General features: G+C 42.0%; 1 protein-coding gene across 1 annotated transcript; it reads right to left on the bottom strand.

Annotated features, from left to right (window-relative positions):
- Positions 1-29,560: 29,560 nt before the first annotated feature.
- Positions 29,561-95,279, bottom strand: EPB41L3 (erythrocyte membrane protein band 4.1 like 3; the record flags this gene model as incomplete). Its single annotated transcript, XM_080610567.1, has 25 exons — positions 29,561-29,671; positions 29,936-30,016; positions 31,083-31,181; positions 31,620-31,751; positions 32,798-33,193; positions 33,689-33,811; positions 34,336-35,064; positions 35,793-35,894; positions 36,307-36,381; positions 40,535-40,726; positions 41,210-41,275; positions 41,444-41,479; positions 43,851-43,904; positions 48,134-48,700; positions 52,267-52,487; positions 54,567-54,742; positions 56,263-56,360; positions 58,286-58,438; positions 61,981-62,068; positions 62,242-62,460; positions 64,194-64,269; positions 67,391-67,433; positions 69,923-70,027; positions 89,373-89,570; positions 95,091-95,279. The coding sequence occupies 25 exons, from the start codon at positions 95,277-95,279 to the stop codon at positions 29,561-29,563; spliced, it is 4,329 nt and encodes a 1,442-aa protein (XP_080466693.1).
- Positions 95,280-144,179: the final 48,900 nt, after the last annotated feature.

Raw genomic sequence — 144,179 nt, 5'->3', positions numbered from 1 at the left:
GGAACGGCGCTGGGAGGGGCGGGGCCGCGCGCCGGGCGGGCAGGAGGCGGCGCTCGCTCGCTCGCTCGCTCGCTCGCGGTGGCGGTGTGGAGCGCTCGGAGCTCGCGCCCGCAGCGCCACCGCCGCGGCTCTGAGAGGACCGTTGGGGGCCCGCAGGGCGGGGCGGGAGGGGGGGTTAAAATGCAGTTGGCGGCGGCCCCGGCTCGGTGCGAGAGCTGCGCTGGGGTACAGGTTTGTGGTCAGGTGGCCAGATCTAAGGGAAGAGCAGCTGCGTTTCCTTCGCCATGTGCCCCTGGGGCAACGTGTGGTGGTCCAGCCTGTACTCCAGGGATCTGGGGCAGTGAAGCTACCGCTTCATCCTCATGTATTGCCAGGGAGACAACGGCTGTGCTGGACAGTCCCTGGGGCTGTGGAGCACTCAGGAGACTACGAGCGCTCAACTACTGCAGGCATCCTTTCTGCCATCAACGCATCTAAACTCTGGGTCATGGCCTGCTATTCTGCAGGTTGCTGGCTAATTCCCTGCACCATAGCCACAGACTATCCCAGCTGCACAACTGTGTCGGTTGCTGTGAGGTGCTGCGGGGCAGGTGCTGAGCCCTGTGTATGTGCTGCTCTGTGTGTGAGCCTGCTCACCAAAGCCAGTAGAAGCTGGTGCCTTTGACTTCATCTTGGCCACATCCTTGAACCGAAACTTCACAATGTGCCTGGATATAACCTGCAGATCTGTGCCATTTTCTGTGGGGCTGTGCAGCTGTGCCCTGCTTGCCAAAGCCAGGGGAACCTCTGGTGCCTTTGTCTTCTCCTCCACCACGTCCCTGAACTGGAATTTTTTATGATGCACCTGGATGTGATCTGCAGAATAGTGTCATTTTCTGTGGGACTCTACAGGGCAGGTGCCTGGCTTTGTGCATGTGCTGATGCAGCGAGGTCGAGTTGGTTCCTGTGCCATAGGAGCAAGTGGTATATGGTGCTCCTCTTGTTCAGGAGCTTCAGCCATGCAGCTCTTTTCCACATCTCTCAAGGCTTCATCTTATTGGAGTGGATGGCTAGACACTGTGCAAATGCCTTCTGGTGCAGGCCCAGTGACTTGCTGTTGAGGCAGCCCTTGATGGGAGCTCTGCCCGAGTTCCTCCTCTGGAAGCACCAGTGCCCCCATGAGCGTGAGGATCAGGTGCGGGCTGACTGGTGGGAGTCTTCCTGCCGTCGGCTGCCCAGACCTTGTCTGTTCTTGTTCTCACCACCAGAGTCCAGCAACGTGCCCAGTCCTGCCGTGCTGCTGGCTGCTTGCAGAGTCCCTGGCTTCTTGTACAGTCCTTGCTCAGGACCCTGCTCACACTGCATGTGCCCTTCACCACTGCGGCTTAGCCAGTGGGCTGTGTGGGGCAGGCCTACTGCTCTATAGCCGCGCAGCGCTGGTGCCTTTGGTGCGGATGTGGCACAGCTGAGCAGCAGCTGGGACAAGCTGTTGGTCGCTGCTGCCTGTGCTGCTGATGGTTGTTTCACTGGTGCTGGCACAAAGTGCAGGGGGTGTTGGTGTCACAGGCAGCAGCTTGTAGCACCTGCTGGTAGCTCTCACTGCCCGAGCTGCAGGTGCCAGCCAAGGTGCCGCCGCAGGAAATGGTGGCAGATGGACTGTCTCCTGGTGTGACACCACTATGCGGGGCAGTGCCATACGGTGCCCAGGCTGCCCATCTGAGGACCAGTCAGTACCTGCAAGGTTGGCCCTCGCACCAAGACAGGTCTGTGCAGCCACGTCTCACCAGCAGCCTCTCCGTCCTGCCCCAGACCACATCTGGTGCCTCCTCTGCAGTCTCATCCAGACACCAGCAGGCTTAGAGCTGGCATTCACTCTGAATGTGTACTGTATGGTTCAAATTGTATCAGTAGTAGCTCCCACAGAGATACTAAGAGGAAGTATATGTTCCATATCCAGACTAGACAACTATGAATTGTGGAGAATGAAAAAGAAAGCGTTTTTACTGTCTGTGCGTGATGGCTTAATTCTGGCCAGGTGCCCACCAAAGCTGCTCTGTCACTCCCTTCCTGAACTGGACAGGGGAGAGAAAATACAAAGAAAGGCTCACAGGTCGAGATAAGGACAGGGAGAGATCACTCAGCAATTATCATCATGGGCAAAACAGACTTGACTTGGGAAAATTAGTTTAATTTATTGCAAATCAAACCAGAGAAGGATAAGGAGAAATAAACCCAAATCTTAAAATATCTTCTCCCCACCTCTCCCTTCTTCCTGGGCTCAGGAATACTCCTGAATTCTCTTCTTCCTTCCATCCAGCAGCACAGAGGGGTGGAGAATGGGGGTTATGGTCAGTTCATGATACATCTCTGCTGCTCCTTCCTCCTCAGGGGGATGACACCTCACACTGTCCCGTTGCTCCAGTGTGGGGTTTCTACCACATCACAGTCCTCCAGGAATTTCTCCAATGTGAGGCCTTCACATGGGCTGCAGTTCTTCATGAACTGCTCCAGCATGGGTGTCCCAAGGGGTCATAAGTCCTGCACCAAACCTGCTCCAGTGTAGGCTCTTCTCTCCATGGGGCCTGCAAGCTTGGCTCCAGAACTGAGGTAGTTCTGTGTATCCCTGTCCTACCACTGGCCTCTCCCTCTTGATGCATCCCTCACCTGGTGCCTCCTCTGCAGGCTCAGCCATGCCTCTGAGGGCTGGGAGATGGTGTGCGCTTCCTTATCCATGGGCATCTGCACATCTACGGCCATCTTGGGCGTCCTCAGATGCACACTTGACTTGGGCTCCTAGGGCAGGTGCTTCCTGGAGGCAGGCGGAGGAGGCATGGGATGGAGGTGGCTGCCCTGGCACAACAGCCCTGACAGTGCCTGCAAGCTTGGCCCTGGCACTGAGACAGCTCCATGCAGCCCTATCCCACCACTGGCCTCTCCCTCCAGCCTGGCCCTCACCTGGCACCAGCTCTGCAGGCTCACCCAGCCCTCCACATGCTGGGAACAGGCATTTGGTTCCTTATCCATGGGCATCTTGGATGTCACTGGACATAGACCTCCACTGGACAGAGACAGCAGAGTGCAACCCTGTCCCACCACTGACCTCTCCCTCTTACCATGGCCCTCAGCTGGTGCCTCCTTTGCAGGCTTGGCCATACCTCTGAAGGCTGGGAGTGGATGTTTGCTTCCTTATCCATGGGCATCTTTGGCATCAATGGGCATCTTGAGCATCCTCAGACACACACATCACTTGGGCTCCAAGGGAGATGCTGCCTGCAGGTAGAAGGAAGAGGAGGCATGGAATAGAGGTGGCTGCCCTGACGCAGTGGCTCCGACACTGCCTGCAAGCTTGGCCCTGGCACTGAGGCAGCTCTGTACAGCCCCATCCCATCACCGGTCTCTCCCTCCTGCCTAACCCTCACCTGGTGCCTCCTCTGCAGGCTCAGCCTGCTCTAGTGCAGAACCACACTCACACTGAGGCTTAGTCAGTGGGGCTGTGTGGGGCAGGCCTACTACTGTATAGCCGCGCAGCGCTGGTGCCTTTGGTGCGGATGTGGCACAGCTGAGCAGCAGCTGGGACAAGCTGTTGGTCGCTGCTGCCTGTGCTGCTGATGGCTGTTTTGCTGGTGCTGGCACAAAGTGCAGGGGGTGTTGGTGTCACAGGCAGCAGCTTGTAGCACCTGCTGGTAGCTCTCACTGCCCGAGCTGCAGGTGCCGGCCAAGGTGCCGCCGCAGGAAATGGTGGCAGATGGACTGTCTCCTGGTGTGACACCACTATGCGGGGCAGTGCCATACGGTGCCCAGGCTGCCCATCTGCAGGAGCAACTGAAGAGTGAAACACTTTTCCTGACAGAGCACTGGAACAGGTTGCCCAGGGGGGTTGTGGAGTCTCCTACATTGGAGATATTCAAGGCCCGGCTGGACAAGTTCCTGTGTGATGTACTCTAGGTTACCCTGCTCTTGCAGGGGGGTTGGACTAAATAATCTTTTGAGGTCCCTTCCAACCCTTGGGATTCTGTGGTTCTGTAACGCAGGTTAACATTCAGGCTTTGATGTAATTTTGCTGTTTTCCTATCTGATGCACCAGACTGGAGATACCATTGAACTGTTGAACCTACAGGCTGCTTCCAGACTGTTTGAATTGCAGGGATATCTGTGGGGAAAAGCGCCCTTTGTAGAATATGCTTGGCTTGTTAGAAAGTTGTGTAACTGGAGGGAAAAATTGTAAGTGCTACTTTCTGCAGGCACTTGTGAAGCACTGGAGGTGGCATGCAGGAAAGGCTGAAGGTTTGTGTCTGATGTGTTCTAAGTGGTGACTGTTTTAAAATGTATTTGAAGTGTTAGTGGGTTCTTGTGTGTGTGTGATGGTTAGATTAAAAAAGTCTGTTTGAGTTTCAAGTGACAATACAAGCATCGCAGTATTATGGCCAGTTTTCATGTATTCAGATTGTATCTTGGTCTTGCAGGAAAGGTGACCATACAAGGACGTAGATTATTTGTGTTCACTTTTCCTGGATCAGATTTCTCTTCAGGCTGAGTGAAAGTGAAGATACAAAATGTCCAGTATTTGTGAAAGGGAATCACAGAGCCTGTTAGCGTATTCCCAAGATTCCATCAGTAAGGACGGTCCATGTAAGCCTCCAGAGAGTGAAGTGACTGTGCTAGGACAGAAGAGGACAGTCAGGAAGCAGATGCTTCTTGCAGTGTGTGTTTCCCTTAGCAACCTGGCAAATTTGCATGCAAGTTAGTCATGTTTTCACATCATTTACCCACTTCTGTATTTTCAAGATAAAAGAGATGGAATAGTAGAGACAAATGAGGAAGAGCAGAGGGTAAATGATGGAGGTTGGCAGCACAATCCCTGGCAAAGCTGTATGAATAGAGATGGTGAGAAGCCATCTCACCATCTGTATAAGTGGTTGAAGAATACTCATAGTTTGCACCTGTGCCAGCAGGGACACAAGTCCCCTCTAGAGACCCTGATCTCTCAGATCTTATTTAATAGTATTGAATTCTAAGCAGAAGAGCATTTTAATGATATACTTTTCTTACCAATTTATTCTAGTACATCTTGTGACATGTTTATCTACCTACAGTCATGTATAGTAATGCATGATAATTGACGTTTGTCAACAGTTGCGGTAGGTAAGAGATGCGGATATGTGAACGCAGCAGTTTGTGCATGCACAAGGCCCTCCATATTCTTTCTGTTTCTAAAAGCAAAATAGTCTGGTTTAGCTGTAACTTGCATAACTACACATACCTTTTTACTCTCCCTCTTGGATGGTCTCTGTCTCTGTTCTCATTGCCTTCTTTGGGGGTATATTTCTTCATGTTCTGGGGTTTGCACTCCCTGTCTTTGCTAATTTTTTCGATTTCTTCTCCCACCACTCTCCCATTTTAATTTCCTTTCTTCCTTTTCATTGTCAATTACCTGACTCTAGACCCACTTGTTGACTTTGTCTCACATCCTTAATTGATTGGAACCATATGGACAGTGAGTGAAGAAGGTTGGATGCCAATTTCCAGTGCCAAGTACCAGAGGAATATGAAATTTCACTTTCTCTTCCTTTCCTGCAGCATTCTCTCTGTGTTTCCTTATGTTATCTTCCTGCCTTATTCAGTCGCGATCCTGTACTCTGGTGCTGAAGCTGAGAAGTGCTGCTAGAGAGCAGCAATATCTACTATCTGTCATCCAAAGCATCCTCTTTCGAAAAGAGGACACTAAGCAGGTGCAAGATGTCCCAGAGCAGAAAGAAAGAGTGGTACATATATTTGGATCCTTCATCCTAGGTGAAGTTGTTATCCAATGAGCAAGAGCCTAAAGTTACACATTCCATTTTAACCTGAATATTTCTCAACTTTTAAGTATGTAAAATATAAGCAGAATAAAAAACATTTTGGTGAATTAGTTAATATTCACTAGGCAAGAATTCCTGTTTGTGTTGCAGACCTAATGTTATGAACACAATCCAAAGAAATGACTGATTCACAAGAGTATAATAGCTTCTTCATGCCTGATCTATCAAAAAAGAACATATTTCTCATTCACAGGTCAGGTATATCTTTTGCTTTACAGAGCACATGTGCCATCTGGTTCTAGAAGACTAAGCCAGTGGTTTCAGTTTCAGCCATATTTCATGTGCAAGGCAGAGTCTTTCAGTATGCAGTTAATAGAAGAGACTACCACTCTGTGAATTATTTACGTGATGTCCAGCTTGTGTAAGTAGGACAGACAAATTTTTTTGGATGAATGATGTGCTGGTGTGAGAATGGGCAGAGCGAAACAAACTCTCTCTGAGGTGGAGTTGTGGTTACCAAATTATCATGTATATCGTCATGGCTATGCGAAAGTAATCTTTATTCAAATGTGAATTTTTGGCCATAGCATTTTCTGCATTTTCTTCAAGAAGCGAGGCTTGCCAAATGTGAACAAATACTACTTACTGTGATGTATTTAGTTTGTCAAAACCCTAAGCCTTTATCTGATGTTTGAGTACTGGAAACCGTTCTTCATAATTATGGGTAGGCTATAATTGAAAAATCGGACATCTCACAGCTACAGCTCTCGATCCCCCTCCAGCCTCATTCTTTGTCAACCTCATGTTTTGTTATTCCTGAAAGGTAGATGTTTATGGTTGCAGCAAGAACAACTCATTAAATTCACCACTGCTACTTTTGTTATTTAATGCTCTATAAATAAACTAAAACCAGTATCTAATTTGATAGTTTCACACAAGTCAGCTACACAGGGTACAACAACAGAAGGAAACGGAACCTTGTCCACCGTATACAAAATGCTTGAAATTCTGTACCTGAGACTGAATGACCAGAATCTCTGCATTCATAAACTTCTCATGCAATGCCATCAGTAGGGAGGAATCAGGTCCCTCCCAAGTAGACTGTTTGCCTGCTTGTAGATGATACAGCTGCTTTCTTCACTAATTGGTTGCAGGCGCTTGTTTGCAGACATTTTTCTAAGCAGTTTGAGCCTATTTTGGCATTCATATCCTTAAAGAGAGATGGAGAACATCATACAACTAACAGGTTGTACAGTATGACATTTTATTTAAAGGTAATTGAGTTTCTTCACATTTGCTAACAATCATACAATTTCAGTTTTGAAAAAGTGCAAATTTTAGAATGGTCAGCACTTTCCCTGACTATTCTTGTTTGTACATTTCAAGCCTTCATTAGCACTTTCCCCCTACAAGATCAGAAAGGTTCTAGCCCATTAGTACCTGCATTTTGATCTCACTATTGTATCTGAATATTTGTAGAAAGCAGGGAAACAATTTCATGATTGTCATGGTTTAAGCCCAGGCCATAAATTATAACCACACAGTCTACTTCTCCCCCCCCCAACCTTTCTTTCTCCCGCTCCTAGAGGGACGGGGAGGAGAATCGAAAGAATGCAACTCCCACGGGTTGAGATAAGAACAGTCCAGTAACTAAGGTATAACACAAACCACTACTGCTGCCACCAATAATAATAATGATAAGAGAAATAACAAGGGAAGAGAATACAACACCTCACCACCCGCTGACCGATAACTCCCCCACCCAGCAGTGATCCAGCCCTTCCGGAAACCTCCCAGTTACATCCCCCGACATGACGTGCTATGGTATGGAATACCTCTTTGGCTAGTTTGGGTCAGGTGTCCTGTCCCTGCTTCCTCCCGGCCTCTCCTCCTCCCTGGCAGAGCATGAGACTCACAAAGTCCTTGGTCAGGGTAAACATTCTGACCAGCAACTGAAAACATTGGCTTTATCAGTAATTATTCCCAGGCCAAAAGTCAAAACCACAGCGCTGCACCAGCTACTAAGAAGGAGAAAAACTGACAGCTGATGCTGAACTCAGGACATGACTGATTGATTACAGCAGAATTCAGAACTGGTCTCATCTAATTCGGAAGTCATTAAAGATCACTGGAAAACACATCACCAGCAAAAAACTCCATAACCACAGAAAAAAAACATTTCAACTGAGCTGGATTCAGGCCAGAGGCAAAAAAAAGCTTAGTGCTCTGTCAGAAGTGTTAAATATCGTTGATTGTAACCTGTTCAAGAGTAAGAAAGATTTAGATAATGGGAGGAGTGTTTGATTTCTTTTCAGGGAATAAATGGGCCTAGAAAGCTAAAAGTTATCCTGATGCCATATAACACGAAGGAGTTAAGATTCTTCTTTTCAGCTTTCTCAGTCCCATGGAGAAACATGCAACCTTCATTATCAGTCATTGAAAGTGCAGAAAAACGAGTGACTTCAGTATCAACTTCTCTTCCCTGAACTGACAGTCTCTTTGTTTGTAGTAAATGTATCATGAACTGTCCTGAAGAAAGAATTGATTCCAATGGTCTGTAATGTCAGTTATTCAAACTAGCTTCCTTCTTATTACTTTCTAATCCAAAGTTGGACTGGCACAGGTCTGGTAAAGGCATCAGCACCTCCTGGGTCCTATTATGCTGGTCTGAGCATCCTTGGATCAAGCCCCAGCATTTCCACAGTCAATCCTGGCCTTGGAGCAGTCGCAGGTCCCAAGGTAAACCATTCCCTTTACTATATGCTTACACTTCTTCTATGGGTAGCAGCAGGCCTTGTTGGATGAAATTAGTTTTCTATATTAATGTTTTGCAAAAGTGGATGCAATAGATATAATGCAAAATGAATCTCAACAGTGTAATAAGTCTGTACCTTTCCCCAAAAAAGCTGCATAATTTTTGCCCAAGAGCCCAACAATATACATAAGCTGAGACAGGGAGGTGGTGTGCATGGGTTTGGTTGGTGGACTGGTGATGGATATCAGCCTTTCATTTGCTGTTGAAATACAGCAAACACTTCTGGTTTCCATATTCTGAGGAAAAAAAAAAAGAAAAGCAGCAAAGAGCTTCAAAATTATTTGGAGGACACCAGGAAGTGTTTTACAGTGGGAGAATTTCAAAGCACAAGCTATTTAGCTTCCTCAACAAGAATGCATTAGGATGGTTTGATTATAGCAACTAAGACATTTAATGGGGAGGAAATACAGAGTGAATAAAGGGATATTTAGTCCAAAGGCAAAAGACCTGAATTACCCATAGCTGGAAGCTGAGACAATTCAGATAGGCAATGAAGCATATGTTTTTTTAAGCAGAGGGAGTGCTTAACTGTTGGAACAAGCCAACAAGAAAACTAATGGATTCTCCATCTCTTGAAATCCTCAAGTGAAAAAATTAATGCCTTTGAAAGTTATGCTTAGTCACACACTACTTAACTGGCTCAAAGTAAAAGCAGCGAGTGACACTGTGTCCTGTTTTATATAGGAGGTCAAACTAGATTGTTATAATAGTTCTCTAGTTTGCCAGTCTATGAAACACTGCAACTACCAAAGACCTACATTAAGAGAAAAATAATGCTTTGAATTTAAGCACTCCAAGGATAAGGAAAGCAGAATTGAGGTTACTTCAGTAATCTTAACTGTGATCCTCTGTGCCATTGCATTATAATACACTCTTAACTGCTCAGTCACTCAGATTTTCCTCTCAACATGGACCATTACCAAAGTTACATTCCTAAATTTTTAGAAATCAGATTCTTCTATTGCTTGATCTAAAGAAATGGTTCCTAACTCTTTTCTTTTATGTGAGTCAACCCTTCTTGAGAATGCAATGAACAAATAACTGTATAAAGGAGTGGCAGAATGAAAGGCACTTTGTATCAAAGTCAAGTTAATGAAAATATGGTAACTCAGGATCTTTAGGAAGACAGCATACTGCATTAAACTTGATCTGCCTATACTAAAAGGCAGCAGAGGTATGGAGATTCTGTCATATTAAGAACCAGTATTCTGTTCATGACAGGACACTGGTCATAACCCGGTTGCAGAATACAACGTATTTTTGCAGAAAGGATTTTCTTTCTTATATTTATGTGTGCTACTTGAGATGCAGACAAATATGAGAATACCATATGCCTGTTAGGAAAAGGAATAAGACTGAGAAAATTTGCTGCCCAGTAATTTGCTTGGACCCCTTTTTCTTCATTCAGTGGAAATATTGCCACTCATAATGGAAGTACATGTGAACCCATAATTTATAATCCAGTGTATAGATATGCCTGGCATATCAACTAACATGAAATTTTGAACACATCGCTTGATATTTAGCAAAGAAAAATCAAATTTTGATTGAGAAAAATAGAACTATTCAATTATCTTTTAAACCCATTATGAAGATATCTTTTTCCACAGCTCTGTACATAACAGTATTTAGAAAATAAATTTACTAATTTAAAGTAAAATAATAGTGTAAGAACATTTTTAGGGGAGAGGGGAAAAAGGGTTTTAAGTTTACAAAATTGCTTGCCTTTGTCTCTTAGCAGTCCTCAACATTACATTAAAAAGTTGTATGTTAGAGTATGAAAGAAAAACCTAAACCTACATTTTGTTTATTTGTAGTTTGCCACTCTTTTTTAGGTCCTTCCCAAATGTCATAGTGTTCAGAGATCTCACCCAACATCCATTAAAGTACCAAGGATGGCTCCCATTGATTTCCATGGAGACAGTGTCAAGCTATGTGAAGAATAGGATTGAGCATATTTTAGCTCTCTTCAGATGTAATGGAGTTTTATTCTGATAAATCCAAAGCTACTACTGCAAATTATCAGTCTCATTTCTTATAAGATGAAAAAACCCTACCTCTCCAGTTAGTTTGATGAGAGTTTGGAAAAATAAAAGTCCTTTATTAGAATCAATATAGGTATTATTACTGCCTTTGTCTGCTTTCTCAGGACTGGATTTTGCACAACCTGTATTTAATTAAGTGATTATTTCTATTAAATGTATTGAAGTCACTTACATCCTTCTGTGTTCTTCAGTATGAACAAAGTTTGTGGAATAATATGACTATCACAACGACTGTGCTGAATCCTGTTAGATTTACTGTTTAAAACTGAAGCAATCCCCTGTGACCTAGTCTGGATCACCTCCAGTGTTCATTATTAGTATATTCTTCATCTCTGCATCATATGGCCAAAAGAAACAATGCATTAATTGCTTAGTGGTTTTGGCTCCATTTAAAGTTTACAGTCTTAAAGTTTAAATCTTAAAGTTTACAATCCCTAAGAATTTCCAAATACCTTTATTTTTAAATTACTACCATGTCAGAATTTTGGAGCTTTCTTTTAGTAGTGTAGGATCACAGAGTTAATGCAAGTCTATATTTCTGTGCTTTTTTAAACAGAAAAAAATAGTAAGACCATTAGCTTCTTGCGTGAAATTAAAGTAGTAATTAATAGGCATTAAAAAGTACCACAAAAGGAAAAGTATTTGCTTTGTTGATGGATTGAGAACTTGACTGGGAATGAGAAAGCTGCATTCTGTACTCAATTCTCCTCTAAAAGGTCATGACCTCAGTCACTTCACCTCTGTTTCCTTCTTTTTCTTCCCTTAAACTGTGCTCATTTTGATGTTTAGGTGATAAAGGTTACCAGAAGAGTCATTGGCTCCAACTACACTCCCTTCCAGATTAAAAAAAGTAAAATAAAAATTCCTGTGATCATTTTTGGACCTCATTGTGATATTTCAGTATGAAAGGAGACTAACTGTTGGTTATGGGATTTGGTGGGTACAGAGAAGCCCTTATTGACACATAGGTACATCTTCTGTAGATAAGAATGATTTTTATCATCTCAGAAACATCCAAAAATGCTTTACATAAGATCAGAATTTGGTGTCATATTAAGTGAAAACTGCAGGTAGGATATCTAAGACAAAATAGTTGGCAATCACTTACTTTGTGTATACCAGCCATTTCCTCTATAACCACTTCAAATAATCCCCGGAATACATCCAAAGTAATAGTTCTGACACATATTCGGAAGGAAAACAGCTGCCTGATAGGGATAACAGATTTGAATCACCATCAATACTTCTTTAGTTGTGCGATCTTCAACAGATTGCTTTGCCACAGCTTTCTAAATCATTAAGGGATCCAAAGATAAGTAGATAAAAGTGATGATGTGCACAAAATACTAACTTAAGATAACACAATTTAAGCAGCTGTCCCCTTTCACTTGTTTATGAGCAAATAATATATAGTGGTCAACAAAATACTTTCCTGTACTGTGAATGTGGACCATAGTGTCAGGTATGACAGGCGGCCACAAGTGATTTCAAGTGATCACAACATTTGATAGTTTAAATTCTCCTCACTTTGTAAAGACCTATTCATTTTGCCTTTATACGGAAAGGAATTAACAGAGTAGAATATCCCTAGCAAAGTGACTAGGGTTTGGGGTTTTTTGTTGTTGTTTTTTTGGTGTTGTGTTTGTTTTTTAACTTGGTTCTTACTGGAACTAGATCCAGAGCATACACCACTAATTTTGGTGGGTTTGGGTTTTTTTTCCAACTAGTTTCCTATGAAGTGCAATTCCAAAAAAACCCTAGTACAACAGCTTTCTGAAGCTTAGGCCTGGCTGTGTTTTGCTGTTGACTTTAAACACAGTGGTCTTTACTAGTTTCAGGGCACCCTAGCAGCTGTAGTTGGCTTTGCCACCATTGGAGAAGCTTGAAAATATCCCAGTACTGTAGCTGACAATGTTTAACCTATTGCAAATAATCTGACTTTAACCTCTGAGAGAATTGTTTAGATGTATAAGAGTTCCCAGGGATAATGTATGTCCTTATGTGTACTGGTAAACATAGTTACCAAAATGAGAACTCTAACAACTACGGAATAAAAAAGGTGTAGTGCAACACATATGGCAAACAGTTCAATTTATAGTTGGTCTTCTGCAGCAAGAAGTTATACCACTGCTGAATGCTTCTTGCTAAGGCAGGAAACCTATGATTTTTCCAAATCTGAAGAGCTTGCATACAAGGGGAAGACTGGAAAAGATCCATGGGATATAGCTGCTGCATGCTGGAATGATAATTGCCTGTGGTATGCTACTTCTCCTTCTGTGATGATGTACAGTCGGACTTGGTCTGAGAACAGCCTTGGTTATTAGCCACAGGATTGTCAAAATTTCTGCCAAAACAGACTGTTCTTAACAGCTTGTTTGACTGAAGTTCTTTTTGCTGCTTGTGTCCCCAGAATATGTGTGTTTTTCAAACTGATACACAAAGTTGAATGCATGTGGGCTTTACAGTCACAATCAGGTTGTATGCTTCAGCCCTGTGCAAGTTGCATGAAATACAAGCAACATAATTTGCAATACTTTATTGGCTTGTGTGATTTATCAGTTCCATGGAAATAAGCAGAAGTTACATCTGCTTGGTTTGAATAGTTTAGGTTTTATAACCACAGTCTATTATAGTCTTTTCCACAGGACACATACAAATATTTCCAGCAGCTGTGACTGCCACCAGACTACTTGGAGCAAGTGAACATTGCTTAGTCTCTGTAAGTACAAAGAAATCAATAACAATCATGCCTTATGTTCATCACAAACATTATTCATTCTGCTTTATCTAATGGATACTTTGAACTTAAATGCCCACTGACATCTCAGCCAAAGCTGGTATAACTACAGTGATACAGTGTTAGTGATATAACTACAACCTGTGATGGTAATGTAAATAAGCTTGATATGTGCTATGATTTCAAAATAACTTGGGGTTACATTAATAACTTATAGGATATCTGCAGAAGAATTTGCAAACTTACAGTCTAATTATTTCACGCATTGGCAACTAAACCAATCTGCATTTACTGTTGGATCCCAATTTATTACTCACAGAATTCAAGGTGGATGAATAAGCGTTGTTCTTTGCTTTTCCAGCTTCTGCAGTTTTCTTTCCTGTTTTATTTTGACATGAATGGAGAGAGATGGTCTCAGAAATGTGGAAGGAGAAACACATGCTAAAAAAGAACCTGTTTTCAGAAAAGCCTAGAGGAGCTTCACGGCTAAGTCACTAATCATCCAAATGTGATGCTGAAGAAGATACAGCAGGTTCTCAAAGGCCTTGCGTAAATAACATGATATACATATAGTATCAGCATAATAGCTCTGGCTATTACAGAAAGTAATGCTTCCAGTCTGGATCATCCTTCGGTGTGTCTCATGCAGCTGAAGTCAATGGAAAATCTATATAGTGGTTTAAGAGAGGTTCTGTCTCTTGATAGGCTTTTCCATCTTAATTGTCATCTCTCCCTAAATCAAATGCAAGTAGTCATTGCTGATGTTCATACCCATTAGGTAGAGATACGTGCAAATAAAGCAGGTGTGTGGTACACTGCTATTGCATATTGGCTAGCATTCTCTGAGCTTACCATAGTCAAAACAGAATTTTCCACATGCTGTCCAGCGCTGGCCACAATGGTAGCAGTCACTGAAATAATTATCAGGGTTATTTATGCAGTTATTTAGTTAGAGATTGTCCTGGGTTCAGCAGTAGCAGTCAGTTTTTCTCCTTCTTAGTAGCTGTTGCAGCACTGTGTTTTTGACTTTCAGCCTGGGAACAAAGCTGATAACACCGATGTTTAGACTGACCAAGGACTTTGTGAGTCTCATGCTGTGCCAGGGAGGAGGGGAAGCCGGGAGGAAGCAGGGACAGGGCACCTGACCCAAACTAGCCAAAGAGGTATTCCATACCATAGCACGTCATGCCCAGGATGTAGAATGGAGAGTGCCCGGAAGGGCTGGATCACTGCTGGGTGGGGGCGAGGTACCGGTCGGTGAGCGGTTGTATTCTCTTCCTTGTTATTTCCTTATCATTATTATTATTGGTGGTAGCAGTAGTGATTTGTGTTATACCTTAGTTATTAAACTGTTCTTATCTCAACCCGTGGGAGTTGCATTCTTTTGATTCTCCTCCCCGTCCCTCCAGGAGCGGAGGGAAGAAAGGTGGGGGGGGAAGTGGACTTCATGGTTCTGATTTACAGCCTGGGCTTAAACCACGACAGAGATATTTTCCAACTGCAGCAATTTCCAGATTTGCTCTCATATTAATAAGGTATATGGTTAGTAACAGAAGTAAACCACATTTCTTTATGTCAGCCTTTTGTGTGTGCAACTACATGCTTTCATACCTGACAAAATGACAAGCAAGATTCCATATACATTTGTCATGATTTAACTCCAGCTGGCAACTGAGTACCACACAAAATCAAGGTGCTGTAATTCTTGCTTCAGATACTTCCATATGAGAGAGTGTGTTTGCTGTTTCTATTAGACCATCCTGTTAATTTTTCCCATCAGTGCCTATGGGACTAATCCTACCACACACTGGAAGCAGCGTAGGCCATGTGTTTGGTGCCTTAAAAGTACAATCTCTGATTTCAGAGAAGTCTTTCAAACAGACTGAAACTTGGCAGATGCAAGAATGAAACAGCAGCAGCTGTAACATCACCTCTTACATTGATACAGGTTCTGCAGATGTTATTCATCTCAGTAAAGGAAGTAAATTTGTTAGCTTAAGAACATACGGATTGCAAGTTCATGCCGCTTTTTACTTCTTTTCTTTTCTTTTTTTTTTTTTTTTAAATTTGATCAGCGACTTTATGCTTGCAATATTTAAATATCTCATGCACCACACCAATCAGGAACATCTGTTAGATCTTTGGATTGGTATGCTGCCTATTAGCCTGCTACACTGAATGTTAACATTATAGGTGTTTGTGTGTTTTGCTGTAATACTTACAAGATTGACAGGGTTATGTACAATCAACACAGAGGCTAAATATATCATAACAGCCTTAGTCATGGCAGGCTGCTTTGATTCAGCAATGTTCACTTGCAGTCCTCTAACATGCCATTGAAACTTTCTACTTGCTTGTTTTGCAGGAGCAACTTAACCAGGAAACGAGCTCAGCCAATTACTTGGTTTTTCCTGAAATGTACTGTACGCTGCTCACAGGCAATAACTCAAGTAAGGCTCGGGTCCCATTTCACTCTCAGAAGATCATTACTGCAGAAGGACAAGAGTGAGGATGTGACAGCTTTCCATTCTTCTCGTGTTCAAATACTCTTGCCCGCTCTGGCTTCCAGAGCACTCGATCTCACCTCTCATCACGTTATCTCCTGGGTACCTGGACTAGGCACCTGCTCCCCCGGGTCCCCCCGCCCGCCCGTTTCGCGGGGCGCGGCGCGGGCTCGGCCGAGACGCGGGGAGCGAGCTGGGAGGGAACGGCGCTGGGAGGGGCGGGGCCGCGCGCCGGGCGGGCAGGAGGCGGCGCTCGCTCGCTCGCTCGCGGTGGCGGTGTGGAGCGCTCGGAGCTCGCGCCCGCAGCGCCACCGCCGCGGCTCTGAGAGGACCGTTGGGGGCCCGCGGGGCGGGGCGGGAGGGGGGGGTTAAAATGCAGTTGGCGGCGGCCCCGGCTCGGTGCGAGAGCTGCGCTGGGGTACAGGTTTGTGGTCAGGTGGCCAGATCTAAGGGAAGAGCAGCTGCGTTTCCTTCGCCATGTGCCCCTGGGGCAACGTGTGGTGGTCCAGCCTGTACTCCAGGGATCTGGGGCAGTGAAGCTACCGCTTCATCTTGAGCACCCACAGCATGTTAGGCGTCCTCGTATGCAGACCGTCTGTGGGCTCCCTAAGGAGATGCTGCCTGCAGGCAGGAGAAGGAGTCATGGGGTGGAGGCGGCTGCCCTGGCACAGCAGCCTTGATAATGCCTGCAAGCTTGGCCCCAACACTGAGGCAGCTCCGTGCAGCCCCATCCCACCAGTAGCCTCTCCCTCCTGCCTGACCCTTCACCTGGGTCGCCTCTCCAGGCTCAGCCTGCCCTTGTGCAGGATGGATTGGAGAAACAATTTTACGATTGATTGATTACAGCAGAATTCAGAACTGGTCTCATCTAACTTGGAAGTCATTAAAGTTCAGTGGAAAACTCATTATTGGCAATAAACTCCATAACCAAACATTTCAACTGAGCTGGATTCAGGCCAGAGGCAAAAAACTTGAAGTGTGAGAAGCGCTAAACATCATTGATTGTAACCTGTTCAAGAGTAAGAAAGATTTAGATAATGGGAGGAGTATTTGATTTCCTTTCAGGGGATAAATGGGCCTAGAAAGCTGAAAGAGTGTCCTGGGTTCAGAAGCAGCAGTCACTTTTTCTCCTTCTTAGTAGCTGGTGCAGTGCTGTGGGTTTGACTTTTGGCCTGGGACAGTACTGATAAAACTGATGTTTTCAGTTGCTAGTCAGAATGTTTACCCTGACCAAGGACTTTGTGAGTCTCATGCTCTGCCAGGGAGGAGGGGAAGCCGGGAGGAAGCAGGGACAGGACACCTGACCCAAACTAGCCAAAGAGGTATTCCATACCACAGCACGTCATGCCCAGGATGTAACTGGGAGGTACCCGGAAGGGCACTCTCTGCTTGGTCGGGCTGGGTATCGACAGGTGGTATCGTATTCTCTTCCCTTGTTATTTCCTTTATCATTATTATTACTGGTGGTAGCAGTAGTGATTTGTGTTATACCTTAGTTACTGGACTGTTCTTATCTCAACCCATGGGAGTTACATTCTTTCGATTCTCCTCGCCATTCCTCCAGGAGCCGGGGGTGTGGTGGGGGGAGAAAGGGGGTGGAGTGAGCGAGAGGGCTGCGTGGGTTACTGACTCCACTTAAACCATGACAAAGAGTTACACTGATGCCATTCTACATGAAGGAGTTAAGATTCTTCTTTTCAACTTTCTCAGTCCCATGGACAAACATGCAACCTTCATTACCAATCTTGTAACTGTGTTATAATTCTAGTGATTTCCTTTGGGTTACTTCCAGGTGCTGTGTGGAAAAAATCCCTTTTAAAGGAATATTAGTCCTCTGACGTAAAATTCTGAGGTAAGATCTTACTTCAAAGAAATCCTATGCAGTTTCATGAGGCATTTGGAAACCTCTGATTTTAAAGGGCACAAAGACTTTAAAAGACATAATTGTAGTTCCTGCTAACAGTGGAATATGTACATTCCATATAAAGTGTGCCAAATGCCAAAAAGATTGTAACTAGAAATGGGAGTACCTTGCAGAATTCTGTTTGCTGCCCAAAAAAACCTTGCCACAGCAGAATTCCTTTCTTCTTTTCTCATTCTGCTTCAAGTCAGGATCCAGCTGTTCTTCATTAATAACATATTGTTGTGGTTTAAGCCCAGACGGCAACCCAGAACCATGCAGCCGCTCGCTCCCTCCCCTGCTTCCTCCTACCGCTTCTGGAGGGTTGGGGAGAAGAATCAAAAGGATGTAGCTCCCACGGGTTGAGATAAGAACAGTCCAATAACTAAGGCGCAACACAAACCACTACTGCTACCACCAATAATAATAATGATAAGGGAAATAACAAGGGAAGAGAATACAACCGCTCACCACCCGCCTACCGATACCCAGCCTGACTCGAGCAGTGATCTAACCCTTCTGGGTAACTCCCTCAGTTTATATAGTGGGCATGACGTGCTGTGGTATGGAATACCTCTTTGGCTAGTTTGGATCAGATGTCCTGTCTCTGCTTCCTCCCGGCTTCCCCTCCTCCCTGGCAGAGCATGAGACTCAGAAAGTCCTTGGTCGTAGTAAACCTTACTGAGCAGCAACTGAAAACATCGGTGTTATCAGCACTGTTCCCAGGCTGAAAGTCAAAACCACAGCACTGCACCAGCTACTAAGAAGGAGAAAAATGACTGCTACTGCTGAACCCAGGACACACATATAACATCTCTTGCAGTTTCTGTTCACAAGTTTGGTCCTTAAAGTGCAAGCACACAGTAAAACTTCAGTTGGAAATGACTTTTCCTGCTTTCAGTGCAATCTGGTGTATCTGCTACATATCTGCTGTATGCTATAGCCTTCTTTGAGGATTATATCCTTCAGACCTCTTTGGGCTAGTTTGAATCCCAGACCCCAGAGCCTACAGTCTTTCTTTTACAAAGTAAGTAACTTAGATATTTCTGTTTATCTGTGTGATATAGGCAGATGCTATATATTTTTTTTTTAGATCTGTCATAACTTTTTCCCTGTCTGGTACTGTCCTGGCAATCCCAAGCACAAATACAGGCTGGGTGGAAAACTGACTGGGAGCAGCCCTGAGGAGAAAGACTTGGGCGTATTGGTTGATGAGAAGCTCAACATGACCTGCAATATGCACTTGCAGCCCAGAAAGCCAGCTATGTGCTGGGCTGCATCAAAAGAAGTGTGACCAGCAGGACAAGGGAGGTGATTCTCCCCTTCTACTCCACTCTCATGAGACCCCACCTGGAGTGCTACATTCGGCTCTGGAGCTCCAACATGAAAAGGACGTGGACCTGCTCGAGCAAGTCTAGAGAAGGGCCACAAAGAGAAACAGCGGGCTGGAGCATTTCTCCTATGGAGACAGGCTGAGAGCTGGGCTTGTTCAGTCTGGAGAAGAGAAGAATCAGGGTGAGACCTTGTAACAGTCTTCTAGTGCCTAAAGGGGGCCTACAAGAAATCTGGAGAGGGACTTTTTAAAAGGGCATGTAGTGATAGGACAAGGGGTAATGGCTTTAAACAGAAAGAGGGTAGATTTAGGTTATATAAGAAGAAGAAGTTCTTTACTGTGAGGGTGGTGAGGCACTGGAACAGGTTGCCCAGAGAAGTTGTTCTGTGCCTGGAAGTGTTCCAGGCCAGCTTGAACAGGGCTTTGAGCAACCTGACCTAGTGGAAGGTGTCCCTCCTCATGACAGGGGGTTGGGACAAGATGATCTTTAAGATCCTTTCCAACTCAAACCATTATATGATTCTGTTTGAAGGTCTGCCTCCCAGCTCCCAATGCCATGCCTAATTTATTTGTACTTGCAGTGGAACAAAGACACAAAAAATAATATCAATTCAAAATGACAAGTCTTCCACCCAGCTGATATGTCTTTGTCACAGGATATATCTGGCTGCCTATGGTGAGATTATGGAGAATATATTGTATGGCCTGTAGGGGAAATAAATCCACACTCTAATCTCCTATATTTATCCTCGCCAGTCACAGATAACTTTCTCTGGCTGAAGCAGGGATTTTTAGAGCTGTGCCCTCAGACTTTATCCCTTCTGTTACAGAGATCTATCCCAGCAGCTGAACTCACCAAGCTTGTTCGGGACATTGACACTGTTGTGATTCAAAATGCATATTTAATCACCTAAGTTCTTGTACTGTTTTGCGTGCATATCAGATGAAAATGGTAATTAATCAAGAAAACAACCATCTAACCTTCACTGCTGAGCTTCCAGAAGTCACCTTTATATGGATATCAGACTTGGCTGAGACTGAGACCCAGTAGGTGGCTATTTATAAAGTGCAGAACCTAGCCCTGCTTGCTGTCATGGCAGGCTCTAAACAGGCCATAGGTATCAGCTGACAAGTAAGTTGGCATGACACCTTGCATGCATATGGATGTTTGTGAAAATTTCTGTCATCGAGGTAGTAGGGATATTGTATTTGCAGGTTGAATCCAAAGACTAGTAAGGTCAGATATTCAGGTCTTGTGATTTGTGTCATTGTTTTCTTTATCAGGAAAATGGCAGAAAAGCTCAGCATGAAGTGCCGTGGCTCCATCCCAGAGAAGAAAGGTAGAGATGAAGCTGAAAGCTTTGCTGCAAGAAAGATGATATTGGGTGGTGAACACCAAAGGGCCCGTAATGCATACAATGAGAAACACTGAAAAATAGCTGGGAGGGGAGGGAGGGAATGTAGAAAGCAGAAGCAGAACAAGAGAGGCAGGCTTCTCCCCAGTGCAGTTCTAATTATTCAAAGTGTAACTGAGCAGAAAAGGCTGGTGAGGAAACTTCTGCAAACCAGACAGAAAAGACACCAGCAGATCCAATGCTCTCAAATACCACTTCTTCTGAGGACAAAGGCTTGCCCTGTCTGAAACAATGTCTCCATAGGCTTATGACTTCTTTCCATTGGTATGTTCCCAAGAGAATTGAGAAATCCAGCTGTCTTTGTCTAATCTTTCCTCCCCTAGGGGAAAATAGATACAAAGGATGAGGCATCCATATTAGAAAGTCATAGACATAACTGTTGTCTCAAAAGATCATTATTTCTCTCTCTAGCAACAAGACACTGCCTAATACAGGAACGATTTGGGTATGTGTATGTGTTAATTGTTGTGTGTATGTGTTAATTGTTGGTGCCAACACAGTGCACATCAGTTTTGACAAAGAATGTTTGCTTTACTGATTGATATATGACAAATCTACTTGCCAGAGTAGCTGAACACACAGAGATCTTCTTTAGCCAAGCAAAGATTTTAAGATGGACATCATTAGTCAAAGATGTACAGCTGGAATCAGATCACTTTGGAGTCTCAGCAATAGATGTTTTTGCTTGTAGATTCAGAGATATTACTAGCTTAGCATAGGAATACTTTGGTCTTGCTCACACATATTTGTAGTTTCATGCCTGTTTATGTAGGGGCAAATGCAAATGATCATACTATTGCATCATTAATCTAGACACTACTTGACATTTGTGCTCATGACTGAGTAATTAGCAGCAGTTTCACTAAGATAGCAAAGGGAGCTGTGCAGCACTGGATTTGGACAGTCTTTCCCCTAGTATTTCCCTGGTATGTGTTAAAAATACCACGAAATAACACATGTACATAAGCCAGGAGAAAAGTTGGAAAGGAGAGAAGATGCAGAAGAAAGGAGCTGGATAGATCAAACACAAACAGGTTAAGCTGGAGAATACGAAAGCAAGCAGGAAGGGACAAAGAAAATTTAAAATGACTGTGAAGTGGTGGGATAAGACTAATACAGGCTTTCTCCTCAGAGTTTGTAGAAGCTTCCTTGTCACAGGACCACCTCATGCAGATATTCAAGACAGGCCGTTATTTCTGTGATGGCAGGCAACATGTTGCAGTTTTTTTCATGTTACTTACTCACTTTTATAGATCAATATGTCAAAAAGTATTTCTACTGACATATTGCATCTGATTGCAGGAAAAGAATAATCTTCTGACACGTCAGTCACCAGATGGCATTTTGAATGGAAAAACAAAACAAATCCATTATTTAATGCATATTTAAGGTTAATTTCATAGTCTTGGAACAAATAATTTTCTGTGGAAAGATATGTGTGTGTGTGTGTGTGTCTGTCCAGTAGCTTGGGATTTAGGAGCTCTAAGGATAAGTGGTGAAACTGTCAAAACTTCTGTGACTATATAAAAAAGATTCACATTTGTCTAAGTTGGTTATGAGTTAGAGATTGGACTAAAGGAATATAAATGTCTTTAGAAGCCTTCAAATGCTAAATCCATCAACTGAGTTTGGCCAGAAAACTGATCTGTCCAAGGAATAACCTCGCAAATACACAGAAGAAAGATAACTGTGCTAGTATCCTCTTGATTTAAGGAAAGAATGAGCATCATATTAGCTAGACTCTTCCTACTGGAAGAGGCTTTGAAGGTGTCATAATTATTTGCTTTTGTACTTCCAGATATATTGCTTTTTTTTTTTCTTTTTTCTTTGCTGTATTGTATGATGCCTCCTTCCCTGAACCCTTTAATGTGCTTTGTCTAACCTGCTGTATTTTACTCAATAGTTACGTGGGATTATTCACTGAAGAACATATGCCCAGTACTTGACAGGAACATGTGTGCTCTAAGGCAGGATTTGGTGTGGAAACATGCTGCTCTGGGTTGTAATTCAGGCAGCTCCAGAGCTCTACATGTTCTGGGATCTGTGTTTTGAAGTCCAGATTAGTTGCCGATGACACCAAGCTGTGTGGTTTGCTTGATACGCCGGAGGGAAGGGATGCCATCCAGAGGGACCTCGACACACTTGTGAGGTGGGCTGATGCCAACCTCATGAAGTTTAACCATGACAAGTGCAAGGTCCTACACCTGAGTTGGAGCAATCCCAGGCACAGCTACAGGTTGGGCAGAGAAGAGATTCAGAGCAGCTCTGCAGAGAAGGACTTGGGGGTGTTGGTTGATGAAAAAATGAACATGAGCCGGCTTCAGTGTGCACTTGCAGCCCAGAAAGGCAACTGTATCCTGGGCTGTATCAAGAGGAGCGTGACCAGCAGGTCGAAGGAGGTGATCCTGCCCCTCTGCTCTGCTCCTGTGAGACCTCACTTGGAGTATTGTGTGCAGTTCTGGTGTCCTCAGCATAAAAAGGACATGGAACTGTTGGAACAAGTCCAGAGGAGGGCCACGAGGATGATCAGGGGACTGGAGCACCTCCCGTATGAAGACAGGCTGAGAAAGTTGGGGCTGTTCAGCCTGGAGAAGAGAAGGCTGCGTGGAGACCTCATAGCAGCCTTCCAGTATCTGAAGGGGGCCTACAAGGATGCTGGGGATGGACTCTTCATCAGGGACTGTAGTGACAGGACAAGGGGTAACGGGTTCAAACTTAAACAGGGGAAGTTTAGATTGGATACAAGGAAGAAATTCTTTCCTGTGAGGGTGGTGAGGCACTGGAATGGGTTGCCCAGGGAGGTTGTGAACGCTCCATCCTTGGCGGTGTTCAAGGCCCGGCTGGATAGAGCCTTGGGTGGCATGGTTTAGTGTGAGGTGTTCCTGCCCATGGCAGGGGGGTTGGAACTAGATGATCTTAAGGTCCTTTCCAACCCTAACTATTCTATGATTCTATAAAATCATTGCCTGAGCTTTGGGTGTGCACAGACGAGTCCTGGTACACCTCTACACAGAAACAGACAGCAAAGATACTTCTAGAAAATGAAATTCCTAATAAACTCTGGAAAAAAAGAAACAAGAATAAAAGGTTCGTATTAAAGTTTTGCACTGGTGAAAACAGAGCTGGTAGAACGTACAGATAAAAGTCTAATGTGTTTAAAAATGAAAATAATTTCTAGTGTCAGTAATCTTTTTTTCTTTTTCCTCTATGTCACTGTAGTCATTCTCAAAGACAGACCACTAATCCTGCTTACAGTGAGTGATGATCATTGCAGCTGCAAGAGTGAGGTCATTGATTTATGGAGGTTATAGCTCCATTTGGGAACATGAGATGAAGGAAGAGGGTTGACTGAGATAGCTGCATAATTTCTGTCTACTGGTTTCCTTTAAGCAAGGATTTTTTAAATTCTGCTCCTACCAGTCTTTACAGCAGCCATTAGTTCTAGCTGAGAAGCAGGAGTGATGTTGAATGGGAGACAGATAAAGGGTGGAGAATGAATCAAATGGCATAAAAAAAATTTACAGGATGAACAAGGGCTAACGGGCTAACTACCTCCAAGATAATAGACTACGGCTTCAATAAATGAATACAGGAATTTGTGAAAAACATTCTTATCTAAGACCTATTAGTAATATGCCTCATTGTTTATTTAAACCTAAATCCCTATTTGAGACAGAACTAAAAGATGCATCATTAGTAACAGTCTTTTTAAGCATATGACCATGTTTTTATTAGGAAGGCTGGTACTTTGTGGTGCTCTGAGAGAACCCAAAGCACGCATGGACAACCTCTTTGCTGATGTGGCATAACGCTAACAAAAGACAACATCATTTGCAGTGTAAGACTGATAAAGCCTTTGAAATCTATAGATTTAAGAAAAGTGCTACATTTCCCCTGTACAATGGAGTAAAATTTCTCCTCCATTAGTCCACCCACAGTACCTCAAAACACCTTTATACCTTGGGATGTATGGGGAGGACTTCAGGAGGTCCAGTTCAGCTCCTGTTATAGAAAGCATTTCTTTTGTGTTCATCTAACCTCAGATCCTGTTTGAAAGGACTTTGATCTTACTCCACTTGATGGAGTTTGGTGTCATTTCATCAGAACATAACCATAGAAAACATCAACACTGAAAGCCTGTAATTAGAGATTGTGGATTTCAGGAGCAAAATAAATTGCAAGGGCATCTCAGGAGATCAGATCACTGGAGTCAGCTGAAGTACGTTCAGTACCAACAGAAAACACTTGAAACCAAGGATCTAACCCTTCATGTACTGGAGAGTAAAGAAGAGAATGTAGAAATTGTTTTTTAATCTCTCGTTAGCCAAGTGTTACTCTTATTTACTTCAGGAGACAGTGGATCTAAGACTTGGGATGGGGAAATAGCCCAATTAAGGATTTTCCTCGAAGTTAACAGTATAGAAGAGCTGAAATTAATTTTCAAAATAGTGAACGTGTGGAACATACGTACCTTGAAAAACACTTTTCCTCTTAACGCTTTGTAATAGCTAAAGTCAAAAGAAAATGGGTTTTCCTTTGGTATTTGAACTCTGTTCATTTGAGACAGCTTTTTGTGTAGGGTCTCTGAATGTACGGGAACTAACAATATAAATACGATGCCAGACAGTTTGATCAAACATGGTTGACTAGACAGGATTTTATCTGGGCAATACAGCTCACAGTATATAGTATGTGCTGCTGGTGTGTTCAACATAAAACAACCAGTCAATGTATCTCAGCATTGCCTCAGGCCTGCCCCAAACGTTTAATAGACCAAGCTACAAAAAATAATTAAAAATTAAGGTTTGATTCCTACCACTGCAGAACCTGGACCATTATTGCTCCTGTATAAAACATGGGAACACATTTCTTTACCTCACCCTTATTACTTGTAAAGAGGGAAGATATAAAGGTGAAGCTTGTAAATGGGCCTAGTGATCTTAACTAACAGACTATTTTGATGGCCACAACCAATATGATTGCTTGCTGTGCCCATCCTTGCTTAGTGTGTAAGACCCTGCCAATCATCCTGGTCACCTACTTCAATGATGCAGAGCAGCCAGTTCTCATGGGGCTGAAGCTGTGACTCCATCTGTAACAAGTGAGGCTGTACTGGTGTCTGTGTTCGTAATGATGTTTTCAAGTAACAGAATATCTGTTTTACATCAAGAAGCCAGACAGAGATCAACAATAAATGAGAAGAGACGGAGACAAAAGATGGTTGGTAGAAACAGGCAGGTGCTTTTTATTTCATGTGGCACAGCATTAGGCAGACAACCCAAGAAACAGTTTCTAACAAAAACCAAAACTATTGCTTATAGGCACCATCCCCCGAGCTAGGTCTACTGCCAACAGTGGCACTGAGATGTCCTTGCCTGTCCGCTCTCATCTCCTCACAGTTTGCGTATGCTCAGGCTGTATCTTAGCTGTGAGCACCCTTTCCAAGGAGGCGAACTTTTAAAGATACAATATCTTTAGACAGCATACATACTGTGCAGTATCACCAAAATACAATCTCCTCAAGCCATGCTAAAATATAACGCTAACTCTGGAGAGAAGGCTGTGCCTCACGTCTCTCTGAGGTAATACAATGCTGTTTCTTAGGCGACGACATGAGGGGCACCTGAGGGAAGATCAATATGGCTTCAGAGTCTATCTTTAAACTCCTGATGCAGTAGTGAGAACCTGGCATGCCGTCTGTGGAGACACGGGGTGATTACCTCCTCCAGCCCTGGCTGCCACCAGGCACTGGTGACACCAGAGACCTAAGCCTACCATCACCACGAGGGCCGAGAACGGAGATGATCTTGGACTAGGAGGAGAGGTCAGTCAAAGATCACAACAGACTGTAATCTTTGTGCTGGGCATTAGGCAAGAGGTAAGCAATGATGGCGGTAAGGGGAAGTTATATAGCACTCTGGATTAAAGGCATGAAGAATGGCTGGTGGAAGGAAGATGTTTTAGAGGCTAAGGGCAAAGTTTTAAAAGCCTTGGGATGTTACTTTTAATTATTATCTATAGGTTATTCTCTTTACATATACTTTTTTTTTTTTTTGTAAATTAAGAAAATATTTATTAACAAGTCACTGAGTCAAATCCTGCTCTCCACTAAAGCCAACTCCATTGACTTCAGTGTAAGGGAGCCCTGTGTAAACAATGAAGGGCAAATTTGGCCCTTTATGTCCTGAAAAGTCTGCTTGTACCCATTTCGTTCAATTCTCCAAGGAAACAGAGTGAATTGTTTACTATGATTTTCTCTTGAGCTACCAGGGGAGTGTCAACGAGATGTGGCAAAGGAGCAAGAAAAAAGAACAGATAAGTACCGCTTTAAAGACAATTTTATCCATGTTGCGGAACAAAACTACAAAAAGAGTGGGTCTGGACCAAGTGCTACTGGCCTTTACTTTCTAAGCAACCACAATATCCTTCATTTAGCTTTGGTGAAACAGTACATAACCAGAGAAAACGGAAGGAACCAAATACTCCTTTTCCTTTGCAAACATCATATGCCCAGAGGTGAACAGTGTCATCCCTTTGGATGCTCTGCTACCTCGAACTGTCTGCACAGTGCAGTGTCAGCTGCTGAAGACAAAACATATCTACTGTGCAAATAAGCAAAACCTGTGGTGTCTTACAAATATAACTTAATGTTTTGAATATTAAAAAACACTAGGTGCTTTTAGACACAGAACAATACGATTTTGAATGCATTTACCACTTTTATTTCACTATGCAGAAACATACATTCACCATGTGTTGTGATGTAGCTGACAGTGTAATGGATGCTGTCCCTTCAGTGGGTATTATAGCTGGACACTAACGAGTTTTCAGTGAACGTTCTGTACAGGTTAAGGCTTGACTCTGAACTAGACAGTAAATGTTGACCAGATTCTCAAACAGATTTTTTTCTTGTTTTCTTCTGAGAACAAAAGGGAAATCAATAGAAAACCATCACGGTTATTTCAGATTAATAATTTTCTAATGCTGCAAACTAAGTAAAATACAGATCTTTTTTTTTTTCTCCAAAATAACTACATATAATTTACAAGGTTAGGATCTGTGAAGGGTGACTGGAAGCTGACTCTGAACAATGCTGACAAAAATCGTTAAAGTTAATACACTAAAATCATTACTACCTTATAAGGTATTCAGTCAGGTATACAAAGCACACTTTGTAAGCATTTAAATATTTTGATAAGAGTAAAGATTTGTCATCGTTTATCGGGCAGTTATAAAACCAGATGAAACAAATGTAAGATTCAAGTTGTTTACTGAATAAACTGTGTTATTGGCACATCTAATGTGTGGTAAAACATTATACACAGTACCTATACAGCTTCTAGCATTTTGGGGGTAATCTTCATTTACAATATCTGTAAACAAAAGGCTTGCCACCTAACAAATTTTAATTTGTTTAGACTTTCGTAAACTGTGGAAGGCTAGAACTGTTTATGTGTTACATGAGATCACTGTTTATATTGTTTATGAACGTGCAGGTATAGCTGAAAACTTAGGCATTTTAAGAAAATTAAAAATGCTGCTTTTCTGTAATTTTATTGTTGCTTCATGCAATATTGTTTAACTGCTGCTGATTCAGATTGCTTTCTATGGGAAGGTATCTCTGCCAGTTTCTTTATTAATGGTCAAGATCAATTCTTCTGTACTGAAATTTTCCATAGACAGATACAAGTCAGTCAGGTTGGAACTGAGACTCCGTACAGGCTCTCGTATTCCTACTGGTGTGTATGTCTGGATTCATATGCAATCCAGGTTATTCCTGCGGGAAAGAGAATCAAGTTAATTATTTGAAGTAACTACACTCTTGCAAAAGAGATTCTGTCAATTTGTGCGTGTAACAAAAGCTGTCTGAAAACGGCATCATCCCAGTATAAGCAACTTGGCCCACTGATGGTCCACTGATGCCAATGAAAAGAATTAGTGACATCAATAGACTTTTAAGCAAGCCACACTGTGTTGTCTCTGGACAATTAACAGAACACTACAAGAACCACAGCTACTCACTCCTCAGTGACTGGTTCCATATTCCAAATAAATAACAGGTACTGAAATTCAGTTTTCTTTAGGGTCTGTATATCCAAAAACAGGAGAGCAAAACAGCTTCAAAAGGTGCTGTGCATTATACTCTGTTACTTAGACCAAGTGCTAGGGAATATATATTGTTTTAAGAACAAAATGCTGCTATTGACTTAAACAAATCAGACAAGCAGCTATTTTTTCCCATTATGCATACAGCATTCAAAGCAATTTGTGCAATGGTGTTGGCATTAACGGCCTTTGCATAGCAGGTTAGTATGCATGACATGTTTTTGCACACAGAATAAATATAGTAATATAAAGACATCTGTTTAGCCAGCCACAACTAGAAGCATGCCTTTACCCCAAAAAAAGCTTTGCACAAAAAAAGCTGCATTATCATCTCATCCTGATAAACAATGCTGCTTTAAAACACAAAATGTTCTTTAAAATACAAGAAAGCCAAGACATTCAAATACTGACACACTAATTCGCTGGGTTTAAAGAAAAAATCAAAAGCACATTGGGTCACACCTTTGCAAGTCAGGAATTAAAACTTTCATTTGCAACATATCTGCATGGGACATTTAAAAAGCAGCTGTACGTTTTTCCCTTGGCATTTTTAAACAAAATGCGTACCTTTAAGAACAAAATAGATTTGTTCTTAAATGACATAGAAGCAGACAACAGTTTTTTCTGACTTCAGAATTAGAAAATTAGACTATATCAAAGCATGGACAATGAGGACTTTCTAGAGAGCCAACAAAAGCAAATGAGTATTTTCTCTTTCTCCAGCTGGCATCACTGAATGAAGAAAGGTATTTAGAGCTGAATGTGGTTTACATTTAAATACCAGAACTGATAACAAGCACAAATGCAACTTGCAAATGCCAGTGAAAGAAAGCAAGGAGTTAGAGGTGAACTATGGTAGGAAAACAACATTTGCAACATGCCAGCCCAGTAAATGCCTAGGAAAATCATCTAGTCCTCTTACCTGTGGTCAATCCTCCCCATCTTCTGGTGTGATTTCTGTCTCTTTATGTACCACTACTTTGGTCACTGACATGTCAGGGTGCTGCTCTTTGGCTTCTTTAATTGCCTGAGCCAGCGCCTATCCCAAGGAAACCACAGAAGGGCAAAAACAAAAAGGAGGTGGAACATGCATGATCAGTAGCAAGGTGGAGAGATTCATGAGATATTACACAATTTACCAATGAGGAAAATGATTAAAATATGGAATATACCATCACTGATTTAACTACTAATCCAGTTTAACTTAAGGCATGCCAGTATGAATAGTATCTTTTAAAGCAATGTTTAGAAATATTCTCTTTGGCAGTTTTCAGGACGGCCTTTAGCAGTTTATAGACCTTACCTGATCATGATCAATATCTGCATCTCCTGTGATGACTATTCGTTTTTCAATTCTTGTCTCTGAGATGCCACCTTTCACAGTCTAGATGGGAGGGATAAATGCATGTCAGTAACTTAAAGAGGGCTGCTACTCACCCAGAGAATGCTCAGTGCAGGAACCTAGAAGTGACTGGACTGAACTGTCATACACTACGCACAAAGGGAATGACCCTGAACTGCAACCAGAGCAGCTCTGAAGTTAGCCTGCTCTGGATGGACTGTATGACCTCCAGAGGTCCTTCCAAGATAGATAATTTTGATTGTAGTCAATCTGCACATGTGTCAGAAGAGATGTTTGTATGCCAAAAATAGCAGTTATTTATGGTAAATTCATCCCATGAAAAAAGAATGGACATACAGACAGCTCGTATTAAGACCTAGTTAAGTCTGACTGCAGGCTTCAGAAGGACATACAGGGCAGTATGACCTCTGTATAGCTCACCTACTGAAGGGTGAATTTCACTATAGAAAGATGAAATCCTGTCCTCGGTGAACATTGGTAAGAGAGCTGTCACAGCACTAAGAGGGCTTCTCCTTAGGGAAGAACTATTATTTAGATCCTATCTTGGAACTTGGAAGACCCAACATCGTTTGTCTGTGCAGCCATAAGCTTTTGGCTTGGTTGTTGGCAAATTCCTTAGCAACGTGACTGGTGGTGTCTGAGGTGACTTCATGTCCTGTTATGACTACGTGACACATATTTACTATGTGCTTTCAAGACTGTTCAGAGATAATAGCTCAAGACTCAGAGTTATAGTCATGTCAACAGAGCCTCATTCTCAGGCAAATTATTCCTTCCAATATGATGCCAGCGTGGCTACACTGCTTCCAGTTCCAGACAGTATTTGCAGTTATGTCTTTGCACAGCAATGTTTTGTGCTTGCATAGACATACCCAAGGGGTTTATGATTTTCAGAACTCTTGTCAAGCCCCTGGATGATGCATTAGTGAAGCCAGTATAGTCAAAGACAGCTGAATGAAGACAAATATTCAAAACAGGATTTTGTCCAGACAGCATAAGTGTGTGTCCATGCCTTAAAAGAAATAACAGAACTGAAATTAACATATACCCTTGTGGAAAAAAAGCTCCCTGTTTTCTAAGGACTCACTTTGGTGATATGTGTAGTGGTTGTAGTGCTGGTGGTTTCAGACGTGATAGTCTGTGCACTCATCAATACACCCGGTTCTGAGTCAGCACTGCAATCCACCTAGGGAACCAAAAGAGAAAACTAGTCATCAAAACCAAGATCCTGAGCACAGGGAGGCAAGAACTGGACTGGCTGAAGTTCCCTATTTCTACAGTTCTTCATAAAATGAGTATTCAATGCTAGGGATGTAACTGCTGTTAGGGTGATTGTGTGCCAGTATTTCTCTCTGCATCTGGAGACTCTGCTTCTGGAAGGACAGATGAGAAGCTGGGGCCTTGAAATCTGTAGCTTCATCAATGTTCTCTAAAGGCCCAACACAAGGACATGAGAGTCATCCTTAGGTAACCTATTCTTATGTACATCCTCCCCATACTAATATTTAATATTTGAACAATTTAGAATAGTTTACTTTAAAGCACACACTTAAAAGTGGGTGAAGAAACGTGGGTTCCTTAAATGCATGTTAAATTGGACTCTGGCTTTTGCAGAATTTCTTACCTGAGAAGACTCATACGTAATGGTTTTTGTTTCTGTATGGACTACTGGCACTTCCTTTGTTGAAATTTCAAGGTTTTCCCCACCAGCAGGAACACTACTGAAACTGATAGTCTCAGTCTTCACAACTGGTGACTGCATGAACAAAAAAACAAGGAATTGGAACATTTGGCAAAGCTTATGGATTTCTCAGAATGTTGTTTGCTTTTTTTTTTCCCTTTGGAAACGGAGGGGGAACAACTGAAAAATGGTCTGCGCTTAAAAAAAATAAAAAAAAAAAAGAGAGAAGATCCTCTGTTACAGTGGTACATACAGGCATATACTGCTGGCCACATTTAGCACTATCCTGGATTTCATGAAAACAAACTTCAGAAAAGGTCTAAGCACTAGAAGAGGCAATGCACACAACCTGAAAGACAGGAGGCTCCCTCTGACCATGAGGAAACACCTTTTCACTGTAAGGTTGACCCAGCAGTGGCACAGGTTTCTCAGGGCACTTGTAGAGACTCCGTCTGTGGAGATATTTAAATGCTGTCTGGACACAGTCCTCGGCAACTGGCTCTGGTTGACCCTGCTTGAGCAGGGGAATTGGAGCAGATGACCTCCAGAGGTCTCTTCTAACCTCAACTGTTCTGAGATTCTGTGATTCTGTATTTTCTTGAAATGACAAGAGAACTAATCCTACCCAGGCTTAGTCTTCAATCCAGCTCTCAGATAAAAGAGCAAGAACAATTTGGGTTTTTTTAACCCTTCTGCAAAACAGGTCTTGAAATTCTGCTCAGATAAGGAACCTGGGTTGTTTAAGCCATAGTGCACTAATTTACAGCTGTGCCAAGCATGGAAAAACATGTTTTCTGTCTTTGAGGACACATAAAACTTTGTCAATCTTGATGGGCTTCACAAAGAGAATGCCAGCTGAAAATGCCACCAAATTAGGTATCTCTCTGTAGCATGAAAAGTGCTTTTGGGTAAAACATGCATGGCATTTTCCCAGGGATGGAAACCAGCAACAAGTCTTGCAGGTGCCACACAAGGAGGAAATAAGAGGAGAAACTGCCTGCTGTAAAGATGCAATCATACAAGCTCAGTACGCTTTACTTTCCATGACAGAAATTATCTTAGTCCACTATTTCCCACGTTCACAATTCAGCACAGACATGACCAATTTAGTTACAAGTTACCTCAAAATGAGGTTTTCTTTCCAAAGACTCTGAAATGTGGACTGTTGTACTGTGCTCCTCCGCTTGCTCACATGAAGCAGCAGCAGCAGCGACTCCTTCCTGTTTGGCTAGGGCTTTGCCAGCCTCCTCCCTTTTTTCCTCCTTTGCCCCCTCAGTCCCAGCAGAGCCTTCCTTCTCTTTCACGCCAGCAGCCACCACTGATGCTGCCTGAGCCTGGGCATCCAGCACAAGTCCAGCCGCTTTAGCAGGATCCCTGCTTGCACACACATCCATCCCACGCCTTTCCTCGATAACCACAGTCTCCTGTACAACCTTCTTCACGATATCCTGATGTGGCTGAACTGACTGCTTCATTTCACTGGAAGTTATCTCCTGAGATGTTGTCGTGTCTATTCTCTGCAAGGAAGGAAAGAAAAACCCCTCAGTGTCTGAACCAGACTACGCTACTTGCAATAGCTCCTCAGGTTAATGTACTGTGAACACAAATACAAAAATGGGTATTACATTTTGCCAGTTTATTTCTCTCACATTGCATGGGTTTTCATTCTCGAGATGTTATCAGAATAGTAGAAATAAAAAAACAAGCAAAAATCTCATTTTTTAATTGTCACAATGTTTCTCTTGTTGGCATTTTTATGTGAGATATATAAAGGCAAAATACAGCACCCTGCAAAATGAACAAAATAAAATGAAATGAGATAAAACAGTGGTGGTTTTTTTTTTTCCCTTTTCCATGAAGTTTCTATTGTGGTCTGTTGCAACAAAAGAAAAGGCACAGAACACATGCATTAGTTATGTAGTTTCCAATTTATGCATAAAACCAGAAAACAAAACAAAAGCAAAAATAATTGGTGTGTGGTTATAAGTTGATGGGGGGAATCAAACGGCCACCTGAGCCCAGCTATGTGAAGTAGAAGTAACCCCTCCTATGAACTCAGTTGGTTTTCTCGCAGACTCTATTAAACTGAAGATATCTGAACCATCCAAGGTTTTTTCACTGGTGGACTGTTTAGTCTAAATAGACAAAGAAATGTAGAGTCATACACAGAAATAAGGCAGACCCACATGCACAGACATGTTAATAGCTAAAACCAGAGGCAGAGACAGAGGAAAGGGAGAGAAGGCTGCAGGAGCACAGAGAGGTTGGAAACAGGAACAAAATGGGAAAATAAATCAGAGCATATTCATAATGGCTGTAGTAAGCAGTTGTTACAAAGCATAGTTGTTAGCGTTGGCGTTTTGCTGGTTCAAGCAAACCTTTTTTTTTTTTCCTTCTATTAACAAGCCACAGCAGCAATACTACATTTCAGTAACATGGATTTAAATAAACCAGAAAGGTAGAAAGCCTTATATAATGTCTGCTTCAAACCGTGGACAGATTCAAAGTATGAGAGGAAAAAAAATAAGCTGGGTTGTCTGCTGTCAACGTAAAGCCAGGCAACAAGAGAACCAAAAGGTAGGGTGGTGTGAGGGGATCGCCTAAAAGAAGTCATGCTTTAAACTTTAAACCATGGCGTGAAGTCAAAGCCACTTGTTACCACTACTTTGGACGCAGACGACTCAGTAACATAGTGAGCAGTAGCAATGGTAAATGGCTGTTCTCTGGAATATCTCCACTCAGACAGGCTCTTATCTCTCCGGGCAAATGCCCCTGCTTTTACAGCTTCATTGCCAAGTTGTTTTTCTGCTTTGCCATGCTGCAAGCTTCCCAGTGTACCATGTAACTGCAAATCCTGGTCCATCTTGAGTGTCTTTTTCAAACTCTCCTCTTCAGGACTTTGTAATTGTAATTCTGCTTCCTTTATAGGTGTCAAAGAGTCAGACATCTTTCTTTTTGTGCTCTGCACGTCGGATCCCCACCTGGCTTTCTCATCAGTGACAGGCTTGAGGATTTCATACTCTGACACTACTGGAGTGATTTTCACAGATTCTTGCACTTCCCTTTCCATTTTTTGCAAAGCTTCTACTGAAGGCTGTATTGCTTTCTCACCCTCTTTAGGTTTACTTGTCATGGTTACAATTTTCCCAGATACAGTATCATAGGACTTTCCTAGGGTGAGCATTTTCTGCTTATTCTCCTCTTTGGACTGTATTTCACTTTCCAAGTCCTCAAAGCTCTGCATTAGAATGGTACTGGATTTTAACATCTCAGGTGGAAGGGTAGTTTTACTGCTCACAGTCACTACTTTGTATGCCAGACTTTTTTTCGATTCACCATCAACTATCTCAGAGGGTACTTTGTCTATAATAACCCAATCCTCAGTGCCCTATATTTGAGATATAAAACCTAAATTAGAATACCTGAAGGTTTATCTATACATCAGGAGCACTAAAGCATAAAGACTTTTAAGAAATCAATGCCACCTCTTCTGAAAGCATGTAGTAACTTTTACGGTTGTACCTCTTAGAGCAGTTATCAAGCAAATAAACAGAATCAACTTAGGCAAAGTATGATTTCTTTGCATATTCCTTCCTATTAGAGGCCCATATAACATGGACACAAAAAAATTACTTTTACCAAGGCAGAATAGCATTTTAGTGCATTATTTAAAATGATGATGGCTGGAATCATCCTGAGGTTAAAAATCATATATCGCAATGATTTGTAATGCTACAGTCAAAAACAAATTACAAAAATAAGGCTAGTAAGCCCATTCAACCGTTCCTCAGCTGTCACAAACACACTGTTAGGAGGTTGTAGAACAGCATACATTTGTACGTAGCCATAGTCTGCACTGAATTTCCTTGTTTTCATTAGAATAACATCAACCCTCTTTTGAATTGTTTAAATTGAGCAGTACAACACAGTAAACACAGTACTATTGAATATTCTGAAGGGAACTTAATGCAGTATCTTTTTTCTTCCTTAAGCAAATATGCTATGGTATTCGCTTTGACTATGCAATTGGCATCCAGTTATTTGACGTTAAGATCATAATCTCTGTATTTAACTAAGCAAATAGGGTAATCTAAAATCAAATGAATTAAAAATAACCTCTAGGTATGATGGGATACTTTTCTGGATAATGATTTGATGAGAAGTAACCAAAGTGCCAGCAGATTCTCCTTCCTGCAGCTTCTTCTCTAGCACACTTGGCTAATAGGAAAACCAATAAGAACACAAAGTTCACCATCACTCAGCGTAATCTGAATTCACTTGACAGTATAAAGGAAATTCATTCTAATGACAGAAGTGCCCAATTCACCATAACGTTCTCAGTGATGCTTATGCTGGAAACGCATGCACAACTGCAAACAACATCCACAAACAGCATCGTGCAAGTAGACTTCTAACTAGCAGAGAAATCAGTCTCTATTAGGAAACCATAAGCTCTGGAGAGAACTCATTCCTCAGAATTTGGCCTCCATATTACATCTCTCTGGAACTTATGAAATAATAATAGTAAAAAAAAAAAGGGGATGAGGGGCTTGGAAAAGAAAAAAATATAATAAAATAATAAATCATTGCCAGCCTGACTGCATTTCAAGAAAGTATTATTTCGTTTTACCTGCAATTCAAGGAATGTAGTACCTCCCTTCTGCAAAAATATGAGTTTTTCTGATTTTTCATTTTCTTCTTTGGTCTAATGTCAGGGGAATAAACTGTTTTAGTAAATGGAGGGTATAAAGTCCACTATACAATAGCTCATCATATTTCTCTACAAATCTCATCATATTTCTCTACTCTACAAGTTATTAATTGCATGGGAATTTAGGAAAAAGAATTAAACAGATGATTTTACAGAGCTTTCCAATAAGTGAAATCAGTGTCTCTGCAGTGAATGCAAAGCAGACACAAGTATACCATTTGTGCAACACAAAAACTACTAAACTGAGTAACACCTGAGTGTGGATGCACTGTGTTCATTTCATCTTTCATTATTCATATAACTGTGTCTGGTGCCAACTTACATGGCTTCCATAAGTAACCTAGAACAGGCCCTTCCACCTTCACCCTGGACTTAGCTCTCTCCTGAGTTTGCAGCCTTCTCTGCTGAAGCAGGCAGAAGGCGTGCCCTGAAGAGATTTCAGCTCTCCCCTTCTTTCTCCTTATAGGTGTAAAAGGTCCCAGTCTTTTTCCTATGCAGAAAGCTAATCATGGCTCTATTATCTCTATAGTGTCACACCAAAATCCTCCTCACTTTTATCCTATCATTCCTTACCAATGCTGTGAGGATAGTATCTCTGCAACTCAACCAACTGGGAAAGTTTTCTGTGCTGGCAAGGCTCAATTTCCTAAGCCTTTTGAGCCCAGCTTCTAGGCTGTCCACCTTTTTCTTAGGCCAGAGCAAGTAAGACCCTGCAGAGGAAAGCAGGTTTTTTGCCAAACTCTTTCATGATAAAGCATACTCTTTGAAGTATGTATACTCCATGTACTCAGGAAGAAAGGTAGACATTTAAAGAAGGATACAAAACTAGAAACTAGAAAAAGGGAGAAAAGGCTCGTCTCGTTGACTGTAGTGAGATGCATAACTTGTTTAATTCTAAAGTGCTGGTTTAATCCAATTGAGGTCAGACTAAACACTGCCAAGGAGTTTGTTAGTATGATTTTCATGTTCTGCAGCTATCTGGCTGCAATTACAGCAGATATTTGAAACTTTACTTTTCATAACTTAAGAAAACCAAAGTATTTCCCCCATTATTGTAAGAAACTAACTGCTGATGAGGCAGGATTAAAGTCAAACTGACCAAATGCACACAAGTGCCAAATGCTCAAAACACACATTTTGAAATAACATGTTTTTCCTTCTGTTCTTGTCTTCTTATAGTAAAGAGCTACAGGTAACAGCATTGAATAATTTTTTAAGTGGATATGCTAAGTTAAACATGTAACTTCTTTGACTAGAAGAAGCTACTACATAATGTAGATCTATGTGCCCTCTATTCTGACTACCGCTGCATTTCTCAGTAGACACCAAGGTGCTGATTTTGCCCTATGCATAGCCTCAGTATTTTCCTGAAAAATACCTATCTCAGCATGACTTGTGAACTGATACCATCCTGCTTAGCACTACCAAACAGGATGGCAAGATGTTATCTATTGCAGGGGTCTCTTAGTCCCATAAGTCACCTTGGAGTTAGGCTCTGATAGCTCAAATCCACTCAGTTTTCCACAGAAACAAGTTCATTTGGATGAGAATCTGTGGAGCAGCTGTAGCTTACTTAAATGCATATAAGATATAGTTACTGGACACTGCTTTTGAGCAAGTCTTTTTCTTCCAGTATGAGAAGAGATATATCAGATAAGGATAACTCTTGCCCTTTTCCTTTCCAAGTGGTTCAGTTGATACACTGGAGGGAAGGAATGCCATCCAGAGGGACCTTGACACGCCTGTGAGGTGGGCTGATGCCAATCTCATGAAGGTTAACCATGACAAGTGCAAAGTCCTACACCTGGGTCGGAGCAATCCCAGGCACAGCTACAGGTTGGGCAGAGAAGAGATTCAGAGCAGATCTGTGGAGAAGGACTTGGGGGTGTTGGTCGATGAGAAAATGAACATGAGCCGGCAGTGTGGGCTCGCATCCCAGAAAGCCAACTGTATCCTGGGCTGCATCAAAAGGAGCGTGACCAGCAGGTCGAAGGAGGTGATCCTGCCCCTCTACTCTGCTCTCGTGAGACCTCACTTGGAGTATTGTGTGTAGTTCTGGTGTCCTCAACATAAAAAGGACATGGAACTGTTGGAACAAGTCCAGAGGAGGGCCACGAGGATGATCAGGGGACTGGAGCTCCTCCCGTATGAAGACAGGCTGAGAAAGTTGGGGCTGTTCAGCCTGGAGAAGAGAAGGCTGCGTGGAGACCTCATAGCAGCCTTCCAGTATCTGAAGGGGGCCTACAAGGATGCTGGGGATGGACTCTTCATCAGGGACTGTAGTGACAGGACAAGGGGTAACGGGTTCAAACTTAAACAGGGGAAGTTTAGATTGGATATAAGGAAGAAATTCTTCACTGAGAGGGTGGTGAGGCACTGGAATGGGTTGCCCAGGGAGGTTGTGAATGCTCCATCCCTGGCGGTGTTCAAGGTCCGGCTGGATAGAGCCCTGGGTGGCATGGTTTAGTGTGAGGTGTCCCTGCCCATGGCAGGGGGGTTGGAACTAGATGATCTTAAGGTCCTTTCCAACCCTAACTATTCTATGATTCTGTAAGTGGGTAATGCTTTGCTACTACTGCCTGTGCGTTTTAAAGATAAATTGCTATTGAATTTTTAAAGTAATAAAGACATGAAATGAATTGGTGGGGGGCAGGTATAAGTTTGTTTCACCTGCACTCCTCTGAAGCTCTGCTAGCCAGCTGCTCCTTTTTCAACAGTTCCTTACATCCTAATATGTTAAATTAATCTTGTGTCCATTATACTTCCAACTGTACTTTTAAGAAAGAAAACCTGTATTGTCAACTGCAACCAAATGAAAATGGTCATAAGACCTATTGAGATTTCTGACCAAGACAGTAGGAGCAACATTAAGACTCTTCAGCACTCTCCAAAAGGTAAGCTTTGGGCACCACATCTGCTTTTTAGGTATTTTAATCCAACGTGATGGCCACTGTAACACATCTGATGCTTGTATCACCCACTGTTTAGATGAGTATAATGTGGGAGAACAGGAGCTGGGGCCTTTTTCTTGGCAGCATCCCTTTCCCTAAGAGGAGAAGCTGCCACATGCTATCTGCGTGTCTCCAGGGATTCCTTTCTTCAGAGAGTTGTGGGTCTGCAACGCCAACCTTTAATTTGAGGTGGGAAAGAAGAAAGCTCTTTTGAATTCTACTTTCCAGCCAGTTTTTGCCGAGTTCCTTACAGCATCACATCAGTGCTTCGGGAACAAAAGCAAACTTTATGACCATCTCCTGGTCTGTAATGCTAAAAACAAGTGGTAGCCATAAAGATGATTCCTGTGAGACAGAAACCAGATATCCATCCACAGTAGAATAAAAAAAATTAATGCTAATGCAGACCGCACGTGCATGTTTCTTTTTGCTCCATTGGATTTAAACCAAGACTCTGCTTTTTGTTGAAGATGTATGTATTTTATGGCAACATGAATGTTACATTGTCACCTCTACATCTCATTATCTACTCACAAACTAAATTAAAGGCAGCTTTTTAATTGGCAAGTTTCTTGCAAACACTGCAACACTCCACAGTGGGCAAGACTTTTTCACACATGCACACTCCATGAAAATGCATACGCTTAGCAATCTGCATTGGGTCTTCAACGAAACAGTATTCAGCAGACTGCAGCAACTATCAGTTCCCTTATGGAACTCTCCAGGCAGGTCTAATTATCATCATTATTTCTTCTCTGCCTTCTAAGACTGAGAGAATTCTGCCCTTTGCTCTGTATTTTCTTGTCACACTTGGTACCATAACCCCATCCGTCCCGCTACACCGCTGCTCCCAACCAGTCACCATTATTTAAATCTTCTCTCCATCACCTTCATGGTTTCTTTCATGCATGGCCAGGCTTCCTCAAGCTCATCGAACCTGTAACAAAGCCTGCACTTCTCACCCTCAGAGAGACCCAATTCTGCCACGCAGCTTACAGTGAATTTCATGATCTAAATATATATATAAAAGGTATCTGCTCTTTCTTGCGTCTTTGTTACTAGAACCTGAGTCCTGAGAAAAGGGAGCACCTGCAAGTGGGGAATGGCCTCTACCTACAGCCTTTAACCTACAGAGAGCTATTGTAAGTAAAAATAAATAGACAAATACATAATGGAGCCTTTCATCTCACGCTGACCTCTTCAGGCACTAGTGGTTCAATCATAGGAGCTTCCTCCTGCCTTGCTGCAAGCCGAACGGGAGATGTGGAAAGCCTCTTCTCCCACTCATTAGTTACAGCCGTTTCTGTGGAGGTTTCCAAGAAGGTACGTTTCAGCTCGCTTATATTGGTCTGATGTTTCATCAGATCTTCCTGGGTTTTGTCTAGGTCCTGGACAGTTTTAAAAGAATAGAGCAGTTTGTAATACATCCTAAGCCAGCCAAATTTTTGAGCCAAAACACACAGCTTGGTTAGTAAAGAGGGAAGTAACATCTCAGGGAGCCAGGGAGCACAGCACTAACACAACACTCTGTGAAAATGTGGCATTTTGAAAGATAACAGCATAGCATATCTTGTACAAGTGAGCATAAATATACTTTTAAAAAGCTTGTCTGTATGGCTATAATTTACACCTGATAAAGAGGCTTCAAACAAACATACATATGCGCGTGGATGCACACATAGATACGCGCACACATATATCTATATTTATAGTACAAGTTAGAAGAGTCATCGTACTCTGAGAAAAAAAAAATCTATTTAATTTATTAGCAGGTGGGAATACACAGTTCATGCATCATAGTGCAGATTCACAGTTTACCACTAAAACTAACACACATGTACGTACATGCACTGGTATATACCAATACCAACCTCTAACATAAGATTACTATGTTTGACATACACATTTTCACCCTGTATTCGCTTAATCAGACTATTCTGAAAGAAGTGAAAAAGAAAGGGAAAGGTAAGGGACACAGTATTGAAAGGATACAAAATGCTGTTTTCTACACATTTCTTCACAGAGAACCCACAATAACATGCTGAGAGAGGTGAACACCTCCAACATTGGTACTTGAGTAACATCTAGACCTTTCATTTCTGTACCTGTGCCTTTAGATCTCCGTCCTCCTCTTGATCCGACTGCCAGCATGAGAAAGATTGGAAAACAACACCTTACCCACTTGTAAGACTGAAGGCTTTAGGAAAGTTAGTGAGAGGAACACACTAGGTTAAATTCACATCTTCTCTATGTTAAGGGCTTAAGGAGAAGTATACGACACACTGCCTGACTTTGCACAGTTCCCCTAACTCAGAGCAAGTCTCCTCTTTTCAAATTTGTTATTTGTGAACAACGGACTCTTAAAACATTTTCCTTTTATAAATCTTGGCGCATTCCACATTCATAGATCTCTCTGTTGAGAAGAGCAGTTTGACATTATCACCAAGATTATATCTGGTTTAGGATTGAATGGCAACAGCAAATTCTTTGGAAGTCCAAAATACCAGAGTTTAAATATGTGGCATTTCCTGGGCCACAGGCAAAGCCTGGCATAAACTCACCACAGGTAAACCACCCACAATGCTTTTTACGCAACGAAGACCATTTTATTTGCTTAAAATGCTATTTCTCTAACCTCAGTCCCTTTCTGTATTTATGTAATTTTGTTTCATATTTAGCCTGTATATATTCTTTCAGGACCTATCTGCAATGGTGGTCTTCTGGAATGACACAACACATTACATTTACTCCAGCTCACATTGTCAAAGGCAACACAATAAGCCCCAGTCCTGAGGGATGAATTTTCAGATGGCAAATATACTGCATGTTTTAAAAAACAGGTATCCATAAGGAAAAATGAGGTTTACAGAGTCTTCTCCCCTGAAATAAAGACAGCAGCTAGGGAGACTGTCACACATTTTTTAGGAATAAACTGAACATTTTAAACGTCATGTTTTTAGGATTATGTTTTACTTTCTACAGGGCTCAAGGCCTGAACTTACAGAGTGCAAGAGGCACTTGAAAGCATTTTGTAATCCTGACTTGTCCCAACAGACTTTGTGAGACCCCACCTGGAGCACTGTGTTCAGCTCCAGGGCCCCCAGCACAAGAAGGATATGGACCTGCTGGAGTCCAGAGGAGGGCCATGAAGATGGTCAGAGGGCTGGAGCACCTCTCCTGTGGACAGGCCGAGAGAGTTGGGGCTCTTCAGCTGCAGAAGTGAAGGTTCTGGGGAGACCTTAGAGCAGCTTCGAGTGCCTAAAGGGGTGCTAAAAGAAATCTGGACAGGGACTTTTTACAAGGGCCTGTAGTGATGGGACAAGGGGGAATGGCTTTAAACTGACAGAGGGGAGATTTAGATTAGGTATTAGAAAGAAGTTCTTTACTGTGAGGGTGCTGAGGCACTGGCACAGGTTGCCCAGAAAAGCTGTGGCTGCCCCATCCCTGGCAGTGTTCAAGTCCAGGTTGGATGGGGCTTTGAGCAACCTGGTCTATTGGAAGGTGGCCCTGCCCATGGCAGCAGGGGTTGGAACTGGATGAGCTTTCCAATCCAAAGGATTCTATGATTCTTTGTTGTTGCTCCACTTGGATTATTTTAATGCTCATGCTGCTATTTTATTGCTAATTTTTCATATAGTCCTAATTAGTCAAATGACCCATGGGAAAATCTGTTGATTACTTTATAACTCAGTTCAAATCTATTCTATTTACAGCCGAGGCCGAATTGTCCTGATGTGTCATACAGAGAATCTTTCCTTGATAATTTTAACAGTCTGAAATATTAATGAGATCCTACTGAAAAGTTACAGCAGTGTTTGTGGTATTACTGTGTCTTCTACCAGATGTCAGACCCAATTCTGCTCATGTTTGCAGCTGCAGGCATATTAATTATGAAAGCATTATAGGCACTTCAGTGGAGTCCCATAGGCTTGAATTTGCCTGCACAATCTTTATACCATGTTGTGAATATGACGCTTCTCAGTGCTAAGAAAATGAAATTTTTTTTATGTTTCTCCTCTGAATACAATCCCTGGACTCCTGGTGGCAGTATATGAATATGACGTGACGTTACAGTCAAGGAAAGCCTTAGATATTTATAATGTGGAAATACCTTTATGTAGAGAACTTGTAAATGGTTTTGACTGTCTTTTCTCCCCTCTCCCTCACACACAAGGTGAAGATTAAATGAGCAAACAAGCAAATATTAAAACCCAGGGCACAACCTGGACAGGAAGACCATGCAGGTGGGCTGTGTTGGTGTGGGTGACTGCCACTGCCCTGCTATCTGTGGCCTTGCAGTTTCCAAATCAAATGCAGAGATAAGAGGGACCTGTAGGGAGCACTGAAAACTCTAAACTCTCACGCTTGCTCACACGCACATGCACACACGCACAGAGAAAGATCCCAAACTGCCATAGGAAACATGCAGTTTAGCCCTCATGCCCAGGGTTGGGAAGAGATGAGGCAGAACACTCTCCCCTGCCATAACTGGGTGCCAGCGACTGTACAAACCTCGGTGGCAGTGGTCTCACCATCAGCTGCAGTATCCGTCTGCTCACTGTCAGTCTATTTGGTTAGACAAGTAACCGGGTTCCAAGAGGAAAGCAGGAATAAAGAATAAACCCAGCTCATCAGTACACGCGGCTCATATGGGAAACTGTTAAATTCAACATCCCTGTGAACTGCATTAGCATTGCTTTTCAAACCACGCACAAGTCAAAGAAGCAAAATAAAAATGCTATATTAGTAAACAGAACAGACTCAGAGGAAGACTCCAGGCGTACTGTACACACTATACGGCTTTACTGGAACAAATTTATAAGCCAAATAAAACATTACTGGAAAAGTGTTATTTGAATAGCATTTTTTTTTTCTTAAGAAAGCCAGGTGGCTTAAAAAAAATGGGGACAAAAAAGCTAATATTCTCTAAACAAACTTTTCCTCCCATAATGATTTCTTTAAATTACTCATCAAACTTTTGTTCTAGCCAATACAGATCAATTTGGTGGCTGACTTTTTATCCGGAAGGGAAAAAGATCATTAAAATAAAAAAAAAAAGGCTACTTTAACAGTCACCTGACTTTCAGCCCCTCATTTGTACAGAAGTTGTTCTTGTCTCCACATTTATACACAATGAGGCTGTCTGCATTACCAAGGAGTTCAAGTAACTGTACCCCCAGCACATCTACTGTCTGTCTGTGGAGTAATGGTAAGGCTCAGATCCCATTCGGTTCCAATAAAGAGCAGCTGATAGTTAGCAATAGTAAAAAGAAAGAAAACTGCCATTAAAAGAATAAAAGAAAATACTTCTCATTCCAATTAAGAATATGGATGAAAGCAGGAGAAAAAGAAAAGTAATTCCCCCCCCCTTAAAAAAAACCCAAATCAAACCCAAACACTTACTAGGTAAGAATGAGAAAAATGAAACAAAGCACAGCATTGCACAGACTGATCTATCCCTGCTTTGCTCAACATCATGAAGAAAGTTTAGTGGAGAATGCAAATGTCAAGATTTAATAAATAGAGAGTAGAAGACAGGTTACTACAGGCTGAGAAGAGAGTTCAAATGACTATTTTTGATGTTATGCAAGCTTATGGAAAACTAGTAAGTAATCAAAGTGCTCTAGTTTCCCAGATTGGCACATCCCAGTTGTTTCAACATAAGTGAAAGCTCTGCTTTTGATTAGTGATTTTCTGTGGTCCTTAGATAATGTAAAGTAACGCAGGCAGGTAATGTAAAACTAAGACAATACATCTCATCCTCAAATCACACCGGTATGAAACGAGAGAAAAGCAATCTTACTGGCACAGATGGAGTATGAGTCTTAACTTTGAATCTCCTATCTTCCATTATTTTCCAACAACTCAAATATTTCATAAAACTGCTTTTTTGATATTTTTGCATTGCTTTGTTTTTTATCATTCATTCCTTTAAATATCTTGTACTGCTTATATGCCAGGCAGAAGAACATGCAGGCATTTTGTACTATCTGGTTAAGTGCATGAATGCAAGTTACATGCAATATTCCAAGCAATAACCACTCACTAGACAGATCAGTTTTATTTTTAAATGAAACTGTAATGCCAAAATAGTCTACCCAGATGGTCAAATTGTTTTCACTAAAGTGCTAGAAAATTGTTTCTTTATTAGTGAATGATCTCACATCTTTACAACAGAAGGTGTCCCTGCTCATGGTAGAGAGCGTGGACTAGATGACCTCTGAAGGTCCCTTCCAACCTGAACTGTTCTGTGATTCTATGATTATAAGCACTTGTAAAGGTATGGCAATATAAAGAAAAAAAACCTATGTATTGTCACTCCTATTTACAAAAAAAAAAAAAAAAAAAAAAAAAAAAAAAAGAAAAAATAAAATAAAAGAAAAGAAAAGAGGAATTAATGAATGCAGGCATTTAAAAGGAATTAAAAAGATTTGTGTCAAGGCACTGTAACATGAGTCTGGCACACAGGGTTCATTAAGAACTTGAAATTGGGAACATTACAGAAAAGTCAATAAAAATATCAGCTACTAAGGTACAAACACAAAAGCTAATGAAATCTAAGGTTTGAGATTCTGTCTCTGACTGCACGGACTGCCTCCAGATGCACTGCTCAAGGGAGAACAGAGCTCAACATGGTATAAGATTGGTTCAGGATACTGCCTGTAGCCTTCTACATCACTGTGAGCAATCTTTTGTGAACTAGAAGGAAAAAAACAGTTTCTATTTATTTACTATGACAGCAATGAAATCCTAAATAAGGCACAAAATTTGCTTTATTGCAACATACATGTTTGCTAATAAGCCAATCAACAGCCATGGAGTTGAAGTCAGCATTACTGAGTTACTTCAAATAAATATCTGGGCTTATTGCAGAGCAGGGAATGGTGAATTGAGGCTGAGCAAGGCAGGTCTCCTCTGGAGTGGAGAGTAAGAAAGGTTGGGTTCAACTCTGATACGGGCTGTAGTGCAGCTGCTGGTGGCGCTTGTGGGCAGGCAAGTGATTGAGCAGGAAGGGGAAGCAGCTATCTCTGGGGATGCTGCGGCTGCACCTCCTCTAAATTGCGATCATAATTGCTGTGATTTGTTTTGCCAATGTAATGCAGACATGCCCGAGTTTAAAACATATTCATTTTCATGCAGTATTTTGAACAAGAAATACCCCCTGGATTAGGCACAAGTCTGTGTTGTCTGCCAGGAAGCACTGCCAGAATAATCACCCTCATGAAAGAGTGACACTTAAAAGCCTATTTAATATATTTTTATGCTCAATACTTCCTAACTTTACTAATGAAAAGAAGTGCTCATTTCTGAAAGAGGAACAGACCAATGCATTACATAAACAGTGCCTTGTTATTGCCTTTGGAGCTGGCACTGTATTAATGCTGTTATTGCTATTAGATTAATCCAAGTGCAGAGCTAACCCAAATTGAGACCTAAATGCTGGCTCAGAGTGAGGACACAAAATGAGACAGCAACATTTTGGATGCCTTTTATCAGAAAATGCACATTATTATTTAGTTGTTAGGCATCAAAGAGCCAAAAGCATCTAAAAGCAATGTTTTTACAGGATAAATTGATATGACTTCTGGTTTTCTATAAAAAGGAAATGAAATCCGGCACCAAGTTGTACAAAACCAACAGCAGCGGATTACACAAATGTTTAGATGCACAAGCGGGTTTACTGAAGACAACTACAGTAACAGCATTGAAAAGTGGCCAAGATGACTTTACCAATGGCCAACTGGTCTGTGATTGTTTGATCCGTTTTTGTTTTTGTGGTTTTTTACATGGAGCAAAACTGTATTTTTGAATTCGAAGATGAAGGGTAAAAAGGAAAAAGGAGGAAAACCTGATCTCATTATTTTATTCTGTTAACAAAGAATAACAGCACCAGTGAAAACTGAGATGCCAGATACTTTGTTACCTAAACAAGCAGATTCCTTTTCTTCTTCCAGGTATATTATCACATCCACAGTTCCCAGAACCACTGTGGAGTCCTACTGCAGTTGGTTTTTCTGCCTGTGATGATCCCGGTGGCTGGAGGCATTGGTTTCGAGAGTGCTAACTGAACATTGCAAATGGCAAGCTCCCCCACAGCTGCTGAGCAGCTGTCCCAATCTGACCTCTCACTGATATACAGGATTTAAGCATAGGAAAACAATTTAACTGCAGCAGAGATGGGATCAAGGCTGAAAATCCAGATCCAGGTTTCACTGGACCAGAAAGCCTTTTCTGGGCTCAGGCTACAGCTGACAGCCTCTTGAAAAGAGCTCAGTCCCCCTGAACATGCTAAAGTTGGTGAGAGTGCCTGTTATTACTATTGGGTAGCTAGTTACACAAATATAATACATATACACTTGTATATGTAATTATGCAGGAAATTGTACTTAGTACCCTCTATTTAGATAACTATTCTAACCCTAGTATAAACTGATAGGGGAAAAAAAAGGTCCGAGTGGGTTGACATAAAATACATCAGAGCTTATCAGTGGCAATTTGTTTAGTGCAAGTCACTTTGCATCAGCTGACACAGTTTAAACCAAGCCACTTCCACACAGTGTTGTGCCTAACCCTGGGCCCGAAGCTGTGCTCCCAACACAACAAAAATAAGTAAGAAAAGGAGGAAAAAAACTAAGCCCCAAACATAAAAAATAAACCAAACCCTCCCCTTCTAACATATCAGCACAGACAGAAATGAGGCTCTGAAAGTAGGACCACTATTGCAGCAATCTAACACTGGTTAGGACCGAAGCACTGAACACGAAAAAGAGTGTGTTCGATGCCGAGGTACACACCTCTTCCTCTGAACTGTCACTCAGGTCATTGGCAAGTGAGGCACTCAAGGAGGCCGCCTTGGGCTCCAGGTAGCAGAGGCACATAGCCAGAGGAAAGGAGAGAGTGAGGGCGTATGGCACTGAGAAAGAGGCAGAGAGCAGAAAGAAAAAAATGAAGAGGAAGCAAGGCACCAGGGAGGGGGAGCGGATGGGGAGGTAGTGCTGCACGCTGGCAGGCAGGAGGTTGGTTTCAGAGAGGTTAGGGAGCGACAGGTAGCCATCGTCATCCAGGAGGGAAGGAAATGACTCTGGAAGTTGCAAGGAGAAGGAGAACAGCGTTCCGCCTTTGCTGGCTTTTTGGTTATAGCCAAAAGCCACGTCTTGCTCGGCGGAGCACACTCGCCCCTTTCTGTCAGAGTCTGGCTCCAACTCGCCGTGCTTTGGGGCACTCTCTTTGGGCGCCTCACAACCTAAGGACTTTGTTCGAGTGCTCTCCTTGCATCTCCTGCGAAGCTTTGCCGAAGATACATGGGGGCCAGGCTGCGAGGATGGCGAGGGGTGGTGGGAGTCAGTGCCAAGCAAAGATGGCTGGTGACAGAGAAAGAGCAGCAAACAAGGCGCAAAAGCAAAAGGACAAAAAGAAAACTGTAATTAGTTAATTTTCCTTTGTGATGATAAATATTATAATATATATATATATAAAATTATAAACAGTATTTCAACACCACAGCTTTCTACTGAGTTAAATTGGTGCTTGTTCCCATGCTGCACACCACAGGTATTACTGAATCAGGATTACAGTTTACAAAAGGCAACTTCTTGTTTCAGCATTTGTCTAGTCATCTGCAGTATGGGATTTACATATAAACCTTCATGGCCATATGTGGAGTTTCAGGTGCTGCCAATTTCCACTTACTGCAAGACTGACTTCAGATTGTAAGGAGCTTTCAAACACAAAGCACATGGAGAGCAACAAAGAAATGAGAGAATGTACTTCTAATACCAATACTGCTTGTGACAGTGCTCCAGCAGTCAGGAGGAGACCAAGTGGGGGCGAGATGCTTCCTATCTATGCCTTGGGCAGACTAAGAAGCAATAATTTAAACCACCAAGGATTTTAAAACTGTATGTGCCCAAATTCCCCTATTACAGAATTAAAGAAAAAATCTAGGTCCCAAACCCAACCAAAACACATTCTCGTTTGGGGGAACATAAATCCATATATGAGCTGTTACCATGGCAAAACCAGGACCAGCTTGATGCCTACCCCAGCAGCCAGCTCCTCAGCATGGCTCCCACCACCACGGAGGCTGGTCTTTGCTAGGCATTCCCACAGCCCTGCCCTCCCCTCTGCCCCTTTCCAGCCATGTGCCCTGCTTTCCCTCTGAGCTGCTTCCAAAGCACATTAAAAGAAAGGAGCTGACCAGAGGGAGGTCCCCCCCCCACACAGCCACATCTCTTCACAGTTAAAAGATGATGCAGAAGACCGATCAATAGCAAAGAAGTAAAAATGTACCCAATGCTTTTGCTATAAATTTTAGCACACTGCAAAGAATACTGGCTACCAGCAAGCAGGATTTGCTTTGATATGCTGCTTGTAGGGGATCCCACCAGTCTTTAAGGGCATTCAAGGACAAAAAAATTGGTAGGAAGAGGGAAGCAATTCAGCAGGAGGGGTGACTGCACCTAACACACTCCCTGTGGGCAGCCATGACTGCTCTTTAGCAGGACAACAACCACCACTGCCACCAAAATACCCCAGTACAACAGACCTGCCACAATGCTGGGGGATCAGAGACCTTCTGGACAAAGATAACTAGCTGCATTTAGCTGAAGTGACACACTGGCTCCATGACCAAAACCTAAGCACCTGAGCTGCTCCATCCACCACACATCTCCCCAAAGAGCTATAAAAGGCATTTCAACCTCACTGCCACTCCCAGCTCCCAAAAGCAAAATGACTTCAAAGCCAAAACAGCATTTGCCATTTCAAAGCCAACAAGCAGGATCCAAGTCTTAGACACAGGATGCATCAGCCCTAGCTACTAAGCCGAATCTTTAGCAGGTATATCAATTGGTAAGAATGGGATTTAAGCCAAATATTTACATGGAAGAGCTCCTTCCCTTTTCCTTAATGTTTCACTTCTCTCTTTTCTAACCAGAACAGCTAAAAATTCAATCTATCAGTTCAGGCAATCTATATTCCTGAATTAAGCAATGAGAACCAACCCCAAATTCAAACCACTTGCAAATGTCTTCTTCACAGGCTTAAATACAGTAACCTCAAGTCAAAATTTAATGCTGACGGACTCACAGGAGTTGATACGAGCTAAATACACAGAACTTCTCTTTATATTGTAAAGGCAAAAAAGCCAAAGTAAATTTATTCTTTGCTAATACAGACTATTCACTTACTGACATCTTTGCAGTGTTAATATTTAGAATAACTTCTGCTACTAAAATACACATGGATAAAACAAAGAAAAAATGTCTTAGTGGAAAAGCTGAAAACCTGCCTATAAAATTTATATACCCTTAAATGGGAATTGATTTTTAACTTGTCCTGTTTCTTGAGACCCTATTCTCTTTATGATGAATGACAAAGCTGTTAGCAGGTCCAGCGCAAACAGGACTGAGATCTCTATAGACTTACCAAACCTAAACTCTATTAACAGATGTCTTAAACAGAACCCACCTCTTAAGTTGGGGGTAAAAATCATCAATTTGTACATGTTTAAGTACCATCAAAATACTGTCCTAAAAATATCTTTGACTGTTTCTAGCCACATATAAAGAAGAGATGATCTTCTGAATGCAGCTGATCACTTACCTAAATTAATAACCACTTGGAAGACAATTAGTTTCTATTGGGTATTTCCTGCATATTTGATTTTCATAAATACTTCTCCATGCAGAAACTAATGGAGTTTCAAGAAGACCCCAGTTTGATTTTACAGAGGTTGGGTTTTTTTGATTAATGCTACAGTTACAGACCATACTTTAAATAGAAAGTATTTTCTCATGTTTGTTTCTGGTTTTTGGTATCTTAATTGCAACCCATTTTGAGGAATGGATCCTTCTGCTGTTTAGCTCATTCTGGCCTTAAACAATAAGGTTAGAAATGCAGGTTCTAACACTTGCATGCATGACAGTTTTGTGGGTGTAAAGGCCTACATCAAGGTTTTTTCTTATAAATGAAGAGAGTAAATCTGACTTGTTTAGCAAGTGCATTCCATAGTACACCTTTCGTGTGATATGCTGGATTCAGTATTTTGTATTCTGTTTTCTTCTCCACAATATATAAGAAACAGAGGACATTTTATGCCTGATCTTTTCTGATTCTACCTTATTTCTCTTCACTGTCAATCTCTGAAATACAGTATCTCCTCTGTCCCCCTGCTCGATTTACTCCATCTTAATAACTCAGTAGGTATAATGCACAGCCATATCTGTACGTGTACGAGGTGGGTGTGGGATTGGAGATGGTGAAGGATGAACAGCTTTAACATCTGAGCAGAGAATCATCGACAAAACCAGTTTTCTTCAGTGCAAAACTTCAAAAGAGGGAAGTAAATGCTTTTGTAAGCCAGAAAAAAAAAAAAAAAAAGCTTATAATAGTATATTAATACCCAGAAGTTAATAGAGAAAAATGCTCATTGAAATACATGCAAGGAAATAGAGTGTTTTGAGAAGTAAATAAGAAAAATACAACAGTTTAAAGCGCAGAGCTACATACAAGAACACAGAACTATTTTGTTGCCTTGTCAAAAAGAAAAACCATGATGCCCATACTGAAGTTAAAATACGACTGAAGACCAAAGGAGCAAAATGTGCACTGCCAAGCTACTTTCAGCCATTTCCTAAAGAGCTCTTGAATGCTGTGTAAAAACACTACGCTGAGTGTTAAACAAATTTAAAACAAAAAAGTCCAAGACAGGAACCAACTTTTACAACATCATATGAAATGCAGAAGGAGTATAAAAATATTGATTCAAGACATGTATATACATGTACCTACACAGAATATACAACTGTGTGTGTTCTAGTTTCCTCTCACAGAATGAGGTACCCCTTCCCTCCCTCCCTGACAATTCTGTGTTTCTCCAAGTGCTCTCTAGGCAGGTCAGTTTAATACAAAACCCTCAAAACTCTACCTTGGTGTCATGGCGTATTGCTGAGACTGGGGTGACTTCCTCTGCTCTTTTCTTTTTGCTCTCTTCATCATCTTTCTCTTCTTCTGCCTTTTTCTCTGGGGTCACAGTGGTTATCAAGTTGGTCTGAGAGATGCCCTTTGTTGTGGTGTACTGGCCAGTACCAACCTCTGCAGCAGACACAGAATCCTTCATGTACATTTCATGGTTTTCATTCACTGATGCTAAAAGCAAATATTTAAAGAGGGAAAGTCTGAAATAGCTTTTGCTGAGAAGCTGCATAAAATTAAAAAGCTGGGTTAGTAAAACATTTAAGATATTGCTGAAAACACAACTATGTCATGTTTCAGGAAATCAGAAGCATGTGCATACATTTAAATAAATTGTTTACTTGAAATAAAGCTTGTAGCTTTTATATGCATAAACATATTAGGGATGTGTATACACACATTAGTGTAGCTAATGTGTGCATTACACGGTTGTTAAATGTTAGCAAGCCATTAAAAGTGCTGCTGTGGTAAAGCATCAGAAAAAAAAATCAATGTGTTGCACAGTTATCAGGCAGAAAACATAAGGAGAACCAGCTATGACATCAGCCATGGGGGTGGAAGAGGGTTTTTTTGTATCTGTCAGAATATACCAATGCAGATCAAATGCATGATAAGTAATGCACTGCATTAAAGAATATTATAGTATTGATGTAATGCAGGCATAATATCTGAGAATCAAGAAATGGGATCTTTGCACTGAGTATTGAAGCCTGGTAGTTAAGTGAGCTCATTATCCTAAAAAATTCTGGGAAGCGATGACATTCAGTTCAGCAGACCAAACCAGAATATTTGAGGATGCAAATGTGCAATAATTTAGCAAACTTAAATATATATAAGTGATTTTGAAATAAATAGTAAATTTACAGATAGAATGTAATCAAACCATTATTATACACACAGACCCCGCTCTTGACTATTATGTAACTGATTTCTAAGTCAATAGGACTATTCAAATTTATAGTTACTTGCATCTGTAACAGACGACAGGGCCAGGATGACAGTGTAATCATGATTCAGAATGTTACAGCCATGTTTGCACTATAGTAATGTTAGTGAAGTAATCATAAGCATTGATTAAAAAACCTCTTTTCCCCGTCCGCACTTATGCAAATTAACAGCATAAAAACCTCGCAGAGTCTAACAAATGCTGAGGAAAAGCATTTAGGATATTTTCTCTCTTGGGAATGAGCTTAGGAGGCAGGAGAAAGCAAAGGGAGGGAGACATTTTGTTTAAGATGCTGCAAACAAAATAACGCAGAAGGATAATTTCTGCTTTGAGACACATGCACAGCGATCAGGTCACCAGTTGCTTGGCAACGAGCAAGAAGCACATCAGAATTAGAAGATTCCAAAATAATTAATGACAAGCAGCACCTCTGGGGGGGGAAAAAAAGGCTTGTCACTAGTATTCATAAACCAAAGCTTCTCCCCCTCCCCACAATCAACTATACTCATTGCAATTCATTTGTGATGTTATGCAGAAAAATTCACCTTTATTTTTTATTTTTTTTTAAATTCTGAAGTCTCAGTCTTTTTTTCTACAAAAATAAACTGCAGCCTCTTTTTACTCAACAGCCAACAGCAGTAACAGCTGAAGAAGTAGCTGAGACTCTGAATCACAACTAGAGGATCAGCAGAACCATGACCTCCATCAACCATGGAGAAAGAGAGGAGGAGGAAGGATGTCCTATTAACCTGTGTATGTTACTCCCCATCTCACATCCTCAAACGAAATGCATGGAAAAAGCCTGTTAGTGCTCACTCAAACTGGACATGAGAGAATGGGAAGCAAGTGTCAAGGGAAATATTTAATTTATGAATTGGAACATAAACAAAAAACCTACACAGGAACAAAAGCCAAATTAAACCAAACCCCAAACAGTTACTCCTGCAAACCCTGAAAAAGTGTTGAAGCTTGACTTGCTCAGGCAGGCAGGTCCAGGCTGGCAAGTCCAGGTGCCTCATCCTTCCACAAAGCAGGGAAGTGCTTTGCAGGTGTGAGGCCAAGGACAGAGGCTCCACAAAGAGTGGGCTGTCAATGGCCTCCTTCAGGCAAACACTGTAAGGACTGCAGCAGTACATTGAGCACTATTTCTCTGTGTCCTCTCCTACCCCTACAGTGAATGTGGAGGTACTCACAACCTCCACTCAGCCAAAGCCCAAGGAGATGAGATAACAAGAGGCTTACATCAAACCTACAGCAGTGACCACCACAATGATATCTTTTGACAATGTCAATTGAGATGGCCTTACCCCCATCTAAGCTTCGAGACATAGTATAACGTTTACTAGAAGAGCGCTCAAAGTAGGGTGCAGGACGGTCTATGAGGGCACTGGCTCTTCTCGTCTGGGCCTGTGTCCGGCCACTGTAGCGAAACTTGGAGCCCAATGTAAGGAACTTCTTTGGAGGTGCTTCTGGCAGCAGGAGCCTAAAACACACCAAGCAGTGCACCCATTACTCCGCCTCCTCGAAAAATCAGTCCACTATTTCTGCAGAGGAGAGAAGACAACTGTTGGGTATCACTCTCCATCGTAACTTGTGCCTCACAGGTCTGCATCTAAAAGGGAATCAAAGGATGCTCCTCACGCAGCATGACAAAACTGCTTAGCTAATGCATTTGAAGAGCTGAGTTCTTCCTTAACAGGCAAGAACCACCCAGTCCCTTCCTGCTTGAAAATCAGATTTATTATTTTCTAATCACCAAAACTAAAAATAAGTTATTCCTTGTATTAGGGACCCTGATCTGGGCTGAATCATAGAATGGTTTGTGTTGGAAGGGACCTTGAAGATAATCTTGTTCCAACCCCACTGCCACCGTCAGGGATGCCTCACCCTAGAGCATGTCACCCAAGGCTCTGTCCAACCTGGCCTTGAACACTGCCAGAGATGGAGCGTTTACCACTTTTTTGGGTAACCTGTTCCAGTGCTTCACACTCCAGATTTGAAATGGTGCTGCTATACTGAAGACAGGGCCAGAGCAAATGTCCAGTGTACGCCAGGCAGTATTCACTCCCAGGGGAGGCAGACATTTTTCAGGTTAGAGCCTTCTCATCTTCTCTATTTTGGCTATGTGAATTTGCCATTCCATTTGCCAATGGAAAAAAAGCCATTCTCGTGCTATGAAGTTTATGTTTTAGACACTGTTTTTCCATTAAAAATCAGAAAACACCCCAAAAATGCACACTCAATTTCTTTTTAGATCTTTTGCTGCTAAGACTGCATTTCATATGAACATACAGACAGGCTGAACCAATAGTTTTAAGAAAAAAGAGAAATCTTTCTGTCTTCCCAAACATCTTTAGAGAGGTTCCTAAGCACTGGAAGCCCTTTCACATCACTGAAAATCTCACCCTTTTGAGCTTCCATTGTTAAGTATCTCTTTACTGGCTATCTTAGCATAAACAAATTACAGCATTTATTCCACTATCCCAAACTTTTCTCAGGTCCTCTTAGATGTCAAAAACACAGCTGCACAATTCCTCAGTAATACAAAAATGACAGCTATGGATTGGATATTCTGGGTGACTGCAAATACACCACTGAACACTGTCTGTATTTTCATTTGAAATTAAATATATATATTTCTTTTAGACTCTTACCCACATCCCCCAGTAACTTTCCATGTAAGGTGTTCTCCCTATACAAGCATATGTGTGGAAGTGCAGCAGATTCCTTCGTCTCTTTAATTATAGCAGCTGATAATATCATGACACAGATAAAGCAAAACAATTAATTGGGACCATATGGTGATTTTAAACAGTATCTATCAAAACAGTATGAATAATTTGGGTGAAACATTTAAAATTTTGCAATAACCTTCCCTTGTCTGCTCAGAGATGCTTCATGATCAATAAGACAGTTTGATTTGAAGGGGTTTGCCACTGCTGACAGAACTGGTCTTTTCTGTTGCATTCTGTATCACACCTTTAGGAAAAGAAATCCACATACCTGAAAAATGTATGGTGCTCAACGCACACTTTCCATAAGCGCTTTGCAGCACGATGATTTGGCAACTTAAACCCAATAGTGCTTTCAAACTGCTCAAACTAGGCAGGAAAAAAAGAGAAATTTTAGAGAAAGAAAAAAAAAAAAAGGAAAACAATACATGCTGTGCATTTATTTTTAGACAGTGTACACAGGATCATCTTCATTTCCTCCATCTATATCACCTTACTGCAAGGGTGTATATAACCACATATATACACATCCTATAGACTACCATGTCTCGGAAGGAAGCTGTGAGTAATAATCAATGAGAATGTTTTTTTGGGGAAAACCCAGATAACGAGCAAGAGGCTTTTGATGGTGACAGTGATGTTTTATGCCCTACAGTAACAAAGATGACTTGGGAGACTTCTGAGAAAAACATCATGTAAGTGGTTTAGCCCTGTTGTTTTAACTTTACCAGTAAACAGTGGGAAACCTGCTAATAGTCTGGAGGGTGGCAACAGTCCCCAGGGACTGATGTGCTCTCATGCAGCCTTAGATTAAGGAGATTTACAGTGAAAGAACTACAGTTAGTAAATCACAGTGTTTTTAGCTAATTTATCTCCTGGAGAGGATAAGGAAAAGACAGGTAATTGAGAAGAGTCGGCTGGGGATACTAAGAGACCTTTGTAGGTTGTGCTACAGATTTATATATTCCAGAAGCAAAAGCTGTGCCAATTACAACTACTGTAGCAAGCTGATGGCTACATGCAGATAGATGAGTAGGTGAAATAGTGTTGCTGCAATTGGGGAAAGAAAGGCAGAAGAGCACTTGTAGGGAAGCCTGGATCCCCTATGTGGAGTTGACAGAAAGAAACAAGGCAGGAAACAGCAAAACAATAAACAAGAAACAAGTGACACATGGGATCATGAATCAAATTATCATCAAATGTGATTTGGGTAGAGACTGCACTGATTATTTTGTATAATGAAGTATGACCTGGTGACAGGTTGCCACATACCAAGACCAGCAGAGCTCAACAGGCTTCAGCAGAGGAGAGCTTGAGTGCAGGCACTGGGAACAACACTGGCTGTGTGCTTTGGTTTTAAAACCAAACTCAAGACCCGGAAGTTTTCAGTCCCTGGGACAGGCAGGGGGCCCCAGGAGATTTTCCAGGTCACTTATGAAGCCAGTTCTAGGGACACTGGCTCAGATCCCAACTGCCATACTGTACTAAGGAAGAAATGCCAGTCCTCATCCAGGCCATTTGTCTCCTGCTATACAGCTCCACCCTCTAAAATGGATATGGGTTTCCCACCTATCGCACACCGGTTATTGTACCAGCACTTAAAATGGAGATGTTCCTTTGCCTGTGGTGATCCTGAACTCCTCCTGGGATTTTTCCTAAGATTTATGATTTTATCTATGGGTTAACACACGCTCAATCCATGAGGTAGGTGTTTGCTGTGCATCGGGCTGAGCCACGAGAGGGCACTCACTGTACAAGATTTCAATACCCTTCTCCAGAGCCAGGCCAGGAGCTCCAGTGGGGCTGGGGAGGGCTCGTGTGGAGCTACCAGAACTGCTCAGCGACAGATGCCTGGCTGCTTTTTAATCAGTCACTGGATTTCTGTTCCAACTCCAAATGTACCGGTCTGATACGCTCATAAAATCTGGTATGACCTGTCTACATCTCCTAGTGGGCAAGATGAAAGGATGTTAATTTAACATACAGTGTGAAGGTGGATAACAAGCACCCTGTAAATAAACAATGTATTACTTAAATTCCTGAAGTATTCATAATATGGATGAGCTTTTCATATGCAGATGGCCATACTTTATGTTAGTTCACGGATGTAAACATAAAAACACCAAAGAAGGTTTTACCTGTATTTTAAATAAAGTATTTACCTAATCTTTCCAAAGAAAATCAGCACAAAACATGTAAACGGAGAGGAATATTAAGGGCTTGTAAGACATGACAAATCAGCAAACAGAACATGGGCTTTTTGAAAAGGTTGATTCACTAAAGAGTGTCCTTACCTCCCCCGGTCGGATTTTGATGTAGAAGTTGTTCCTTTTGTAGGAGATTTTCAGAACCTTTGGCCATGCAAATCTATTTATTCTGAGTCTATCTCGATATATTAAAAGACCACTTGCACAAACTCCTAACATGATTTCCACTCCTTCAGAATCCTGGAAAAGCAAGTAATGCACTTTGCTAAATACTTCTTTCCTTACATCTTACAGTACTACAGATTCTTACATACTGTGTTTCTATCTGAGCTATGTCTTTTTAATGCATCAGCTGTAGTGACCTGATTTCTGAGAGCTACCCTACTCACTGACTGCATTCATGCAAGTAATAGTAAGGTCGGGCAGGAAGCGTTGTGAATGTTTCCTTATATTTTACAAAGACTCTAAAAGGAGGGGAAAAATTTTAGATGCTATTAAAAGAATGATATTAACTATATAGCAACATTTTATTAGCATAACAAAAAAGTGTTATTAGCATAAATACCAGATTGAAAGTAAGTGGGACGGCATGCAAATTTACTTCTCCTGGCATCATTCACCTCTATGACTAAGCCTTGTGAATCCATAGATAGATTTTTCTCCCATAGTTTGCTGGTCTTGGCTTTCATTTGTTTGTTAGTTTCTCTAATGCTGTTGTGCCTATGCTTAGTACTTTCACTTTGAAATGTGCAGAAAGTTAGGCATTTAGATCAGAAAGATTCTTTCAAAAGTGTGTGACCATGCCCGTGCTATAACCCACGTTTTGACAGAGAAGCTGTAGGTCAGACACATTAGCACTACAAAAGATTTGGCCACAACCTTGTCAGAATATACTCATAAATATGTATTTTTTAAGTAAAAAGTACACATTTCTCTTTCCTTTAGAAGATTTCAACAGTCTAAACTCAGTCTTCACTGTTTGTTATCATCGCTAGCCTGTATAATTCTGTGGGGTTTTTTATTTAGCTGAGTGCTAATACTGCTGGAGAAAAAAAGGATCTACCACCTTAGAGCACAGTTCTTCAGCAATTATTTTAAAATAACTTAAAGTTATAAAAGCCCAACAACAGAAGCTATGAAGATGTCACCCTATTATAATCGTGAAATGAATTTGTCGTTTTCCTTTGGTTTTCCTGGCAAGCCATCTTTTAGGCACACAGGGAAAATCTGGTTACATTTTAAGATGAACACAAAGGCACGCATGGCCAGTCATGATGAGAAGGCATATATAGCACAGATCGAAATGCAAAAAAATACATACCCCATGTATGTTTTAAAATCGGAGACACAACACAGAATTAGTGCCTCAAAGTCACTCCCGTGTTAGACAACAAACTAAGAGAGGATGCATGTTCCAATAATCATAGAATCACCCCTTAAAAGTAGATTTTTTCTAAATAAATCTCTCATGTGGCATCACTGTCAGATAGTACATATAAAAGACAAAGCTAATTTTTTTTCAGTGGTCTTTAGTTTCAGTTTTCTAAGCAAAACATAACGTCTAAATACAGTAAACACATTCTGAAAAAGGAAGTCTCATTGCCAGCAATCCCACTGTATGGCCAATGCCTGAAATGCACGTGTGCTCACATGCAGCACACAGATGCAGGTGCTAGGGGCTCCTTTCGATACACTTTCTCAACAGTTTGTTGAGCAATGCCTTCTTCCTTTATCCCCACCTTTGCAGTAGATGTAACTCCATTCAAGGCTTCTGCTACTTGTCAGTGTCAAAGATTGCTTTTCAACGTGAATACTTACCACTGATGTAAAATGAAACCTGAATAAAAGAATTTGGCTTTTTTCAGGAGTGATGTGGTTGCACGGAAAACTGTTAGTCCTAATGTCGGAAGCACCAAGATGCTGAGCTGCACATCCCCACAGCTCTGCATACAAATGGGGGTTTATCAGAGTGGTGACAGCCCAGAGAGCAAATCTGTCTATTTAAACACATTTTTTATCATAGCATAGTGATGGGTAATTGAAAAGTAGTTTTAACAGCAGCTGGTGAGTCCAGCATCTGTTGAATACCTAAGATATTGGCACAGCCTTAATGAATTGACATTTATATAGAGACATCTGCCACAGCATGATTTTCAAAAAGGCATCCACAGAGATATTTGCCCCACAGCCTGATATTATCAGATCTCACAGTCAGACCCAATTAAAACTAAACATTACTTCTCACGCAGTCTACTTTTGCCACCTTCAGATCAGTTTCCAAGATTACCATTGCATTTCTTAACCCACAGACAGACCCAATTTGGTTGCCACTTAGAATCATAGAATTGCTAGTTTCTTCAGCTTTTGTGATTCAGAACATCACTTTAGAGAGAGATTGGCTTGTCTACCCACTTCTCTTTTCATAAGACAAAAATAAGACTGGATACTAATATTTTCTAGGAAAAAAAATAAAACTCAGGATATCCTTTCTTAAATTCCAGAGCCTTTCTCCAATAACCTGAAAAAAAATCCCTAGGCCTTAATGCTATGCTACGTTAAATTATCAGTAACAAAGTCTGCAATGTATTTAGAACAGGAACTCACTTTGCTGCTGTTCTGAAGATTTCTTTGTGTTAGAAAAAGAATGCTGAAAAAAAAGCTACTGAGCGACATTCACCAGTCCGTTTCTATCTCTGCTCCAAATGTGCCTCAAGATTTTGCGCCTATCTGCAAGACAGAGGGAAGGCAGTGGCATGCCTCCTGGCAGAGTGCTGCCTGTTGAACCATGCCCAGATTTTTCATTTTCAGTGAAGGCAATTAACAGAACACAAAAGATTGCCTTGGATTCTGTAACACACATGCACGGCTCCTATGAAATGCCCCAGGGACACCGTTGCAAACCTTTTCAAGATCCAAGCTGCAAATTTATCTTGGTTCTTGAAAGGATCTGCTGCAGCACAAAACCAGGCTCACAATAATTTGACCTTTACAGAAAATGCAGCACTTTCCACAGCTCAGGATTCTTTGTTCAGCACTCATTTGTTAAGGATGCTAACCTTGAAGATGTTAAAATCCATTAGCTTTTCTCTGAAGAGTGAAGAAAAATAATCATTTATTTTGAAAAAAAAAAACCCACAAAGAAAGGAAAACCAGACAACCAACACTATTCTGGTAGGTGGCTCTCCCAAGCCACAGTAAGAATGACAATGTTTTATTCATAACTTAACCTGCCAATGATCAGAGAAACTACTTTATCATGGGAGAATGCTTCCAGTGGAATTACTGCCCTTCCAGTCAAGTGCCAGACCACACTTCAAAAGACAGAGAAGCAACTGTGTCCCCATTATGATCAATCTGATTAGGTTCCCAGCACAGCTAAATAATTGCCTGAAAGTCCTCTGCAGTGTTAGAAATGATCTAGTTAAGATACCATCGTTGGCTATTAAATTAGAAAATCAAATGACAATTGGTCACTCTCTGCACAGCTTCTGAAATCCTTCCTCATTACTCTGTTCACTCAGAATTCTCCCAAAGGATCTGCTTGTTTAATCAACATGAAAGGTTCATGTGCAACGTCCTCCAATCTATAGGCTAAGTTATGTTTCAGTTACAAGATATATTTATGCTTATCCCATGAGTCACCTTTCTTTGTGTTGACACATGATTTATCCCACAAAATGCCTGTCTAAAAACAAGAAGAAAGAATAAATCATGGAGTCCATGCAGACTCAAGTGCTATGCCACAGGATAAAGATGACTGGTGGAAGAATTGGAGTACATACCTTTGCATGATGGAGATCTACTCCATACATTGACAGTTTTTTGGCATTCTCCAGGAAATGCATCTCAGCCTCTGCAGGTGTCATTCCCCTGAGGAAAAGGAACCAATGTAGCATCATTATCAAGGAAACAGAATCCAAAATAAAATCCAGCAGCTGGAAAACATTTTCAGCCTTACAGAAGCAGCACATCCATTAGGTAGCAAGGGTACCCTACCAGAGCCAAAGCTCTGGTGCAGACCCACACTGACACCTTCTGCTTACCTGTGGCTCTTGTGCAGCTCGATCACTTTATCCTCCAGCTCCTTAGTATGATTCGGAGCAAAGCGAAATTCGCTGATGTAGTCGCTGCCGTACTCATCGGGGTCATAGTCGCCAAGCTCTGACTGCACGGTGTAGGAGCCCAGCAGAGCCAGTGTGACGAATGAGCAGGGCAGCCGACCTGACACAATGTCATCTCTCAGCTGCAAGCAGAGGTAGTACCTGCAAGGAGCACAAGGACAGCTCAGAAAGTGCTCTTTCACCAGTGCCCCCAGAGGAGCATCACCCAAGCACCGGCAAGGGGCCTCAGTTGCTCTACTAATCTGCAGAAAACTCCCAAGCCCAGAGTTCTTCAGGTGTTAACAAGGATAATAATGATTTTTTTTGGAAAAAAACCCAAAACAACAACCCAAAACCCAAACCAAACCTTGCCTATCTTATGGGTAGCAATGCCTAATTTTTCTTTATAAAGAAGTATGGAGATCATAGAATCATAAAATGGTTTGGGTTGGAAGGGACCTTAAAGACCAGCTAGTTTCAAGACCTTCCACTAGACGAGGTTGCTCAAAGCCTCATCCAACCTGGCCTTGAACACTTCCAGGGATGAGCAACCACAACTTCTCTTGGCAACCTGTTCCAGTGTCTCACCACCCTCACAGTAAAGAATTTCTTCTTAATATCTGTATCTACCCTCTGTCAGTTTAAAGTCATTTCCCCTTGTCCCGTTACTACATGCCCTTGTAAAAAGTCCCTCTCCAGCATTCTTGTAGGCCCCCTTTGTGTATTGTTTGGTGACATAGATGGAGAATAACTTTTTAACCATCCCATGTTTCTATTATACATCACTAAGATATATAGCTATCTCATGATACTTTTAAGGAGAAAAAATAATTAAAGCCCCTAAACACTGTTAACTGAACAGGTGCTGAACTCCAAGCATACAAAAAATATTAAGTTGTCTCTTTAGCAAACTGTTGAGCTTTTTCAAAAATACATTTAAAGAGTAAATGCTGTTAAAAACACACTGATAAGCAGTGCAAGGGATCACCAAATAGAAGAAAACTGGAAAAAGGGAAGAGCATTGGCTTGGTGGTGAAGACACAAGAGTTCCCAAGGGAGATTTGAGGGTGACATGAGGGAAAAAACAATCCTTTCTTTCGGAAGACCTCTGTTGAAGTGTGAATTCTTGGCACACTGACTTTCTGTGCAGTGCCTAGCACAGGGAACCTCTGATCTAAGCCAAAGGCTTCATGCTACCTTAAAAGCAACAAGCAGTCCACAAAGCAATGAAGGTTAAAAATATCCACAGGCTGCAAAATGTTATAAAAGGCTACGGAACAGTTTCCTGGTGGCACAGAACCCGCCACAGCTCAGAAGTTTTCCTACGATATACCAAGGAGGAAACCAGGTGAGTTTTTGTTCTTTTTCTTTCCTGTGGTTGCAATCTGAACACAAAACCGGAGAACAGAGGGGCAGACTGCAGAGCTAAGTGTCTTGGATAGAAAGGAGGAGCCATTCATTACCACCATGCTCCTAATACCGTGCACATCAATTGCTTACCTTGTCAAATGACATACAAAATTCACATGCACGCTTATCCTCATCCTACTTCTTTCCTTTCACAGTTATGACTGTACTTACTTACAATAACAACTTACTACCACTGGCAAAAATGGCCATCAGGCAACTTTGTGAAAATTAAACTCAACACTCAGGAATATGTATTTTGGAAAAGCTGGGGTTTTATGTTAAATTACACGTAAGTCTTAGCTCAGAGGACAGACCCTATTCACAGTGTCTTTTCTGCCAAAGCACTACATATTTTCCATAGGCTCGTAAGAGAAAGGAAGCCAACGGGAATACAAAACTTTCCTCTTCTTAGATAATTAGAGTTTAAGCACTACTACAAACAACTTTTAAGCCCCTTCTAGAAAGGTATTTAATGTTTTAAACACCTGGTAATATCTTCAGATAGCTGGGCAGGGTCTGGAGGGTAGAATTTCACATTAAAAGCAAACTGCCAAGCACCACCTGGAAAAGAACACAGATTGACTGAAAGAACACTGTAAGTGCAAACAGAGATGCTCCTGCTGTTCTATTACCAGCAAACTTTAAAATACCCCAGCCAAGCAGTTCATCAGAACAGGATATAGTATCTTTTGCCCATATATGACTCTGAAGATACTACTTTTCCGTCTCCCAATTACAGTATTAGATCATATTTTACAGCTCTTTTCTTATTTAGTAAGATTTCCACTGAAGCGAGGTTCCTAAGGGAGCAGGAATTTATTTCTAGCACTAAAAAAATCCTCAATCTGAAAACAATGTTATATTGGATTTAACCACCTGAAAACACAGCCTATACAAGCTTTAAAAACTAGCCACCCAAAACACAGAGGTGCTGGAAATACTGCAGGCCAGAGTACAAATGGGGTCTGCGGTGGGGCGATAAGCCAAGGTCTGGCTTCCCAAAGCAGCTCACAACATCCTCAGAGTGCTGCCTCAGCACATAGCTCCCTGTCTCCAGCAGACATAAATTACTGTGCAGACAAAACTGCAAGGACAAACACAGAGAGCATGACTGAAAACCAGTACGTAATGCTAAGGAATTCTTATTTGGTTATTTCAGTAAGTTTAGGTGACCCATGGGATGGATACTGGTTTGTGCCACCACAGGGTGTGAAATTTTTCATGGAGCTGTAGTTCTAAATGTTGTAAAGAAAGAACAGCAAGATTAAAAGAAAACTGAAAGAGTTAAACACAGTATGTAAATATAAAAGCTATTCTGAAAAAGTGTCAGGTTATACTGGCCCACGTCTCAAATGCAAATAGAAAGCAGTAACAAAAGTCCAAACCACAGTGTTCTTACAAGCAAGGCAGTGCCTTTTCAGTACAAGGCCTGTGTGGTATATACCTCTTACAGGTACTTCTACCACATAAATTACAGCAGTGAAGAAATATGCAGTGAAGAAACCAAAGCCAAAGTAATGACACTTCTTTTTCCTGGAACACATTGATGTCAAAGTACAGATCTAACTAGAAATAAATAGATATCTCTTGATATCTATTAGGCTCTCTAATGAGGAAGCACTCATGAATGCTGTGAAAATCAGGAATCTTTCTTATAAATCTGACAGGGTAGAGGTTTCCCATGATTCTCAATTCAGTGGCTCCGTGTGCCTAGGTACCCCCTGAAGAGGTTTGAAAGTGTATCTGCTGTACTCCCACTGGGAACTGAGGTGGGAGTGGAGCCATGGCCCAAAAATCTATTCCTCTAGCTTACACAAAGTAAATCTAACCTGTGATATAGCCTGTCCCAAAGCACGGGTGGTTAAGACACCAGAGCAAGAGGTCTTGACCCCCTCCACTTATACAGGTTTAAATAAAACCTAACGCTGTTTTATACAGTGTTACACTTGCTGTGTGTTATAACTCAGTCTCCTTTCTCAAATATTGGGATGAAATCCCTGTGGCCTGCAGTGGAATAATGGATATCTGAGTGTTGTACAACTCAACCAGCATTTAGCAGGATCATATATTTGTCTTTTGGAAAGTGTCATGGGTAATCGCCCTACTTTTCTACCATCATCCTGTTCCAAACTCCTGGGGTGAACTGTACAGAGCAAGCAAATTATTGCTGTCATCTTCTGCAAATGCATCTGTCCCCTCTGTCAAGTCCAGGACAAGACTCTTCTGCCCTCGTTACTCTCTTGCTGTCACAATCTTTCATTGTCCATCTCATGGCTAAGGCAGATATTAAATGCATTTTAAATCAGTGGTGTGGAGCTGAGCTGCTTTATTTGCATTGACCATCAGCATAACCTGACTCATCAAGGTCTACATCACCTCGCTCTCCATCTTCTCACGAGATTAAAAGGTGGCAGATTTTCATTACTTTTTATTGCAAATCACTTACCTTTAATGAAAATAATACTGATGGAAAGGCCTACAGTAAGTGGGGAAGTTTTCCAGCCAGTGTAAATTAACCCTTTGAATCTTGGGAGAGGGAAGTGATTCATTTGCTGGGCCTCACCCACCACTCACGTAAATTACCAGATGTATCTGCTTGTGAAAGTACAAGTACTAGAAGAAACCATTTACAAAATGTGAAAAGAACTGCTGGGGCTTTCCTGCTCAAAGAAATCAGACACACAACTTCTCATCAATTTTAGGAAGTGAGGGACAGGAAAAAAGGCAGGTCGAATTTTGAGCCTGCAGTCTCGACAAGGTTCTCCTTCGAGAGGTTTTTGAATTTCTAATGTAGCAGAGGGCTAAATATAACAACTGATCTTTTTAAAATATTCATGTGAAGCAGAAAATTGCCTGGTTCTCTGTCAGTTGAACGGTCATTTTAGGAGCAGAGTTCAAGCTTTTGACACACAGGAAGGAAAGATATTTTAGATAGAGTGCTATCTTTGCATCAGTGGAGTATTTCAGTATGAGGCATGAACAGTGTTTCTGGATATGATATAAACATCAGTAATGCAAAGAAATAATTTACATACATGGTCTAGTCCCTAAGGTTACATTGCTTAATGTCAAACTTCAGTTTTTTACATCTCTGAAAATGTCAAGCTGTTTTCAGCAGTGCAAGTTCATGTGTTACGAGTCTCTATAACTGCTTGCACTCACCATGGGGTAAAATACCTAACAGATGCAGGTAATTCCTTTGCCAGAGACTTGGGAGAGGATGCAAAAGAAGACAGTGAAATCGGCTTTGCGTTCCCAGGGGGAGCAAGCCCTCCTGGGAAAAGGCATTGAGAAGGCAGCCATGGACACATCCCATCTCTCCCCTCACCTTATGGGTGAGGGACGGGGAAGAGTTGGCTGCCAAGGCCCTGGGGGACCCCATGAGATGGGCCCTTCAACCCAAGAGCAGTAAGTTATCCTGGCCATTTGGGAACAAGCCTCAGGGATCAGAGGGGCTGTCCAGCAATGGGCACCTGGTGCTCACGATGCCCTTCTAGCATGCCAAGGAGCCCCTCTTTATCTTGTATCCCCACTCAGTGCCACAGGGGTCTGATGTCTTCACAAACACTGACGGCATTTTAGAGGAAGAGATTTTTTTTGTATAGATTTTGGGGTTCCAGATACATCAGAATAGAAGCTTTCCAGACCCCTTGAAATAAACACACAATGATAACAAACTTACTTCGTATCTGTTTCTTGATTTCCTTGGCAGGATCCAACCAATTCTGCAAAGAAAATAGTTCCTTTTTTTTTTCAATTTGAATTAGAAAACACAATAAACATTATTTTTACAACAGTGGTATGAGGCAAAGCTAGAACATGCAAAGGTCGGCCACCCCTTTCTCCTTGGAGCAGCAGTAGGCAGGAGTAACATTAACTTTCAAGATGTGGCCCTGGGTAAAAGCAGAACTTTCATTAACCTTCCCAGACACTGAATCACAGAATCACAGAACGGGCAGGGTTGGACAGGGCCTTAAAATCATCTAGTTCCAATCCCTCTGCCATGGGCAGAGACATCTCACATGACCATGTCACATAAGTCTCTGTCCAACCTGGCTTTGATCACTGCCAGGGATGGAGCATTCACCACTTTTTTGGGCGACCTGTTCCAGTGCCTCACCACCCTCACAGTAAGGAGCTTCTTCCTTATATCTAACCTGAACTTCCCTGTTTAAGTTTAAACCCATTAGTCTTTGTCCTATGGCTACAGTCCCTGATGAAGCCCTCTGAGGGTCTAGATGGCTTGATGTAAGAAATAATGAAATATAAATTAATAAAACAAATCCACAGAAATATGTTCCAGAGTATGTTCTGTGAAAATTAAATTCCTACAAGCTTGTTAAAAAGGTTTTCTCCCTGGGGACAGAGGAGTGTGTGGGGAAAGCAGAGGCAGAATCACAGCACCAGGGCTGCCCTTATCCATGCTGCGCAGAGCCTGGTGACTACCCAAGACAAAACTCCTGACAAGGAGGTGGGGAATTAGCACAGCGATGTGTTACTACTCCATGAATGTCAAGGAGCAGATGAAATTCCTCTGGAGGAGGCGCGCAGCAGCTTGGGGTCTCTTATTGCCACCTCTGCCTTGTCCTTTAACAGAATCAATTTAATACTTAGAATGCGTCACACAGCCATGAACATAAAGTTTGCTTCCCCTAGGAAAGCTCCACTTTCTCCAAAGAAAGATAAACGAACATATCAGAGAAAAAAATACTGAAGAAATATCAAACAAGCAGAACACAACAATCCCCCCCCCCCAACAAAAAAAAACAACCAGTTTGCAGCTGTCCAAACCCAATCTGTGGTGCAAAACATGACCCTCATATAGCTCCAGCTAATTGCTGAGCACGAAAGCACAGTATGCACCAAGAAATATGCATCAGGATTTCTATTTTCAAAGATGATGAGATGTGGGCCCATGTATTGTGTGGCTAGAAGTTATCTGGCAGAGGATGGAGGTAAAATGCTAAGTACTTTGACATTAAAAATATGCATGTTATTGATCTGTAAATGCGGTGGCAGGCAGTTATTCTTTTAGCAGTTTAGCTCCAAAAAGCTAAAATCTGTACACCTATAAATGTTTAGTGCTTCTAAAATACCTGTTAAAAATGAATACGTTCTTCTCTTTCCAGTACAGGAAAGCACACTTATCTGGAAATGCACTTAAACATCTGCCTCATTTTTACCACAACTCAAAACTAAGCATATGCTAAAGTGTTATCTTGCACCAGCATGTACCAAGTGACTGTTTAAGTGATTTTCTGAAATCAAACAAAATCCTCAGAAGTCTGTAAAGAAAGGGAAACAAAGACAAAAAGACTGATTTCTTTTTTATCCTATCACTGAAACAAAGGGAAGTCTAGAAAATACGGGTGTTATTCTCACAAGCAAACAGCTGAAGTAGTAATAGCTCCAGATCCACCAGGGAAAACCTTTGAGGCCATGCAAAGCTCAAAATATCTTCACCTAGTGATCTCTGCTGGGCTACTGCATATGTTATAGGAAGTTTAGTTACTGTTTTCTTTCAAAATATTTATCTTAAAGTGCCAAAATCACACACCATATTTTAAATTATCCTTTGATACTCTCTCTTTCATCATAATGTGTCTAAAATTTTATATATATATATACATATATCTCAAATCAGCTGCCCATTAGATCATCTTGGACAGTGTTAATAGCTTATTTAATATTAAAGTTGAGATGCAGAGAAGCAGAATATGATTCACTATTGCTGCCAACTGCTTCTGAAGACTAATGTCTTTAGCCAAATCAACAACGCTTGACTTGACAAAGTCAAGACTTAAAGCCTTACTTTATCTGAGCAGTTAGCAGGAGCAGTCAATCAACTCCTGCCTATCTGTATCCCAACCACAGTATTGTTAAGCCATACTATAGTATTATATGTTTAGCAGTGTATCTATGAATGTAAACCTGACTTTCATCTATGGCAGTAATGAAACAAATCACACTAGAAAGAGAAGCACCTATATGATTAACTTCTTTCATGTCATAAATAGCCAGCACAGAGGGAAGCCAGGGAAACACAGGGGATGCTCTTGACAAGTAGTTACAAAAAACAGTAGCTTAAGATATGTCTATGGAACTTGGCAAAGAAAACAAAACCCACTTCTGGACTATTTGCAACTGTTTGGGGGGAGTCTTGGGGAACTCTGATGCCCATATGCCAAATGCTGGCTGCAGTTTGGTGGGTTACCTTTTGGTTTTCTGTGTCTCTGTATGTTAGCCCAAAGTAGTCTTTTTCCAAAAGGTTGAGATGCTCGCACACTTTGTCAAAAAGCACTTGACCTCTGGAACGTTTCTGTGGAAAATGAACAGGTGAAAAAAAAAAAAAGAAAAAAATCACATTTGCAAAATAAAGTAATACTAAGCATTAAAATAACATATTTTCTGTTCAGTCTTCAAATCAGTAACCTCAAATGATTTAATTAAACTCACACACCTTTTAAACCTATTGACTTGGAGCTTCATAAGAATCTGCTGAATGGGTAAACCTGCTTTTCACAGAAGTTCAGGTCTTCTTGAGGAGTTAAAAATAAGTCAATACATGTCATGTTTCAAGTTTCAGTGAAAAGATCTCTTCTGTATTTAAGAAATTGCAATTTCAAATGCATGCAGAGGTCATATCTCAGCCAACCAGGGTATTCTTCGTGTGCAACAACAAACAGTGGTACAAAGTATTCCTGGACATTGACTATCAGAGCTGCGACTGGGGCAAATCCACTGGAGGAAAATCAAATGTGAAAGTATTTCTTGCTTTGGGTAACTATGTGGACTGATTACAGGATTCTTTTTTCTCTAATATATGAGGAGACATGGTACCACCATCTACTGAAACCACTGAAAGAGTCTAGTATCTCACTGGGAGAACAGCTGGGTAAGAAAGCAGCTTTCCAGTGTCCCACTAATCTTCTTTACTGCTAACATGTTAGATGAGAAGATCTCTCACTGTTAACAGCCAGAGCCCTTAGCAGAAGCTTCACAGTATCTCTCGTACTGGCTGGTAAAAATTCAAGTCATCCTAGCTCTCAGTGTCACATGCAATACTGAGAGAAGATCTCCAAGAAAACCAAACACAGACAGAAATGTCCTCTTTATAAGCTATATCTGCCAACTTTAATATACATTAATTATGATAAACAATTCAAAATTATTTGGGCTATTGTTTCATCACTGCCTGCTTCCCTAAATGCAGCTGAGTCGAAGGGAAAAAAAAATCTCTTCATTTCAAACACAGACATTTGTAAACATTTTAGCTGCTGTCAATGCTGTATTTTCTTTAACTGTAGCATCCACATGACTTGAAGCAGACTGGAAACGCACTACTTTCCTCAAACACAATGCAGGAGGCCAACACAGAAGAGGAGAGAAAGCTGCCTCTGAATTTACGTGCGTCTGCTGACAGAGCTGCGCCCAGACCACACTGCCAGCCCAGCAGCCTTGGCCGGGGGGGGGTGGATATTTCACAATCCAAGCTGACACAGCTATGCCAACAAACCCACAGAGCCCAACGCTGGCCTCAAGCTATTTTAGAAGCAGTAAGCAAGCCAAGAGGAAAGGAAAAAAAAATGGAATTGAAGGTTGCTGCCTAACACCCTGTGAAAACATTACGAGAGATGATGGCGGGAGTTGTGCAGTGTCACCTAATTTATGTTATATTCAGTATTTCTACTGGGGTTCTGACGGTCTATCAGAAAGAAAGCAGTGAAATAACCCCTAGATTTTTGTCAATGAGGAAACTGAAGAGGGTGGCTGACGTGTCTAACAAGTGTTCTCCAGCTGACAAAAAAACAGGACCAGAAGTGCATTACAAGCATATTGCTGCAACTTCATTTTCTGTGTCCTCCAGCATCGTTTAGGCAAACAGCTCTAGGGCCTTGTTCTGCTTGTCTCAACCTTTCCACCTTGTAGTAGGAAGCATAAATATACCCCAGCCCTGTTATAACGTCAAGCAGAGGTTTAGTGAATTCTTCACACCCAAAACTTGGAAGTAGATAATTAAAGGTTGGTAGTTTTATAGTTGATGCTCCATGAAGAGTATCAGGTGGATAAAAAACCCTCACTACTGGTGTGAAGAGAGGAGCCAACTCAGAGCCTTAAAGCCAAAACAGTCTCATTTCTGCTATAAGCAAGTGATGCTGTGTTTTACCAGTGTCTGTCTTTTCTGCTTGATAACAAACCAAATGATTATACTGAATGGAGAGAAATAAGCAGGTTAGCTCTAGAAGATACCTGCTTTGAGAAACACTATGTCTGCACCACTGCATCATTCACATGTGCTTGAATTGTAACAATCCAGTGTCATCTTAAGAGTCACATAAGGCCAACACAGGAGCTCTTTTACGTGGCTGATCCATGCAGCTACACAGATGTCACGTTTGAGAAATAGTAGCTAGCAGCTGCAAGATAAAGTGTTTTAATAGGGAAGCGCAGGAAACAGTTGTGTGAGGCTGTGCTGTAACAAAACCCATCTAACACAAAACCTCCCAGTGCTCAGGATTTCTTTTTGGCTACACATTGCAGTCAAGTGAGAATAAGTATGGCAAGCCTGGAACAATTTGCATGTATCATTTTTTGTCTAGGACAAAATGTATCCTCCTCCTCCTGTACAAAGATGCCCAAGTCACTTCCCACAAAATTCCTGTTGTGTCAGGATATCAGAAATCCCTGCCGGTGTTTGAGAGGGTGTCAGGAACATCATATAAAACTAACAGCCCTTCCCAGTCAGGGTCCTCTCTTCACCAGACACCAGGTGTGAACTGGTGATGGTTGAGGAGAAGCCTTACCAGGAGCACTGTCCTTCTCACTGACCACAGAAATGCCCATCAGCGTTCAGACAGATGAGCCTCACGCTGCAGCCTTGCCACTGCCCCTAAGCATCTCTTCCCAGGTCAGAGCTGACCTATGGGATCACCTGGGGAGTGGCGGCTGCCTGGCAATGGATCCAGCCCTGCTGTCCTCCTAATGCAAAGATCAAAAGAAATCCCTGTGCACATGCAAATATGCATCACTGCTGCTTCATACCCATGTGGTGTGAGCACACACTCTTTCTAAAACTTTGTTTCACAGAAACACAGTGAGAGTAAGCTACTGCATAAATCCATGGGACATTTAGAGGTTTAAATAAAAATATATAATTAAAGCAACTGAACAGACCTCCTGTGCTCTTGCTAATTGCTTTAATTTTACTGTGTGCCTAAATAAGTATGCCAGACAAGGCACGACTATCATTGCTTTGGCAGGGAGAGAATGGGAAGAAGAGGAGATAAAGGTCACTTTACAAATTCATACAGCTCTTCAACACACCTTAACCCTTTGCTTCGCACCTTTTTGGGGTGACATGCCTAAGGCAATGAAAGACTGACAGCCTACTGGTTACTGCGGATCACAAGTCAATGCCAAAATTGCCAACCAATTCTCAGCTGTCTAAAAATTGTGGATAAAAACTGAAAAAATATCAGACTTAATGCTATAACACACTGGCCCTGTAAATTAGGATTTTTTCAGAAAGGTGAATATGTCAAGAGTCTCCTCCAGAAATATTCTTTGCTATTTTTCAGCCATGAATGGGATGAAATGAAATGCGCAAATGTGGAGAAAACAAACACTTCACTTAAGCTTTGGGAAATCAAGGCAACAGAAAGAATGAAAGACATAGACTGAACTGTGTAAATGAGTACAGAAGCCTGGGAGCAAAAACTTTACACTTTTCACAGTCTCCTCCCTGCAGCTCTATAAAGGCCAGGGCTCTCAGCTGAAGCTGGAATGGGAATAAACAGCCTTCTGGTCAAGCTCCCAGTGAAAGGAGCCAGCAGCAGAGAACTTGGCAAGCCTGCACCCACCAGCAACTCCCACATGCAAGGCAGAGGAGAAGCTGCCTCTCTCCTCACCAGCTTCTCCTCAGTTGTGGAACTCAGGGAGGCCAAAGGCCACAAAAGACTCTTGTGTCCCCTACTTGTCTCAGCTTCTCCAGAAACAGTTCACACTCAAACCTCTCCACATCAGCTTCCTCAGCCCATCTCCCTCCATCATACCCCCATCCTTACAAGATTAAGAGTCCAAGATAACACGCTGTACATCACTGAGAGTGAGAAGTTCAAAAATCAAGTACTTCCATCTTAGGTCTGCCTGGATAACATTATTACAAATCCAGTCACTCTCACTGGTGGACATTTAGGTAAATGTCTGGTATTGCTTAATGCAGAAAAATAATGACAAAGTTTTCTTTTGAGTAAGCCCATAAACTGTCATGTACTCATGATAAATAAACATTATTAAAGTGAAAAAATGCAAGCCTTTGTTACAGATACATTATCAGTTCAGCCACAAAATATGTATTGCACTTCAATATAACAGAATCACAGATTGCCTGAGACTGGCAGGGTCACCTACAGCAGGCTGCCCAAGGCCATGTCCAGATGGCTTTTACATATCTCCAAGGAAAGAGATACAACAACCTCTCTGGGCAACCTGTGTCGGTGTCTGAGTGCCACCACTGTAAAAAGTGGGTTTTTTTCTGTTTTTTAGATGGAATTTCTTGTGTTTTATTTTGTGCCCATTGCCTCTTGTCCCAGTAAATGAGTACTACTGAGTGCAGTTTGTCTGTTGTCTTTACTTCTCCCATCAGATATTGATAAGACGTTGATAAGATCCACCTCAGACATTTCCAGGCTGAACAGTCTCACCTCTCAGCCTTTCCTCATCTCATCTTTCAGGAGGTATGCTTCAGGCCATTCATCATCTTCCTGGCTCTTGTTGGACTATCTCCTGTGTGTACATGTCTCCCTTGTACTGGGGAGGCCAGAACTGGATTCAGCATTACGTGACTAAGTAGTCGGGAAGGATCACCTCCCTTGACCTGCTGGCAACACTGCCCAGGATGGCACCGGCCTTCTGTGCTGCCACAGCACATTGTTGACTTTTGTTCACTATGTCGTCCATCAGGACCCTCAGGTAATAATAAACCTTTATTGCAGCAATTACGCTACCAAAACCATATGCTACTGTGTTGTGATAAGCAACAAGGAAAATTACATGGCAAACGAGCAACCAGCAACTTAACACAAAGATGTGACACCAACTTCCTTGTCATGCAGGTGCTAATAAGACCCCAGGAACCCTCTGCTATTTAATGAAATATAGCAAAGAGGTCGGGAAGATTTCAAGTGTTATGTGCTGGATGGTGCTTCCCAGACTGGAAGCTAGCTGTACGAGAGGGAAGTTTATCAGGATCCAGAACTGCCACCTCCAAGAGACAAATTTTGCTTCTGTGCAAGAGTGTAGGCTTGGCTGCCCCATGCTGGGAGGTTCCATCTCTTGGAAACATCTCCTTCAAGCTGCTGTGGCTCCCAGTTTGGCAATCCTGCCCTGCCCCTGAAACATGACCACTTGTAATCTTCCTGAAAGGTATTTTAACACCCACCTTGGTGATACAGCCTGAGCCTCTCCCCTGATGCACCCTTACCCTGAACAACACACCTTCATTTGCTGGATAACCTCCAACCTACAGGACCAGCTGTCTCTCCCAGCTTTACTCCAGCAGAAAAACACCTGTGCTGAGGACCTGTCACCACTTGGGCTTCTTCCAAACTGAATACAAACCTGGGTCTGATAGATTTCTCCCTGGAGGGGCAATGCTGTGCTGGGACTGGCACCTCAGCAAGTCTGCGGAGCACCTGTTTTCACAGGGTTTGAAGACATTGGCTAGGCAATGCCACCATCTGGCCTGACGCAGCACTTTATTTAAATCAGGGTCCTCCCCAGTCCCTTTGAACCAGCAGGGCCACGATAATGGGCTCCTCACGCACCTCTGCAGGTGTTATACAGTTAATCGCTGTGTACCTGATAGAGTGCAAGTGTTAAGTTAGTCTACTCTCATACTCTATTTTCACTCAGGAGCAGATTACCTTCCTCTCACTGACAGTGAACTATGATGAGGAGCTGAAAAGCAGAGAACAGCCCTCCCAGGCTCCTAGAAATAAAAGCCATTGCAGCCTCCCAAGTGTTGTATTTTGGAGTGGCTCTACTTTTGCATCCAATGCTGCAGTCTCACATGGATGCAAAATGTTGAGCAAGGGCTGCCTGCAGCATGCAGGTATGCCCCTCCTGTTTGAAAGCAATTAAAATAAATCACATTCGGACCAAATTTTACAGTCAAGGGAAAACACAAAGAGAGAGAGTCCCACAGCCGAACAACTACAACAGGAATTCTTTTCGCCACCAACAATCATCATCTCTGCTGCACAGTAAACTGCAAGGTCAGGGCACCCCATGAATTGAAACTTCACCTCCCTTTCTGCTCAGTCAAGGAGCACAGCAAGACGAAGAAGGAGCACAGCTGTGGACCTGGATTTTAAATGGAAAGAGTGCGCACATATCTTCCTGCATGAATACATACTAAAACAACACTGCCGCTTTCCTCGGAAAAGCTGTCAACCTGCCAGTGAGCAGAACCACATTAGCACTAGCCTGGCGTTAAACTCTGTGCAATTACTGTAATAACACCAGTTGGGCATCATCACTGGAAGAAGGACAAACAGATTAGTATCATGAAATCCCGGTAGTAATAATTGGACTTTAACTGATGTTGAGGTTATCTGGTTCACATTTCTAATTAGCATTTGCACTTTCCAATGGTTCTTAATAATGCACTGAATAAATATGTGGGCTGGCTCTAGCCCTGCATGCTGTAATATATTTTTGGCATGTGGCTGTACTAACCTCTCCTCTCTCCCCATTCTTTCTGGTGGAGAAGAATTAGCTAGTTTTTTCATTTACAATGTGCATGATGGAAAAGATTCCAATCATGTCCAGACCACTGATTTTATTTCATTTTACTATCTGAATTTCAATTGCATTGTTGCAAGTTATTTTGGTCAACGTTTTGGCTTCTACACTGCACAGGCCACATGGTAGTCCCCTCTGTGCAAAAGCAAGGAAAACACCCATAGAAGTTAAAATCTATATGGCAACAAGTAACTAGCAAGGGTAAGTTTCTCCCTCCTCATGTTGCAGCTTCTGTAATCATTCTTGCAACACAAACAAGTGTAAACGATTAACTGGTTGTCAGGAATACTCTGTACTTGCCGCAGTGAGCACTCTCTTCCCACAAATTCTCCCAGCTGAGTCTCTGAGTTGCTGAATTCCAGCCTCCTGACAACACTCTTTTTCATTCTTTCCTCATGAATTACTCAATTTACGCAAAAATATGCCCAATTCCAAGAAAAAAAATTACTTGCGCAAATAGCCATTACTTGCAAACTGAAATGATCGAGTATATGCGCGCTTCCAAGATCACTTCCATATTGAGAACTCCATTTCGGGAGGAAGGATCTGAACATTACATATACGTCATAATTTAATATGCACAAGCAAATATGTGAGTAACTGAATGTACATAACATGTACATACACAAACATCTATCAATTTAGAAGTGAATGTTTAATGTGGTACCAAAAGCAGAGGAGCCGGTGACCACATCACAGGGCTTCTCTATCTATGGAGAGTCAATCAGAAGTCCTAAACTCACGCAGTCATTCTGGTAAGGAGCACATTTTTATCTGTGATTGAAATTAAAATCTACACACTGTGGCATTTCCCATGTTTTTTTCTGAAAGAGTTGAGTTCAAAATACAAAGGGCTGAACTGAGAAATTCTAGAAGCTAATCATTGAACTTCAGGCCAAAAAATTTCTAAATAGGAAGGAATGTATTTTTTGAACAAATCTTGATTAGAAGATGAAAAATAATAGCAGAAGGTCTGCTTTCTCAAGGAAGATAAATTGAAGAAGTCACTTCAAAGAAGTTTAAGTTCATCCACCTCTACACATTTGTGATTAGAGTTTTCAAAGGATTTGCTCTTATGTGTTTACACTTTTCCACAGTTTCTCTCCACATGGGAAAGAAGACAAAGGAGAAAGGTGACAGAAAAGAAACCCTGAATTTCTTCAAATCTGTTGTTTCTCAACTGAGATCCCCCCACAGGCTGCAAAGTGGGGAACATCCAGGAAGAGGAATAGGAGGATTTTCTGCAGTGCTAACTGGCAAGTTTTCCTTTGGTTTACTGAAGTACCTCTTACAGACAGTATGTAAAACTTGCAGGATGAAAGTTTTTAAAAGCATAACACGACTTAACCGCTGGAATTTAGGGCCCTACATCCCTTGCGGTGCTTGCCGAAAATGCAACTGGCAGTTCCAGAAACATCAACATTTAGTTCATCTGAAAGTCCGGTGTGTTGACAGCGATGTTCCAGGCATTATACAAAACATTTTAGAGTCACTTTTGCTACAGAACAAAAACTTCTGTTTTTGTTCTACCAACACTACCAGCACAATGTCGTACACCAAAGACAGTGGTAAGATAATACACAATGACAAAGCACATAGCAATTACCCTACTCCTCTCTCCCAACTCAGACAAACAGAGAAAAGTTTAAAGATCAAAGAAATTACCTTATCCAGTCTCTTTACTCCAACTATTTTGTGTTTCCTAGGGAAAAATCTTGGGTTTGGCATACACAGAGTAATATAAATGTATGCCTTGGATGGACATAATACTCTCATCAGTTTGTAAGCAGTTTGCCAGCACATACGGGAGATACTGAACAAGATCTTTCTGTCAGCCTTTCAGGTGGCAAAAATACAGGCAATGAAAAGAAAAGCTTCAAAGCAAAATACATTCATTTTTTGGTTTTCAAAAGAAAGTACCATTTAATCTTTTACATATTTTAATGGTAAACTGCATTTGGAAATGTCCCAGGTCACAATTCCAAATACAATCTACTGAATAAACAATTTAGCCAACTGTGGGAAGAACTAAGAACTAGGCAATTTCACACAGATTTACTTGAATAAAAGCTGTGTAAAAAGACTGTTTCAGTGTTTTGCTGTTTTTTTCCCAATGTCAGTGTATTTCATATAAGGAAATTACTTTCCTGAAAGCTGCCTCCTAATACAAGCTCTGCAAATGTTCTATTAGTTTATTAACTTTTATTGTGTGAACCTGCCTATGCATCTCAGTAGGTAACTAATATATTCTAATAGGTTAAAATAAAAACTGCGATAGTATTTTGCCTGTCTTTGCTTTTTAATTTAGAACTCCATCCCATACTGTTCTGCACATATAAATGAACACCAGATAAGAAAACTTAGAGTAGACCAGAAAGTATTTTAATATACAGTGACAACTGATCATTGTCTTTTTTCCCCTCATGGCAGTACTATGATTTATCAGCTTATTGATACTTATTGTAATTTAGCACACTGAAATACCATTCCTGAAAAATTACCTTTTCTGACACCTATCTTTTAAGTATTTCATACAAGCGTTTAGATAAATATGTATCACTGTCTATGCTGCAGTTACATACCTGCAGCAAGTGTCAATGACATTGTATAACATGACATAGTTTTTATCAGGGGCAACCTTCTTTAATACCGTTTGAGCTTGCAATCCTTAAAAGCCAGCACTAATCTAAAAAAACCCTAGGGGACTGCTAAATCCCAGTAAGGAGATTGGTGACCTAGTCCTGATTCTGGCATCAAACCAAATTAGGGTTTTGCCTTCTACATCAGCAGCAGAGATCACATGAGCACTGGCATCATACGAGCTCTAAGCATATCGACGCACACGCTACACAGTTTGTATGCTTAGGAAAAAAGCAGACAATGCATGTTCATGGCAATGCAAAGCAGCAAATGGGGGCACCTGAGAAATAATAAATACTCTGGAGCACACCTTTACATATCAAGTGTAACAGCCACGGCTGCATGTGCACATCAGCTGCAGAAATACCTGTTGAATGTGATGATTTCCAAATGCTTGGGAATCCCAAGTGCATCAACAGAATTCATACCGTAAAAAGTGAGAACTGGTAACAGCTTACAAGCACCACTCTCTGACAAAGGAAAAAACAATGGGTACTATTTCTCCAACAGCAGTTCAGTTCTCAGCACACTTGCTGTATCTAGTCTCACACATTTGCTAAATCCTTACATCAAATTATATGTATTAACTATAAATAAAATATGTTTTATTAATGGATAATAAGTATTCCATGATTTTGGAGGCTTTTCAACAAAGAAAGTACCCCTCCTTGCTTGGCTTTCTGAAGAACGCAGACTGTTTGGGCTTGGATTTTAACTACATGCGCAGTTGACCCATTGGCTTAATGCCTCCTGATTGCCCTACTACTTCCTTCAAGACGCTCTGCAGTAACTCAAGTGGGTCTCTTGGGATTCAGTACAGCAGCTGAAGCCTTCCAACAGGGGTTATAAATATAAATATTTTCCTTATTCTGCCTACATTTGGGTGAGCTCAGCAAACACCCATCTATCCTGCATAACTGCTAACTATGCACAAGCCTAGTACCAACACAGCAAGGGGAACCCACTGCTACTGGTAACATAAATAGTCACTGACATACATCAGCAAAAATCAACCATACATGTTATGTTTATTTCCAGCTGAAAAAAAGCTCTACTGGCAACACAGTCTGATTTACAGCGTAATCTTGCCATATGAATTTAAAAGCCACAGAGCTATTCGTGACCTACATTGCCAAGCTGAAGTGAAAAACATAAATAAATCACACAGAAACCATAGCACAGAAAGATGCTTTTGAGGCAGGAGAAGCAGCACAATGATCAGGCTTTTAGATTTGGGTACCTTAGATAGTATTACGCCATCAGTGCTGGAGTTGTCAAGAAAAATAACATAAGCCTCTTCTCAGGCTACATCCAAGCTTTATCCAATTCAGATCAAAAACCATTTCTGCCAGAGCAAGATAAACCATGAAAGACAGACCTCACCCTATGACAGCTTTGCAAGCAGGTATTTCCTCACCACCCATCTCTGATATTTTGTTCACTGTATCAACAGATGGGGATAAAAAAACATAAAAGCAGTCCAGCAAACACTGCATGGGGCCCATCTGGGAAAAAAACACCCATATGAGGTGCTAGCGTTTTCTATGATAGGTAACATTTTTAGGGGACGATAATAAAGTGAGCATTTACTTAGTTTTGGTCTGGAAACAGAAACTCTTAAGTGTTAAGGTGGGCATAGCACCTATAAAACGGAACCAATCAGCATGAGAGTTGGAAATTACTTCAGACAGTTCGGATGGGAGCTGGAGCAGGTAACGGGCACTTGAGTGATGCAGAAATATGGCAGTAAACATGAGAAAATGCAGGGAGACTTGGCCAGGCAGCGACATGAAAACCACCAACTTCTCTGGGTGTTGCCTTCGCATAGGCTTAGCGACCTGGTTCAGGAACGTCACGGCGACCAGCCCTGGGCCGCTCGGGCCATAAGCTCACTAACACCAATGTGGTGGACGGCAAATGGCGTTTATTGCTTGATGGCACGGTGTTATATAGCTTTGGTTTACAACGTCACATCCGTCTGCTAACATCATAAATCAAGTGCAATTGGCTACTAGGAGAGGGACCCTATCTTCCCGTACAGCGCGATATCTTCCGACCGTCAGACCCTGGCTACCCACATCTGGGAGTATGAACATGGGGTATCTGGGGGAATGGACACATTAATCAGAAACAGCAGGAGGCTTCAAAATCCGACCATCCATTTGGAGAAGGGAAAATGGTAATCAAATCCCTTCATCACTGTTTGTGATTTATATTCCAGTAGCTTAAAAACACATAGAGAGAAGCAGCAGCAGGCTCTCTGGAGTGAGGACCACCCCGAGTGATGAGCCTGGAGAAGACAAATGTAGAGGGATCGACACAGTCTCACCCTGGTGAGGCCATCAGCAAGGACGGTAACAAGGACAGGACCCTTGGCACCAACAGACCTCTCTGTCTGTCTGGGGTAAGAGGTGGGTAAAAGGCCATCCTCTCCTGCGCTCTCACAAGCAGGTTAACCAGCAATGAGCCTCGCACTGAGTGTGCATGACCAGAAAGTGTTTAAAAACTTTGCCAGATGGAAAACAAGCTCTTGTTGCCTGGCTCATGTCCAAGCGGTGCACCAAGGGAGGGGACTGGAGGCAACATTTCACTAGGAAGTTTTCAGCTAATCATTTATTCCCTAGAAAATGCAGTTTCAGGGCAGCTGAAACTATTTCTCAATGTAGGTCAACCCCTCACCATTAAGAAAATCGGCTGGTGCCTCCAAAGTACCAAAATCAAGATTTTGATATTGAAGTTTGATTTGATTCTGAAATGAGGACTAGATGCAAAAAATGGATGTGGAATGGGCATATACAGATATATTTTTTGTTGTTCTTTTAAACTGTTGGCATTTATTTCATTGTGACCGTGGATTGTGACCATGTCCTCTGCTATGACAAGAAGTGGAATTTAAAGCCCAATCTGCTGTTCACTTGGTACGACGTCTGAAGAAGTGACTTGGTTTTAATTCTTTGTTCTCCTTCAATCTCTGTATAATACTTGCATATAAGTGAAGGAATTACAAGGGACCCCATCTGTCCCACCACTTAGGTGTGTCTTCCTACCAAGGTTGTAAGAGACTTTTCCCCTGAATACCACGCAGCCCAGATGTTCCCATCTGCGAGGAGCTGAGCTTCTCCTAGCAAAGAAGAAATGCTCCAGCCCCACAAATGCTTCACCAGCATCCTCCCTCCACCTTGCGGCATTTCCGTATGGCTTGGCTCCACCTGAAGCGAGTTTGGTTTTGATTTAGACTTCTTTAGCTTCAGTGAAATAATAATAATCATCATCACCACCACCACTAAAAGGGTGTTTTGCTGTTTGGTATGGGGTTTTTTTAATTACCAAACTGAAGCAAAAGAACTTTTTCTGCTCAGCCTTACAGTCGATTATTATAAGCTGGACAACATCAGTATCGATTTCCAGACCGTTACACTTCTTGAACTGCAAGGATTTTAACTCATAAAAAGCTACCTATAGTACTTGGAAAACACATGACAGAAGAGTTGTGTATTAACTGTATTCAGCTGGAACATACTCAGGCAATACCAAGACTCCTACTGACATGTGTCAGGTAACATAGATCTTAACTGAATCCCCTGGCTAATCTAAGTCAACCCTAATTATTGGGTCTGGGGACAGAAAACATTCTGTGTAACTACAATGACGCATCTCAACCCAGACACATTTACTGAAACACATCCCAGGGAAGGAACAGAAAACTAAAACAAAGCTCTTCATATTAAATTAACTGAAATGTAAGCAATGCGCAGGTCAAAAGGAAAAGACTTATTAAAATAATTCCCTCTTGCATTCAGTAATCAGTTTCACATGTAAAGTCATTTGCAAGACGCTGTGTGGAATTCATTAAACAATTAAAATGGGCAGGGGGTAACTGAAACTGTATCCTTCAGAAAGCAGGGTGCAGCTTATTACAGAATTTCCTTCCTGACCTTAAAGCCTACCTCAAAATGGATGAAAAATTCAATGTTATTGAACTCCCCGTGCAAAAGTGGTGTGCAGATCCACACTGAGACAGGTTCTGGGGGAGGGTCAACTTGGATGCCCAGGGAGGGGGACAACAGAGCCATATGTTCCCCCACTGCCACACAGAAATACAGAAGGGCTTTTCCTTCAGAGGCTAGCTTGCAAGCCAGGACAAGAAACGCATGCAGCACTGAAGTCAGCCACCATTCTCTTTCACTTCTGTGAGTGGCAGAAATAAGTCTGCTTGTTCTTTATTTGTGAAGCCTGTCATATGACCATCTTTAAGGACCTATTTTTTTTTAATGAAGTATCCATGTAGTATCACTTTTTAACAGGAAAAAGAAAAATTCATGTGCAACACAATGCTCCCATTCAACCTGGCCTTGAACACTTCCAGGGATGGGGCATCCGTAACTTCTCTGGGCAACCTGTTCCAGTGCGGATGCTGGGAAACCCATTAAGGAAATAGTGTCTCCATCAGGGTTCATTAAAAAGGTGTAGCAGCAGCTACAACAAAGCTACTGCCTAGGTCCTAGCAGCAGTATGGCTAAGAAAATTTGAGACAAAAAAACCCCAAACACAGTGTATTTTACGAGTCCTCTCCTACCCCAATTGACCCTCACCCACCAAGAACAGGGGACATCAGTAAGCTTTTTTTGAGATGTCAGTATTCCATGTGCTCTGCAGCCTATCGGAATCGTACAGCAACTCACTGTGTTTGATGTAGGGCTGCAGAGATGCCACAAGACAGGCTGCCACGGAAACATTTGCTTTCATTTACTGGTGTCCTGCACAATAGGAAAGTCTGAGTGGTAGGGGAAGGAAGAAAGAGTACAAATTACCAATGAGCTCAGACAGCTGAGCCTTTGAAAATTAAGTTTAATTATTTTACCATTAATTTATACAGATTATGTTATAGCTTTCTGATCTCACTTTGCATTTAATAACATGGATATGTTTAGAGCAGAAACGAAGGCAAATTACAACCTGTTTCAGGAAGACACTTCGAATTAAGCTACATGTAAGGGAGAGGATGACAGCTGGTTCCACTTGCATCTTTTAATTAAAATGCAGTAGTCTAGATAACATAAAATTGAGATGGGGCAGAGAGAGAAGAGAAATAAATCCTAGAAATAGCATAATTATACTACAGTACTTGAAAACCCCTACTTAAAGTGGAAAGGAACCTAGAAATAAGTTCTTCCTAATTGCTTTCTTGTATCTTAGGAAAAACCTGAGCTAGTGTGTTCATTGTCTTTTTCAAGGTTATCCGAAACTAATTTGCAGTTCTGGATCTTGCTTTGTCTTTGGTTCTTCAAACCAACAAATGAGAAGTGCACTAAGCAAGGTCAGTTTACTTAACAGAGAAGTCTTCAGCATCCTGTTGGAAGTGCACTTTTAGCCCCAGCTACGGACTTGACGGCTTTTGACAATGCATTTCTGAACCTGAAAGAGTTCTGGGAGAATGCTGGGAGAATGCAACGAAGAGTCCAAAAAGAATCACTTCCATCAGGGGTGGACATCCAGGTATAAATCACTGCTCAGCATTCCTCTAAGCAGAATGCATCAACTCCTGTGACTGAGCGCCCATTAGAAACCTCCAGCTTCTTCACAACATAGGAGAACCATGTAGTCACCCTGATGCCAGTTTTCTTTGACAGAGTACCAGGGACAATGCTGTTGTACAGCAAATACTTCTGCTCTGAAAGCCAACAGCTGTCCCTGGACAGTTGAAACATCCTTAGGTGGACATCCCTGTAGATACATCTCATACAATATGAAAAACCCCTGGGGTCACACAGGCAAAGTATTGAATGTGAGAGACTGAAAGATAAAGCAGAAGGCAGTAAGAATGTCCAGCATAAAATATGCAATAAGAAAAAGGGGCCTCTGAAACAAAGGACATCAATGAGATAATGGATTAACCAAACCTTCCTCAGAAGCATCTCAATCTGTGAGTACGTGCACTTTCAGCTGTCAGGTCATTAACTGGATAAACACATAATTGATAAGTTCTAGGCAGTGCTCTACTTGAAAACAATAAGCTCCTTTTAAATGATATTAATATTTAACATACATAAAAGCATTTGCCATTCGCAAAGCACTCTACAGAGTACCTGATGGATTCTATAATGATCTCCAACTCCCAGGCTAGGGAATGCATCCAGACCAAGATGCACTGACAGAGTTATTATTTTAGCTCAAAATTGGATTTCTAAGTTTCTGATCCTTCTAGATTGCACTGCTTTGTAGCCTTCAGTGGAAAGAAGCATGACACAGAGCTGGAAGACAGGAGCTGACAACATGGCATGACATTTCTGACTCACATTCACTGATTGTCACATCCCTAGCCTGGACTACTGTCCACACGGAAACATGCATTTAAGTGGGTTAAACACAAGGAATAGAAATATTAAATATTTCATTACCATGCTTTGTCCACCCCTCTCCCCTTTCTATTAAGGAATTAATCTTGGGGAATTCACTGAGCTCCATATTTTGTTAGGTCTTCCAGTATACTTTCCCCTCCCTGCCTGTTTCAAGGGATACAGTAATTTCACTTGTAGGTGATCCTTAAGATAGGATAGCATTTTTCTGAAATGTGACATATCATTTCTCATGCTGCAGCACTGAGTTTCTGTGAAACAGTCACAGAATTTTGTTATTACCCAAAATCACTGTAGGAGAACTTCACCTTCAGCCTCCTACATGATTTCCTGAGATGTCTCCTGAGACAGACCCTCAGTCTCCCTGCCCTACTAACTCCCTTTGTATATAGTTTTTTCCCTGGCAGAAAAAGCACAGTGAAAATCACATCATTTCTCTTGGCTGGACACAGCATCATTTTGCTATAGCTAAACTTTACGCATATGGAAGGTGGTCTCCCCTGAGGATCTACCGAGTGATCCCACTGGCCAAAGTGGGCTGTGCCAGAGAGGCACCTGCTGTTGCATCCTCAATACACACAATATGCTGACAATATCACTTAGGAAGGGATGCAAAGTCTGGATCACCCATTTAAGCTATGTAAATGAATGCACCACGCCAGCTGCACTTGTTCCCTGAAATACCTGTGAGTTCTAACTAACATCTGTTTCAATCAACCAACAGTTTGCCCATCATCACAGCCTTACAGCTTTGTCATTTAAGGATTCATCCTTTTAAGAGTTCTATTCTCATCAATATTATATTCTGCCTAGGAAGTCTGACCATCTTAGAAGCAGATAAAGTGATCACTGATGACAGTTAATACAACTTCAAAATATTTCAGGACTGAAGTAGAAAAAATACATACAGAATTTATATTGGACATTATTCAAGAGCTATTAAATACTTGCAAAGTAGAGAAATCTGACAAGCAATAAAACGTGATGGCTTCTATATGCAAGCATTTTGACACTTCAACAGAGTCCAAGTTTAGTGAAAAAGCAGAACTTCCTGAAAGGAAGTATTATTCACAGCATTTTTTTTTTTCAGAAGTGGAAGTCTAACATAACAAATCTCCATTCCTGCTTAATCTTATATTTACATAAATTTCAGCCTGCTTGACAAGATTTCCGTAGAAATCCTATTTCATAAAATTTGCTTGATTGTATTCCAAAAAGTGACTCACATTTTACAACCAAGTGGCTAAAGCTGCAACGAGTTTGACTCTTTCCATCAAAGCCAGTATTAGACAATTTTCCAGTTTAATGGTTTGCATGCTAATCATAATAGACAAAACTGTGACCACAGGTCAAGAAATCATAGAATCACAGAATGGTTTGGGTTGGAACATGCAGTTCCAATGCCCCTGCTATGGGAGAGACATGGTGCACTAGACCAGGTTGCTCAAAGCCCCATCCAACCTGGCTTTGAACATTTCCAGGTATGAGACATACACAGCTTCCCTGGGCAACCTCTTCCAGTGCCTCACCACCCTCACAGTAAAGAATTTCTTCCTAATATCTCATCTAAATCTACCTAATTTCTAAATTATAAAATCTAACATTTAAAGCCATTACCCCTTGTCCTGTCATTACATGTCCGTAAAAAGCACCTCTCAGGCCTGTCAAGGTTCCTTGTGATAGCATCCCTTCCCTCCAGCCTGTCAACTGCATCACACAGCTTGGTGTCTTTGACAAACTTCGCTGAAGATGCACTCAATCCCATTGTTCATGTTGCCAACAAAGATGTTAAACAGTGCCGGCCTCAGTACTAACCCCTGATTAATGCCACTCCTCACTAGTCTCCACTTGGATGCTAAGCCATTGACCACAACAGTTTTGAGTGTGACCACACAGCCGATTACTTATCCATTGAGCGGTCTACCCGTCAAATCCACATCTCCCCACTTTAGTGACAAGGATGCTATGCAGGACAGTCAAATGCCTCGTACAAGTCCAAGTAGATGGCATCAGTCACTCTTCCCTTATCCACCAATGCCATGACCCCATCACAGAAGGCTTTCAAACTTGTCAGGCATGATTTGTCCTTACGAAAGCCATACTGGCTGTCACTAATCACTCCCTTATTGTCCATATGCCTTAGCACAGTCTCCAGGAGGATCTGCTCCATGATCTTACTGGGTACAGAGGCGAGACTGACTGGCCGGCCTGAAGTTCCCTTGGTCTTCCTTTTTTCCCCTTTTTTAAAAACAGGGGTCATGTTGCCCCTTTTCCAGTGGGAACTTCACTGGACTACCACAACTTCCCAAATATAATGGATAGTGGCTTAGCCACTTCATCCACTAGTTCCCTCAGAACTCATGGATGTATCTCATCAAGTCCAGAGACTTGTGCACCTTCAGGTTCCTCAGATGATCTCAAACCTGACCTTCTCCTACAGCAAGCAATTCTTCATTCTCTCAGTCCCTGCCTTTGCTTTCTGCAATGATCTAATAGTCACATAATATGTGGCCAGATGGCTGTTGCTAGATTGAAGGAAACAACACAAGACCTGGCCAGTGAAATTAAAAGATATTCGAAAGCATGGCTACTAAGTCGCTGTAAGAGCAGTAAAATCACAGCTCCTGTCTAAAGCTAACTCCTAGCATAGCAAAATTTGGCCCAGACTGTAAAGCCACAGTTAAATAAAAAATCATCAAGTTCCTCACCTGCCACTCTCCAAAGCACTTAAAAGAGAATGGTTGGAGGACACAAGGGCTGAGTGCTATCTGATTTTGCAGACATTATGATTTGGCTCCCAGTCATGAACTCCTTTCTTCCACCCTCTCTCCTTCTTTATGTTCCTGCAGATTCTCCTTTCAAGCCTGTATTTCTACCTTTACACTCGACCATTCTCCCCAGGTGGCTTTTCTTTGCAGTGCCCTGTGGTTATCCAAGGAAAGGCTGGCTCTCCTGAGCCCTCCAACACACATCCTTACCCTCCTGGCTGCTGCTGGGCCAGAGCTCAGCCTTGACTTGCGTGCATGGCCTCCTGATCTAAAGCAGGCTCAGGACAGGCTGGCCCACTGTCCAAAGACCACTTTGGTGCCAACAGCTGAACAGAGAAATGGGTCCACACTGAGAGGAGTCCATTCTCATGCTCACTCTGAAATGCTGAATTTGCTCACTTTCTGCTTCTCTGTGACCTTGTGGGGTTGCAATCAAGGCATCCTTTTAGCATGCATCTGCCTGTAGGCACAGACTGGTTCCTAAGTGAGAGTGTGCCAAAGACCATCCCTTCCAAAAGAAGGCTCCTGATAAGAGTCCTACCAAGGAAGGCGAGTTTCCTTACAGAAAACCACCAGCACCTTTCTGCTAGTAATGTTTAGACACAGTTAGGATTCACAGCCATCATGGACGACGACATAAAACTCCCCACTTTCACTGCTACTCACTCCTGACGTCTCCCTTGTCTTCCCTGGGTATCTCTCATGCCCCCACTGATCTCATGATGGTCAGAATTAGTTTGGACAGTGACTCAATGTGAGTCTCAACTCAGCAGAGTACCAAGGAAAAGAGAAGCCAGATGGGATCAAAATCCTTTGTTTATGGGCTTTGCTGCCCATAATTCATTTTCTGCATTCTGTTGCAGCATGTGCTGACACAAAATTGATCTAAAGTCTCCATCTCCTCCAGGGACTGCTCATGATCCCTCACCCAGCTCAAATCTGTGCAACGTCTTCAGCCTCCAGAGAAAACAACGGAAGCATCTCTGTGCTTGGCACTGGCAAAATATCAGACCATTCACTCTTTAACTAGGAATCTGATTTCAACTATTTTCCTCCAGACAGGATGAAAAAAAAACAAAGACAAAAAGCAATTTACCTCTACTTCACAGGCATATTCCGATCCATCCAGGAGTGTCACTTTGCATTGCATATTTTTCGGTTTCTTGACAATCTTTAGAGGAGACTTGGAAAGTTTGCTAGATGATGATCTCTGTGAAAGCTTGTCGTCCTCTAGCTGCTGGTATTCCAGCTGTTTCGCACTTGCAGCAGCAGACTCCTGTTCTTTGTCTATGTCCTAAAAGAGAAAGAAAGATACTTTTTCAAGTGAGACAAGCCAACCATGCTGTGCAGTACACTATGCATCCAGTACTGAAGTATTTAAGTGAGCCTAGGGTGGGGCTTGGATGAGAAAGTCACTGATGAAGGATGGAGTCTCCTTTACCTATTGAAAAGACTTCTCATATTCATCTCAACCCTCCTTTCTCGCTCCAAAATGCAGAGAATACCCATGAAGGATGGACATGTACAAGAATACTTCAGGCTTCTATTTTTTCCATAGGTACATAATCCCACTTGGACTTCCTGGACCTGTTTGCTCTGTTGGAAACGCTGAATAATAGGTAAATGTGATGAGCAGATATTCCTACAGTTTCTTGATATTACCTTCAAGTCCTCTACCTATGAAATCCTACGATGCTTCCACAGTGTCATACGGAATGGGAAAAGATCATCAGGTTTGCACTAATTTTGCTGTCTGTAAGAGAGAAGTACCTGAATGAGGTCATGGATCCCTGTAACAGTGTGAACTTGCAGGGGGATGCTCACACGACTGGGAGAGTGAAAGGCTCTGTGAGCAAAGGGTTAAACAAACAGGATGGAAGTGAGGGACCAAACAACTTTCATGTGCAGCCAGCTGGCTAATGGATGATAAATACAGGATGAGAGGCTGAATTTTGCTCTCTGCAGATGCCTGTTAAGTCCTTCAAGCTGTCAAGAACTAGGTGCTATTTGAAAGACAAATACACTGCGGGGAAAAGGGGCAAGAAGAAACAACTGTGCTTACTTTTGCTTAGGCTTATCTGAGGGTGAGACCATTTGAAGAGTTACTGTGATGCAGCACAGCTCATAGTCCTCACCACAGCACTAGATGAAAGCCAGAACAGCTCTACAGCATTTCACCTTCCCTAGCAACAGCTCTATGTCGCAGTCATTACCTTTCTCATCAGTTATGCCCCTGATAGCCTCCAAACAAAACCTCAATGTGAGTGAAGTAATACCTAAGCTAAAGCTTAAATAAAATAAAATTAAAACAATGTATTTCCATTATCTCACTACAAGGAAAGAAAACCCAAATATATTTGGCTCTGAATGATGTCAGTGTAATAAGCAACAAGCATTGCTGGAAACGGAATAGAAATTAATCCTCCAAGTCTGTTTCCATTCACTGTATATAATAAACCTTGAATGAAGCAAATCCATCCAAATGCTTTAATCTGCTTTGAGAGCAGAACAACCCTGCATCATATAACCAGCAACAACAGTGTACTGCTAAATCACAGGGCACTTTCCCCTAGAGATTTCATACAAACAAGCCGTAATCTTCACCTTTGCCTTTGGGTGAATGGGGGAAAAAGGAATTTGGAGTCCGCTGTACTACCAACAGCACTAGCTCCCACCAAAGCCACAACAAATCACAAAGAGGCAAATGCAAGGAGGCAAGGCAAGATCGCACAGCCCTCCTTAACCTGCAAGCAAAAGGACACACAGCCATGATCTCCTGGGCTTCCCTGGGTGGGGAGACTAAAGAAAGTGGAACTAGAAACATAAAATAGCAAAAGCTGCTTTGAAAATCCACTTCATTCCCTGAGCCATGGAAATTCTTCCCCAGGAGCAGCCCCATGCCAGCCAGCTCTTTCCCATCCAGCTCCAGCACTTGAACACCAGCTCTGTGTCTGGATGCCAAGGTTCTCACATACCTTGAAGACTGGTGAGAGATGAAGAAACAATGTACGTCAGTGGAGTAGCTGTCTGCTGAGCATTTAATATTTACGGTTGCTGTGAGGAATGGGGAGAGCCCTTCCATGCTCACAGCAAGGCTGAAGTCAGTCACCCCTCTAACACAACCACGGCCAGCTGGCAACTGGTCCAATCTACAGCACCAAAAACAAGACTGAAGATGTCTCCTGTTAGGGTCTCTGGAAAGAGCTGTGCTGCTGCTGAAGGGCTCTGTGATGATTTTCATATGCTTTGTTAAAGAAATCTGCCAGGGAAGGTGCACATGCACATGTGTGGATGCAAAAGTCATTCCAGGGCTGGAAAAAATATACTGTCATACCTGGTGGCTCATTAAGATTTCTGATGTGAGAGTCAGAACCCTTCTCCATCAGACCAACAACAAAACCCCCAAAACAGATACATGGAATTAATCTTTTTCAAGAAAGCAGACAAGCTGCTTGAGAGAAAAGCACACAACAAGGGAACCAAGCAGCCATTTAAATTTTAGAATCATCTGCCTGCAAATGTTTCTGCAAATCCTAATGGACTGGTGATTACATGCCTTCATTAAGACATTTGGTATCTCAAGACTACAGCAGATATTTGCTTATTTATAAATATTTAAAAAAACAGTATTGAGGTTATCTCATTTGTTAAGGTTCCCATCTACACAAAGATCAGGGAATATGTCTATGCTAAAATCATACGAAGGATTTTCTCTCATTTGTCTGGAGAACAAAACATGCCAAGAACTATTACAGAAGATTCCCCAGACTATGCTGACATGTTCAGGCACTGAGGTACTTTCAGACTGTATTAAGCATCTTCTCCCTAAAGAAACCTGACATCCTGGTATCTAGGAAGAGGGGGGAAAAAAGTGGCCAGTGAAAATCCATGTACTCAGTGAATTATTTTGACTTCTGCAAGCACAGTTGCATTTTCTCTTAAATTCTTCTCCAAGATACTTCTGTGCTTTATTTCTGCAGTATTTTCAGTGTTGCAGACTGAATTCTCGTGCAGCACAAGCTGCTTCAGGATTTGTGTTTTTTTCAGCGTAAGGTCTCTTATTTTTGTCTATATTACTGCACCTTACTCTGACACAGCATGTCCAATCCCTTCTGAAGCTGGACCCTTCTCTCAAAAAAAAGCCTTTGGAGTCACAGGATTCAGCAGTAATGCTCTTTGATGCTTCACAGCTTCTTACTGGGGTACGAAGTTACCAAGCTTGCACAACACATGAATCCCACCTACTGACTGTAGTTGCTCAGTAATGTTAGTGTCCAAACTCCATGATGCCTTCTTGCTTTTTCTCAACAAGACAGAAAGGCAGGAAGATAGTAAGACTGCATTACTATACCTGATAGGAAGGACTCATTTCTCTAGTAACTGTTAATTTCAACACTAAGCAGCCATTTAGTCTTCATTAAAATGTTCTTTTTTATGTGTATTGAATGACAAAATGGCACTGCCATGGATTGGTAATTTAAATCTTTCTTCCCAAGGTTCTCTCATTGACTTTTTTAACGACACTATTCCCCACAGCTCTGTCTCAGTGCTGTGTTTAAGTAGTTCTTTCTTGTGATAGAGACACCAAAGCTACTACAAAATCTACTGGGCAGATCACTGTAGGTGAATTTGCCAGTCATTTTACAATATGGACTTTTGGATTCAATCTGGTCATCTCAGTGGGAAGGTCTCACATATCCCTTCACAAACCCAGTTCTTCTGCCAAGGCTTCTTACAGACACTGGCTGACAAGTGGTAGTCTTTGGGAAAGGAAGAGATCATGCAAATGAGATCATTTCAGGTCTCCAAACTCACACCTATGTAAACACAGATGGACAAGTTTGGTGCCTAAGGAGTTGTTGGTTTTTTTTTGGTGGCCATTGTGGGTTTTGGTCTGGTTTGTTGGTTTGTTGGGTTTTTCTACTGGGGACAGAAAGATTACTGAAGATGTCTGGAAGAACAGAATTAATAATGCTTATGCCTAGGCTTGATAGCATTACACTTTAAACTAATATCAGTTTGTGCAGTACCTTTCTCTACTGGACAAGCATCCCTGCCTCTTTTCCCCAAAGTAACTACATGCAATTTCCGATCTCTTTCAGAGACCAAGATTGTTCCAACACAGAATTGGTGGGTGTGGGAGCAAGAGCAGAGGTGTCTTTGATGTGCATGGCGTGAGGGTGATCAAGGGTTATATTAATGGTGAAAATGGTTGGCCATCAAAAAAATAGGCAGTTCTTCCAATAGTTGATCTTCAATAGAAATAAGCATGAGAAACCCTGCTCTGCCATGTCTACCTCTTAAGCTATTAGAAGGAGGTGATCCTGCCCCTCTACTCTGCTCTCGTGAGACCTCACTTGGAGTATTGTGTGCAGTTCTGGTGTCCTCAGCATAAAAATGACATGGAACTGTTGGAATAAGTCCAGAGGAGGGCCACGAGGATGATCAGGAGACTGGAGCACCTCCCGTATGAAGATAGGTTGAGAAAGTTGGGGCTGTTCAGCCTGGAGAAGAGAAGGCTGCCTGGAGACCTCATAGCAGCCTTCCAGTATCTGAAGGGGGCCTACAAGGATGCTGGGGAGGGACTCTTCATCAGGGACTGTAGTAACAGGACAAGGGGTAACGGGTTCAAACTTAAACAGGGGAAGTTTAGACTGGATATAAGGAAGAAATTCTTTACTGAGAGGGTGGTGAGGCACTGGAATGGGTTGTCCAGGGAGGTTGTGAATGCTCCATCCTTGGCGGTGTTCAAGGTCAGGTTGGATGAGGCCTTGGGTGACACGGTTTAGTGTGAGGTGTCCCTGCCCATGACAGGGGGGTTGGAACCAGATGATTTCAAGGTCCTTTCCAACCCTAACTATTCTATGATTCTATGAAATTGCTCACCTCCCCACTTTCTCCCCACCAGCAAGTTTGGGCTTTAGCTCTGTTTAAAATCCAAAAGCACAGCCAGCCCCTCAAACAGCTTCTACAGAAGGGTCACACTTGATTGTAAGTCACACCTCACATCTGCTTGCTTCACCAGCACTGCCTCACAACTAGGTAAAACAACAGGATCCCGCTTTTTAAAGGGTGGAGGAGAGGAGGAGTTAGACTTATTCCCCTCTTCAAGTGTGAATGCAATCAAGTGGAGGTCATAACCTTATAGAGCTAAGAGATGTAATTTGCAGGTACCTCATTACTTGTGTGTCACTTACCCATGAAGAACAATGCCTGTTAATCCTATTGACTGGAAATTATTAGCAGGGAAAAAGAAAGCAGCTTCCTCAAATTTAATAAGTGCAACAATGAACCAAATGGAAAAGCATGTGAAAGCTCTTCTGAAACCTATTACATGAATAGTTAGAGCAATTATAATGCAGTCATTTCAGAACCACGAGAAGCTTAAGGGTCCACATACTCTTCATGGCTCACACATCAGACAAGCAAGCATGAAATCAGTTTTTAGCAGGTATCAAAGAAATAAACTCTAAGAACATCTTCAGCTTCTTAAAAACTGGCACTGCTTGCTATTTAATGCAAATGGAAGACTGCAGATGTTTCCTGCTTAGTTAGTAAGACTGCCCTTATATTTAAGCACTGGAGACACAAAGACTTAACATGAATTTCAAAACACTCTGCATCAGAACTATTGTTTTTTAAAAGCAAAAGACCAACCAGTCAAGATCTACACCATCACATGAAACATCCTTCCACACGTATCTGAATATATATTTCCACTCCTAGCACACCAGACTCCTTTTATCCCAGGAGTAGTAACTGGGGGCAGGTAGCTAGTGTGGTGCAGCAAGCACGCATGTGGAGGCTCCCTTACCTGCTCCTTTTTCACTGGCGTGCTGTGGGCTGCCACAGCCGAGAACTGCTCGAGCGCGTTATGATGTTCTTCGCTAAGCTGCTGCTGGTCCTGTGGCTGGGTCTCTGCTGCCCCTTGCTGAGCAGGGCTCTCCTGCTGATCCTGCTCTTTATCCTTGGACTCAGAGTCCGATCCTGATTCCGTAGTCATGGTTGGTTATTCTGTAAAACAAGGTGAGCAGACCCACTGAGTACAATCTCGTAACCATGAATTTGTAAGCTAGGCTTACAAAACGGAGAAACATCAGGCACAAGTTTTAGTCTCGTATGCTCAGCTTTTAGAACTAAAGAGGACCAACAAGGTTACCTAGAAAACCTTCCCTGGTACAAAAGAGATCTAAATGCAACCATACTCTAAGGAAGAGTACGATGCCATAAGATCTTATTCTACATTATGGTGCCAAGAGGATGGTGCCAGACCCTTTTTCAGTGGTGCCCAGCAACAGGACAAAGAGCAATGGCCATAAAGGAGAATAACATACTGAGAAGAGCTTGTGTGACTGAGGGCCCTAAATCCAACACAGTTCACTGCAGTTTGGGTTTCTGAACCATGTGGAAACTTTTGCAAACACTAAATCTTTTGTTCTTTACATTAAAGTCATCAGGGCTTGAACTCCTCAGCACCTGCACTTCCTTTCAGAAATGGAGTCAAGTACTTTCGATGCTTCAAGGCAACATATATGCTAGAAACATCTGAAGTGGGCTCATTGACTTCAGTGCAAATGTACAACTGTCCTCAAGCCCACTTCCATCCTTCCCACTTGAATTCATCAACACTTCTGTCATTTTTTTCTAAGTGCTAGAGCATCCAGAAGAAAAAATACTTCCATTAAGTCATTCTATGTGTTAGATTAAAAGTGAATACGACTTTCCTTGAAGATGAACAAAGTTTCTAGGTTTGAATTTAACTTTGTCCAAAACTAAACGAAAATTAAAACATTACAATATTCATTTAAAATCTGAACTATTTCAATTAAATAGTTTAATTACAAATACGTGTGTGGCACCCAATTCTCAAACTACATACAAGCTACACCCGACGTTAAAAAACCATGCCGTGATTTTGTATCAAAACAAAGATTTGAAAAAGCAGACTTTGTGCCACTTGAGCAGAGTGTGCTTTTATGTTTGTTACTCATACATTCTTAGTCCTTGTGATCTTATCCTTGAGCATTTTGCTTTTAAGCAACTTGAAAACAAATCAATCTGCTGCAATCTATTTCTGTTCATCATCAGGCCACGATTTCTTTAACCTGGTAACCATAGCTACTATGTAAATATAAGCAGTTCCACAAAATATACATCTGCTAATTCATCTGCTAGGAAGTCACTATCAAACTTTAACATACACTACAATGTTTACTAGTAGAAGCAGGTTTATTAAGGATCACAAAATAAAAAGTACAGGCTTTTATTTTTTTGTTTACTTAGATGTTTAAGAAGCTACACTGCTTGACAGAAATGTTTTAAATTAGGCCAATTATTATTTTCAAACTCATTTCTGTATTCTGCACTAAGTTCTACAGTAAGTATGTGTGTCTCTACATCAAGCAAGTGCACAGCATTCAGCCTGTGCTCAGTTTTTGCACTGTGTGTAAGGCCAGGAGTGCTCGTTCCTACCTCCTGCATGTCAAAACAGCACGAGAGAGAAGCAGAACTAGAAAGCATATATGGCAGATTGATGCTTCAGGCCGTATTTTCAAGGTACTAATGCGTGACACACTTGTTTAGGAATACATCATAAATTCCTACACTCAAACAGCCACAGTTATATAAAAACACTTATTAAAATGTATTGTGTAATAAGTTGTCTTTAGCATCTCCAAAAAGCAATAATTAACTCAATGTCTTTTAAAACGTGACAGTCAGAAAGGCATTCACCTGATCAAACTTCAGGTGCCCACATCTGAGATGGTCATTTTAAACGCAGAGCAGAAAGCCAGACATTTCAGAGCACTGACCTATTTTAGATGCCTGCATTAAGCTGAGATAAATCACATACTAGGATGACGTCGTCCAACTCACTACAAAGAAAGCCTAAACAAATTCCTCCAATGTAGATCAAACAAACCCATCCTCCACCTTTAATTCTATTAAGCCACTATTTTTTTTATGCTTTAAAAGTTAAATTGCAGAACCAGGTTAATCTCTCAGAGTTTTGTTTTGCCCATCTGTCAGATGAACAAGGAATAAACTATTTTTCAGCTGATTATGACTGCACTGCTTTAAAAGCACCCAGGTCTCCACAAACTCCTCCCCCAAACCATGTTTTGTGCAGGTGTACGAAGATATGAAATGTAAATTAACCAACTAAATAAGTGAACAAAATCAAACTACGTATTTGATTTTCTTTTCCATAAAGTATGAATTAGGAAGTAACAAAAACTTGCCTTCCAGCTAGAAAAACCATTCACCAAACACCACCAAACAGCACAGATGACCAATACAAAGCGTAATGCTTAAAAGTTGTAGTACAAAGTCTTTTTTTTCCCCTCCCTCTTGATATGAGTTAGGGCAGTGTAAACAGGAAGCTACTAACATTATTTGCCTTTTGGAAACTGCCAACCCAACTATCTCAAAGCATTAATCTGTATAAGATCAGACTGATAGTCAATACGAACCAAAAGTCTGTCTTCCTTCAGCTGTCATCAATGTGTTTCTGGAAGCTCATTTTTGCACCTTATGTAGCTTCTTTCCTAATGAACATTTGTATCCTGGCTGTTCATAAGTATGGAAACACAGCCATTTAAATTAGCTTCACAGACACAACTTCATGTAGCAAGAGATTAAATCAAGCTTTACTCTTTTTGCCAGCTATAATTTTGTATCTCAAGGAACAACAAATGTGGTTCTTAACTTCTTCCCACATTAAGACATTCCCACATGAAGCAGAGCCTCACAACACTGTGAGTAACTCTCTGGGACTGGCTTTCTCTCCAGTTACATGAGTCCTCTCTTGCTCTAAGAGTGCTTTGTTAGAAAACTTTTTGTGCATTATCAAATCTTTTAGCATAAGTGATTTCTTGGATACAATATTCTTGTCATTAGTCAGACAGCAGATGGATTTAATTAACCTAAGGTTATCCATTTCCAAATGTCTTCTTTAGTTCCCTACGCATACTAATATGTTTAATAACAAATACTGAGAACAAGATACTATTGATTTCACACTGTTATCATACAGATGTAAACAGAAGCAAAACAAACATTTTGAATCCAATTTCTTACAAATTCCTCAGATGATTGTATTATTACTACTTATCTCATTCCATCTAGTGCAGGTTGAAAATACCTACATTGCAACACAGAAAACACCCCTCTCTCAGTTCAAAACAATAGGGTGTTTTGCCATTCTCAGCAAAAGGCTGCTTTATCCAAATGCACTTCAAAAGCATTTTGGTTCTTATAAATGGCACAACAATCTCCTAGGAAGAGGTGGTTTCACTTATTGGAAAAAATAACAATGATCTTAAGAAATTTAACAACATAAATATTACTCTACCTTTGTACACAGCAAACCTGACAGAACAGCTAACAGTGTCTACACATTTGTCAAACGTAATTGGCTGAGAATTTCTTATTTGTTTATATACTATACCTGGATGTGTACCAAAATCATGACTTTCAATGTGAATTTCAGTACAGGAAGAAAGAAAAGCTTCTTAAACTTTTTCTGTTGCCAGCACAACCCCATATCAGATTCCCCTTTTAAGCAAACAGAAAACAAACTAATGAAAAGACACTAAGAGCACTACCTTATACAAATGAGGTAATACGATGCAAGCCAGATGTGCTCTTGGATAGCAAAGTTTTGGCTTACAACCCAATATTCAAAGATTCCAAAAGATTAGCTGAGTCCAAACTTAACCCAGATGCTGCTAACACTGGATAGTCAAAGGCTAAAGTCAATTTGGCTACAGACAAACCCTCCAACCAGAAAGAGTCCCTAAGAACTAGCTTCAGTTTACTACTTAAAGTGAAAAACGTATGCACTTTCAGAAGTGTGAAGGTTTAAAATATAAGTGACTGCTGCAGAAGAATAATTAAGGGAAGATGAACATTCATATATTATCAAGGTATTAAAACACAACTTCAAAAGACTACATGACATTTTTAATAATATTTTTCATTAGATCAAATCACAGAAAATAATTATTTTCATACCCTTACACTGTACAAAGTAAAGACATTACATAGGGATTGCAAAACCTGCAAACCACTTGTGCAAAAAAGCCTGCATCTTAAAACCTTCCAACCCACCTAGTCCTTGTTACCTACAGTTGCCAACATGCTGCAGCTTGGGAGATTACCATTTTTATCACCAATTATTTGCTTAAAGCAAAGAATCACAGAATCAACTAGGTTGGAAGAGACCTTATCATCAAGTCCAACCACTACCCGAGGACTGCCAAGACCACCACTAAACCATGTCACTAAGGGCCTCATTTCTATGTTTCCTGAACACATCCAGGGAGGTTAATTCCACCACTTCCCTGGAAAGCCTGTTCCAGTATCTGATCACCCTCTTTGTTAAGAAACTTTTCTTAATACCCAGTCTAAACCTCCCCTGGTGCAGCTTGAGGCCATTACCTCTTGTCCTATCACTTGTTACTTGGGAGAAGAGACCAATTCCCACACACTCCAACCTCCTTTCAGGTAGTTGTAGAGGGTGATAAGGTCCCCCCTGAGCCTTCTCTTCTGCAGACTAAACATCTACCAAGCACCAACATTCACAGATAATTGACAGCAGAGTCCGTAATTTAATTAACCCAGCAGTCATAATAAACCTTTATTTATATATAAATACATGTTAGTGAACATATCTGCTATATTAAGCAAATGGAAATCACATTACAAAAGAAACTGCAAATTAATTTCAAAAAAATTAGGATGTAATGACAAAGCAAAATTGAACCAAGTATAATTGAATGTACTATACATAGTCACTATTTCCTGTAATGCACAGATTAATGATTTGCGTTTAAATGCTTCTTTGATCTAATTAATTCTCTTTGTGGAAAGTTCTTTAACTACAATACTTTCTGAAGATTGTTATGAATCCTTGCAAAAGTCCAAATTTGGAAGTTATGTAATCAAATAATGATACCATACTTCAAAAATAATGTTCTGCATAACTAGAGACATATTTATCCAATAATGATGAGATGCTGATGAGAAGAGCATATGGAGAACAATATTGCTGCAAAGAGCAGTAACAGAAATGTCAATATATATTTCAAGAAAAGAATACATGCCAGAACGCCGACTTCTAAGCTTGAAATATAAACTGTTTCCATCAGACTGCTTGAAGTCTCAGCTCACTTCGTTCCAGTTGGGTTCCTTATTAGGAAAGCAATAGTTTTTTGCTGTTCCTCTTTAATTTGGGTGAGTTTTGCCCTCACTTGCAGGAGGTACCTCAGCCACAAAAGCTGGTGCAGGGTCCCCAGGAGATGCAGGACCTCTGCAGCACTTTGCCAGGAGTTAAGACCAGCTCTTGCTTTACCCATCACCATCCTGGCAGCAGCAAGCAGAGGCCTTACAGAGGAGGCATCTCCCTGGCTTTATGGCTTCTCCAGCAGACACCAACAAACCAGAGCAACTGCAGAGACATGGCCTCAATGAACACAGGTGGGGAAAAAAAGCCCTAAAAGGCCAACGGGATGTGCCCCCTCCCAACTGCATGCTGCTGTCACCAAACCTGTGCCAGCACCAGTGTGATTTTGGGGGCCTGGTGGCTCAGCTGGGAGCACTGAACCTCCCCAGCATGGGGAGGGGAAAGTGGCACCCCTTGTTCTAGCGACAGTGGGCACCCATCTGTCTAACGGCTGAGGGCCTTCACCCCAGGAAGTGCAACCATTATACTTTAGCTCACAAACACAATGACTGTTTAGCACTGCACCTTAAACATTAAAAATATAAACAAACACATCAGAGTCAGCATGGGAAAAAAAAAAAAAAAACACTAAAAGAAAGCCAAAAAAGTAATAACAACATTGACAAGATGAAAAAACAATGAAGAAAGGTGCTAAGCACCAGGATGAGCAGCAATTGTGCCAGTACAGCATGCTCTGTGTTAAATGACTTAACAGATTTGGTGGCACAAACCATGGACCCAAACATAGCTGCAGGAGAGAGACTTCAGGGAGGACAGGAAAGTGTTAATTAGCAATAATAAAAAAGGTTGGTTGGATGTGCTGCAGAACATGGGAGGGGGTAAAATACTTGTTTGGCCTTCTAGGAAAGTGCATGATACAGATTTCTTGAGTGAAATCTGAAGTGAAATCATCAAGTTTCTTGAAAGAAAGAAAACCAGAGACAACATCTGAGGAAGGAGCCATGTAATCCAGAGGAGATGGAGGAGACACCTTAAAACCAACAGACACACCCTTCAGAGGGGACAAAAAGGCAATGGCAGACCTGAATTACCCATTTGGATCTGAAACTCCCCCACCCCAGGCACACATGCACTTCTCTGGTACTACCACTTAAGAAAACGAACTAGTGTTTCTGGAGAGATTATCCTCTACCTAGTAAGGGTGGAAACGGTAAGTGCCAGCAGCTTCTAAATGATGGGAGGAGGAAATACATCAAAAAGGGATTGTACACCAAAGCAGAACCAAGGACATATGACTCAGGGATGAACATAAAAGAACAACATCAACATAGAAGGAGAAATGAAAACTAGGATGCAAAGTGACTTACAATCAGCAAGAGATGCAGCAAACAATAGGAAGAGAGTCTATAAATAGATTTAGAAGGAAAATCAGGCCTGTTACTGAACACAAGAAAGGCTGAATTATCCAGTGCCTCATTTAACAACAACTAGCTGGGATCAGATAGTAAGGGCATCTTTCACCTGATGTGCAGGATGTGCAAATGCAGGCTGGATGGAGTAAGGGAAGAACAGAGCAAACACATCAGTAAGTCAGGCTGTTTCAAATTAGCGGAAACCAGTCTTGGGGAACCAGCACCAATCATCTCTAAACCATTAACCACTACTCTGCAGATGCCACAGAGGCCAGGTAAGGTCTAAAAGAAATTGAAAGACCCAACACAGCATCTGATCTTACAAAGGAAAGTGGGTCAGAAAAGCCAGAAATTACAGCACACTTAATACTAGAGGAAAATGCTGAATGCTGGAGCAAAATGCTAAAGGATTTCTTATCCTGTAAAAATAATGAGATTTGGAAGAAAAAAAAAAATAACAAAACCCACAACCAACAACAATAAAACACGAACAGTCAAGAAGAACATACCAAAAAGCCATGCCAAACTAGGGCAATGTCTCTCTCACTCTCTCCAACAGGGCATCTGATAAACAGAAAGTAGTACAGATGACAGAGGCTATGTTTAGAAAGGCTTTTAAAACAGCCCTGTGTGACTTTTTCATAAGTGAACCACAGAAATAGTTTAAATGATTAAAAGGTGGGGAAAAAAAAAGTTGAACAAATGATTAAAGAAAACCCCAAACAAATCCTAGCCTACAGTTGTCAGTAGCACAGTGACAACCTGTGAGATCAATTTGGGGAATCACAGCCCTTTGAGCATCAGTGAAGGAGAGTGCGTAATCCATGCCCACTGGGGAGGCTGGATCATGCTGCTGGCATCCTCAACAGACTTAAAGAAGAGAAAAGCAGTCTGACAGAAAACCATATATAACCTGAATCTGACTACATTCCCATAAGGGTAACAGCCACAGAAGTGGGGACCTCAGAAATTAAAAGTGATATGGCTTAGGCAGCAGGCATGAAGTAGCATGAGGGTCTGAAGAAACACATTAAGCAAAACGAGTTTCAGTTTGGTACATGACGCTGGACCTGTTCTGCCTTCTGCAGCACCATGTTTCAGTTTAGGATTCATAGTTTTTGAGAAACGTGCATTAAAGACTGCCAACAAGAGAGTAGGAAGAACAGTAATAGGTTCAGAAAATGTGACCAGCAGTAAAAGGTTTAAAGAGCAGAGTTTGCTTACCCCTAGAAAAGGAACAGAGAGAGGGGAGCTGATAGGAGACTTGCAATACATACAAGCTTCTTGCAGACAAAAGGTAATCAAGCATTTGCTAACAGTGGAGCAAGAACAGGATTGTCATCAAGTGGGATTTAGAGTAGATGGTATAGCAACAATAACGACAGTCAAAAACAGGTTATCTGTAGCTGTGCGGAGTCATCACTGGAGACTGTACATATAAAAAGGAGCAGCAAAATTCTCAGTTTGCAACTTTATAAAGCGTAAGCAAATAAAAATTTGCTGACTTTGCCACTCTTTCCACTTGGGTTGGCAACTGTGAATTCACAAAATGCATATATTTCCTCCTGCTTCAGAGCAAAGGGATGCACAGGGTAACACTTTTATCTCCTGGTTACCTTTCAGTTCTATGATTCAGTGAAATTACCAGTGTCTGTTTTGCTCTCATGATGGGTGGCTTCCCACAGCAATAAAACCCAGAAAAACTATGATTTCTGTTGCTCATCCTGCATGCAAGGTTTACGAAGGGTATGACTGACCAGGTTCCCTGAAGACACCAGATCATCTGGTCATATCAACTAGATCACCCCAAGGCTACCCTAATTTCTGAACAGGGCAAGAAAAATCAGGCCACCATAAGCTGTTTTGGCTGTTTTTTTTCCCACCCTGCTGATCCAAGCAGTTTTCCCCATGGGCAGACATGGATTTACCAGAGGAAGAAGGGAACCGCATTCTCCCACCAAACTCCATGTACAGGTCTCCAGACAATGGGGTGCAGTTGCCGCTGCACCCTTTCCTACTGCAGTGGGGGCTGGCTCTGCCTTCCTCATCCCCAGTGCCAAGATTCATCCACCTGCTCCAAAAGCACGATTGTGGATCACTGCTCACACCACGGTTCCTGCAGATGGCTCCTGTATGGAAGAGACCATGCAAACTCTCCTGGGTGCACTGGGTATAACTATAGAAGTGCACAGAAATTAAACCCAAGCCTAGTGGCTGCTTCATTCATTAAAAAACCCAAGTAAACGAACAAAAAACCAAACCAACCAACCAAAAACCGAACAAAACCTGAAAAAGGTAAAAGGAGGACTCCTGAGAAACACAAAAAACTGCTGCTTATAACAGACTTCAGCAAAGCATCTGCTTGCTGAAAAGCCTTAATCCGCTCAAATACTACAATCACAGGAAGGGTAAGGGGGAGCAGAAATAACACATAAATAACTCGGTAAATAAGTACGCTGAGAAACAACAGGGAATTACAGGGGGGAGGCAGATATGAGGAGGAGGGAAATGAAATGAAGGAACCAGTAATGGACACTACAGCAGCAGCCCACAAGTGCTGGTCATGAGAGAACTGCATAAAAACACCCCCACATTCACCCTTTCCTCATTTCACTTAAAAAAAAAAAACCAGACAAAAGAAAACACAGCAAAACTTCTTATAGTGCTGTGATTACGACTGATTGATGGATACTTCATCAGGAAACTAAAAAGGCAACAAAAAGACCTCAATGGCACACGCCGGTATTCCGCAAAGTGACTTTGATTACTTGGGTTACATTTCCGTGAGGTTTTGACCTTTCTGAATTGCTCTGGAGCCAAACATTCACGTGGGGCCTCTGTGCATCATTCACTATTTAAAAGTTGTATTTAATGCTACAGAGACTGAGAGTGCTTGAGGCATCAGATCGTTAAAGTTCATATTCTCTAATACTGAGCAGAAAATAAAATCAAGTCACAGTTTAAAATAAATAAATAACAAAGAGTTGCAGGAGTTGCTGACACATGGCAGGTGTGCTACATTATCACACTGCCCTCAGGCCAAAATACTGTAACACCTGTGAACAATATTTTCTGTTTCACACACTACCTAAATAGACTGCTCTAGTGCTCCCAAGCTGGTGACTTGCCTAACCTCATAGGAACAAGGGAATCAGACAGACAAGGGACATTTCAGAGCATGAAGCCCATCTCCTCCAAGGGCTTCCTGCTCCCTTCTCAACAGACATTTATCTTCCTAACTCAGGTGATGCAAAAGCTGATGAAGTAAAACAAGAAATGATGAACTGAAATTTGAAGTATCAACATGGCTTTTCTGATTTCCTGGACATCTTACTACCTAGAATTCAGCAGAGAAACCAACAGAGTTTTAGTTTTATTTTACTGCGTGATGCTTGCAGAAGTGACTGATGAATTAACACGACCTCCCCCAGCCTGTTACTTGCAAAAGTATTAAAATTTTATTTTTTTTCCCGCAGTGAATGGATGCTTTTTCTCCATTTTTATGGTTTGGGGGGATCATTTTTTAATTTTTTGTAGCCTTTACTCCAATGCAGTGTGGTTCAAAGATGGAAAAAAGGAAGTATTTGGGGCAGAGAAGACAGACGTTTTGCAGTCAGCTGGCTAATGACTCTTTCAGCCAGCCACTGCCATTTCCATCATCCCAGCAAGACACATGACTGCAGCCAAGAGCTCTGCTCCCTGTTCCCAGACCTGGCGCAGACCATCGCATACTGCTGCCTGAAGCCTGCTCAGCTTCAGCAGGCCACAATGTTTTCCATGAACCTGCCCAGAACTGAGCCTTTAAAAATTTTTTATAAGCAGGTCATCAATTATTTCTTCTTAGAGGAAGCCATCTGACATGGGTCATGCAAGGCAGGGTGCTTGAGGGATGGATGGACTTCCCCCACGGCAACCCAGCCCAGCACCCACTCTCCATCACTGAGGTCCTGCAAGTTTTTCTGGAACAATGGATTAAAATAATTGGGAAACCTTCAAACTCAGTCAGACAAGAAAGAAAGGAAGAAGTCACAGATAGTGAAAAAAACCCAGAGGAACCACCCCTGAATCCAGAGTGGGTCCTAGTTAAATAAACGTGTCTGTGTGTGAGGAAAGTCATCACGCTGACGCCTGGGGCCAAAAGCGCTCCCTCTTCATCTCTCCACCACCACCACCCACCCTCCCCCCCCAAATACCATACTAATTTTACATCCCATTTTTCAACTTTTGAAGGCATTAAGCATGTCTGATGCAGTAAGGCTACACGATGAGGCATCACAGTGTGTTTAGTCATGATAGCTTTTGTTTTTCTGAGATGGATTATTCACTTTGCAGTTAAGATTTTAATCTCCCGGGCATTCATATTCAGTTTTGAACATGAAACACACCCTGCAATATCAAGTAAGAGACTTTCCAGTTTGGAGCGCCACATCAGGAAACCATTGGCTCCCCAAACAAATTAAAATCCTTCGAGTCTAAACAACTAAACCGGTGGCATCAGACAGCCAGCTTTTTATGCTTCAACACTTCTGGGATCCCCATGCTCCCCAATGCTTTAACTACTCACTACAGATCACAAAAATACTGTTTGGCACCAGCAGCCAGCCTGTGACACCTGTGCTCCAGGTTATGCTGTCACTCCAAAATCATCCTCCTAGACCAACGCCGTGTGCCAGACATCAACTGGGAGAAATGGCCAGCTCCCAACATGTCCCCTCAAAACTCAAGTGCCCATGGTAACGGTCAGCCACAATGCCTCAAAGCCACCAGCTGTTAATATGTTGGATGCAGACCAAGACCTAAAGATGGTGTGGGAGCAGGGACTTCTAGGAACAAACTGGTCAGTTTGGAAACGCATGGACAACAAGGAATTACAGCAAATCCAGGCATTTGCAGAGTAGAGCGTCTCACTTAAAATCACTGAGTAAGAGGGATTCTCTCCCAGCTTCAGCTACACTTTGGTGATGTGTTTTCAGACCATTTTAGTGATGTGGTTTCAAAGCATGGGAAGCTCATGCACATGTTGTCCCAGTGCATACCAGTTAAGTCCTGAGGGTCCTTTGCATGATGAACTCTACAAGGAATTAAGACCAAGCTTTCTATGTCTTCACATAGCACCCCTATAAAGCCAAAATCTTTCGCTACTTGTGCAGCTACGCTAAATTATGAGGATTTGGAGACCAGCATCCAGCACAGTATTACAAAGAAAACAGCTACCTTCAAACAGGGCCTAACCCTTTTTACCTATTCAACCCTGAAATGCTATACATACAGCTATACAGTAATTGCTTTATATACTCCTGATCCAGTATTATACTAGATTCATCTCCGAAGATCGATGTCACTGATCTGGCAACAGAAAGGAGAAAGTGGCAGTGATGCAGCTTAATCACAAAACTGAGAGTAAGAGGGAATGGACAAATTCTTGCAGCAGAAAGAGGAAGAAAAGCTCTTTGCAGCTTTTAAATCACTGGGGATTCAAAAAGGAAAGTATAAGTCACAAAAAATCATTATAGGTTACTCAACAGGAATGAATCATTTAAATAAAATAAAAATCTATTCTGTATCAAGTTTATAATTTGAAAGCAAAAGTGAAGGTAATTAAGCTAGATACTGCTATTTCCTAACTCATGAATGAATGACTTGACAACCTGAATTATTTTCTTCCTTACGTACTTTTCCTTATACTTAGCTCTGCTAAATGTTTGATGGTGTGTTTTTAAGGCTACAAACCACTAATCTGGTAGCTACTAAATAATCCAAATGACCTACCTTAATTTAAGGGAGAATCCTACAATTCAGAAATAAAGAAAAGACTTTGATACCAAACCCTGTTTGGTGTGCTGAGTTTCAAACTTGTTCCATGTGTTAACCAGGAAAGCACCCAAATCAGTTAAATAGGCCCATAAATGGTGGCTTTTTCCATCCTTCCTCCTGATGCTGTACAGGACCTAATGCAAGACTCTGGACATATGACAAAGGACCACTGTACATCGCATCTACTGATTATTTATGCCAATCCATTTCTTTCAGTGCCCTTCAGATCACAGCATGTAAAAATCAAGTTATTTATATATTACATTATGTGGTAGCGTGCAGAGGAAGAAAGGCAACTGTCTCACTCTTTACTGGAAAGATTTTCCCAAGAAGGCATTTATCATTTCAAAGTTTAACATCAAACAATTTTGATATATTAGTTCACAACTCAACCTTCTCAGGAGCTAATAATATGCAGAAAATACAGAGAATTACTTCTTACTTCATCATAAAATGTGGTTCATTGATAAAAAATTTCTTCTAGTAGCTATAGCTGATGCTAGGTAAATGACAAGAGTTGCATTTCACCTCTTCCCCCCTCTTCTGTTCACTGTGCAGTCTGTTTTCTGTGGGGACAGAAATCTCCATGCCAATACTCACATGGCCATTACATCTGAAATAAAAAATGAATGAAGTAATCCATCCCCTCCCTGGATGTCATGAATGCCCTGGGGAAGCGGTACCCTACAGCTGGGGTCCAACCCACTCTGCTCTCCATCGCCTCCACTGTATGCGTTTCACCACAGCTGGGGCCACCTTTAAGAAATCCATTTTTTTCAAGGTTTGCAAGGAAGCAAGAAACCAAATAATCCTTCCCCCAGCTGCAGAACTGCACTAAATATCCCTACAGCAACAGCCACCAAACATTATTTTTGAGAGATACAGCCAATGCAAGTATGCCAAAAGCACCACCAACAAAACAAGCACGTCAGATATGCGCCAGATCTTAATTAGGGGACCCATTGTTTCAAAGTGTCTCGCATACCAACATCAGTGCTTCATGGTCCCCTTCCCACTTCCCTCTGTCTAAACTCTACCTGGTATATATCTATGTCCCCTGCAACTAAAATCCCCACAATACTGAAGTTTCCATGTTCCCCACAGGCCATTCATTCCACTGCCTTCCTGTTTAGGAAAATTCTCCCAAATGACTGACCTAATTCTTCCTATTTGAAATGTAGGCACACTCCTCCTCGCCCCGACAACAGTGGATGTGTAACATGGCTCTGCAGCTTGCAGACGGCTGCTGTCTGCCCCTCAGACCACTCTCTCCTTTCCCTCTTCTGACAAGTCCTATTTTTAGTCCTCTCTCAGGCTCCTTCTTCTGTTCTCTTTCCTGTTCTCCCGTCAGCCCACCTCTTTCCCAAGCAATAGCATCCAAACCCTACTTTAGGCTGAAGATCAACTGTGCTTACTAGTGCTGAACAGATTCCAAGGATGGCTTTATTTCTGAATACTCTTCTTTATATCTCCTGGTAGTAAAGACTTCAATATTTTCACCACATTATGACAGTTACCAACTTAGTTTAGCCTTTGGTATCATCATAATCCCACACTGTTTCTCTAAAATCCTACCTGAAGATCTCCCAAGTCAAAGAAAACTATCTTAACTACATTATACTCAACAAAAACAACACCACCTCAACAAAAACAACACCACCACTAGGCAGATATTATTCAATTTTTTTTATTTTATATTTTAAAAGTTTATTCTCTTGTGCTGAGTATCACTCAAACAAGTATTTACTAATGTACGAGATCTAGTTTCAGTGACAGAATGCATGTGATTTATATTAGAACAACTGTGGCTCCCTGTATCCACAGCACATTCAAGACATGATACATTTATTTACTAAAATATTAGGGAATACCAGTTGGAAACATTTCCAATTTCACTTACAGCTTGCACCCACTGCTGAAATATCCACCCCAAAAACAGTTACCACAGTCCTTGGCTGGTTTTAGGGGCATTATTAGCAATTTGGCAGGCTGACCCCCAGGCATGTTTTCTGTAGCTGTTTCACAGGAGCTAAGGACATTCCCAAAAACTGCAGAACTCAACATTCCTGTCGGTTTTCAAAAGCCTTGGGGCCATTAATGTGACCCGAGTGGCAGTGCTGTAACCTTTAGTAAATGGAGAGCAAGCTCACATGTGCTGGGAAGGGAAAGTCTAGTCTACCCCATTTTATGGTCTCTAGCCAAGTCAAGCACGTTAAAATATGTATTACTTCTGTCTACCTGTCACTTCTTGTAATATGCTTAGGTGAACCCATGGCTGCAAGCCAGAACCCAAACTGTTTCAACACAAGCAGTGCTTTTGGCGAAAAGTTATTTGCAACAGAAGTGTCAGGTCCCTTTCGGTATGCTTGGCAAATGCTTGCCTCAACACTTACTGAACACCGAAAGTCAAATGGTGAGGAAGGACTGCAATTTCAAGTTAATCTAGGCATCTTAATACACTTATAAAATAAACTCCATGCTATGCCTTGCCAATGAAAAATGGAAAATCAAAAGGCTGATTGAGGCTGATTCCTTTAACCTGATACTGGTTTCTTAAGAGGGAACAAACCCCAAACCTATGTTACACCACCAAGGAGAACATCTACTCTTCCCATCCTGGGTACTGACAGTAAACGTGCCATGGAGATGTGGTGCCAAGGAATGGGCTGACACGCCTGTATAGCATATCATTTCATTCAAACCAGTTGCTAGACACTGGCTGGCATTCAGATGACTAAAAACTTGTAGAGAAGCTAGTTCAAGCTGGCTTAAGTAGATGCAAGTGTGGACTTGGATATTTAGGAGTTCTTAAGAAGAAAAGCAGCTTTTCTGCTGCTGTATTTCAGGGTGGAGTTCTCAGACATTTTTTTTTTCCTTTTTGTCTAATCCATTAGTACTGAATAAGACCAGAAACATGGCAGGGTCCTTTGTGCCCAGAACCACATCTAAGCCTGGAATTACAGCTGTAATTAATGGGTTTTCCAAGCTGGAGAGGGAAAGAATCAACCAGGGAAAAAAAACTAAACCAAAAGAACCCCCAAAAGTCCCAGCAGCCTGCAGACTGAGCAAGTTAAGGGTCTCTTCTCTTACTCACACATACACACTCATGCAAGCACACAATAAAGGGCACAACTCCCAGAACACACATACTTGAGCCTGTTTCTCATTTGTAATCTTTTAGGGTTGTGTAAAAGCATGCTGCCTTCAGGAAGATAAGGGTTCCTTTTATTTCTTGTTTTATCTGCAGGTCAGTGTATTGCTTGACCTACACTGACATAACCTTAAGTGAAACAGGTTCAAGTGTGCAGTTTCACCAAGCGAGCTGTATTTTGTTAGGGTTTTTCTTTTTTTCTCTCCCTCCTCTCACACTTCTGAAGAGAGGAAATGCCTGCTGTGAAATCTTGTCCAGTATTTTCAATACTACATGAGGTGCTTTCTTTCCATCCCTAGTGTGCTTCCCAAGGACTGTAAGCCCTCCAAGAGCTTCCCAAGGACTGCAAGCTCTCCAGGAAAGAGAGGTGTAAATTCCTTTCTCCTTCCCTGGTGAGTGGGAAGCGGCTGGGCTGGAGAGAGAGCCAGCATCCCCTGTGTGCTACAGCACCCACCCAGCACTGGGTGCTGCCTGAGCCCCCTCTAACCACGCTCACGCAAGTGAGGGCAGAAAATACCATTGGCAAGATAACCAATGCTAAACACTCTTCACTGTCAAACAGCTCCAGCTGCAACTGAGATCGGCAAGAACCAAAAAGCTACTAACTTGGTGTGATGATCACTCTGTTATTTTTCAAGCAGTCAGTTGTACTACTTGATATACTGCAGCCACATATTCATTAGCGTAGGTCATATTGAATTACACGTGGAAAGGCTGAATTACTATCTTTTTGCAGCAACCTTGGTGTTGTAACACCCAGAAGTTTCATACGGGACAGTTTTGCATCTTATTAAACTAGACATTTTTTGTGCTCTACAAGCTTTTAAATGCCAAGGAAGATCGCGTACACCTACAATCATATTAAATGTATTATAAATAATGCCACACAGAATCATAGAATCACAGAATCATAGAATAGTTAGGGTTGGAAAGGACCTTAAGATCATCTAGTTCCAACCCACCTGCCATGGGCAGGGACACCTCACACTAAACCATGTCACCCAAGGCCTCATCCAACCTGGCCTTGAACACCGCCAGGGATAGAGCATTCACAACTTCCCTGGACAACCCATTCCAGTGCCTCACCACCCTCACAGTAAAGAACTTCCTCCTTATATCCAATCTAAACTTCCCCTGTTTAAGTTTGAACCCGTTACCCCTTGTCCTATCACTAGAGTCCCTGATGAAGAGTCCCGCCCCAGCATCCCTATAAGCCCCCTTCAGATACTGGAAGGCTGCTATGAGGTCTCCACGCAGCCTTCTCTTCTCCAGGCTGAACAGCCCCAACTTTCTCAGCCTGTCTTCATAAGGGAGGTGCTCCAGTCCCCTGATCATCCTTGTGGCCCTTCTCTCAAATTAGTTTGATTTTACGGGGATGATGATTCCCTCAGACTTGTCCATATATGCTGTTACCATTTGACCTAAGAATAGAAGCTCCACCAAGTCAGTATTGCACATCTGTGTTAAACACTATTCAAAACAGAAAGGCTGGGGTTTTTTGTCGTTGTTTTGAGGTTTTTAATTTTTGTTGGATTTTTGGTTTTGTGGGTTTGTTTTTTTTTTTTGTCTCAGATGTGAGCTCATGTTATCATTCTCTGTTCTCTCAGAGGATGACCTCTGGTTACTGTAGTGTGTTAGAAAGCAGATTTGTTAAGTCACGTATGCACCTAGCAAGCTGAAGTCTGGCACGCATCCCTTTCAACTCCTCCTCATTCAAACAAAAACCTGTGCCATAGAAGGGGAAAGAAATTAAAAGTGCTATTTTCAGACCAAATGTACTTGAATGAAAAAAAACTAAACTCAGTACTGAGAAAAATGACAGAAAGGCAAGACTGTTTCAGCCTTAACACTGCATTGGCTGCAATTGTCCTACCAATTTGCACCTTTACGAACCTCAGCAGTGGTGCTTGATCTGTACAACACAATTTATAGGTACCCTAAGCAGATGCAGAACTATTTCCCTACCTACACACTTTCAAAGGCAAAAGGACTTGGAATTTTCCTTCAAACTAGCAGTGTGGGTTTGCAACACGAGCTACAGCATGCTTACAAACTCCATACTCAGTGGCACGGGGTTTCTAACTTGCTTTTATTCTCAGGTTCTGGCAGGCACAGGCAGCATGCTGTTTGGGACCAGAGTAAAGCCAGTGCAAAGCATGTGGATGACAGGTCCTCAGCCCTGAACATTTCATTGTATAGATCTCCTCCCAGGCCAATGCCCTTGCCTAATGAGAGCTCATGCTACTCTCACAGTTTATATTTATCCCTGACCCAGGTGCTGTTTTCCAACAGTGAACACAAGCTCGCTCATGCTGAGGGCTCTGAAACAAAGACAGGAATTTTGTCCCTCTTCTACACACACTCCTACGTGTATGTAAGCCGTTAAAATGATTTCATACAAACCAGGTTCACGTGTGAAGGAACAACTGACCTGGACTTCCTGAATGTTCAAAGCCAGCGTATGTTCGGCCCTACACTTCATATGCTATATGTATTTTGCCTCCCTGAAGCCTACAGCAAACAGCTGTCATTAACATTCACCCTTTCTGCTAACACTTTCCTTAATCCCTAACTGACTTTCCAGCCTATAATTAAACTTTCCAGCTGCCACAGTTGGAGATGGCACCAATATCCATTATTTGTTTCCAAGCAGTCTCTAAAAAGCCCTTTTTACAACTTCCAATACCATGGGCAAGAACAAAAGCCTCTTACACTTACAGGTTTTAGGCTGAAAACCTTCCATTCGCTTACAAATAGCCCCATCTTTTGCTAAGGGAAATCAAATGACCAAGAAGTATTATCTTAATAATTAAACTAATGCATTTTTATAGTGCCAATAAGCACTATAAAAATAAGTTTTCAAGCACTATAAAAATAAGTTTTCAAGCAAAGAGCTTGAAACTTGATGGATATATGCTGCAAGTGCTTCCACGTTTTGCATGGAAAATATACTGAAAAGAGCTGTATAAGAACCATCACTTACAAAAATGTTCAATCCAAGCCCAAAGTTTAAACAGCGGCTCTGAGATGAAAGAATTAAGATTTGGAAATACCTTGTGAATAGACGTAACGAAAGACTAAACACATTACTTTGGACTGCAACAGTCAATTGGGGCTAGCACTTCAATCTTGAAAACCTGTTTTTCACATTTCATGTAAACGATTACATGAACAGTAGAGATGGTTGGCAACATTTCTGTCGCATGCTATTGTTACAGTGTTCAAGAGGACTTGATATTTTATGAGAAAATGACTGGCTTCACAGTTGAAAAAGGAAAGGAGAAGAGGTCTGAAGTAAACACTGTATTTTCTGATAACACGACACAATCGGACCCTGGGGCAGCTGAACAGAGCATGTTAGGGGACCATAACACCCAGTACACACACACATACCACAGGCTTCAGGATAACTATGATCCACAAGCCGTTCAGATCCAGGACAAGAAAACACCACCAGGCAGCCACAAGCTTGTGTTACCTTTGTAAGCCTCAAACGCCTCAGACACCTCTTGAACTTCTGAGTCCATAAAGCTCCCCCCCCCCAACCTGAAGGCTGAATAACCACACACAGCATCCTCAATCCCAGAGCTCTACAACTCCTTACCATAAACCAGCAGCCAACGTCTCCAAATATAATCTGTCACAGAGTAGGGCAACATTTGCTCAGCAGACGAAGCGCTATCATTACAAACAGTGAGCGGGATCCATTCATAATATGTCTGGCCAGCGTCCACCAGCAATCATGACAACCCACCAGCCTGCAGCAATCACACTGCCTGCTGATGAAGACATGAGGATGTTCGGGGTTAGCCACTCTGTGTCTCCTCTTAACATGTTTAGGAGTCACAGCATGCTTTGGCTTTGCCTTTTGCCCCACATGGCAGAGATAAATTAAGCGCTTAGATGCAGTGTTCACATTTCAGAAACCACAGGCTGGTTTCTTTGGGAATGAAGGCTGCAGCCTTGCTGAAAGTTAGGTACTATTTAAACAAAGTGGGGCACCTTCAGGAAGGGAACCCATTCATTTTTAATTTAATCCTGCTGGTCAAGGCTAACAATTTAACATTAAGGTTCTAATGCTGAAAACTATTTCAGTAATTGTTCAGGATTTATCAACTACTGTACGACTATGTTGGTAAACTACTAGAAGATTGATCATTTGAGTTGTGTCAAGTCTAAAAGCATCGTTGCTCAGTGAAGGGATTATACTGGACAGGTGCAAAAAAATCAAAGCTTGGACAGCTATGGTTTGTTTCTAGTGACAAGGCAAGAAAGGTCAATATTTTAAGTGGAAATTAATACGCTTTCAGTTCTATCTAAACTACAGTTGAAACTTTCCTCTCTTCTTACATTTTAAAGGTAAATTTTGAAGAGTGCATGTGACACATTTAAGCTTCAAGTATATACGCTTTCAGAGGTTAAGAGAAGACAAAAACAGCCTTTCACTGAAAACTGTTAGTCATTTTTAATCACAGGATAACTCTACAAGAGGTGTGACTGATGCAATTTAAATTTTCACCTGACAAATTGAATTATTAATCTTCACAGCACCTACAACAAACGATCAAGTCAGCAAGTTATCAGCCCCAGGAATTACTACAGAACATCTCTAAGACAGGGAAGCAGAATTTTGCAGCATCCCAGGGTAAGGCACTTCTTGCCGGCGCTGCAGCCAGGAGGGCACAGGACCTCTGTCCTTGTCCCCACTGCTACTTCCTAGCTTCAGCTTTCCAAAGCAGGAGAGGACCTTGGGCAGCCCAAACAATAAAAAAATGTTGCGGTTTGCATGGAAGGTGACAGCAAAACAAAGTTGATGGCTTTATCTACACCTGGAAAGAGCTGTTCATTCTGTACTGGCAGCTCTGAAAGGGAGGACTAAGAAGCTTGAGGAGCTTTTTACTTGCATCTGAATGAAAGCTCTACCTATTGTAGGTCATTTCCCTACAGAAGGTAACAAACAGTCCAAGCTCACACTAAGTTTTCAAGGAGTTGCCTTTTTCTAACAGAGTGCGCTTGTCATGATGTCTTGCCAACCTAATTCTGGAAGATACTATGCTTTTTGCAGAGCTGTCATCTTAAGTGATGTTAAATATTACTCTTAGGTACTAATTTTCTCTCTAATATTTGATATCAGATCAATAATCAATAGGTCAATAACTTCCTTTTTAAGTGTCTAACTACAGTTCAAAAAGAACAAAGTTTTAAATCATTTCCATAGAGTAACTTAAAACGGGGTTTCCATACACCACAATTTCATAATACTGGATTAAATTACAGTGCGTCATATAAATTCTTAAAAGGAAGGCAAAATGCAACCAGAAAGTAGGATTCCTTGCTTGAGAATCTTAAAATTTTGGGCTTAAAAATGCCAGTAGTCCAAGAATTACTTCTGCTCAGCCCACTTCTCCAACTAGTATGTTTTTAAGTAGGAAACAGTCCTGTTCATCATGTAACCACTTACTCAGACTCTTGATAATGTTTGTACCATGCCTTTTCAATTTCTGGACAGTTTCTTGCAGGCTCAGCAGGTAACATTTAATTAAGAGATATTTAACCACTAGTATTTTTTAAACAATGGCACACATACAGAAATAATTGCCCGTCAGAACTACTTTACAAAATCAAACTACAGCCAGTGGAAACAAAATAGAAAACATTCGCCTTCAGCTGAACTAGTTTTGTTTAGAAAATGAACAGACAATGCATTTCCTTGGCTGAGACCTTGATTAGTTTGCCAAGTCCCATCCTGCAGTGATTTTTCTGCTTACAACAACATCTACAAGGTGCAGAGAGCACTATCAAGGAAGAAGACTCTCAGTTCTGCAGGTGAGGAATGACAATAGCCCTGGCATGCCCTAAAAAAAGAGACATAGCAAAGCATTTCTAGTAAACTGTGTAATGTGGTATGTACTTAATGTACCTATTTTATCCCTTTATAACTGCTGGGAAGTTACAGAATTACAGGATATCTTCCTAGGGCAATTTGTATCTGTATAACACGATGGCTTGTTGCTGTAACATCTGTCGCACACAAGTGTTTTGTTTTTTGGGTTTTTTTACTTGAAAAAACAAATCACAGCAAGACTTCTCACAAATCTATGGAGATATTAAACACTTGTACTGATTTCCACGAACTTGTTAGGAGAAGAAAGCATAACTACACTGCCTGCATTCTTCGAAGCCACATCACAGGATCAGAAGGTCACAGGAGGCATCTTCTTTCATAAAACTATCTTGCTTTTAGATAGAAAAAATGCCAGCAAGAGTTAGGAAGCAGTGCTTGAGATGATGTAAAATGCAGGACATAAACAAGCAGCAAAATAAAATACAATAACCAAACTGCTACTGGGGTGAGGTGATTCAGAACAAGAGATGGAGAAAGCACTATCATCATGTCTGCATGGCAGATAGGTAAAAATAAAACTGGAACTGAAAGGGAGGGAGTCCAAAACCAAGTAAAGCATTTACTTCTTATTATGGACACTCCTGTTACAGAAGCTGCTGGTGTCTTCCTGACCAGCATAACACAGAAACTACAACTGCCATGACTCTGTGGGTAACTCTCAAACTCCACCATTTGCTCTGGCAAAAGGCATTTTACATCTGTTCCTGTAGCACAGCAGTGGCAAGTTGGTAAAATGTAAAAAGAAATAATTTCTTTTTATTCTTCAGCTCTGCATCCTTAACTCAATCACTGTCCCCTTGGGCTGAGAGAAGGACTGGCTTTACTGTTCTGCATTGCCCTGTTAGTAGAGAAGCTGCAAAGTAAAATATTCATCATATGATATGAGCGCAAGAAATACAATTCTGGGTTTGCACAATGAGGAACAAGTCAAGAAATCTGTGTCGCTGTGTTGGTTTTGGCTGGGATAGAGTTAATTTTCTTCATAGCAGCTAGTATGAAGATATATTTTGTATCTGTGCTGGAAACAGTGTTGATAACACAAGAACCTATTATCAGTCACTGCTGAGCAGTGCTTACACAGAGCCAAGGTCTTCTCTGCTCCTTTCACCACCCCCCATCAGTGAGTGGGCTGAGGATGGACAATAAGTTGGGAGGTGGAGGGGGCTGGCACAGCCCAACTGACCCAAGCAATATCCCAATACCATACGGCATCATGCTCAGAATATAGAGCTGGGGGAAGATAGAAGAAGGGGAGAACAGTGATGGTGTCTATCTTCCTAAGTATCCATTACACATGATGGAGCCCTGCCTTCCTGGAGATGCCTGACAATGGGAAGTGGTGAATGAGTTCCTTGTTTTGCTTTACTTGCACGTGCAGCTTTTGCTTTACCTGTTAAACCGTCTGTACCTCAACCCACGAGTTTTCTCACTTTTACTCCTCCTATTCTCCCATCCTACTGTGGGGGGAGTGAGTGAGCAGCTGTGTGGTGCTTAGCTGACAGCTAGGGTTAAACCACGACAGTCACACAACTTGCAATTGAAAATAAAACACTTTCAAACTTTAAACATGAAGTTCTGGATGGTTTGATTTGGCTTTGCAAGAACTGTGGTCAATTCGTACACATCAGAAAAATAACTTCAATACCAACTCTTTGAAGAGAGAAGTACTCTTTTCCAGTAACTTTAGTCACATCAGCATTTCACCATCACAATAAATGTGTGGCATATTTAGTTATGCGCAAAGCAAGTAAGTACGTGGTTTATGCAGACAGACAGCCTAGCTGAATATATTTAAATATATTGGTGAAGGGGGTGGGTGCTCTCTTCTCCTTGCCTTGGGACAACCGGCGGGGGAGGAAGCATCATATGCTGACTCTTCTTCTCCAACCCATTACAGGCAGAAAGGGATTCCCAAGATTGGAATAAACTAAGACAAGTCAACTATTCCCTAGTTCTTGAGGATAGCAAGGGTGGTGTGAGAAAGGGCTCTGGGTGGTGCTTATCTTTTTTCCTTTACTTTTCCCAAGATATAACCCATTAATATATTATTATAACCTACACAGAAGACCAGCGGTATTGAGGGCACGAATGAACACAGAACGCAAACCAGTATCAATACCAGGTCTAAACTAGTGTAGAGCCTGTTCACAACCTGTTTGCTGCTCTTAGCACACTACCCCTGCAAGGAAGTGATCAAACCCCGACAGTGTGCCGGCACAGTATAAAAGGACGCTCCTAATTGCCATGCCTCAAATTCCAGCTCTAAGCCTGCTAAGAGAAAGCCTGCAAAACTGTTTAATAAATCATAGAAATCAGACAGAAATTAGGTCATCTTGCTCACGCCTCCCCTCCGCACTGCGAGTGTGCTACCCATACACCGCCGCTGAGTGCTCTGTCTTGGCAACTCCTAAATGATTCAAGTGCTGAGGTTTCTCCCAGTTCCCTGGGCAGGCTGTTACACAGTCCAGTGAACCGCACCATCCATCCACTTCCCACCTACCAGCCTCATCTTCTCCACCCCAGTTTTGCCTCTGTCTCACTTTGTTCTGTTCCTATTTATATCTCCTTTTCACTCCCCAAAAATCCACTCTTGATGCTACCTCAACAACCATCTGGCAAAAATTGTTGCTCAGGAAACGTTCCTCTGCCTCTCCTGTAATCCCACTGTAGTATGCTGCTATTTTTAGGAGAAAAAGGAGGTGGTAAGGGAATGAAAGGCTGCCAGCTCCAGCTGTACAAGAATAATGCTCCAGTACATGGAAACTACATTACAGTGTTTCCCTTTATGCACATATAATTAACCAAAACTTTCAATCTTCTGGAATGATCCAAAAGAGAGACAGAAGAAATGGAAAAGACAAATTCCAAAGTAAAAACCTGCCATCTCACTTTACCTTTCAACCCCACAGCTGGCCCCTCCTTCCAGGGCTGTTCTCAACATTTCACATCGGTGTTTGTCTAGAAAGACACATAGTTAAACCAGACACTTCCATTAGAAAATGATATATTCGGAAATCTCCTTACAACAAGAGGCAACTGTGCCTTGTACCAGCCCCTCAAGTAAGAGCGAGACCTGTGTCTTACTCCTGCTCTGAGACAAGGTGATGTGCTGACCTCTGAAAAAGCAGCTGCCCATCACCCTCCCCAACCTGCCCAGCCAACAGTGGTGCCAGATGTCCCATGCAAAGGGCTCTGTGCAACCAGTGCTTTGACTACCAAGACCATCTGGCTGAAGCAAAAAGACCCTGCTTTCCTGACAGAACACTTTCATACCTCACCTATCACCTTTATCAAACCTCATATTTACTGATACGCAAAGTTAAAAACCACTAGGTTCTTAACAAACCTAGGAGCACTAGGAACAAATCAGAAGTACTAGGTTTCTTGCTGCAAACAATTTCCATATTCAAGAGGCAATACTCCTCTCTGTATAGAAGTATGTGTTCGTATACTGACTCCAGCAGAGCTGCAGCCACCACACTGTGCTGGGGAGCAGAGGAGCTGAGCGCTGCCTGCCCCAACCCTTGCTCTGCGACGGCAATGATTTAATTGAAAGCAAACAGTGACGAATTCAGTGGACCTGGTGAAGTAATCATCTCCAGGGTCATTACACAGATCACAGCTTCCTGACCCAAGCCAGTAGGGTCAGATTTTGACACCTCTGTCTAAACCAAATCGAGCCTTGCTTATTGATTTCTGTGGGAAGACTAGCGGATAAAGATACTCCTGACATGAGTCAGGGTGCAAGAACAGAACTCTCAGTTAACATAAACTGATTTGGTTTGAGTTTTGTTCTGGTTTTTTTGTTTGGTTGGTTGGTTTGTTTGTTTGGTTTGGTTTTTGTTTTGCTTTGGTTTTGGTTTGTTTTTTTTCCCTCTTCACAGCCTGTTTGCATTTGCTGGCTTATTAAACAAGATTTTATTTGCACCCAGTATGTCCTAGGAAACTAGGAGGTGTTACACATAATTGCCCTGAGATTCACGAGGAGTAAACAAGGTAACCTTCACCATCAGGGACAACTCCTGCTCCATCACCACCGGACATGTCACATGCCCCAGCTGCTGTGAGCAGCATCACCTCCCACCACCTGGGAAAGGCTGTCTCCAGGATTTACTCACCTCCTGCACTCCTCTGGGGAGGTGGAGAGCACTGAGGCTGAGCCACTGTAAGGTCGGGGAAGCTCTGAGAACGAAGAATGCAGAGGGATAATCTCAAATGAGGAGAGGAAGTGGAGCAGGTGCTTGGCCACCTTCCTGGGTGATGGGAAGGATGGATGGTGCCACAGGCTCCTGCACCAGCAGGGACCCCTCCATGGAGCCCAAAAGAAGGGTCACCCAGCCAGTGACCGCAACCAGGGAAAGGAGGCTTGCAGTGGAAGCAACAGGCAGGAGCCTGGCTGGGGAAGCAAGACACAACTGAAGAAAAGAGCAAAACTACAGGTTAAGTGTGCAGCTTGCTCTGGTCTGACATGGGTCAGAGATGGGTATTTTCCCATCCTCTTCCATGAACATCCCATCATCCATCAACAGGGCTCCAACCAAGAACATGCCAGGGTCAGCCGTTCCCACCTCAGATATATTTCCCTGTTTGCTACCTGTAGCCCACCTGGGATCAAACTGAGACCCTACTTTAGGAAAAACGCTGCAGTAAAAGCCAAGCAACAGACACACACTATACCTTGGTAGTTCAGATTTTAACATAGCACGAGAACAGAAACATCAACCATTCTCCATTCCACACAGGAACTTTCTTATCCCACCTCTAACTCACTAGAGCAGTGCTATATGACTTTTGCCTTCTGTCACGTTTGCCAGTAGACATTTCATGTAAATACATGAACTTAAGCATGTATTCAAAGCTATATCCTGTTTTTTCTTTTCTATTCACACACTCCTTCTCCCCTTCCCAAAATATTTCTTTTGTATTCACATATGCTTCTCATTTATTCTAGCCCTTTACCCCCCACATGCGCTCTGAGTCCCCAGTTTCCACATTCTTCTTTAACCCTCTAAACTATAAAGACTTTTCTCAGTGGGATCAAACATCTGATGGGTGATCTTCATACAGATTTCAGAACTTCTTTTGTTTCTCAATTTGCCAACAGATGAGTTTTGATATGTAGTGAAGCCACTGTAAAGGGATTCTCTGTCTGAGGCACTCAAAGTATTTCCATGATCTATAAAGGAAAGGGTAAAAATTGAAGGGGTTACTGTAAAACGGATTTTTTTCACCCATTTCTTACTTCTATGTACTGTTTTAAATTTTTATTTATGCATTACCTATATGCTTCATATACTGCATCCCGTAGGATGCAAATAAATACATTATTTAGATTATTATAATTTCCTTCTGCTTTTACCCACTTTATTCAAGAACAAGCAGCTTTGCAGACACAGTCAATGACCAAGTAAAAAGTAAAGATTTCATCTTTCCCCAGAGACAAAAAGCTGACAATTACTAAAACTGCATTATCAATTACTCAGGGAGGGTGCAGGAGATACTGAATTTGCTGTCTGTACAGCACATTGTCTCAGATTAACTCAGTTGTCCCAAATACTGACCCATTTCTGCTTTTCCACGGATATTTAGTCCCCAGCAATCCTACTGAGCTTCCCCTGCACCAATGCTTTGGTGAAAACAATTGACAGTGGCAGGGGCAGGAGCAAAGAGCTCATAGGATTTCTCTTACCAGCACCAAGATAAGTGCCTGAGCTCCTCTTCTCCACTACCTGTGCATTTCAGATTTTAAGAAATGGAGGTCTTTCCAAAGAAAACAAGTTTTTCTCTTTGGGCATTTCTAGTCAACTAATGCAAGAGGAAGTGCAATGTGTCCATATACACATTTAGACTTGCCATTCCACAGTATTAGCTATTAGAGAAGGCTAATAATGGAGATTAAAAATTAAAAGAAAAGCTCTATAAAAACCTAGCTAATGAACCACCTTTTCAGTAGTGCACTTCTTTCAAAGATTTCCTTTATGATACTGATTCAAACTGCTTAGCAGTATTTATTTAAGTCTAGGTTTGGTAAAGGTCTTTATATATATATATATACACTCTATGACTTTTGTACCAAACAAAAATCTGTCATGACTGTTATTGGAATAAACATGTTTTCAGCTTAATTTTCAGCCTAGTTGACAGCAATCATATTTTTCAGTCATATACATGCATTTATTTTCACTTGAGAGAAATTATGTCTAACAAAACACCTTGAAAATTCAAGCTCTGCAGCCATAACAGATTTCAAGTTAAAAACATGATAAATAAGATACTAAAACACAGTATCCCAAGGCCATGCTACACACACTGAAGAAGCACAATCCTGCAGACAAGAACCCTCCCTGCATGGACCCACCCTTTGTTTTCAAAGCCCAACATATACTGAGTGCACACTGAGCGCACACTGAGCATACACGGATTCTCACCCAAGGATGTATTTTGATGTGAAAAAGTCACACTTTAATACTTTCACACAATTAATACTTTCATGTTGAGAACGCTGTAGCTCAAGAGATAAAGCTGATGCTTCATCTCATGAGAAACAAGTATTCTCTTATAAAAGCTTATAAATGGTTTGATGTTTGCCCCAAGACAACAAGCAGTCATTTCCTGGTACATGAGGTTTCCATGAAACAAGCCTGAATGTCACCCAGCGTGAATAACACATTGAACACATTTCAAGAACTTTCTGTTAACTCAAGATCATGCTTGAAATACAAAGAAGTGACATTTTATGTATTAAAAAAAAACCAAACCAACACAACAAACCATGCATAGCCCCCAAGGAATTCAGAACCACTGCACCAAACAACAAATCTAACAAGCACAGGTGCGAGCACACTGCTGTGGGTCAAACCTACCAGGAGTGCCCGTATTGTCTATAACACCACACACACACCCCCAGCCAAAGACAAACCTGTAAACAGCGATTCTTTTTCAAAGACTAAATATTCAGCAGGTTACCACTAGAGGAAAAAAAAAAAAAAAAAAAGGCCCAAAAAAACCCTTACCCTCCTTAATTTAAAAAATTACATAAGCTTTAGCTTCACCTTCACTTGGTCCTTCTCAGAAGAGAGAAGAAAACCCCAACTAAAATCAGACCTCTCCAGTTCTACTGCAGTTCCCCAGCAGACTCAGCCCTGCCCTGCGAGAAGCTGCCAAGGCGGAGGCACTGGGGGGGGGGGGCTGGCTGCCACACCCTGAGGTCCCCCCCCTACTTCCCCTCTTCCTTCTCCTGCTCCTCAAGGCTAAACCTGCCCACCGCAGAAGCAGGCTCCTATCGGATGAGCTGCTGACACACATCCGACCAGCTCCTCGGTCATACGGGGCAGCCTTGGGGAGAAAAGGCCATCAGCTGCATCATTAACAGAGGGATGCGACTGCGTCCAATTAGTTTGGAAAGAGGCCCAGGCTGTACCAGTCAATACAGAGCAGTGTATTTTTAATACTCCCTGATGTGTTTCGTGTTCTCTGCTGCAGTGAGCAGGTCTGCAGCACGCTGCCAGCTCAAGGAGCCTTCCTGCTCAAGCAGTGCTGTAAGGAATAAACTTCCCAGCAGCTCTTACTCTAATGCAGTGCTCTCGGGGTTTCTTCTCCCCTCATTGCCATGCAAGTCTCACCCTCACCTTAGAGCTGAAACTTTCCAACCCAAGGAGACCAGCACAGCAGTATTCGCCTATACCATATTATGCATGTACAAACACAGATGCAGCAACACTCGTGAATTTAACCACACCAGTAATGCAGCATGATGATCTTGACCTTTCAATACTCTATGAAAGGACTACTTTCCACAGATTTAGAGAAAAAGCATACACTGAATTGCACCTGACCAGAATTTACTGGTTAAAACCTTACAGATTTTGTTTATATACTCATTTTCTATGAGATTTAGTTATACCTGCTCTCGTTATACAAATCTTTCAGCTTTCTATAGGCACAAGCACTGACAATATTAGAAGTAAAATGTAAAAGATATCCAGTTCACCACACTGTAAAAAGATGCTGGGGACACACTTAACTCAGAGCTTTAATTTTGGCAAGCAGGCCTCTGACTTGCCATCATTTTGACAGAAAGGACTTGAAACATAGTGGGTATTTCCCTCCGACTTCCAATCAACTTGCATATTGAGTTGAGGGTACACTTTCCATTTCTACCTCAAACGCTGGAGAACAGAATTTAGAGCAATGACCACCTTTACCAAGCACCGTCATCCTCAAGCACAGCTCCAAGAGAAATAAGACCAAGAAACCACAAGGGTAGACTGTCTACACTACTTGGCTACTTGTGATGATCACAGAGTGGGAGTTTGATACTCGGTATGTATGATAGTTTTATTCTCAGTATATATGATAAAAGTTTCAACTCAGAGTGAAACCCAAGACAGCTTAAAAAGCCAAAATGCTGTTCCACCAGCCCCTCTCTGCTCCCCGGAGCAGGATGCAGGAGGACGGGCCCGCACTGCCTTCCTGCCGACCACATGTCCGGGGTCACCCTTTGCCCATACACCCGGCCGAGCACCGCAACTTCCACGCCGCGCTTTGCGGGGCCACGCGCGGGGTGTTTGAGTTTGAGGGGGGAAGCAGCGCCGTGGACGCCGCTCCCGCGCACCTGGGAGCTGGCGCCGAGGCAGGCAGGCAGGCAGGCAGCAAGGGCTGGGAGCCACGATTCGTCCCCCGGGCGGCTCCAGCAGCGCGGGGTGGAGCGGCCGCGGCCCGGCGGCTCCGATACCCGCGGGCAATGGGGCCCGCACTCTGCGGACCCGGGCCGGCGCTGCCACTGCAGCGGTCCGGGGCCGCGATGTGCTCCGCACATAACCACACCCACCGCATTGCAGAAGCCACGGCCGGGGGGGAAGAGGGAAACAGCCCCCCCCTCTTCACCGCAAGGCGCGCAGCACCTCCCGGCCGGGCAGTGAGGGAGAGGAGGGCCCGGGGAGGAGTTGGGGGGAGCCGGCTCCCCCTGCACCGCCTGGGCGCTGTGCCCCCCAGGTAAGCGGGCACCCGGGGGAGGGGGGGGAAGGTCTGCTCCTCACTAATCCAGACCACCCCCCCTTACCCCCCCGCCATGCCTCTGCCGCCTACAGAAGTTTCCCACAAAAATGCGTATCGCTCTAAAAAAATTAAAATCGCAAACACCACCCCCACCCCCCCCCCCCTTCATCCCTCTCCCCAGCACAGCTGCAGCGGGAGCAGCCCTGTCATGTCCGTGTCACCGTCCCCCACCCCCCCCCCGTCGGGCCGGAGCAAGCCAGACACCCCGCGGAGCCCCCACTGCCCTCCCCGCTCTGCAGGGGGCACCGCTGGCCGCCTCCCCCGGCACAACCCCCCCACTCCCACCGGCACCCTGGCTTCACTCACACGCCAACCCCTGGCACCCCCCCCCCCCCGCCGCTGCTAACTTAAAAATGGCTCCTAGGAATGAGGTTTTTATCTCTATAAACCTCATTTATATATATACACATGTATGTGCGTATATATATAAAATGTGTATATATTAAAAAGGAATGCATTCTGCCCCCCCTCCTCCCCCCCTCCCCCCGGAGATATCCTTCGCTTCCCCTTGCGGAGAGGGCACTGTACGCACCGGGTGCGGGAGCAGTGGGAAGGTACCTTGGCGGCGGCGGCGCGGCAAAGGCGGGGAGCGGCGGCGGTACCGGGGCCGGGGCTGCTCCCGGCGCAGCGGCGGGAGGCGGCGGCGGCCACGCGTCAGAAGCGCAGCCCGGCTCTGCCCAGAGCGAGCCTCCGCCGCTTCCCAGCAAATCAGGACTGCGGAGACTCCTCCGGAGAGAGGGAGGGAAAAAGGAAAGGGGGAAGAGAAGGGAAGGGGAAAAAAATAGAGAGGGGAAAAAAGAAGGGAAGGGGGAAGGGTGGGGGTGGGAAACCCACTCCGCGGAGAACGGCAAAAGCTGATGCCGGCAGGTTTCTGGAGCCAACACTCCCCCGACTGCTGCCGCGGTGGGGGGGGGGGGGGGGGGGGATGCCGAGGGCACCTCCCCGGGCACACAGGAGGGAGTGCACCCTCTTTCTCCAGGAGCCCGCCCCCGGGATCCCCACCTGCATCCGGAGGGACCCGGCCGGTTTTTGGCTCAGCTAAATGAATTCTCCTATTTAGACAGATGAGTTTAGCTGCGGCAGCTGCAACCAAACCCTAGCGATGGAGAGACTACCTGTGAACTTCAAAGGAGTAAGCTGGGTGCTGGCAAGGTCTGGCTTTGATTTCCACATGAGGTTTTGCTTGGGGGGTGGGGAATGTACCAGCCTTTTCGATTTTAATTTCCAGTGACAAACCACATGCTCTTAAAATCTGGACCCTATTTCACTCAGCAGCATCACCAAAACAGGAAAAAAAAAAAAAATGTAGGTCCTGCTACACATCAGCTCCCGATCCAGAAAGGGTAATGTAAAACTGGAAATTAATTCTGAGTCTGCACTACAACACAGACCACAACATGCCACATGTCAGAAAGCATCAAAAATTCCTAGCACATACAGAAGCTGCATGGGAGGGGATAATCCTACTTGCACCATTTCATTTTGGTAAATACGTAGCTCCTCTTAGAGCACACAACTAACTAACTACGCACACAGCAGCAGAGACCGGATTTGAAACTCTGCCGCACCCCGGCACTCAGAGGCACCGCTCCTTCGTTTCTCTGGGGGACCAGAAGCGGCTGAACTTGCTCTTTTCCAGGGAAAGAACTGACCATAGGAAAGGTAGCGATGGCTGGGGCTATGTAGGAGCCACAGACAGAACCACTCTCATGATGCACCTTCAATCCTGTTGCAACACAGTGGACCACTTAGGCTTATTCTCCCTTTCAAGAGTGTATTGACAGCTTCCCAAGATTATAAGATCTAAATTATATTCAGGCCTCTGATATCAATGGGGAGGGGTGGGGGGTGGGGTAGTATCTGCTTTAATTAGCAGCATCTCTGGGGGGTTTAAGAAGGCAAAGAGGTTTTTGACAGTAGGCAGTTGATGTACCATTTCTCAGATCTGCAAAATTGCACTGCTCTGTATTTAATACAGAATCATAACAAGACATGCACACACACACAGACCCTTCACCTGCTATGCAGGAGTGCCTTTTAGCAGATCTTGCACACTGTAACATGCATAAGAAAAAGAGAGACTTCAAAAGGAAAATGCATGCCATCAACTGAGAGAGGGCATACCTCTAGTCAGTTGAAATACAAAGACTTGTGTACTCTTCTCCTGGAGGAGCTCTGGAAGCCATCATGAATCACAAGGGAATGGACTTGACAGCTAAGATACACATTAGAGTTAATAAGGTTTGATGGGGGGAGGCAGGAAGCGAAGTAGGAAAAGGACTGAGTTGGTTTGAATCAAAGCAAGTCTCAAAGGCAAACTAGGAGACTTAAAGAAACAATATTTGACAAACAATGCCATTGTTTTTACATGAGATTTACCAGATCAACGTTTTGCAGCTCTTGTCCTGTCCATTACAGAGGAAGGTGTTGACACTGCTTTTAAGCAGAGATAACACGGTTGGAGTATTAGCACTTCCTTCACAGCAACACATGTTGTCCTTGAGCACTACTGCAGGCAGATTTGCCCCACGGCTACAATATATTCCCTGATCCCTTTTGTGGATATACTACATATATAATAGCATCTTTCATTTGAGGATCTAGAAGGCTTTCAGCACATTGATTTAACCTCAAAAATCAAGTGGCATTAACAGGCTGTTCCTACAAGCAGGAAATCTTTGCAACAGATATGAGATAGCTGGTACTTCTGGGATACCAATATGGGCCTAAGTTTCAGAGTACTCAACACTCACAGTGTTTTTATTTTGTTGGTATTTTCAGATGTTACTTTTTAATCCCCAAGTGGGTTAGTTGCCTAGCTTGCCCTGACTTCTGTCAGATGGAATCTCCATGGAAGTTTAGGTTTCCATGAATCAGCAGGTTTTAATAATTATTTTAAAATCCTATTCTTTCAGTAATTTACAGCCAGCCTGAATCCATACTCTAATCACATAGGTGGGAAACATGAATAATCCCCCCCCCCCATCACTGGAGTTATCCCAGTGTCCATGTACATGAAAGGAAGCTCAGATGAAGTCCAGGCAGCACTAGAAGAGACTGTTCTCCTGCCTGGACATGGGACAGTAGTTTTATTTTTGCTATTTTCCCACCTTCCTGGAAGTGGTGCTTCAGACCTGGATGTCAAGAGCAAATGAGTTCAATGATCCCATTTGAGTTTGTTTGTCCCAACTCCTAACACATCAGGCTCCGTGTGGCCCAAAGCATCCCTTTCTCACCACCACCAAAAGCCTGATGAGCAGCCCCTGCTCCCTGCTACAGAGAAATATAACTCCTACATTGTGCTCATTAAAAGCAGCACCTGCTTGGGCAGGAAGTGGAGTGCCACACACTCGTGGTAGCCCTGAGTGCCCAGCCTTTGAACTCTTGGTATCCTGCTGCTCTAAACCCAAGCTCCCTGCGTGCCACTCCCCATGCACCATCTCCTCTCCATTTCAGTGACTGCAGAGAACTTCTCCCAGCCTGCTCCTGCTGGGTCATCATCCCCTTTCCTTTTCCCATATCCAGCATGCCCCATTCTCCATCCCCACTCAGCACCTTCTTCCCCTCCCTCCATTGCCACAATACCTCTCGCCAGGGGCCTCGCAACCCTCTATTCCTCCTTTGCCCTTACTAGAGGTATTTCTTTGTCTTCCCTCCAAAGCAGTTTTCTTCCCCTTGTGTCATGTACCTTCCCTGAATTTTCTCCAGACCAGGATTCTCCCTTTCCTATCCATGCAAGGAGCTGGATGCACATCAAAATTGCTCTACGCTGGTCTGGAATCCAAGCAGTTCCCACCATCCCACCCTTTGGGGAGAAAGGCATATAGCTGTTGAGAGCCAATACCCCACTGTATGAGTGAGAGTCACCCGGGAGATCAACACTAAGCTGAGGACATGAGTAAAATAGGCAGCAGCTTCTGTCCTCCACTCCCTTTGCTGTCCATCTATCACTTGGTTTTCTGGTTTCTCCCCTTCAATGAACACATGCAACTTCCTTTGGAAAGCCCTGCAAAGGTAGGGAAGGAAGGAAAGGAACTGTTCCTGGCATGAAAAGCTAGAGAAGAATAAAGACAAAGACAGCTTCTGACATGAAGTAGGTAAATTAGAGGTGGGGAAGGAAAAGGTACTCAACACAAACATCCCCCTTCCCCATTGGCTACTAGTTGGAGGAGAGCAGCCGTATGGAAAATGGGCCTGTGCAGAGTATTTGGCTACAACAAGACTTTTCTTTTATAGGAGAAGGGAATGGGGAGACACATGGTCTCTGCCAGGAAAGGATGAATAGGCAACGCTGGAAGAGCAGGGACAAGGATTATTGCCCAGCCCTGGGAACTGCTGCCTAAAACATTCTTGTGATTCCCTAATTGATTGGACATGGCATTCAAAAGAGCACATTACAGAAAAGCAAGACACAAAAATGGTATCAAACCTAGCAAAAGGCTGTCTCAAGCCCAGCCAACGATGAATTAGCTGGGTACAGCACTTTGAAAAATGGCAAGTACCATAAAAGTAGTAGCATTATTATAGCATTATTAAGAAGATACTTCTTAGCAGACAGGAGCTTGGCACTATCTGTCTAGACGGGTGGATGGGTTTGGAGTCAAACTGATTTTTTTTTTTTTTTTAATTATTATTACCGTATCCACTTCCATTTATTAAAAGCAAACTGTTCTGCCCATGACTCATGCAGCTTAGCTTTCTGCATGGCAACGAAACAAAATTCTCATAATTAAGAGCGATCACTGTGAGACAGCAAATGAAGGTAAGATTTGGAAATCAGACCAGATCTTCTATTTCTGTCTTCCCCTACTGCAAATAAAAGGCCCACAGACCTCTAATTAGCCAATATTACCACTGCCTTCAAATATGTGAGTAGTAAACCTTCAGGTGAGATATCCCTTAGTGTAACTCAGTGACACAGCAGGTCAGATTTACTCTTGACCTCAGTGCAGGGATTTGTTTGGCCTGTCATTTGAAGTAAGTCTCACTCTGCCAGACAGTGCCAAATCCACCCCTTTTTAAGATTACTGAAGAAACAATCAGTAAATTTGGCCCCAGTGCTTCTGCAACTGAAATCCTGCCTATATAAGATATACTGCAATTAATTCAGCACTGCCCTTTGCCACTTTCATATCTGTAGCTACTTTCTGGCTGAGAGCATTAACTGGATTATTAAGCGATTACCGCCTGCTGCAATTCTGCAGCCCCCATTATAAACAAAGGTAACCAAATTTTATGGATATATGATGCTTTGGGATGTACCTGAGGCTGTGCTGCAAACAGACAAGAATTAGTTTTCAGATAGAGTAATAAACGGAAGCTTTTAATCTCACTTAAGGTTTTAATTTTGAATTTATTTTGTTTATGCATAGTCATTAATATGGTTTAACTGTACTCTGATTTAATATACACTGACTATAGGAGACAGAAAATACAGAAGATACGCAACATGCAATTAACACCAATTTATTTTAATTTAAGTAGGGTTCCTAAACAGCCTAACAGTGAGGGAGACACGGACAGCTCCCATTTTCTATCATCAGCTCTAGGACTCAGAGCTTCCTAGATGGCAACCACCTCTATCAGGGTCACCACAGACCACTTTCCTTTACTGCGGTGCTTTTTGTTGAGTACATCAATTTCAGTCCATGAAATTGTGTCTTTTTTTTTCTCATTCTCACAGTGCATGTTGCTTTGCCCTGCTTGTGGTGTGTTAAGCAGGAAAGCAGATACTTTCTTTTCCTCTTTTCCATGCCATTAAACCCAGTGTGCCATTTTAGTTACCAAACTATCTCAAACTCTTCTGTGTCTTCTTTTCACGAAGCATCTAACTGACAGAAGGACTTAAGGAACAATTTACATTGAGCATAAGTCTTACTGACTCAAAGGAGAATCAATGCTCATATTTGTTAAGTACTATCAGAAATAGAAACACCATAACCGCCTTCTACAAATCCCTCTATAAGATACCTTTTCTTCCTATCACCTATAATTAAATGTCTCTCAGTAGCCAGGTTAATAGGTTTGGCCCCCAACTGCTTTTATATCATTTGTCTTTGCAAGCGGCATGATTTACCAGGGAGGGAGGCACTTTAATGAGTGTTTGTATAGCACCCAACACAGTTCACCTCTCATCTTAATGAAGGTTAATAGCAATCAAGGGATGCAGTAGCAGATTCTTATTTAAAGTACAATGAATGCTTGTGCTTGTCATAATACTGAAGTGTTATTAAGAAAAGGTAAGAAGTCCTGCCCACGAATGAACACATTTATCCTATATCTGTATTGGCTCTCAGTTACACATGCTAACATGTCAGAGGCTGTTTTCTTTAATGGTTGAAAGATTACTTTAGTTAAAAGGATTCCTTAGAATTAAAACATTTCTAACCTGGCATGTCTAAAGAAGAATCTTAGGTTCCTTGGCTATCCTTCCTGTCAAACAACCCCTCTCAATTTTCATTCTCTCAGAGTGCCAGAAGAGAGGAAAAAACGTTATCTGATGCTTGATAGTCAGTGAACTTTACTCACAGAAAGGGAAAGGACTGGTGGTTTTAATCTACCAAATATGCTTATTGAAGAAAACAAGAAAGCAAAACCCCACAATAGACAGTGCAATTTCTCTGTCTCTAGTTAGAGAAGTATTTTTTCCCAGTACACTGCCTCCTCTTGCTATTACTTCTTTTCTTGCACAATATTTTAACAGTACAAGTAGCTGCTCTTCACAAACCAAGGACATGGTTCTGCTGCTCCAAGCACCAGTCTCGTAGCCAATTGTTTACGGACTGAATTTTCCCATTCAATCCCACATCATCACCGGAAGATGGAAGAAGTGAGGAGAAGATCACTTGAGCCCCAGACTCTTTCACCATCCGCCCCAAGGCCCTGTAGTCTTTCTTCATCCCCCTCAGACTGCGGGAAGCAGCTTCCCCCCCACCTGTCTGGAAGACCAGCAGCGGGTAGTAGTCTGTCGGGTGCACCAGGCTGGGGAGCGCCTTGGTGATATCCCTGACCCGGGCTCCAGGCAGACTACACACTTCTCTATGATGAGGGTCAACTCTGCATATCGGGCCCTCTGCTCCTCTCAGAAGGGAATCGCCTACGACAATGACTTTTCTTTCTTTCTTGTCAGAGGCAGTCTTGAGGTGCGAAGTCGACCGCCTTTTCCTATGTGACCTTGTAGTCTGGCCTTGCACCACATCCTCACTTACCTCTCCAGCTTTTATTTACATGAGCAACTGCTCGAAATGATACCCCTAGCTTTCAGCCCCTGACAGACTGGGCTCCCAGGCCCACCTTTGCCTAACAGACAGCCCCTGAGCACAGCCAGGAGCTCCTCCACCTTATGTTCATAGCTGGTTAGACACTTTCAAAATGCAGTGCTTTTAAAAAACATGCTGTAATTCAGTACACAGTCTAAGTCTCACACTGAGTTGATGGGACGCTGCCAGTAAAACTGAATTGAGGGTAGTGAGGAGAAACCCATCCTTTCCTTCTGCTTCAACAGCTTACCCTGCAACTCACTCTCAGTACTCATGGAGAAAAATCAGGGGTACCAGACCAGGATCTTTGTGTTTTTCCCTCGACAAATATACTGGCATACCCTAAAGGCAGCTGCTCTGTGTGCACCCAGCATATTGTATCCTGGGACAGAAAATTAGCAAAAATTCACACTCCGCTGGTTTCTTTCTAACTGCTATTTAGCTGTAGCTAATTGCTTACTGGACACAGACCTGCAAAACAACCCCAGGGGATCTGGGTTTGTATATTTGAAGAACAATCCTCTCAATAGCATGAAAACGTTACTATTACATTAAAAGGGGGGTGGGGGGCAGGGGAAAATCACCTTCAACTCACAACTTTAAGCTAAACAAATTTCACTCACCCAAGTGACAAGTTATATGTATTTGTCCCCTAGGCACTGAAGAATATCCAAGGCAGGCATCTCAGCCTCTCACCCTCATAAAAGCTTTTTACACTTCGCAAATAATGAGTATCACGAACAGCCTCTCACAGTGCAAATGTTTAATTTACCACACATCCCCTGAACCAATAATTTTAGGACCGGGTTTGCTCAGTTGCCACTGGCTTGCTCCCATCAGCTCCCAGTATGCAAACATCTGTCCAGCTGCTCCCTGAGAGACGCAGGCACAGCCTAAAGTTGCCAAGCAACATCCTCGATGCCTTAAGCATCGGGCCAGCTTGCCTGCTTTAAGAAAGTAACTCAGAAAAAAGGCCGGTAGGAAAGCACAAGCTTGCGTAAGGACCCTGCATTTAGAAGAGGTGCTCTGCCTCTTTCCCAGAAAATTTCTGGGCACACAATTTGTTCCTGGTGGTAAAATAAATACAGCTATTCCTGTCATCACCTCTAAAAAAAGAAAACAAAAAAGGAAAAAAAAAAAAAAAGGAGAAACAATGTGTATGCTGGAGTTTCTAAGGTTGAAACTGAAATCTAAACAAAGATTCAGGTTGAAAAACCTGTTTTCTGCATGACAGCAGACAGTGTATACCGTCTCCCCACATCCAAATGAAGGAAAAAGCAAACACTGATTCAGTGCATCTGGGACACCAATGCAATGCCACTGGTGGCAGTTAAAGGTAAATACATCTCTGTGGTCACAAAACCCCCCATAAAAATAATGTATTTACAAAAAGCCTGAAAACCAAAGAGGTTTTCACAAGGCTGTGTCCTCCCCCACATTTGAATTCATTTTTCCTCAAGCGTCAGTCAAATTATTTTCAAGGTTCTCTTTGATATGCCAATCAAAGCAGCCAAACACACACTTTACAAGGTTTTAATGCTAGCTCCAATCCCAAAACAAAGTAATAAACAGAAAAAGGGGGAGCAGCATCTTTGTTGCAAAAAAAAAATCTGCAAATGCCATTGCACCTATTAACACCTACCATGAACTAGCAGTGTTCTTAAAAGTAATCAGAGCTCATAGGATTTGGAATTTCACTGATACTTGAAGTGCCAGACAAGTCCCTTAAGGCTGTAAAAGGTGTAATTTCCTCTTGAAATTGTGTTTTCTCCTGACAAGACACATAACTGCAGAAATAATGAAAGCTACAAATATTTTATCAAAGGGAAAACATGATGGCATTGATACGAAGTATTGCATTTATACAGTATGCATCACACAGTTGTTTCATTTGCAACTGCACAAGAAAAATCTATTATTCAATTAGTTTGGAATGAAATGTCTCAAATGCCTCCAATTCTGACTTCAATATTGAATCCATTTCTGGAGGCTTGGGCCATTTTACTGCTTTATGTACAGCAGCTAGTCTACAGTCTGATATTTTAGTGGAAGAAAGAATTTAAAAAGAAATCTAAGCAAGCCAGATAAATGAACTCATACAACAGCCTTCAGAGGGTTCAGATGACTTCAGTGATTTGCTCTCCTATGTTCCTTTCACATTTTGGGGAGCAAAGTTAGTAAAAGGAAAATTATGTATAGGAACTGTCATGTTCCTAAGGTTTTTATTGCTGCTTCTTGTCTCCTACACTCCATCTTTACCACCGCTAAGTCCAGTGCTCTAAATATCCCTTCAGATCTTTCTGTCAGGCAAGAGAGGGCATGCAGTAGCTATATGCATGCTGACAGGCAGCACTGCACATGCTGGTTGTCTATCACAACATACGCTTTGGTTACTCAAACAGGCAAAATCATTTCCCTTAAAGAGGCAAGGTTTGCCTCCAGACCCTTCTAAACCACATCACTACTCTTTATTTCTCTCACCACTATGCAGGGTAGATCTGAACACGTAGTATCAAAGATGCAGTAGCAGTGCCTCATCATATAGAGCCTCTACCTCTTTCCCCACGCCACCCATCCTCTGCTTTGCATTAAGCATACAAAGACCTGCTTTATTTTCCTTTTTGGGGGATTCTGCCACTCTTTGAAGAAACCTGAAAGTGATTATACAGATGAATGATGAAACCTGAGCTCTTGTTCTCACGTTCCACCCAAGCGAAAAAGCAGAAGATACAGTGGGTTATTCTCAGACAATTTAGCCTCAAGCTTCCACCGCAACTGCGGCAAAATACTTCTTGAGGTGCAAGAGTGCCAAAACCCTTCAGATGGCAAGACTATTTTTGTGTAATACCGTGAAATGAGTTTCAAAGTGTTTTCGTATCATCAGTAAATTCCTCACTGGCAGGTTTTGGTTTTGTTGGCTTTTTTTCCCTCCACATTTTTAATGATCAGCGATTAACATTAAAAAAAACCAAACCAAACCAAAATAAAACTTTACTCCCCCCAAAAAATCAAAAACCAAAACCACCAACACCTTATAATGAACATTTCTTAGAATAACATGAAAAAAAGTCTACCCTTCGAGAGAAACAGATTTTCTATACTTCACAACTCCCACGAAATCAAATACTCTGACATACGTCCACTATTATGATTAAAGTGAGGACTTCTGAGGTTAAACTCCCCAGTGATTAACTTACAAAGGAAAGCAAAGCAAATTTTTATTTTCCTGTAATTGACTGTGATCTTGAAATGAGCATGAATTGTAAGGTTTCTCGCAAAGGCTGCATCAAACACGAACATTTTATTCACTTACCTTCTTCAGAGTCTCTAAAGCTAAAATTGTGTTCCTTATCCATTTTATTTAGGCTAATCAAATAAAATTTTCACTTTGCAACTTCTCAGGCATCTCATGTATAGAATTCATCAGTCAATGAACTTAGCATAGCAACATTCACAAGGCAATTACAATGTCTGGAAAACTTGCCATAAAACAGTAGTTATCATGTATTATATACATGCAAACTGAGTTATGGTAAGATTATGAGGCATGTTACATCTTTTTTTCCTTATCTTTTATTTCCTTAATACCCTCAGCTTCTGTACAGTGAGTATAGCAACTGCTCTTAACCACTTCCTGTTACCTCTTTTAGTGTCTGAAATCTGTAAGACGCTTTCATGGTGTAAGGATGGTGTAGAAAAAGTCAAGTCAAGCTGGTGGCCAACTCAAAATCAAAAGCAGAGTGATGGCTGCTTGAAGAATCTAGGATGCAAAATGAAAGGGCAAAAAAACATGGCACCCTGTTCAAACTTCACTAATTCACAGTCTAAACTTTTTTTACACAAAATACAGATGAAGTAACTCTCTCTCAAAAAGAAACGTGTTTATATCACTTTGTTTGGTTAAATGAAAACTTCAAACACATTGGCCTGCACTGCATTAGCTGAAAGAAGAAAACCACTACCAAAGATATTCTGTTCAAGTTTTGTCTTGGGAATCCACATGCCAGATTGAGAGAAGTTCACTTGCATAAACTATCTGAAAATATGATTAAGATTTCCAAAACAACAACAACAAAAAATTAAAAAAAGGAGTTTTTTGGTTTTCCATATGTACAAAAGAAACAGAAAGTGATAAAAAATAAGGAAACTGTTGAGACACCTACAAGTAATTATTTACCAAGTGTAAAACTTACAAAGTTAAGGATAAGGCACATTTTGGGTACAAGTTCCTTAGCCCGCAGAGAATAGTTATAGCTATTTGGCAATTCCAAATATTTGAGAGTTTTACATATGGGGAATAACTGTACACTGTGTGCACAGAGATGACACATCTGAAACAGAATGTGAGAGAGAAACAGCAACTGCTTGCAACTGCACAACTGACATCAAGCTTGAACAAGCCTATGGAGCACCTCCACCTTCTGAGTCACCAAGCTGCAGATCAGCTGTGGGAACTCATCTGCGCAACTGCAACACAAGTGAGCAACACACGCCTGAACACAACTCTGATGATACCCAGATCACATCAGAGAAAGCCTGTATTTTGTGGCCAGACTGGCTCGTTATGAAGGACCAATAGCAAATCTGACATGAGAAACCTAGGTTCTGTGGAATAGATGAGCTGCAAATACCTTCTAGTGGGGTGAACTAAAACCAGCCTGAAATTCTTACCAGAGAAAGCATTTTGAAAGCATTGCAATGTAGCAATAATATAACTTCCAACTGTATTGTACACTCTCTTCCCTAAATTTCCAGTGTTCCTAAACATGTTTCTATAGAATCAAAGATTAGTTTAGGCTGGAAGAGACCTTCAAAGGTTATCTAGGCCAACCCTCTTGCAATAAGCAGGGACATCTTCAACCACATCAGGTTGCCCAGAACCACGTTCAGCCTGGCCTTGAATGTCTCCAGGGATGGCACATCCACCACCTCTCTGAGAAACCTGTTCCAGTATTTTACCACCCTCACCGTAAATTTTTTTTTCCTCACATCCAGCCTGAATCTCCCTTCAGGGAGGTTGGAACTAGATGATCTTAAGGTCCTTTCCAACCCTAACTATTCTATGATTCTATGATTACCTCTTGTCCTATCGCAACAGGCCCTGCTAAAAAGCCTCTCCTCATCTTTCTTACAGGCTCTAGTTCTCTTTATGTACATAGGTTTTGGGAAATAAAAACTACCAGGTCTTTCTGAGAGTTTCAATTCTTCCTTCTTCCTCCCACCCGCATCTTTACATCTTCTGGTTTTGCTTAAGCCTCATGGCTCCGAAGAGCTATAAAGCTCTTTGCGGAAGGGAAGCAGAGTGTTGTAACTGTCTGCTACTAGAATAAGAAAATTAAACATGGGAAGGAGAGATGGTATGAATCATGCTGAGCTGTGTGACATTTATTAACTCACAAAAAAAATTGACTTTTTGAAAATTTTAGTTAATAACAGAAACTCAGCATTGTGTAACTCAGACTCCCCAGTGGACAACTTGTATAAATTATTTGGATCTGCTCTTATCCAGGCTTCTTATATCTGTACAGACTATAATTTTCTTTGTATTTTGTAGTCTTTATTGTACTGTGATAAAGTACTTTCTACCATAAAAGAAACTCAAACTAAGCATGTATATGAAAAAAACACCCAAGACATTTTGTTCAAGTGTTCATCATTACACTGGTAACGTACCAACCTATTTAAACATCTATTATGTTTTCCAGTAAATGATTTTAGGAGATGCTGTCCTCAAGCAATGGAAGGATTTTCATGACCAGAATCAGACCAAGCAGTTTGTTAAAAACGAACAGGTTTAAATCTGATTTGAAAGCTACACCAAACCTGAGTGCACTGGTGAGAGGAAAGGAGGGGCAGGCAAAAGCAGCCCTCCCTCCTCCATACCCATTTCCTAATGCATACTCTGCTCTCAAGCAGCATCTCATAATTATATCAGATTTCACAAGGCCACTTCTCTGTCTGAACACTTTTGTTGTTTATAAAACTAAAATTAAAGCAGCATTACAGAACACAAACAAGTGGCCTCTCTGACTTTTTGCACATGGGTTATTCGTTGGTGCTTCTGAAAGGCCTTATCTTGACACGTTCTTTTCCAATCAAACCATTGAGAAGTAACAGAAACTTTCTAAACCTCTGTTTGAAAACCTTATCACTCAGCAAGAGCCTGAAACACACTACCAGCAGTCCCAGAGAGTACAACAGAGGTCAAAAAAAAAAAAAAAAAGAAAAGAAATCAATTATACCTATAATATCTGCCACAGTAGTTTTGCACAAGCAAACATGATACTCCTCCCTCCCCCCCCTCCGCAACAGATGGGTCTAATCTCAACAGCTCAGTGCATGAAATCTTGGACCACTGAAAAAATGGGAAAACTCATCAGTTTAATGATGCAAGGGTGTCCCTGCCCTGAGCAGTCTGATATTCCTGGTGGTCAAGCAGTTGGCCCAAAAAATACAACAGAATTAGAGTGCCAGAGAAACAGCGCATTGGCTGGCTGTTCTGTTTTATAAGCCAAAAAAATAGCTGTACAGCTGTATAAATGTGTGCTATAGGAAACTAAATTTTGACCCCATCCCTTTATTTGTTTTACCCAATGCTAGTAATGCTGTTTTCATTAAAGAATTTTTAAAAATACTTGTTGGTTTGGTTTTGTTGGTTTTGTTTTTTTTTTTTTTCCAAATAAATGAAAAAAGTACCTTCGAGAGAAACAGCTACATTATTATGCTTAGTAATGAACTAATTATTCCAAAATACATACTCCTCCCAAATATATTCTAGCATCTGATTACAGCCCATTTGATAATTCCAAATGCAGTCAGTATTTGAAAATTACACACACACACACTTCCACAGAAAAGAAAGCGACTGTGTTTAATATGGGCAGTTAGTGTAATTACAATAATTTCTCATCTAAGCTATGTGCACAACTTGATTTTGCATGTGGCTCTCAGCATTAGACCCGCTGGACCTCCCTTTTCCCCCAGCAGCACATGAAGGTCAGCTGCTTTTAGCACCGGAAATTTAGTGAAACAGCTTGGTTTGTTATTGCATTGGAACTGGCTTTAGTCAGGGCAGCTCACAGCTAAATGGCAGGCAGAACAAGAAAATTCAATTAAAATAGCTCTGAGGCAAAAAGGGAGATGAGTGTATTAGGAAAACAGAAATGGGAATTTAAATGGGTGCTACAAGAGCACAAGCAGGGCCATGACACAACCCATCTTTCTCTCTTTTATACCCATGTTCTTCTCTAACTGTGAAGAATATTTTTAAACAGGCTGTATCTTATCTCCTCATGCAGCGAGCAGGCACAGAATAGCTGGAGTTTTCACTGGTCCTGCCACACCAATCCTTTCTTGCAGAGAACTTGCAAAATAATATGGCCTGGAGTATTCCTCTTTTCCAAGCTCAATTTTTTGTTCCCTGCAGTAGAAAGAAGACATCCTTTCAGCAGGGCAGCAGCAGCAGGTATGCACACAAGGAGGCAAGCTGGGTGCAGACAGGGTAAGAACTGCCACCAGCCCCTAAGCAAACAGGAGCAGAAAGCGAGGCGCAGCCCCTACAGCTCCAGGGCTGCTCTGCCAGGAGCTTCAGAAATGAGTCTGTTATTCAGGCCAGCAAAAACACTGCCAATATTCATGGAGTCACATGAACGGCCACATAATCCTTTTTTTTGTTGTTTAAAATCATTGCAAGACACTGCTCCACATGTTGTCAAGGACAGCATAACATTGTCTTGGGCTCATTCACTCAGGATCAGGGCAAGCTTGGGACCTCTTCTCTGGAGCTTGTTCTATTCTACAGAGTCCTAGAAAAGAACATCACCCATGAACTGTGCCGCTGCATGTCTCCCCAACATCCAGGGTCTTCTGGACTAGGGCTCACTGCACCTTGCTTTGCAATTAACTAAATTCCTTCCCTTCATCACCGCTTGTGGCACTACTTTTACCTCCAAACTGCTGAACACTATCTAGATAAGGGAGTGTCAAACCCATTTTACTCCCACCAGATACAAGACAATCCTACATGACACAGAAGAGAAGCAGGAATAAAATTAACATTTTCATTATATTCTAGTACTTCTATGTTTCTCAATGAAAGGTTGGACTTGGTTTTGTTTTGTTTTCAGCTGAACTGTGTAAGTTTCATAACATCTACATGTCTGTTCTGAAAACAGCCTTAACAAAAATTGTCTTTCAATAGCTGTGATGCGCAGCTACATCCTTCTTGCCAGCACTAGATCAGATACCAGGACCCATCCAAATTACCAATTCAGTTCTGTTTCTGTGACTCTTCTGCAAGTTAAAAAAACAAAAAGTCATCAAAGCAATGTTTGAGTAACACATGCTATTGAAGTTCAGCCTCAAAGTTTTTAGTCTTCAGAGCTAAATAAGAACAGGCATTCTCTGAACTAACTAAAGTTCTTTGTGGTTTGTTTTTTGGTGATTTTTTGTTTGGTTGTTTTGTTGTTGGGGTTGTTTTATTTTTTGCCTTTTTTCCCCCTTCCTTTTTTTTTTTAGCATCAAAGTAATGTGGCTTGCACAACAGTCTTAATAATCAGAGAACTAACGGACTTGGAATGAAGGCAGACCTCAGAGAGGACACTGAATAAAACCTTTAATCTTTTCTGTCCTTCGTACCATCTACTATTTGGGCCACATTTTTTAAAGAAAACAAAAGATTTTCCTTTTTTTTTTGTTTTTAGCTCCAATTTATTTAACAGTTCTAGTAATCATTTTCAGGTATTAGTACAAGAATGAGAAAGCTTCTTCTATTGATACACATCAGTAACATTATTAATTCTTCTCCTGTAGCATCTCAGAACTCCAGGCAGTGATAAGAGCTAAAACATGCTATACCCTGTAAATACCAACGACAGATAACCCTTGCTTTAGACACCCAGGATTAAGATTAGCAACAGGGGTAAAGTGAAATATTCACAGGGAATTGAAGTAACTTCAAATTTCTTACATATAATTTTGTTTATGTTGTGTCTAGAGCAAGTGTAACTTGGCAGGAGTGTAATATACTGCAGACAGATATGGCAGCAGGAGAAAAGATAGCAACTCTAAAAATAAAGACTCTAACAGTATCATAAGCAGGAGCCAAAACGCAGAAGAAATACGTATTTGCTGTCAGCAAGGTGAAAGGGATGGCCGAAGCCAATGCAGCAGAAAGGCCCACTAGGTCTCTGACAGACCATTTTTACTTTTCTTTGAGTGAACATTGGTAACACTGAGGACATAAACAGACTGAAAAGCTTCAGAGGAACATGCCACAAGGGGCAACTTTTACAAAAGAAAATTGACAAAACAAATAGGAATACAATATTCTAGGTAAAATTACCCACCAGAATATGTTAAACATTAATCTTACAGATGTCAGTAATTAAGAAATGCCAGTATTAAGTTGCTTTCTACCAATACACTATTTCCAACCCCCTTCCCTTGTTTTTTGGTTTGGTTTTTTTTGTTGGTGGTGGTGGTTTTTGTTTTTTCGGCTTTTGGGTTGGTTTTTTTTTTCTGACAGGAAGAAACTGCTGCCGTACCCTGTGTAAAGAGTATTTAAGGTATTGAGCTATGAAGACAGAATTATTCATTTCCTTGCATGCTTTCCTGTAGTGTTTAACACTGATAAATGAGCACTGCAAGAATAGCCATTGATACTGATAATCACCATTTTTCCAGCGACCATTTTACACAGGAGACTAAGCCACACACATTAAAGTCAAAAGCATCCATCAATTTGGGATGCCCAACTTGTGCCACCCAGGGAAGAGTGCTTACACCACTTAGCATCTTCTAGCACAATCCCAATACTTTCAGCTACAGCTCATCATTTTTGCATTGTGATTCTCAAATCTCAGCTCAAACCACAGAAAAGGGAAAATTCAGATGAAGTGACATAGCATCACTGGGGAACTCTGGGCCAGTGGATAGGACTGATTGATCAGTTAGGTCTGACCTGCTACTTCATCACCTGTATTGCTTTACCCCATTTATCATAGCCCTTCTGCAAAGAGCAAACAGGAGGCTGGCTGGCTCAAAGCACACCACCAAATGAGTCCTACCCAGGACAAAGCAAAGATCACCACCCTCCCATCCCTTCCTCTGACTTGTTTCTATTCCGATCCCTTCCTTCCCCCTTCTTTCTGATCCTTGTCATACTCTCCACTCCGAGGCTTTCTTTCCATTCAGCCCCAGTCTTACCAACTTGTTCAAATCCCCACCGAACACAAAGTTTTCATGCAGTATTTCTCTCAGTATGGCCTTGCCAAAACCCCACACACCCTGTCAGACTAATGGGCTTTGCCAGAAAGCACGAGAATAATGGAATTTTTGAGAAAGGACTGTCAAAATATCTGAATACAGATAAAACAATGTATTATCTTTTAATTCTTGAAAGCAAGTTTAAGATAATTTTGGTTTGGGAAAAAAACACCAGTAAATCCCTTCTCTTCCACTCCAGGTGACACACACACTCGTTTTGGGTAAAAGGGTTAGCCTAAGTGTATCAAATTGGGAATAATTATGGGTGGTAAAACACTTTGCATGAGAAACACCAGACTAGCAGTCATTCCTGCTAAAAATCAAACAAGTTTAAAAGCATAGGATTTTATTTGAATCATTGATTAATTCAGGCTGGAAGTGGCCTCTGAAAGTCATCAAATCTTATCTGATGAAAACAGGGTTAACTGCAAAATTAGATCAGGTTGATCCAGTGTTTGTTCTGTCAAGTCTTGAGTATCTTCAAGGATGAAAAGTCCGCATACTCTCTGGGCATCCCACGTTGATATTTGATCATTCTTGCTGTGAAATTTGTTTATTTACACCTATCAGGAATTCCCATTGCTGCCATACCATTTCAAGATGGGCCTGACCACTTTCTCTATAAACCATTCATAAGATCCCGCCTTTAATTTTTTTTTTTCTCCAGGATAAGTAAAGCCACAGTTCCTTCCTCTCTTGGTCTGTCATTCTGTCCTTCAGTCCCCTTGCTATCTTCAACTTCCGTCCCATGGAGGCAGGTAAAAATCAATGCAAGCTAGGAAGTACTAAACCAGACGATTAACAAGGAGGAATGATTGATCTTTTGGGGAATGAGGTGAGGGATGCAGAACT

Source organism: Psittacula echo (genome assembly GCF_963264785.1).
Source record: "Psittacula echo genome assembly, chromosome: 2".
Taxonomy (NCBI): Eukaryota; Metazoa; Chordata; class Aves; order Psittaciformes; family Psittacidae; genus Psittacula; species Psittacula echo.
This window is presented reverse-complemented; position numbering and strand designations above follow the sequence as displayed.